Genomic DNA, 116,790 nt, shown 5'->3' with positions numbered 1-116,790 from the left:
AACAGACAAATTGTGCTCATGTTGTTGTCGGTTCCTTTTATTTATGTGCAGGTGTACGGATATTGTCCTCACCAGTGGGGGCCCTCTTCCAGTTAGCTGGCTAGCTGCACGCATAGAATAGATAATGCTGAACATATAGGGCCTTTACCAAAATAGTGAAACTTGTGACCCCAGGGTTATACATGTAGGTTCAGGAGCAAGGGTGGAAAGAAATGGGCCATATTGTTAAAATTCATAAAATTTTGAAGAAGAAAAAAATCTTTTTCTGTACCTTTGAACATGCAGAAGATAAACTGCAGGTATATTTATCATAAGAATGGAGATCTCTTCCAAATTGATGAAATCCATCAGGAAGGTTTGGAGTTGGGAAGGGGGGGGGGGGGTAATCTATGGTTCATTTATTGAAAATGAATGGTATCCATGATAATCTTCTTTACTCCTCCACATCAGGCAGGTGAATTAGGTGTTTTTGAATTCAGTTGTTGCATAGTGTATGTGGTATAAAGTGATTACCATGTCCATTTGTCTGTTGGTAAGAAATTTTATGGTAACCTGCTTCAAAATATTCTGGTCAAGATCAAGCTTGGTCACCAGAAAAAGAGAAATAATTGTAAGTCTGGGTCATTTCTTTATGGAGAGACATTTGACACTTGTACTTTGTAAAAAGGCAACTTATGAGGCAATCCAATTAAAAGTAGATGTTACATGTATATTTGATCCCATACAAAAGTCTGCTGAAGTATAATATTATTAATTAAAATCACAAGCACTTATATCGCTTAGGCCCCCCGCGGTATAAGTGCCTGTGATTAAAATTAGATGTTAGATCCCTACTCCCATAAACAAGTCTGCTAAAGTATAATAAATACTTATGATCAGACGTGTCAAAACAGATTGTAAAACTCATTTTTGTGAAATTTTTCTCTCACCCCAAGTCATCTTATTCCTTTTTAATGACAGATATATGAATGATATTTTTCAACTTTGAAATGACTGCATGTTTGTCAAAAGTTACACCTGGAGCCAACTTGAATAGCAGATTGAATTTTTGTCCAGGAAAAATGATTTGAAGATTATAATCATTTTAAATTTGGAAATAAATGTAGATAAATGCCTAGCATTGTTATTATAACCCCCCGCAAACGAAGTTTGGGGGGGGGGGGTATACTGGAATCACTTTGTCCGTCTGTCCGTCCGTCTGTCCGTAGACGCAATTTGTCCGAAGTTTATTTCTAATACCGCTGGACATATTTCATTCAAACTTTATACACATCTTCTATATATTATGTAGTTGTGCATCTATTTTCATTGAAATATTTTAACAGTTATAGAAGTTACGCACATTTTCTTTTCATTTTGGGGGTTGTGCACTTTGTCCAGAGTTTAATTCTTATACCGTTGAACAGATTTGATTCAAACTTTATTCTCATCTTATATATATAATGTAGTTGTGCATCTTCTATCTTCATTGAAATATTTTAACACTTATGGAAGTTACGGACATTTTTAATATTTCATGTACTGCTGTACTGTAGAATATACACTTCTGCATCCACATTGATTGCCCTGTAGATAATGTGAAAATATCCAATCTGCTTGCATTAAATATTTCCCATCATCTTATATGCCCCGCGGGGGGTATTAGTCCCATTAGGACAGTTCTAGTTTTAAACGGAAAATGACTTGTATGAGTCATTTGGACTCATTCTAATTCTTTCAAAAAATTTGAACAAAATGACCTTTGCTATCCCTTCAACGCAGACCAAGGTCAATTTGTTATAGTCAAAATCAGGGGTTTAAAAAATCAGATTTTTTGTACCAGGCCATAACTTTGAAACAGATCAGAGACATGCAGCGTGAAGATTTCTCTATCAGTGACCAGACGGTGATTAAAATCTCTGATTTAAGAATCAAGGTCACTAATAAAATGTTATTACTATTTGTGTATGATAAGTCATACATTTGTATTGAACACATTAAAAGTCATGGTCTTCACAGTTTATTAATTGATTGATTGTATATTGTTTAACGTCCCCTTCGAGAATTCTTCACTCATGTGGAAACGTTACCATTGCCGGTGAAGGGTTGCAAAATTTAGGCCTATGCTCGGCGCTTATGGCCATTGAGCAGGGAGGGATCTTTATCGTGCCGCAGCTGCTGTGACACGGGGCCTCCTTTTTTTGCGGTATCATCCGAAGGACCGCCCCATTTAGTCGCCTCTCACGAAAAGCAAGGGGTACTGAGGACCTATTCTAACCCGGATCCCCACGGGATGTTAGCCTATTTAGTTAGTCTATTAAGTAATATTGATCACAAAAAAGGGGGCCATCTGGTCTCAAAGTTTGATAAATTCAAGTGTTGGTTGGTTGCACCATGATTATGAAATTCATGAATCGCCTTTAATTAGATTTTGCATTAAGTGATGCTTTGGTTAGTACATGCACAAGTTCAACAATTCAAAATTTAAGTTCGCCACCCTTAATCATAATCTAGCCATGCGCTTTAATTGTTGAATGAGCCTTTTCATTGATTTTTTTTGTGTGTTTACTCTTCAGAGACGGAGACTGAAGACATTGGACATATTTTATTTTTTTCTATTTATAACCAAGTGTCGGTTATAAGTTTGCTTTTCCTTTCCACTGCCTTGTGTCGCTATTCTGTATGTTAATTCATGGCTTTTAAGTTCAGATATCTTACGGACATGTTCTCACTATCAAGTAGAAGCTGCCGTAGTTCGCATCTAAATGAGAAATCCGGTGCTGGTCCTAAAAAAGACCTTCTAACCACTTAAAAATTAATTGGGAGTAAAAAATCTAAATATTGATGGAACGAATTTCACATTGATGGTCACAGAGAGAATTAATAAATGAGCGCTGTGTTGATCATCAATGTTTACATGGACTTATGTAAAGTGCACGTGCCACACTTTACAAACATTTGTGATGTCACGTGACTTTGACTGTTGACAATTAGGGGGAAAAAGTATGAAAATGCAATTACAATGATAAGGAAAATAGCAGCTGCATCATTCATCATATGTTCCTCTAATTGATAAATTGCTTTGGTACCCCCACCCCCACCCCACCCCTGCCCCAAGTATATCCCTGGATACATTGTACAGTAAAACATAAAATAATTTCATTTTTTTTTCAAAATACATGAGGGTATGAACTGTGACGCTCCACGCCGTCGTGGCTCTTCATGAAAAGTATGCACCGGCGTTCAGTGTTGCAGTTTATATCTTCATGTACTTTCAAAAGTGACGTTAATTTCCAGTCGGAATTCCCAGTGATTAAAATAGATGTACTATATTTGTCTGTATTCATACTCGTATTGGACGCTTAGAGGCGAAAACATTGAAAGTGTAGATATTATCAATTCAACAATGAATGTCAGTTTCAGTGTTATAATGATTATTTAGTCATTGCTTACGTATGTAATAATTTTGAAAATCAAGACTTATGTGAATGATAATTTAAAAAAAAAATCAAATATTCTGTACGCCATATAGAGTTTCCATAATGATTGAGTCACCAATCCACTAATTAATGCATCAATCATTATTACAATAGAATCCCTTTATTTCCACTTGCACTTTGGAATTACATGTAATACACTCATCCATTCTTATAACGAGAGGAAGAATTCAATTAAAGACATCATTAAGTATCTACGACACTTTTGTTTAAGGAATTAATGTGTGCCTCAATTCTTTTAAAGATATCAATAATTCAATTGTGGATACGTTGAATTGAAGATATCTCTAATTATATAGTAGCTGCAGAACTGTAGCTCTTCGAAAAAAAAATATGTTGACAGACCGGTCTGTCATCATAATTTTTTTCCGGAGAGCTACAGTTCTGCAGCTAATTATATAGTTGCTCTTTCTAAATGAATTATTTGCGCTTCAATTGAATCAATGGTGTCAAAAATTCATTTGAAGAGGGCAATAATTCAAATTATAGAGCGCATCAGTCCAGCAGATTAATTTATGCTATCAGCAATTCAATTAATTCACGCAATAATTCAAAATTGAATATACATATATCATTAAACACGCATCAAGTTGGATATAAATTATATAAAACCATAGAATCATGGCAGATTCTTTATGGTATCATCCCCTCCTTTTTTCATTTTATAAAGAAGTTTTATTTATCTTTTTTACTGTCCGGCCTTCAAATTTAAAGCCGCATTGATAGCACTTTGTAGCTAAGTCGGCACTACATGTATATTACGCTTAGAAAAAGTGCCTAGTACAATACGCAAAGAAATCAAATTTAGATTCAACAGTTATCTGGTGGCGCCCAGATTTTGTTGGTGGAAGAGAAAACCCAGATACAATGTACCTGGGAAGAGACCATCGACCTTCCAAAAGTAAACTGGGAAACTTTCTCACCTACCGGCGCGAGCGGAAATCGAACCCGCGCCGACCAGCAAAGGTGAGAGGCCGTGTGATTTTGAACGCGATGCTCTAACCACTCGGCCACGGAGGCCCCTAATCAAAATTATAAGATTTTTATCAATTGTTACTGACTGTATAGCCCTCCCTTTTGTGACTTTGACAATACTTCTCTCTCAGTGGAAGTTATATCACAGGTACGAGTATAAAGCTCAATCTAATTAAAATCTGGAGAACGGTGTAACGGTTAGAGAAGATTTAATTTTAATTAGATTGCTATAAAGCCCCAACTCCTAGAACATGTTGCGGTAGCTTAGTGGTAGAGCATTTGCTTCGTGAACGGGAGATCGTGAGTTCGAGCCCTACTCATGCCATGGCCGCGTCAATTGAAGATATCATCTATTCATTTGATGCGCGCAACAATTTAATTAAAGATCTCTTCGAATAATTAATGATGTCTTCACTTCTGAATTATTGCGCGCATTAATTGAATTGATGATAGCATTAATTCTTCAGCTGAATTGATGCGCGCTTTAATTGAATTAATGATCTCTTCAAATGAATTAATGATATCAACAATTGAATTGATGCGCGATACAATTCAATTGAAATGAGGAATAATTGATATAATGCGCGCATTAAATCAATTGATGAGAGCAATAATTGAATTGATGCGCGCATTAATTCATTTGATGAGAGCAATAATTTATTTAATGCGTGCATTAATTCAATTATTGCTCTCTTCAATTGAATTAATGATATCTTTAATTCAATTGAAGAGAGCAATAATTCTTTTAAAGAGAGCAACTATATAATTAAAAATATCTTCAATTCAACATATCCACAATTGAATTAATGATCTCTTTAATTGAATTGTTGCTCTCTTTGAAAGAATTGATGCGCGCATCAATTCCTTATACAAAAGCATTGTAAATTATTTAAAGATATCTTCAATTGAATTAAAGAGATCATCAAATTATTTATACCGAACTCTAAATTAATTATTGCGAACAGTATTTCTACGGAATTGATGCTCTCATCAATTGAATTAAAGAGAACAATAATTGAATTAATGCGCGCATCAAATCTATTATTGCTCTCGTTAATTCAATTGATGCGAGCATTAATTCAATCGATGAGAGCAATAATTGAATTGAAACGCGCATTAATTCATTTGATGAGAGCAATAATTGATTTAATGCGCTCATTAATTCATTTAAAGGGAGCAATAATTGAATTGATGATATCTTCAAATAATTGAAGATATCTTCAATTATTTGAGTTTATGTTATTTGGCGCTCCATAAAGCAGAGCTGGTACATAATTGCTCTTTCGCCAAACGTTTGTTCGGCAGTTAGAAGTAAAAATCGTGGTTCGGATATGACTTTAAAAACGGAGGTTCCGTGTTTCGACAGGCGTTGGCATGTTAAAGAACCCTCTCTGCTGATAGGTCCATCACCTACACTAGGCTACAGCTGGTGAAAAATTCGCCAAAGGATATAAAACAATCCTTTTAGAAGTTATTGTTTGTTGGCATTTTGTTAAAGTTTTATGTCTTCTTCAAAATATGATTGATTAATTGTATATTGTTTGACGTCCCTCTCGAAATTTTTTCACTCATATGAAGACGTCACCATTGCCAGTGAAGGGCTGCAAAATTTAGGCTTATGCTCGGCGCGTATGGCCAATGATTGATTAATTGTATATTGTTTAACGTCCCTCTCGAAATTTTTTCAGTCGTATGGAGACGTCACCGCTACAAAATTTAGGCCAATGTTCGGCGCATACGGCCTTTGAGCAGGGAAGGATTTTTATCATTTCACCCTGCTGTGACACGGGGCTTCTGTTCTTTCGGTATGATCCGAAAGACCGCCCCATTTAGTTACCTCTTACGACAAGCAAGGCCGGGATACCAAGAACCTATTCCAACCCGGATCCCCATGGGAATATTTAAACTAAAAGTATGACTGAAATCAAAAGGAAAGTACCGCACCATGGCATTGTGGTGTATTATCAAGATTTGTGTTTATATAATAAATAAAAAAAATAAAAAAACACGAGTTTCTAACTGCTAAACCTAAAAAAACAAGAACTCATTTGACAAAAATGAAAGAAATTTTCATGCTTTATACAAATTAGACAATTCATTGGAAAACCTTTTGAAAATAGAATATAATTTATCACGATTAACATTATACAGTGTATTGTGAAGTTGAGTGGTATTCTTTCTCGGTTAAAGAGCGGAGATTTGGTTTTTTTCCAATAACAGTTACGGATTTCCCCCCGAGAAAATAACAAGAGTGATTGGATGATACACACCCGAGCTTTAATAAATTGTTTCGGTGATAAACGTCAGACAAACACGATACATGTAACACAAAACGTGTCTAACAGGGCAACTATGATATATGCTATCTAGAGCTTTAATTATTGATTTAAACAATAAAATGCTTTCTTTGTTGTTTTAACGGGTGATGAAGGAAGCTGGCGTTGCAGACACACACAAAATCATAACCCGCATAATCGTCTGCCATGATTGCTACTTTCATCACCCAATAAAACAACAAAGAAAGACATTTTATTGTTTAAATTTGTATGTATTTTATTAGTTATGTGATTGATCACTGTTCGTTATCTTCACCTTTCATAAACTAGATTTAAGTACTAAAATATCATCATCGTTGACCCATTCGTTGCTTTTTACAGAACAGCCGATATACCCGTTGATCTTGACAATGCTCCATACAAGTATTTGGTAATGATTACATGGACAACGTGGTACGTAAACCGGATCAAGCTAATTTGCAACAAACATGTATAGATAGTTGGGTAAAAATGAACCCCTGGACACATCAATGCAAGGCGAAAATAACAAACAATTTCATAACTCCTATAAGCAATACAAAATTAGAGAGTTGGGCAAACACGGACCCCTGGATAAACCAGAGGTGTGATCAGGTGCCTAGGAGGAGTAATCATCCCCTCTTGACCGGTCACACCCGCCGTGAGCCCTATATCTTGATCAGGTAAACGGAGGTATCCGTAGTCAAAATCAATGTGCCAAGAACGGCCTAACAATCGGTATGAAACACGTCAGACAGCATTTGACCCAATGCGAGGTTGTATCGACGAACTAGATCGTTATAACGATCATATAATTTGCGAAATCCTTACTTCAATCGAGACTGTTGAAACCCCTGTACCATCAACTTGTTTTTCAGTAGCTTGCCTCGATTTAAAAACTGACCATACACAAAACAAGCTCTTGCATATCGAATCAGTTGAGATATATAAACACCATATGCAGGTGATAAATATTGCTAAATAAATATGGGAAGTTGACGATGGGGAAGCTGAAATCATCCCGTTTGTCATACAGTTGAGTTGTCAGTTTGCCGTTTATGTCTACTTTCAATAAAATATCTAAGTATGAAGCAGAAGTGGACGACTCTGTGGTGTCTTTTATTTCGAGCTCACAGGGATATATTGAATCGACATATGAATGAAAGTTATTATTGTTAATAGACAAAACGTCGTCGATATATCTAAATATCGAATTGAAGGCCACATCAAGAGATTTTTTCTTCTCGCGTAGAAGATTTTGAATGTAAATATTTAGAGATAAATATCAGACAGACATTATAACGATTAACAGTAGCCAATTACGAAGAAATTACTTAACCATTAGGATATTGCTATATATTACAGATTCCTTATAATTCGCAAGGAATCAAAATTCGAACCATTTTGCGAAAAGCCACGCGTTAGCGTCAATCAGCATTAATGGTCGCAAATAACAAATGAGAAATTAGTGACTCCCATTCTAATGCACTTCTTCGCCGGACGTGCGCATGTGGATGAAGTTAAATGGCTAGAACCGAATCGAAACATCCGAAAATTTCCGATTGCATTTATTATAATAGTCTCAAACATCAGTGCATTAGCCAATCAAAATGCAAATTACAAAACAGTTGCATTAGAATGACTCATTACTCCACTGTAATATTGCCTTTAAAGAACTGCATTACATAGGGCTCACAGCGAGTGTGGCCGATCAACAGGGATGCTTACTCCTCCTAGGCACCTAATACCACATCTGGTATATCCAGGGTTCCGTGTTTGCCCAACTCTCTATTTTGTATTGCTCATAAGAGTTATGAGATTGATTACTGTTCGTTATCTTCGCCTTTCATTAAAGAGGTTAACGTTCGCAACTGCGATTTATGGTAATGTCAATTTTTGTGAAGTGTATTTTTGATTTCCACAATGAACGAGAATCAGGAAATCAAAAAGAAAAACTGAGGTTACAATGCTTGTTATTGAGCTACCGCAACAGTGTTCTAAACATGACGCATGCGGAAGGCCGGGTTCGAATCCTGGCCGCGACAGACCTTAGTCGTTAAAACAGGTAGTGACAGTTCCATCGCCAAAAGCTCGGCATCAGGTGTGAATGTCATAGGTCCTCGGAGATGATGTTAAAAAAGGATGTCCCGTGTCACAGTAGGTGTGGCACGCTAAAGAACCCTCACTGTTCAACGGCTGTAAGCGCCGATCATAGGCCTAAATTTGAAGCCCTCACCAATCTTGGTGACGGCTCCATATGAGTGAAAAATTCTCGAGAGAGACATTAAGCAAGATACAATCAATCAATCAATCAATTTGTTCCTATTTATCTTACATTCATAATTATTTCTTAAGTTTATATGTATTCTACTTCTTTTAATCTGTGTTTATTTTACTAATATCTGTCTGTATGTATGTTATATGCAGGACCATATTGAAAACTAGCGTTATTGCTAAATATATGTAATCCTGGATAAATAAAGGCTTTATCATCATCATTATTATTATAATCTAAACATGACGTTTTTACACTTAAAATTGACGCAAGATTTATTCATTTAAAGTTGATTTGTCTGTTGGTGACAACACAACAAACATGTAAGAAACACAAATCAATCATCAAAATACATGTACATACATAATCATATCTTTTAACAATACAGATTAAAAAAAGTTTAATACTCGTATAATGGAAATAAATAATGACCTTTTTGTGCTCGATATACAAAAAAAAAAAACACCCAAAAAACAGTTTCATGATATTAAGTTTAAAAGGACATATTAGGAGTAATGTCAATTTCTAAAATTTCACATAATTTTCAAGGCCTAATTGTCGTAAAATTTGAATTTTAAAATGAAACTTTAAAATAGTAGGGATTAGATACCAAATTGCTAAATTATTGGCGAAATTACTGCATTTTTATACAAAATTTCGAGTAAATTGATTTTAACTTTTTTAAAGAATTAGTGTCCTGTTTGGAAAAATATATCAACCAAATTAATAAATTACAACATTTGAACTTCAAAAGTCTCAACTACTTGTATCATAAATTATAAAACTGAAATACACGTATAGCAGTATAAAAATAAAAGATATATTGTATTAAAAAAACCCTGTAATATCATGCAGATTTATATCTTTTTGATTAATGAATTTTTCCGCCACAAAATATAGTCCCTTCCAAACCCTTTAGAAATTTGAATTGACACAAAAATTTTCAACTGGATAGGGTTCAGCAATAGATGTGTAATATGTTTGCACCAATGGGATCAGTATTGAACCAGTAAATACTTAGTTGTAACATCCTGCGCAGTAGTGCTCAAAAGCCCAGGAGCTAACTTCCTTAAGCAAAAGAGGGTTTTTCTCTAGTATGTATTATATTTCTTTTGCGCTTCTTGTCACAAGTTTGTAAAATTCGCAAAATATCCATTCCAATGATGACCACAGCAAAAGCACACATAATAAAGATGCCGAGTACTCCTACGTATTTCGCAGTTGGTCTGGGATCATCTGCTGAAATTCTCTTATATCTAGCTGATGACAAGGTCTTTTTCTCCAGTTTTAATCCAGACTTGATCCTTTCTATACGCTCCTCAAGAGTGTCATTTATATCTCTGCAAACACATACCCAACAAGATAAATGATGCACGATTACAGATTCATTATTTTGTGTTTCGATATCAGTGACAGTGGTGGTTTTAAATTCTGAATAAATGTCAGAATTGGATGTGGTGTGGTGTATCGTTGTGTTTAGAAAGTCTGATATGGTTAAGTTTGTGACACATTCATTCGTTGTTGTTTCGTTTGTGTTGTAGATATTTGTTTCTGTCGTTGGTGACACCATGCCTTCCGTAATGGGTTCCTTTGTTGTTGTTGCTTCCTCATTGACAATGGTGTTGTCATGTTTCGATGTTTTTTTCTTTGTAGTTCCTCCAAAGTCTGACGTCACTGTTTCTTCTGTCATAACGTCACTATTTACATAAGAAGTATTCGAAATGGTCTCTCCATCTACGTCTTTTGTTGTAGTATGAAAACTATTAGCAATGGTCTCTCCATCGAACTCTTCTGTTGTGGTGTAAAAACTATTCTGAATGGTCTCTCCATCGAACTCTTCTATTGTGGTGTAAAAACTATTCTGAATGGTCTCTCCATCGAACTCTTCTATTGTGGTATAAAAACTATTCTGAATGGTCTCTCCATCGAACTCTTCTGTTGTGGTGTAAAAACTATTCTGAATGGTCTCTCCATCGAACTCTTCTGTTGTGGTATAAAAACTATTCTGAATGGTATCTCCATCGAACTCTTCTGTTGTGGTGTAAAAACTATTCTGAATGGTCTCTACATCGAATTCCTCTGTTGTGGTATAAAAACTATTCTGAATGGTCTCTCCATCGAACTCTTCTGTTGTGGTGTAAAAACTATTCTGAATGGTCTCTACATCGAATTCCTCTGTTGTGGCACTAGTATCAACATGATATATTGTCGCAGTACCTACCACAGTGTCTGTAGCTGGAGATTCCTCCGCGGTCTGCATTGACTCTGATAAATTGTCCCCTGTAGTGACGAATGTAGGCGTCGGAGCAATGTCTTCAACCTAAACCAAATACTAATATATAAGAACGCAAAAATCAAGGGGAAAATCTTCTATCAGTATAAATATCTAATCATCGAATGATTTATTCAAGAAAGAATTCCATGACAAAAGAACGTTATGGGCAAGATTGTGTGCCCATATTTAAGGAAGCTACTGATAGTGACATCTGGACAAACCTACTATACAAACATTATATTTGAGATTATGTAGTTACTTTAGAATTTAACAAATCTCTATTAGCTCACCTGAGCCAAAGACTCAAGTGAGGTCTTATATTATTTTTTCCCAGCGTCAGTTGTCGGCGTCGTCGTTGACTCTCACATTTTCATTTTCTTCTCCAGAACCACTGGGGTAATTTCAATTAAACTTCGCACAAATCATCCTTGGGTTAAGGACATTTAAGGGTGTTTTTTCAAAGGGGACGATAATCAAGAAAATGTAATAGGGCGAGGTCATTTAAAAATCTTTTAAAGAACCACCGGGTTAGAAAAATGGAAAATTACAGATTCAAGTTTATTTAAATCATGGACCCCGGAGGTAGGATGGAGCCACATTAGGAGATCAAAGTTTTACATAAGGATATATAAGATAAATCTTTAAAAATCTTCTCAAGGCCATGGTCACTCATATCAATAAGCAAGCATTCCTAGGTAGTGCAAATTCATGTCTGTTTAAACTGTGGTACCAAAGAAACTGTGGGGTCCCATGATAATATATAGGAAACATCTTTAAAAATCTTCTTTCTAGGAACAACAGGGCCATCATTAATCATTTTGTTATGCAAGCATGCCAATGTAGTGTCGATTCACGTTTGTTCCGATTGTGGTCCTCGGTGGTTCTTCTATATGAGGATTATATAAATTTAAAATCAGCTTTTAAAAACAGGAGGGCCATGAATACTCATATTATATTGAGTATGAATATAAGAGTGACCGGTCGACTGGGGATGCTTGCTCCTCCTAGACACCTGATCCCACCTCTGGTATGTCCAGGGGTCCGTGTTTGCCCAACTATTGATTTTGTGTAGCTTATAGGAGTTATGAGATTGATCACTGTTCGCTGTCTTCAACTTTCATGCAAACATTCCAAGGCAATGCAAATTCAAATTTGTGCAATTAGGAAATACAGAGATGTGGTGGGGCTATAATAGGAGACCTCGGTTTGATATGGAAAAATGCAAGAAACCAACTGAAACAAATTCTTTTCAAGAATGAAAGGTGAAGATAACGAGCAGTGATTAATCTCATAACTCATATAAGCAATACAAAATAAAGAGTTGGGCAAACACGGACCCCTGGATATACCAGAGGTGGGATCAGGTGTCTAGGAGGAGTAAGCATCCCTTGTCGATCGGTCCCACCCGCCGTGAGGTCTATATCTTGATCAGGTAAATGGAGTTATAGTGTGCCAAGAACGGACTAACAATTGGTATGAAACAAGTCAGACAGCATTTGACCCAATGATAGGTTGTATTGGCAAATGATTGTTATAACGGCCAAAGAATTTGCGAAATGCTGACTTTAAACGAGACTGTTGAAACCCCTGCACCATCAACTTGTTTGTCAAGAATAAATCATATCAAAGTACAAACGTTCCTAAAGTGACCGAGGTGTGGGTGGGGACACATTTTTGTCCTACCTGTCTGTCTGTCTGAAACTTGAACCTTGCTCATAGATTTTGAATGGTGAGTGATTGAATTCTCATATTTCTTTTGTGCATTTCTTGTGACAAGACCTTTCTTGTGGCAACGACCGTTTCACCGTTTTATCCTTCACCTTTCAGTCTGGCCCACTGTAGGGAAAACTTAACTTACACAATGAAAGGTGAAGATAACGAACAGTACTCAATCTCATAACTCCTATAAGCATGTAATAAAAATAGAGAGTTGGGCAAACACGGACCCCTGGACACTCCAGAGGTGGAATCAAGTGCCTAGGAGGAGTAAGCATCTCCTGAACTATTTAAGGTAAGGCTTTTATATTTTCTTTTATAAATTTCTTCATGTAAGAAATTTCATTTCATGCCATTCTAAAACATTAACCTTGCTCATAACACTGAATCGTGATACATCTTTCATTTTGATCTATGCATTCCTTGTGACAAGACCTTTCTCTTGGTACCAACGTTTTTGAACTTGTGTAATCGTGACCTTGGATTTTGACCTCTTTTCAACAAAACTTAACCTTGGCAATATCTCCTGAACTCTGTAAGGTAGGGCTTTCAGATGCATATATTCCTTTTGGCAAGACTTTACATTTCATTTCATGATTTTTTACCTCGTGACTTTATATAATAGTGATATCGTGAACCTTTAAGGCTAGGTTGGGGCCACATTATGGGGTCAAAATTCGAATAAAGATTGCAAAAATCTATATCTTTTATAAATCACAATAGCTGGAAAAAAACAGGACCAAGGTGACTTGGGTGAGCAATGTTGTCCATGGGCCACTTGTGTAGTGAATAAGTGCAATTCATAAATTATCCTGTCAGTAAGCAAATACAAAGATCTTCAATAAAATCTTAATAGGGTAAGTAACATACATTCAGTATCTGTGTTTGGAGAATATGATGACAGGGCTTAGATTTAAGTTACTGGAATTCAAAATTATGAGTCAAACTGTAATTATATATCTTGCGCTCACCGATGGTTCCTCGGACACCGTTGTGGTTACAATGGAAGAGGGTGGCGTCCACACGGTAATTGTACACAACTCGTCCTCATTCAGTCCCGTTATAAAGCTGGAATAGCTTCCTTGATACAACAACCCTGTGATGATAATGCCTTATTTTAGGATTTCTGCTTTCATGGAAAGCCTCTTTTGAACTTATCTATTTATATGATTGTATAGTATTTCTTTTGGAAAAATTCTAGAATTTTGAAAATTGTCTTTCAAATTACATTCATTTAAGAAGCAAAGAAGTAAGTGCGGTGTGGGCCCAATTATGCCTGGTTTTAGGGGGGAATTATTTCTGTGTTGCAGAAATTTTCTTAGCTTCCAAAGGAGTAACACATATTTACTCTCAAAATTGTCTTTCAAATACTCCTATTTACTCTCAAAAGCACATGGGAATCAGCATGCGTAGCACACATTCAAATAACGTAGGGGCTGTATGTGGAGTTTCATGTTTTTGTACACACTAATCAGTGAAATGTAACGCCTCTTTCCTCATTACAAATTTATGAGAAAATTGACAATTGTTCTTTGTTTTATTCCAGGCGACGATTGAGGAAGGGTTGAAATATCAGTTGAAATATTCTTACAAAATTACTATCGTGACGTAATTTGCGATTATCATTTCACATATCTTGTCAATTGAAAAAGGGGAATGTTTTTTTTTTTAGTAAATAGTTAATTGATTTCAAATAAAACATGTTAGTTTGCTTATTCATCTAATGATTTGATTTTTGATTGATATAATGATGAGAATAGAAATCCGGATAAATCCAATCTTACGGACTGGATGCCATATTTGTCGTTATGGCTAAGATAGATAGATAGATATATAGATAGATAATAGATAGATAGATATATAGATAATAGATAGATAATGGATAGATGGGTGGATAGATAGATAGATAATAGATAGATAGATAATAGATAGATAGATAAATAATAGATAGATAATAGATAGATAAATAATAGATAGATAGATAGATAGATAATAGATAGATAAATAATAGATAGATAGATAGATAATAGATAGATAATAGATAGATAGATAGATAGATAGGACAGACAAACGCTTCGAACATGAGAATTCATGTTATATTCCATGTAAACCACATTCACGTTAGCGTTTCTTGGAATGAATGCCGGCGTGAAGCGTTGCAATTCATATGATAAAATGACATTTCATTCCTAATGATATCGTGTATATACGAAGTATTTTATGTATATATATATTTTTATATCATGTCATCTATTTTTCTATTCTCTCATTTATCTGTGTGTGAATATGTTTTATACAGGACTACAATGTAAACTAGTCATTGGGCATTAATTGTGCTATTCTGTCTAAATCACACCCCACGCAACAAAGTTGCGGAGGGTATAGTGTTTTTGACCCGTCCGTCAGTCTGTCAGTCCCTTCTTGTCAGCGCAACTCCTTTGAGACCGCTCAACAGAATTTCGTGAAACTTTGTAGTTAATAAGGGCACACTGTATAGATGTGCATATTCCCAGGAAATTCTGGTTCAATAATTTTTCTGGGAGTTATGCCCCCTTTTGAACTTAGAATTTTGAGCCCGTCTGTCCTGTTCTTGCAGTAATGCATAGCATTACCATTCATTATGTGAGGCATTGTCAAGCGATGTTGGAGCTTGAGGTATGCGAGATTGCTCGCTTTTTTCTTTTTACAAAAAGAAAATAATTTGGTTTGTTTTATTATGGTATTCATCTGATTGCCCATCAGTAATGCATAACATTACCATTCATTATGTGAGGCATTGTCAAGCAATGTTGGAGCGTGGGGTATGTGAGCTTGCTCACGTTTTCTTTCATTATTATACCAACTGCTCTATTTAATATTGAGAGCAATTTACAATCTTATAAATGCGAAAAAAGTAAATCAAAATGTATAATACTGCATATTATATCTTAGCTTGAACATCTTGATAACTACCACGCCAATTCTTTTCTAATTTGGTATGAAGCATCTTTGGGACAAGAAGGAATTATTTAAATTTCATGACTCCCACACACTGGAGTCCCAGGGGTGGTGCAAAAACTGCCAAATATGATAAAGGGAAGGGGTTTTGACCCAAGGACCGGGTCAAACTTGACTTGCAGTGTTTATGTGTAAAACATTAAATGACATCTTCTTTAGTGCTAACCAACCAAATTGCAACTAAATGAATATCTAGAAGGAGTGGGTGGCTCTTTACTAACATTGAAAATTTCATGATCCTAGGGGCAGGGGTTTTGGTTCTAGGGTAGGACCAAAATTATTATAATTACACGTAATGTCTTTATCGTGTGAAAGACTTCTTTAATTTTGCTGATACTGCATAAAAACTAAATTCATATTTAGGAATATCAGAAAGAAATGTACCAAAACTGCTTATGTTTTGGCTCTAGAATCGCATACATGTAGCTATAAAAGAATCTCTCTTGATTAGTAAATATCGTAAAATTGATTTAAAACCTACTTTCGTTTTCGAGAAACTACCTTGAAATAGCTAAAATAATGAAAATAAAGTGGCCGATCTAAGCCTTTTTTTTTTTGAAGTGACAACTTAAGTAGTGCGATATGAAGTTAATCCGTTGTTTATCGATGCTTGATTTTGATCTTACAGAAGAAATAAGTTTTGATAATTGTTGAATAAATAAGATATTACTGTTCGTTTCTTCAGTCTTGAATCAGACTGAACGAAGCAAGGCGACATCACAACCAATCGCACATTCTCCGGCCTTTCCGGTAAGCAGAGAAGTTGCGATTGGTTTACATGATCAGCATAAAATTGTGTAGGTGTTCAGTGTTAGTTATACTTATAATAATTTTCACTTGGCCAGATTTCTCATTTTATGAATATTTATAATTATATTGCTTATATACATCTTATTCAACGAAGGTCACCCACCCCTTCCCGAGAGCAATGATCTGACACATAGATAAATCTTTAAATACAATATTCATCTGATATTTTCGATTTTCTTAATTTTTCCCATGGCTATAGAAGTCACTGTTACGCCTTTTTGTAATGATTTATTAATAGTTACTGATATGTACAAACACATAGATAAACACAAACAAGTTTTTATTTTGGTTGAACATGTTTTGTGATGACACATATCTTGAAAGTAATAAGTTGAAAACTGTCCAATATGTCAGATATCGAATGGTCCGGGACTATTCTGGGAAGTTTGCGCCTTATAACTAATAAAATATTTTACCGAAATTAGGTTGTACACTACCTGACAATGTCCAAAAATTCAGGTCACTGTTTACAATATAGCAGTTTTTCTGTTTGTCATTCCAGTGGCGGATCCAGAGGGGGTTCCAGGGGTTGAACTCCCTCCCCCTTTCGTCAGACAATTTTGCTGAAAAGGGGTAAAATCACGCATTTTGGGGGTGGACCCTCCCCACTGATACATATGTAACCAAAATTAATGGTAGAACCCCCCCCCCCTTTCAAAAATTTCTGGATCCGCCTCTGCATTCATATAGTGCATTATGTTTTCGATTATTGCGTTTGACGAGAAGAAACGAAGTGTATTTATAACTTTGCTCTTAAATTGTAGCACTGGACAAAAACTACCAATATAAACACATTCGCAATACTGGGTTTTAGATTTTGAAATAATGAACGACCGTTCATTTTGTCTTTGGTCAACTATCGACATGACGGATTACAATAATTATTGCATTCGTAAAATCATTATCTAATTTTCAATACGGAGAGAGATCATTTATGTTGCATAGGGAACATTTAACTTGGAGGTCCAAGTAACTTCCTAAAAATCAAGTTTTATTTACTGTATATGATATCAATAAATATAATATAACTAATGCACGTAATTGTTCAGAAATTGTTCTTTGAAAATTAATTTGAATTAAAGATATCGTTCATTCAATTCATGTGTGCAGCAATACAAACACGCATTAAAAAGTCCTTCCTCTTTGCAATATCATTTTATTTTGATTTTCCGCGCTTGCGCGAGATTTCATCTACCGGTAGTAATATACAAATGTATATTATGTAGTCTTTCATCAATATGGGCACGTTCTGGAACATTTATGCTTCAAGAACGCAACATGTTTAATACTGCTGCTGAATAGGAGATGCAGAACAGGAAAATTATTAAAGACTGAGGCTAGTAATATTTTTAACTAATACTCTGGCGACCGATAAGGCCTGGGGATTGTATGTTTTTGAGAAAATATACCTTTCCTATCAAATGCACTCCTAGTCTGAATTATGAATTAAAGTGCTTATTTTAATAGCCAAATATCAATATTTTTGATGTTAATATTAAATACAAGTACTCGAGATACTTCCCGAGGGACTTCCGTTGTGTTCCGTTTCGTGGGATATTACAATGGTGATAACCACCTCATATAAAATTCAGTGATACGAAGTAGAGCTACCTTTGATGTCGCCATTTTAAAAAAAAAAATCCACGACACACAGACAAATATACATTACCATGAATCTTCTTTTTTTAAAAATCCTGTCACAATAAAGAGAATTGAAGAGAGTCAGACATTGCTCTTTAAATATTTCATGTCATTTATTTCCTCAATTTGATTGACAAGGCAGACTAAGGCCAAAATAGCACATTGTTCTTTCAGTTTTGAAAATACATGATCGTGAGGACAGGAACTGCGTCACATCCTGCCGGTACACTTTACGCGTTGGGGCTTCATGAAAATATACCAATGTGGCGCGTTGTCGTTCAAACCCTCATGTATTTTCGAAAATTTTATGTCGTATATTTACATTCTACTTTCCTTGGTAGAAGGGGACAGTTTCGCACTATAGGCCCGGTCACCTTTTTATAAAAAAAAAAAAAAGGAAATACCCCATATTTGAAGTGATATTACATGTGTAAAATGTATACAATTATTTTAGGATGCATGTCAAATGTAACTGAGTGCTTAGTAAAAATGTTGATATACAACATGTAGGTGTCACCATGATTCCTAGCCACAGGCACTTGTTTCTGTAAATGACTTATGACTTCTGTATACTAATAACAACACAAGGTACCTAGCTTCAAATGACACAGAATGGCACCCCCTTAGAATGTCGGTCTTTTGAGCCTCCAGGGAATATGCTATGTAAATGTATTTACTACCGTTGTATTGTACAACCATTCAACTTAAAAACCATGTATGACATGACTGCATTCATTGCCTCTTATCGCCGAAAACTGCAACAAAACATGGATTTTCCGTTTTATACCACGAAGTACTATGTACTGATACCGCGCAGAATATGTGGGCGATTTTGACTGGCTAGCACGCTCTTCTAAAATTACGTTTGGAATTCTTTAGAGTTATTTATAGAAAGATAGAGCATCAGAGATGAATTAAAAATAACAGGCAAAAGGATGATTTTAATGGTGATCATTAACCACAATTGATCTTATTTTATATAATTTAGTTACTAACATTAGGGGGCGAATGCTACAAAAAAATAAAGGGGACTCCATATCCCCCCATATTTTTTTTCCACAGACACCTGATAACTATAATCCCCCCTTTCTGATTTTTTTGCGGTGACAATTCCTCCAAAATGTGTGGATTCCTTGTCTCTCTCAACCCAATTTCGATTGGTGTAGTCGTTTCACACTTTTCACAAGCTTTAGAGATTGGCCTTCTACTGGACTGGTGTAATAAAATATACTTATTATAAACAGTATAAGGCAAGTATAAGGCTTACAAAAAAGCATATTTACGATTACATAAATCGAAATTAGGATGGAATAGACGGGGAATCCACACATTTCGGAGAAATAATCGCCGCCCCAAAAAATCAGAAGGGGGGGGGGTGTTCATACTTCACATGCCTGTGATTTTCCCCACTGATATCGGCACGGCACAGATCCGTAATATTAGGGATGCCGGGGAGGGGGTTCGCCGGAGAAGTTGGAAGTTACACGTGGCTTGTTTAAATTTCCTGACAGACAATGATAAAAATATAATAGTCATGATAAAGATCTTCAGAACCTTAATTAGTGTATGCATGGGTGGGGGTGGGGGTTATAGTGTTCGTCATTGCTGTCTCAATTTTTTCCCCTCAGGCTGGGAATGGGGGGTGTCATTCTTTGCTCCAGGGCTTCAATTTATAACTTTTAAGCTTACATGCATTAATATCTTCTCATTCACTACTACATAGCACTATCAAAAAAGAAGATATATCTCGCAATATATCTTCATTTGCATGCATGAAAATAACAGTTAATGTTCATTGTCACCGAAAAACATTGATATGTGCCTGCATCGTTCTTTTGTACTTATGGTGGGTTTCATAAAACTTCAATGTACAGGTACTTGTCACATCAATGCATATCACAAAGTCAATAACACATCACTAAAAAACTTTCCTTGCTCTATTTTGCATACTTCCAAATAATCTTTTATCTGTATTTTCTCTGACTTTCCATAGATCTGCATGAAACATGCAATTGGCAGAAATATTTCTCATACTAGTTAACGAAGTTGTATTTATAGTAAGTCATAATTCCATTATTATCTTCCGACACAAAAATATTTTTAAATCTCCACTTGGGAAGTCTTAGCTTCTATCTTCTGATGACATGTAAAATCCCGAAACGTACGAACAGCTTTGGTTTTTTTGAGTAACTAAAAATAGCGTACAGCGTCTTCAATTCAAAATTTTTATTTTGTTAACAAAGCAATATTTTCAAGATTTTTTGGTAATAAACATCGTATCTATTTATTGTGATAATAAAACAATGAGACTTTATTTTTCAACACAACGAATATACAATTTTCATTCTGTGAGGTATCAGTACATAGCACTTCATGGTATAAAACGGAAAATCCATGTTTTGTTACAGTTTTCGGCGATAAGAGGCAACGAATGCAGTCATGTCATACATGGTTTTTAAGTTGAATGAATGTACAATGCAACGGTAGTAAATACATTTGCATAGCATATTCCCTGGAAGCTCAAAAGGCCGAGATTCTCAGGGGGTGCCATTCTGTGTCATTTGAAGCTAGGTACCTTGTGTTGTTATTAGTATACAGAAGTCATAAGTCATTTACAGAAACAAGTGCCTGTGTTCCTAGCATATAGATGGGTGCAAATACGAAACTAAGACACGTGGTCAGTTGCTGAAGAAATTCCGGTGAAAACATGCAGGGTCTAGCAAAAAGTCTGTAGCTGTGAGGGAAGGTGGATGGCCCCACATGAAAGGTAGATTTTTAAGAAGGGCAGATAGGGTTCTTGATTGTGCACAGTGTCTAAATCCCGATGTTTGGTACTGTGATGGTGTGGGGGTGGTGCGGATTAGCCCAAATGAGAGAAAATCAAGCAAAAAAGAGGAACCTGCTCAGAGCATGTTTTGTGCACCAGCACCAGTGTTTATAGATTACATGTAATTTAGGGTCATCGTTTATTAACTACAGTAATATGAAATACAAGTATTGACATAACAGGGAAATATGATTTTTCATTAGTCTGTCATCATCTGACTTTGATGTATACCCCTGATCCACATGTTTCAGAACCAAAGAAATTGTCCCCTGCCACCTTTTCTGTCGGAATTCCAAGCATTCATAAGGAAAAAGCCTACCATTACAAGTTGTACAAATATCAAAGGGAAACACATTGGAAAATGTAAAATATGACGAAATAATGTGTTAGGATGCAAACATTCAAAATAAAGAATAAGTAACAAAAATATCGCGTTCTCGTGAATTTCATATTGCAAGATTTTGATATTACTAAAGGAACAAAAACTGTATAGTAATGAGAAGGCGTTAATTCAACCAATATCATACTTTTGTGATGAAAATGTGACGTCACAAAATCGCTTTCTTGTAAGCTGTTGTGTAAGTCTGTATTGTACGTCAGCAACGTACACGAGGTTCCGGACGACACGTGGACACCAGCACATGTCCGGTCACTTAAGCAGGATGAGGCACAATCACGAGAGTTGGCAGTGACTTCACTGCTGAATCCAAGAGGTAGGAATGTCGTTGAATGTGTTGTAAAACAGGAATTTACACCTGTCAAAATGATTCATAGAAATTTGTCATAGAATCAGTTTAGTTGATAGTTTTGATTGAAAGCCTAACTTTTAATTTACGGACCCTTTGTGAAGGTCGGTAGCTTCTGAATATTCTTGTTGAAATTCAAATACTAAGTATTAAAATATCCACCATGATATAAGGAAGATTAAATCTCTACGAAACATATAGATTACTAAATACACCTTCTGTACCTTCGCAGATAAAGCCCAGACACTTCGACATAGAAGAAAGACAAGTGGTCATCAAGACGGAACTTTGGGTTAAAAATCCACAACCAGTGGCCGAACTGTAATCTGTTAAATCGGAAAACACATTAGTTGCCATTCCATCTACCGAACAACCTCCCCAATGAAATTCTGAAATTCCACCTTGGCTAGACTCCATGTGCAATCCAATCCAATATGATCTGTAAGACGAAAAACATCTCAAATACTCTAACGATTACAATTTGTTTTGTACTTATCTCTCTTATTGGCATAAAACACTCTAGACATGAGGGGTGGCTCCCTTCAATTTCTACCACACTAGGAAGGCCTCGGGTACTAGACAATTCAATCTGCTTCTTTCCCTCGAATTTGAACATTAAAAGTGAATAAAAATTTAATTATCGGCCACCAATGACCGTTATGTCTTGGGTTTGTTTCAATATACTAGTAATTGACCCCATATTTGATAAAATTAGTAAAATTTAAAATACAGTAAGTCCTGGTCCATTATTGGAACTATTGTGATATACATGTTCATTATGTATACGTGTATTAAATTTTCTGATCACAATTCCCTGAAAGGTATATGGGGTTAAATGATTTGTACAGTCATCAAATTCTATAAACTGTCTTAGTACATGTGCTATGGAAATCCAGCATTCAGTAGCACATTAAAATTTTTCCACGGTCAACGATTTTTTCTCTCTCGAACAGTACATACACAATATCTCTACGGCTATAATAATTCTCCACTTAAAAGGAAGGAAAAAGTTTGCACGTAGAGGAAACAAATCAGAGTGTGCCCCCCACCCCCCAAATAATCATTGTCTAAAAACTTACCTGTCCTTCAACGAGAAGTCGTACTGGGAATAGATAGAATCACCTGTCTCGATTAGGTCATACACTGATTTGGCTTCAACCGTATTAGACAAACTAACTAGGGTCATGCCCCTATGTTTACAGGCTTGCAGAGCTTCCTCCCAGGACAAACTGCTTGTGTGTATCTCATAGCGACAAGAATCTGTTGCAACTAGAAAAAATTCAAATAGAATATCAAACCCTTTTTAATTTCTGTTACTTATGGTAATGAATGCGAATTCGTGGAGATATCGTCATAGTTGCGAATGATGTAGGCTGCATGAATGCTTTTGCTTTATTCCAGAAGATCCAGGACCTGATATCGACATATTTGAGAGTTGTTGCATTTGTTCTTTTAACCATGATAAAATTATTTGACCAACATCCAGTTAAGTTCAAGTTACACCTATAAACGTAAATCAGGTGGGATTTTGACGGAAATATTCAGCTTGGTCAATATCATTTATCTAGGATTGATAAATCCTTTTATTATACTTTCATGTAAAATACTCGAATCTGATTGGTCGAGAAGCATTCGAAAAAAAACCCCACATTGTTATCCTCTGAGAACAGAAAGCACGCGCTCCTGGGTGATAGTATCTAGCAACGGGTAACAGTACTTGACAACGGGTGATACTATAAAAAATTATCACATGCGTCAAATTTATGCGCGTACGGTTCGCCGTAGATTGTTACACGACATCGTTTGAGCGTTTGTAATAATTAGATAAACACGAATATACCCGCAACGATATATGAAATATCACATGACAGTGATTGATCTTTCTGCCTTGTTGTTTATATAACATTCAGTATAATAAAACAAATATTGCATGTAGTTGAGAGTAACGCCGAGGTTGACAATGGTTTCTCGAGGGGTGAAAATTTTCAATTTTACCCCCAACTACATGCAATATTTATTATACATTAACCGACGCAAAAATCACTTATTGTTTTATTACAGGTATATACGAAGATATGTTCATTCTAAAATAATTTCTCAAGAAAAAATAACAATATTCGTGACAGTTCCAGATGCTTGACGTCACTACGTTGGAACATTTACAGATTTTTATTTTTTTTTTTTTTTTTTTACGGTAACGATATTCCAAAAAGGGTGATATGGTTTCAATTTGAAATAGACAGCAATTCACCATCCGACACGCTTAAAAGTATGATGTAACATGAATGATAAGGACGACCAAAACAAAGTTGTAGCTTTCTGTCAATGGGACGCCTATTTTTTCTTTTCTTTTCTTTTCCATTTTTGAAAGATGATCAGATGATACGAAAGTCCATGAGCTCATTGTCGTAATTCAAAATCGATTTTTCGCCATATATTTGCGAATAAATGCGAAACTTTTGCGTAACGCATAACGTTCGCATAAATGTGAAACTTTCGTGTTGTAAGGCGACCCTTTTCAGGAATAAATGCGTATAACTTCCGCGTTATATTATCATAACACTTAAATTTCGTGATCTGAAATGAAACGTTTGTGAATATATGCCTAAATTTACGCCTTCTTACGCAACATTTGCTTTATAACGTGTTTTTGTTTTTAACGCGAAACGTTGGCATGAATCCCAATTTATCAATTAAATAGAAGTAGCAGTGAAGAATTTGTTCATTACGATAAAAAAGAATCATAATGAAAAAAGTGTCCAGTTCTGAGCTGTACTTTGAACACACAAAAATTATTGTGTTTTTTAGCTACGAAAATGAGCTCTAAGGGTGTTCAGATGAAAACAAACAGATATAAAATTTGAAGCCAGCATAAATGTTTTCACAGATCTTTGCAGGTTTTTGATCACATGAGTAAACCCATGAAACCTGTTGCAAATGATCAGCATCCGTCGTCGTGCGTTAACAATTGAACATTTTATCTTCTTGATAACTTTCATTCTATCCCCCCCCCCAAAAAAAATTGGTGTAAAGTATCTTTGGGACGGGGGGGGGGGGGGTCATGAATTGTAAATTCCAGGATTCTTGCACCCCCGGGACATTAGGGGCGGTGAAAAAAAAACAAGAACAAAATTCAAAAATCTTCTTTTAAACTGCACATCTGTAAAAAAAAAAAAAAAAAAAAAAAAAAAAAATAAGAATAATAATAATGCATAGTGATGTAGAGCAGGAAGGTCTCTACCAAAATTGTAAATTTCATGATCCCCGGGGTAAAAATTGTGACTCCAGGGCATGGCAAGACTTGGTATACATACATATAGTTTATATGTTTAAAACATTTAAATGATATCTTCTTCATTGCTATTGATACTAAATTACATCTACACAAATATTAAGAAGAAACTTAATTCCAACTTTACCGAAATTGTAAATTTGATGATCCCAGGGGTAAGGCTATTGGTATCAGGGTGGGACCAAACTTATAGTGATTATTGTCTTTATCAAGATTAACACTGTACATAACGTTTGCTGATACGGTATAAAAACTAAATACATATTTAGGAAAAGCAGAAAGGGCTGTACCAAACTTGTGAATTTTTTTACTCTAGGACGGGTCCAAATTAGTCATTATCGTGTTGATGCTACATGTATTATATTAATATGTAAAGTCTTTCGAACATTAATATATTAGGCACTTTAGGTGTATTTAAGTTTTAAGAACACATATTGTTTTATACTGTTGCTGAGTACTAGAATATAGCCTAGATATTCAGAACAGGACATTTTTTTGATAAATAGGAAGGTCACGTGACGAGCAAGAGAAGAACGGCTGTGTTCTTTTTGCTCCGTCGTTTTTGACAGTTTTCGCACAATTCTATGGGATTTGCAAAAAAACATCGGTACCGTTTGTGTGCAGCGTATATACTCTGACTCAGGATAGTCTTTTTGGAGTGTTTTTCTGAATTTTTGTATGTTTTATACTGTGTTTACTTTGTGAATACTGAGTATCTACTCACGATCAGCTCACGCTCTTAATCTAAGTGTGTTCTACCAGACGTGTACAACTCCAAGTATGGCCATGGAATGTACACAAAAACCAGTATACTTAAGAAACAGGGATATTCAGACTGAAAAGAACAAATATATATCGGACTATGATATTGCAGTAGCAGCAAGTGCTAAAGTGAACGATGTTTACTGTGTGCAACGCGACAGAGACCTTTGGCGAATCTATGTTAAGTCGCCTGAGAGCAGGATGCAACTTGTGAATACTGGTTTTGAACTGGGAAGTAGATCTATCCAGGTTTTTGATACTAACCCATATTCAGCAGGAACGGAAAATCCGAATGAGAAAGTGATAAGAGTGCTTATCAAAGGCCTACCAATATCTGTCGATGACAATTGTGTATCAAAAATGTTAGAAAAACATGGTGCAAAGCTCACAAGTGACATCAAGCTAGAGAAGATCAGACACCCCATTTCACACAGGATGACTGATTCCATAATGGTAACAGGTTCGTCTACATGTCGCCCATGGACGGGAAATTTCTACCAAGAACTACTACCTGTGCGGGCCTAAGATGTACCATCGTTCATAAGGGTCAACCCAGCAGGGAGACAAAAAAGCAGTGTACTAACTGCTGGGCGGACGATCACTATAAAAACAATTGTGAGTATGAGGCATGTTGTAGGATCTGCAAGGAGCCAGGACATTCACCGGGATCCAAGCAATGCACACTATATGTGACAGAGCAGGAGGACGTGGTGGCTTTTGCGGGACAGGATAACCCGTTATCCAACTTTTTCCCCACGGAGCTGAAAATTTTTGGGGCAACATACTCGTCTGCCGAACAAGCTTTTCAACACGTGAAAGCAATGCGTTCTGGCGATCTCAACAAAGCGGAATCCATAAGTAATGCAGAGACTGCTCTCGACGCAAAACGGATTGGAAATCAAATCCTTGTCTCCGATGCATGGTTGGATTCTCGGGATGAAGTTATGAGGGAGATTTTGGAGTCCAAAATCAAGCAGTGTGAAGAATTCCGCGAGGCGCTTGGTAAAATCAAGAAAACCAACATCTTGGCCGAGGCAACGTGGGACACATACTGGGGAACGGGGCTAAACAATGTAGGAACCATTCATACTGTTATGCAACGATGGCCCGGCCAAAACAAGCTCGGACGCATGCTAGACAATCTGGCGAGACAGATGCAGGTAAACAGATCAAATTCGAAGCAACGGAGCGGAACCCGAGCCAGCAACAAGTCTACGTCAGGAAAGTAAACAGCCAATAAATGAATAGATTGAGATTTATTTCTGTTAATTGTAGAGGGCTAAATACCACTGAAAAGCGTACTAAATTAAACACATGGATTTCAGATAGTCATTTTGACATTATTCTTTTACAGGAAACGCATTATATTGAAAAAAATACTATTGCTTATAATGCTAGATGGTTTGGAAAAGCAATACATTGTTATTCAGACTCGCCCTACAGTAGAGGGGTCTCCATTCTTTTTCGAAAGAATTTGGCGTATGAAATATTGAATATCCATAAATCTAACGATGGAAGAAAGTTACTACTAAATATTAAATTTGACGACAAGATTATAACAATAATAAACATATATGCACCAAATGATATAAATGCAAAGTATGGCTTTTTTAAACGTATGAATATTTGGATAAAAAAACATGCGGAGTGTCAAGAGAACATGCTCATAGGGGGTGATTTCAATTGTTCTTTAGATGAAAATAAACAAGACAAAAGTGTGAATATCTTAAATAGTATCCTAAATAAGTTGGAGCTCATAGACCTGTGGAAAAAAGTTAAACCAAATAATAAAGGATATACCTGGTGCAATGGTGAAAATATAGCTACGAGTAGAATCGATTACATTTTTATCTCAAAGTCTTTTTGTTATCAATGTGAATCTTTTTGTTTACAAAAAATCCCAGGGTCTCATTCAAATGGTGTTAGATTGTCAGATCATTTAAGTCTACAGTTCTGTCTGATTATAAATGAAAAATTAAGAGGACCGGGCTATTGGAAATTTAATGTCTCGCTGATAAAAAACCAGGACTTCGTCGAAGAAATGAAAAAATATCTATCAAATTACACTTTCAATGAAGTAGAACCGCATGAATCATGGGAAACTCTAAAAAGAAACATAAAAATATTCTGTATAGACTTTTCAAAGAAAATAAATAAATCATATAAAAGTAAGTTAGCCTATTTACAATCGGAAATCAAAAAAATTGAGGAATTACCTGCGGATAATATTGACATGAATCAAAAACGAAATTTAGAAAATGAATTATCAAAGCTTGTAGATAAAAAAGCAAAAGGTGCACAGGTTAGGTCTAGGGCCAATTGGATAGAACAAGGAGAAAAGAATACCTCGTACTTCTTAAATTTAGAAAAGAGAAGACAAATAAATAATGTAGTTAAAGCTTTAAGAGAAGAAACTGGTGATATCATACTCGATGATGATGACATACTAAACAATATGTGCAATTTTTATGAAAATTTATATAGAACAAATAATATACAAACCACGGATATCAACGAATATATAAATGCTATAGACTTAGAATTTACATTGAAAGATAAGGAGAAAAATGAATTAGAAATATTTCCCTCACTTCAGGAATGCTCAGAGGCACTCTTAAATATGAAAAGCAATAAATCTCCTGGTCTGGATGGAATACCATGTGAATTTTATCAAACATTTTGGGAAGAAATAAAACAATATTTCTATTGTGTTTTACAAAGTATTTTTGATTTAAATACAATGTCTTTTACGCAGAGATTATCATTGATTACTTTGATTTATAAGAAAGGAGACGAACAAAACCTAGGAAATTATAGACCAATTAGCCTTACCAACACAGACTATAAAATAATAGCTTTTGTATTCGCCAGGCGTTTACAAAAACTGCTAGATGATTTGATATCAATAAATCAAACAGCTTATATAAAAGGAAGAAATATCGCACTAAATGCAAGATTAATTTTGGACATTTTTGATTATTGTGAAGAAAATAATCAAGAACTTATACTTTTATTTTTAGACTTTCAGAAAGCCTTTGATTCAATTGAGTGGAATTTTATGTTTGAAGTACTGAAAAGATTTAACTTTGGTGAAAATTTTATTAAATGGGTTCACATCTTATATGCAAATCCAATCTTCAGAATAAAAAATAATGGATGGATATCTAAAACTTGCATGATGCATAGGGGAATAAGGCAGGGATGTCCGGTATCAGCAGTCTTGTTTCTCTTTGTGGCTGAAATATTAGGAATTTCAATAAGAAACAATCCCAGCATACATGGGTTTCAAAAAGAAGGAATGGAAAAAGACATTAAGATAATACAGCATGCCGATGATTCTACCCTTCCAATGGAAAATGAAAAGTCTTTAAAGAAGGCCCTCGAGGCGATAAGTAATTTTAGTAATGTTTCGGGTATGAGATTAAATATGTCAAAAACAGAATGCATATTAACTGGACCTTTAAAAAACAGATTTAAGAAAATTCATAATGTTTATGTAAATGTTTCATGTGTAAAAGCATTAGGTGTATATATTGGCCATGATAAAGAAATGTGCCTGAGAAATAATTGGACAAAAATCACCAGCGATGTAGAGAAACTTTTTGAATCTTGGAAAACAAGAAACTTAACCATTTTTGGCAAAGTTTGCATAATTAATAGTCTTGCAATATCTAAAATTATATATATAGCTTCGATATTAAACCTACCAGATTCAAACATTATCAAAGAAATTCAAAGACTTATTTACAATTTCATTTGGAATAAGAGAGATAGAATAAAAAGAAATACATTAATCGGAAATATCATTAGTGGAGGCATTGGAGTTGTAGATATCTTATCAAAAATTAAATCTTTAAGAATATCATGGATTAAGAAAATATTAGATAAAAGAAATCCATTATACCATTTTGTGAATAGCATATGTTTGGAAAACAATTATGATCTTGACTATTTAAGTAAAACTAATATCACTAATATCAAACAGTATGAGATAATGGATGGATTTCCTATGTTTTACAAGGAAATGTTCACATCTTTTAATGAATGCAAGGGTAGAAACAGGCTAGATTGTTTGAACAATATACTGAGGGAGCCATTATGGAGTAATAATATTGTGGTATATAAAAATAAACCTATATTTCTAAAATCATGGCTAAAGAGTGGTCTGAAATACGTGATTGACGTGGTGGATGAGAATGGTATTAAGCCGATGGAATGGTTTATAGATAAATTGATTTGCAAGAAAAACTGGATATGTGAATATAATATTGTAAAAAATGCCATAGGAAAATTACTACAACCTTTCGATGTTCAAAATATAATATATGAAAATGTACATATAAAAGATAATTCATACTTTCTACTGCTAAATCAGGGAATTGTACATGTGAAAGATTTCTCAAGTAAAATGTTCTATGATATTTATCGGGATAAGAAATTTGTACCTCCTCTACACCAAAATTTTTATTCTAAAAGCTTCAATGTTTCAAAACAGTCTTGGAGTGCAATATATAAACAAAAAATATGTAATATTTTTGATACCCACATTGCTGATTTCAATTACAAGTTGTTGAACAATCTAACCAGCAACCGAGTTATGTTAAAGAAATGGAAAGTTACTGATACGGATTTATGTTCACTATGTAAGGAAAAAGAAGATAATGAGCATCTGGTACTGAAATGTAAAAATGTTTGTGAAATTTGGAAAATCGTTGAGAAAACATTGAATTTTCAAGTTTCATGGAAAAACATTGTTCTTGGTTTTTTTTGGGAAATCAATGAGAAAACAGTATTTTTAAATAATCTTTTATCACTAATTGCATGTAAAATTTACAAATATAAAATGTATTGTAGAATATTAAAAAAAAGAGAGCAATCTTATGACATTCGAAAGAATGTAAAGGGAATCCTTGAATTCAATGTATCTGTATACAAAAAATTAAACAAGGTATCTTTTTCGCATATTCTTGATAGTATTGTAAAAAAATTATAGTCTTATATATTTATATTACAAATTGTGTTGCATGCTATTCATATCATGTACAAATAAAGTAAAGGGAAATGATCTGCCTTCCCTTTTACATGACTACCCAGGGTCAAAATAGACTTTTTGGAGTGTGAGAAGGGCCCTTTGGGTAGTTGTCACGAAATACTTTAATATCCTCTAGAAATGATGTACATGTATTTATATTTGTATAACTTTGTTCTCATATGATTATATAATCTTGTATTTCTCTCAGGTTTTTTTTCCTTCTTCTACATCCTGCGAGATGTAATAGGGAATATATATTGTTATTTAGGTGGAGCTTAGTTAGGGCCCCATCCCTGGCAGCTTTCCACACTTTTTTTTTTCTTCTATCGTTTAGTCTATTTGTTATATGTTATAGTGATAGGTCTGGGAAATAAAAATGTCATAAGCCAAAAAAAAAAAAAAAAAAAAAGAAGAACAGGACATTTTATTGTAGATTTCATAGTGCTTGGAACTAGTGATAGGTGACCAATAAGTACAGTGGGCTTCTTATTCAGATATGGATATGTTTGGTTAGCATCTACAAAGGTGCTTAAAACCCCTTGTTTCCTTTGTAGTCTGATGCAAACTTTTCAAACCGATTCCACATCTACGGGACACCATCTATCATATTCAAGAAGATTGATAGGTTACTGCTTCAAATAAAAGAGGAGTTTGAGGCAGAAGAAAATGTAGATATCTAGGACATTTCGTTGTCTATTCAAAAATATGATGTCTTTATAATTGTTTATTGATTGCATATTGTTTAACGTCCCCTTCCAGAATCATTCACTCAAATGGAGACGTCACAATTGCCGGTGAGGGGATGCAAAATTAAGACCTATGATCGACGCCTACGGTATTGTAGCAGGGAGGGTTTATTTTATTGTACCACATCTGCTGTGACACAGGCCTCGTTTTTTTTTTTTTTTTTTTTTTTTTTTTTTTTGTGGTCTCATCCGAAGAACCGCCCCATTTAGTTTTCTCTTACGACAAGCAAGATGTACTGAGGACCTATTCTAAACCGGATACCCACGGGACACCCCAATTATTAGTGTATTCAAAAAATCATAATCGTACTAATAAAATTTACCAGAATTATAATGAAATGTTTCTTAATTAACGTAGAATGAAAGGTGAAGATAAAGAACAGTGATTAATCTCACAGCTCATTTAAGGAATACAAAATAATGAGTTGGGCAAACACGGACCCCTGGACATACTAAAGATGGGATCAGGTGCCTAGGAGGAGTGAGCATACCCTGTCGACTGGTCACATCCACTGTGAGCCCTATATCTTGATCAAGTAAACGGAGTAATCCGTAGTCAGAATCAGTGTGCCAGGAACGACCTAATAATTGGTTTGAAACACGTCAGATAGCATTTTACCCAATGACAAGTAGGTCGTTATAACGACCAAATTTTCGCAATTGTTACTTTAAACGAGACTGTTGAAACCCTTGTAACATCAACTTGTTTGTCAGTAGCCTGGCTCGATTGAAAACTGATCATACGCAGAACAAGCTCGTGTGTATCGAATCAGTGAGCAACTGCACGTGAATAAAAGTATTTCATATTGTTCTAGCTGCAAAAATTCAGTCCCGTCCAATTCTATTGCCTCGCCGGTATGACTGTCTGGAGAGCTATTGTCGTGACCCCGGTGTTGGCGTTTAACCTGGGTTATATGTTTTAAACCAAGGGGGATATGGTTTTGTTATTTCAAATATAGATGTCTCATGAAGAGATCTTTGTTTTGGTACCAAGACGTTTAACCTATTGACCTTTACTGTGGACTTTGACCTACTTTTTAAAAACTTTAACCTGGGCTATATCTTTTGAACCAAGGGAATAGAGTTTTGATATGCCTCATGAAGAGACCATTGTTTTGGTACCAAGACTATTGACCCGTTAACCTTGACCTTGGACCTACTTTTCATAAAACTTTAACCTGTGCTATGTCATTTGAACCAAGGGGGATAGGGTTTTGATATTTCACATATAGATGCCTCATGAAGAAAACTTTGACATGGTACCAAGACTGTTGACCGAGTTACCTTTATTGTGGACTTTGACCTTTTTAAAAACTTTAACCTGGGCTTTATCTTTTGAACCAAAAGGGACGGGGCTTTGATGTTTCAAATATAGATGTCTCGTTAGGAGACGTTTCGTTTGTTACCAGAACTATTGACCCCGGACTGTGATCTTTTTAAAACATCATCTATGTCTGTTGAACCAAGAGTCTAGGTATTTGATATTTCATATTTAGATGCCTAATGACCAGGCCTTTGATATGGTATCAAAACGTTTGACTTACTAACCTTGGACTTTGACCTATTTTTCAAAAACGCTAACCTTTTGAACTAAATGGATAATGTTAAGTAGAGCTTCCCCGCGAGCTATGTTATTTTCTGACAACTCTTGCACTGATATTTTTGTGAGAGGCTTATGTATACAATTAAAATGCAAATCTATAATATCATTTAATTTCTCATGTGTTGTGTAGATATTCATTCTTAAACATATCGAAACTTTAAAAATACTACATGATATGTAACTTTAATGCCATTCCTTAGCTTGTAGGTGCTCTTTTAAGAATCTTGACAGACAACACTCTTTGTGGTACAATTTTCTGTTTTATTGGTAATATACCATAGGATAAATATCCCCACCCTGTGTTTTATTTGGGATATTTATTCTCATTCATTTTCAAATAGGATGTATACCCCTGTAAGTAAAAATCCTATCACATTTATTTCTCCCAAGGGATTTTTTTAATTTCAGGTGAAATATCTTAAAACTACACTAGTTACAAATGTAAATGTTGGTGCATGTCTTGTGAACATAAAATCCCATCAGTTTTTGTAAAGGGTTTATTTATTTATTCCTGAATTTTAATCAGTTCACAAGCAGTCATACTGTAGGGTTAGATGTAGGATACCGGAATATGCCGACGTTTGCCGAATGCGGATCTGTTCAGCTGTTTTGACAGCTGTCATTACACGTCCGGATAACTACGGAATTTCATATAACATGTAAGTGTGCCTGCTATAAATATACATAATGTAACTACAAATAAAAGTATACAATGGCTGCGCGCGCTCCAACGGCAGCACCGTAAACATACATGTATTACACTTTATCCTGATACCTGGCGCAGGGTATTAATAGCTACATTTTTATTGTATTTATTGCACTTCCTTTACACATATTGGTTACTGGACTTGCATAAGAAACTGACGTTTCAAAACACTTGAGAGTTCTATCAACATTGCTTTCTCATAAAACCGAAACAGTGTTCCCGTAACGCTTTGGTAAATGTTTGACAGAAGTACCCGTAGAATTCAATCTACTTCAGAGCTGATCCACATAAAGAATGAACAGTTTCATCTTCAAATTCAATTACTGATTATATTGATTTATTGTCCCATTAAGATGAGTTCTCATCATGCGCTTAAAAGAGAAGTCTTAAGAGAATATCCAGATACTATTTTAACACGTGTTTTAATCTGATTTCTTTTGAAGTTTTATTGAGTTCAATGCTGATATGCTTATACTACAGGGATTAAATATAATACATGCATTGTTGGATCAAGGAGATTATCCTTCCTTGATACATTAATGGTGTGTAACTTTTTATGAGGAGGGTATACGAAGTATTTCATTTGAAGCGGCCGCGGTAATATCGGTTGAGAGTCGGCTCAGCTGAATATTTGGACTGAAGCCTTCACCAAATATCGGAGCAGTCCTTCGGAACTCATGTCTGGAAATTTACTATCAGCTTCGGCCAGTTCTAGCAATTAAAATGCATCATTACCTAACCTACTATATAATTTGATATTACATATTTGATATTACATCCCCCCCCTGTTTTCTAACTTTAATCCGCAGACAAAGGTATATGTACACAAAACGAGTAGGGGTGAAACAGTTCATCACGTGACTTTATCACTACTACCCGATCACGTGACTAAGTGTTTTCCCCGTCACGAGATAAACAATTGTCAGATTAGCAGATTAAGTAATGAAACAATTATTTCATGCCTACTAGGAAAACAGTCAAATCTATTGCCCCTCGGTAGTGGCGAAGACCCGGGAAACTGTTGTTCTTGGCCTACGGCCTCTGCCAAGTTTTTCGGGTTATCGCTACTTCCTTTGGACAGTTTTGACTGTTTCTTGAGTAGACGCAAAATAATTGTATACTTAGGTGACACTGCTGTTCGCTTCAAATGAGTTAAACTATTAGTTGACTATCAAACCAAATCTGTATCACTGTCAATGCTGCGTTACTTACTGTCTAAGCATGTAAATTCAATTAAGTAAACTATCACTAAATTTTCCGTTCAAATGATGACTTCCATAGCGTAATATTTCATCTCCCGAAATTGAAGAGTTCCATAGCTTTTTTTTTTAATCAGCGATGTTTAAGCAGGTATGGGGTATGTGGAGATACTATGTATCAACAATTTGATAAAACAGACTATAGGAACAGTAGTCTCGAATTCAATTTTACAGTTAAATCCCTGATGATGAAATATTTTTACACAAGTAATAAAAATGTGTTAAAACAATTTACAGGAAGCTATCTGATCTTTATTTTGCGGGGTAATTATGCAGTACACGGGTTCGACATACTGATATTGTAACATGGATTCCCGCCCCTGCCACTTATTGATCACTCGTTTTGTCGTCCACAAAACGAGTGATTAATGAATGGCGTGGGGCAGGGATCAGACTAAGTTACAAATAGCCTAAAATTTATTTATTTATTTTACATGATGAAATCATTGATAACGCTCAATATACACTTGTAATGTTTTATTAAGAACTGGATCGGACACTAAGAACCGGGTCAAAGATTTAAAACGCCGTTTTGGGATATACATGTATATACATGTACCTTGAGTGCGTTCGAGATCGCCGTTCTTCATACGAGTACACAGTCCTGTCGATCCCGAATGCCGAGTACGCAACCCGAGAACAGGTTCGAGGTGTAAGAACTCACCCCACCTCTGTAGGTAGTGTGGTCGAAGAACACGTTCGTGCGCACATGTTCTCGCCTTTCGAGACTCTAAGAAAGGATCACCGGAACAACGGGAACGGCGATTTCGAACGCACTCCAATATCGTTTCACTCAGGTACTTGGCTTTGCTGCTCATATTCAAGACCTGCTGAATACATGTATCTGTAGTTTCCCTGGATGATTTTCCTTTTCCGTGAATGCGAATGACCTACATAGTAGGTAATAGATATGGCGCTAGCACCCTAATCTTTTTAAAAAGATAAGCTTGTTTCCAAACATGTTTTTCATAAAACTTTCATCACATTTATTGCAAACTTCACTCATTATACATCGTGCTGGTTTTTAAAACCATTTACTTCTCGCTCCCGTCACAGGGGCTAAGCCCGTTTTGGGCCCTAACTCCGTGATACCATAAATATAGATATTTTATGGTATCACAGAGTTCGGGCCCAAAACGGGCTTAGCCCCTGTGGCTCCCGTATTCATTATTCACACAATATAAACAGCATTGCACGAAATTCGGGGGCCATTCAAACTGAGTCGAGTTTTGTAATAAAACAATTCTGCTGGTGACTGCTGATGCAAACAAAATAGATCTAAAGACAAAATAAATAAATAAATAAATAAATCTGGCAGCGTTTAAACTTTGAAAAGCGAAATTAAAGACCTCGTTATGCTGCACAAAGATGTTAGTGTGCTGAAGGTAACGGGGCGTTTTAATGTTCATCTCTGTATACAATAAGCGGTTGCTGCAAATGTATCATTAGACAGGGCCTATAAATGATTGCCCAGGACCTGCTCGACCGTTTGGAACAACGCCACGTCAAAAAATGTACGTATGGCTATATCACTTCCGGGATAGATTTTCTTTATTACAGTAGGGGGGGGGGGGAGTCCTTTTGTTTGACTTCACCCTGCAGATGGGGACGTCTCAGTATGAGTTAAAATTCTCGACGGGTCGCAAAAACAAGCAACCAACCAAAGGATAGGATATTATTGGACGAATGGTAGAATAATATCCTCAAAGGATCATTCGAGGTGTCAGTCAGTACGTGCCGATATTTACGCTAATTTTCAACCAGTATGACCAAAACCACATTTTGACGCGTCTGTCTTGACTCCCATTCATATAACCTCCGAGGGGAAAAAATGACATTTAAAATTAATTGGCATTAGACTTTTACCATGAACGATTACGTACTACAGATATTTATAAAATTATTGAATTTAAAGTCCGTCAATATACAATGATAGAGAAAGGCTTGTAACGCTTTTAATATGATACCTAATTTCGCCAATTAAAAAAAATAATTAGATACAAATATATATACATGTGTCCAGTCATTCAAATGAAGAAAAACAAACCCTTTTATTATAGATCTGCTTCACAAAGGATTGTCATTTTTAAACATATAGGAAACAAGAATATCGGGGGGGGGGGGGGGGGGGGGGGGGGGGGGGGGGGGGTCAGCAAAGAGCAAAGTTTTGGTAATCTTGCATACGTGTGTAAATCCAATAATTCAATTGTTGAAGTCCATAATGGAAATGTAATTCCAAATACATGCACTCCCCTGTATTAATAATTCAACAGAAATTAAGCGTGTCACGAATGAGCTATACAGAGAAAATGATGAAACACAAGCGTTAATATTCTGAACCCCTGATTCGGTATCCATATACACTGTGGAAGCATCATTGTTCGTGGGGGATTGATGTTCGTGGATTTCGTGGGTCACTCTTACCCACGAATTTACGTGTCCTCGAACATATTTAATAATAAGTAGTGTTATCTCTCCTAGCGACATCGTATCGCGTACCCACGAAATTAAGTCCCCACGAACCAGGAAGATTTTGCTTTACCACGAACATTGGTCCCCCACGAATTAAATTGATTCCACTGTAGTTCTTTAATTACCCACTTGAATCAACACTTAACCAGGTGAAACCAATTATTTGTCCCAGTAACAGATGGATAGACATATATGGTAAAATCAAATTTTATTGATACCCTCCAAAACGTTGTTTGCAAGGGAGGATATCGGAAGAATTCTAAAAAACCTATAATTGATCATGGCTTTCTCCAAACTTAACTAGTACGTGCAAAAGATATTTGCATGTTAGTATAGAACATTTCCACAGAAAAGTCTTTTTCATAGAATTGTGGCGTCATCGACATATAACACTTTTGCAAATCTTATGATGAATTTATAACAATACTCATTTACCCTTAGCTTTAAGTTGTCCACGATCGTTATCCATATAAATTTCAAGATAAGATGTTATCTATTTATTTGTAATATGATTAATCAGGTATATTACTTTGATAAATGGGATCTAGAAAGGTTAATGCATAAGCTATTAAAAATTGTATTCCGAAAATGTTTCCCGTCTGGTAGTTTTTCAAAACACGCAAGAAAATCCACCAAATTGAATATATTCATGATGTCATAATTATTGCCATAGAGATGCAGTTAGAAGATAATACACAATTTCTAACTTCTCGGGCTCTGTACAGTAAAATGGTGGCACATCTTTTTTTCTTTGAATGTTTTGAAAATACAGTGAAAACGAGGCTAAAGAAAAGTGAATGTGAACTATCTTCATATAAAAAACAAATGTCAACGTATTCAAAATTTCAAAGATTCTACTCAAGTCAATTAAGTTATTCCAAATAGAAATCCATGTTAAATCAAGGTATCAATTTTCAAAAGTATCAAAGTTTTTACTTGTAAAATCAAGGTATTAGAATTTTCCTTTAGTATAATATTAAAGTTTATCACTTGTAAAATCAAAGTATTAGAATTTTCCTTTAGTATAATGTTAAAGTTTATCACTTGTAAAATCAAAGTATTAGAATTTTCCTTTAGTATAATGTTAAAGTTTATCACTTGTAAAATCAAAGTATTAGAATTGTTTCTATAGTAAGTATCAAAAGTTATCACTTTTAAAATCAAAGTATTAGAATTTTCCTTTAGTATAATTTTAAAGTTTATCACTTGTAAAATCAAAGTATTAGAATTGTTTCTATAGTAAGTATCAAAAGTTATCACTTTTAAAATCAAAGTATTAGAATATTTTAGATATTAAATCAAACATCATAGTATCCACTGCACTATACAGAGAGAGGTAAGAGAGAGAATATATTAAATTTTACAAGTGTACTTACTTTCTAGAATTTCACGGTCGTCTGCATCCGCCTGATAAATAATATGAAAACTCCGCATGTAATGACATAATAAGAAATATGATAGAAATGTATCATACATCTCTTATACAGGTATAGTTCTCCTACAGCGAAGCGATGGCAACCTGTGGCAGACGTCAATTAAAATATTTCAAGAAACAGATCTGCTATTGACCTCCTGATAACAGGCAAATATCATTAGAATCAGACATCTAATTATGGAAAATTGATCTCCAATAACTTTAGAGATAGCTGTATGTGATTGATTTGGGGAGCAACTAAGCCAGTCGATTTTATTCTTGATTCCAAGGCCGCGTCAAACCTATTTAAACGTTACAACGTTTCACTTGCGTATAGCAGTGGCGGATCCAGAGGGGGCTTTCGGGGGTTAGACCCTTCGTCAGAAAAATTCGCTAAAGTAGGTAAAAATATCGCATTTTAAGGATGGAATTCCACCTCCACTCTTTGAAAATCAAATCAATTGTAGAACTTCTCTCGAAAATTTCTGGAACCCTCCCCTCCCTGTATAGATTGCTGATACAATTCCTTCGCCAAACTCCCAATATCAGAAGTGAAAGGCGCGGATCTCTCGATGTGACCATCAAAACTGATGTTTCGTGTCGCAGTGGGTGTACTGTCGAAATTAATATATCAATATTGTTTATCGATGCAGTTGACCTAGTTTAGCTATCATTCATAACACGTTCTACTTTTAGAGCAACGTTTGGGAAAGTTCGACATTCTAACACACATGACATAGTAGAACGTGTTTACACGTAATGCACACTCTGTAGAAATAGAATTCTTTAGAAGTTTGTTGTGGTATAGATAGACTGTAAGTCTGTGGTAATGAACACTCTGCAGAATTATTTGGATATTACATTACTGGGGACTGGACGTGACGGACGATTTTGACAGCGTTGTAAACAGGCGTATTCAGCTCAACGATAAACAAAGGACACTGCTTAGTGAACTTTGATTACTGATAGGTAGCATTTGTTCATAGATATATTTTATTGTAAATGATTGTAAATAAATTGTAAAATCTTTCAAATCCTGTTTTTGATTTTTGCTGAACTTGGGCATTTTCTTATCCATAACAGAATCGGGAGCTGGTCCAGAATTATTCAGACACGTAGCATCGTTTTTCAAAGTGGGAGTGGGTATAGGAAAAGACGGTAAGGTGTCTAAAACTCTTGACTAACCCCCCACCCCCTCCCTCTCGATTCTACGTGCCTGTTATTGCAAAGTTTATTTAAGTTATTGATTTTCATAACCAGCAGAAATCGACCATTAAAAGTTTTGATGGACATGGATTTAGTTTGACACATAACAGTTATAGAGAGAACACAAGTTATTTCAATATCAAGTTGTCAAGCAATCTTATGTAAAAAAAAAAAAAAAAAAAAAAAAAAAGAATAAGCTAACTCACAGATTTTGGCACATAACAAATTAATGTAACTTGATAAATGAAATAGAAAGTAAAAGTTTTCCATAATGTAATGGCTATGCTAATATAGTAGAACATCGATTTTTTTTGCGTCAATTCACAATGTGGTGGAACAGCTTCGATATGTCGATATTAACTACATGCACTTTATTTTGTGAAACCGTCACATTTGGTTTGATGAGCAAGTTAGATTAAATGAATGTTTTATCCAAACATCATATTCACATGTCAGAGAATTCAACAGTAAGAAATTGAAACATTGGAATGCAGGGGTTTTCCCCAAAAGTTTCTTTTAAATCGTTGTACGTGAAAAAAGCAATATATTGCTCAAAACATGTTAGAATAATTTTGCAATACATGACAATCTCTATTGGGCAGATGTAAACCATGCATGGATATTCCTTTTATCACATGTTAACCCCCCCCCCCCCCCCCCCCCCCCCGGCTATTCATTTACGTTACTCTATCATTGGGAGCGCTTCCTGACATTTTGTAAACAATCTACGTAAAATTGACGTTTGTTTGTGACGTCACAAACGGCGTAGGAAAATAAAATTTATTTAATAGGTAATATCCACTGGATAAAGGAGTAAAGACATGATAAAACACATGCGTACACGTTTTTAGCACAGGCACTTATATCGCTTGGGGGCCTAATTACTATATACATGTATAAGAGTACTCTTATATATAGTAATTAGGCCCCCAAGCGATGCAAGTGCCTGTGATTTTTAGGACAATGATCTAAGACCGTATGCTATATTCTTGGCAGTAAATTACACATAATGACATAGGATAAGAAAAAGAAAATGATTTTCTCAATTTTTCCTTAGGAAAAGATTAGGAGTAGGGCGTTTAAAATGGCCCCTATAGAGAGGCAGCAAGTTAAAGATATAATAGTTTTGAAATTTCTTTTTCTTTTACTGGAGACAAAAGTCAGTTCTTTCAATTATTTTTCAAATGAGGGAATAGAGTGATATTTTACTTCGTCGTTGATTCACCAAAAATGTAGTCTCCATAATGTGCTTTTGGTGTATTAGTCCGAGCATTTCCCTCACCCTTCCACGGAGAAAGCAGTGGTAAATTTGTATTTTTCCGTAAACGTTTTGTTAAATTTCGATACATTTGTTGTTGTTGACTGACGTTGACTTCTGATGTTGTTGACTGACGTTGCTTCTAATATTGTTGACTGATGTTGACTTCTGATGTTGTTGATATTGTTGACTGACGTTTACTTCTGTTAATGTTGACTGACGTTGACTTTTAATGTTGTTGACTGACGTTGACTTCTGATGATGTTGACTTCTGATGATGTTGACTGACGTTAACTTCTGATGTTGCTGACTGACGTTAACTTCTGATATTGTTGACTGACGTTAACTTCTGATATTGTTGACTGACGTTAACTTCTGATAATGTTGATTGACGTTGACTTCTGATGATGTTGACTGCCGTTGACTTCTGATATTGTTGACTGACGTTAACTTCTGATGTTGTTGACTTCAGATGTTGACTGACGTTGACTTTTGATGTACAGTGTATATATCATCCCTAGCTAAGGAATGTTTACCTAAAACTTGATCAGATTAATTATTTGACTTACATTGTAATATGTTGATATTCAGACCTTTCGTACTGACTGTAATTCAAAACATAATAATTGCAGTATTACTATTCATGTATTTCTTAAGGAGGTACTCTACATCGTCATAATGGCTGACTTCCTTTTAAAACATGGATAAATATATAAATATCAGCAATATTTGTCTATTCATTTCGACAAATGTCGCCTAGCTGAGTAGCTTAGTAGGTGCTGAACTGTAGATTGCGGGTACGTCCAGTAGGGGTTTTAATTTTTTTCCAGATTGCTTTAAGGAATGAATTTATTATTTTTTCGTTGGATGGAGGTATACCACGAAAAAAAGACGGAAAACTGCATAATGTAAAAGTTTTCCGTCTTTTTTTCCCAATGGTATACCTCCATCCAACGAAAAAATAATAAATTCATTCCTTATCATTTAATATTTTAAAACATTATTTGATTTGAGTTGAATTAACGAGTTATTATTGGACTACATTCTATGTCATTTCGAGATGGGCGTAGTAATTTGTGAATACACAACTTTAAGAAAAAACTAAAACTGTTGTTTACTATTGAGCAAACGGGTTTCTTGTGGACTGAAGATTGCAGTTTTAAAAGGATGAGTTAGAGATAAGTCCCACTGAGAGAAAATTGGAGTAATTTTGTTGAGTGGAACTGGAATTAAGTGCAAAGTTCGATGTCGGTCCTTACAGAAAGCGTGGGACATGTGCATAATCAAGATGTAGGATGCCAGGTAGGGTTCTCTTGAGGGTTGTCACGGCGTCCAGGGGGACAAGTGAGTGTTACAGAGGGTTTTTCGAGTTTTATCAGTGAATTCTTAAGGCTATAACAGCTGTTGTAATGTCGCACGGAAGCCTCGTTTCGGTGCCCACATATAAACATATTATGCCGGAGTTCGAAACCATAGTCGTTAAGGGATATGCTATTGCAGTATCTCTGAGGCAGTGTGCGGTGTATCTGATATTTTGGTTTGTGACATGAAGGAAGTTGTCGCAAGGTGCCAACTGGACTATTATCATCCCCGGTTGAATACATTTAACTCTCAGCCCGGAATTGCAGAAGCAGACGTATGTTGTTTGGGGGGGGGGGGGGGGGTGGGGTGTCCTCAAATAACCATGTTTATTTCATTTTGCATAATTAATTATTATTTATATTTGATATTTGTTTTTGTTTAATAAATTTATATAGATCGATATAATTATAGAACTGTTAAGTTTTTTTCTTTTCAGGATTCCCTAATCTATATATAAATACGAAGCATCCAGAGGAATCCCCAACATTCCAATAGAAAGTAGTTCCGGCCATTTATTTATTTTTTCGTTGGATACAATATTTCAATAATTTTTAACCAATGATAAAGATATCTTCCACGTTTCATCCATATCAAATTTCTCTGGTGTAGCATACATCCTTAATTTTAAAACTCGTAAAACATATACATGTATACACATAATGCAATATTATTTGAATACTTCTAAGAAAAATTGATGGGTGGATGATTAGTTTGAGGAAATTCCCAGGAGGAATAGATTGACAAGAATTACAAGATGTGAGTGATTACAGTTTGTAGCTCTACTAAACAACCAAAGCTCATCCATTTTTCCGCTGGATGGACTATAGATTTTAAAAACGCGCTAATTGGAATAATTCCGGACGGGCTAAATTATCTTCATCAACTGTGATTGAACCTTGTAATCATCAACAGTATCAAATAATCGTTTGATATTCAGACCTTTCGTTCAGACTGTAATTCAAAACAACATAATTGCATGTAATTATTTGTTTACTACGACGTCACAAACACGTGATGAGGCCACACACGTTGACATCTCAGTACATACTCGAGCGGATCCAGAAAATTATCAGAAGGGTGGGTGCGGATCAAAACTTTTTAAAAAGTGTCAATCTAATTGAAATCCTTTGATCCCTTACGATCGCTCCTATGTGTAACGATCGTAGGCGGCCGCCACTTAATTTATATGGCGGCCGCCACATGAATTAACTAGCGACCGCCAGATAAATTAACTGGCGGCCGCCACTTAATTTATATGGCAGTCGCCAGTTAATAAGTGGCGGCCGCCAGTATCCCAAGTTTTACTCAAGAAAATATATCGAACCGAAAGGGGGAGGGGCACTCTGCAGAGTCCAATGGTATGTGGAATAATACTATGAACGGTCCTTATTTAACATGAGACCATAAAAAAAAAAAAAATAGTGACAGTAGTACTATTTGTTGTGGAAATCATAATAATGGTCGTTATTAATGATATCGTTTTGATAAATCAATATGATCGTGGGAAAAACCAGTTAAACTATGTAAACTATCCAACGTATCGTGCAAATATTTCACCAAATGTCATATTGGTAGAATGCCACCTTACATAACTACATCTGTACAAAATTCCAAACTCCGGAAAAGTCGTCCATGATTGATTGTAATTTACGGTCCTAACCCTTTATTTTGCAATCATTGAGACTGACGCCGGGAATTCCGTACATGTGTAATACCACATAATACATTAGTATATACGAAGATAAAAGGTCAATGGGATAATAAGACTTGAACCTTTGATATTTAACAGCAAGATTATATTTTGAGGAACTTCTACGTACTATTCAATGTGAAGACATTTAGTCATGGATTCAACATGGTTACATGTATTTCTCCTTATGAGTGGAAGTAAGTTCGAAACTTCTCTCTCTCTCTCTCTCTCTCTCTCTCTCTCTCTCTCTCTCACTTAAAATTAAATTGTCGGGAGATGAAATTTTATATGCATCCACTGTACAGATGACTGAGAAAAAAGTAACTGCTTTCTCAGACCCGCGACAGGAACGATTCCCCCATCAAATAGCTGTCTTTACTATACTGATGTATACAGTTTTACTGTATAATGAGGGAAGAGAAATAGATATCATTTTCACCATACTTTGCTAGTGACAAATGACATTGCTTTAGAACTCTTCACAAACAACATGCTATATTATAATTGAGGAATTTTGTTAACGACGTACGTTATTGGGTGACATATGGTGTCCGGATAGGGCCATGTGCAAAAGCGTAATATTTAGCGCGTTTCTTAAATCGGATCACGCGCTCGTCCTTTTTCGTAACCGGTAAGAAGACACGCACGAGGACCGGCGCAAGAAATGCATCAATTCGATGCATTTCTTCGCCGGAAGCGCGCCTGTGGATGAGGTTAAAAGACCAGAACCGAATCCCTGTATAATTAGTCTCGTTCAATCAGACGCTCTGATAACTCCGTAAATCTCCGACTGCTTGTCAGAGATTTACGGAGTTAGCAGAGCGTCTGGTTGCACGAGAGTACTGTATAATGCGTTATTTAGATTTTCATCACAAATTCAGTTTTAGTATCATTAACGTCTTATTCATTCTAATACACGTGCATAATCATATAAGAGGGACTTTATAGTTGTAGAATACCTCAGGTATGATATCTTAGATGCATTTGAAAGCTCGCGTTTCATATTGTAACGTACGACTATGACGTTATAGTTGCATTTGTGTACACGTGGCAACAGACTCTGATGGCGTCGATCCACATACGAGGGTCATTTGCGGTTACGGAAATAACCGAGTAGTTACGATTGGCTAACACACAAGCTTTCGCGCTATATCACACAACACGCCGTAGCGCTAATACACAACACGCCGTCGCGCTGTTACGTTAACACGCTAACAGACAACACGCATAGCGCAACGGCGTGTTAGCGTGACAACTGTGTCTGGGAGGATTTTAAAATGGTGTGAAACCTTATTCAATAGGTGGTGTACAGTGTACATTTTGTACATTGTAATATCAGGACATCTATTTCGCACAATGAGAATACGATGATTTTATCGATGCGCAATTGTCATTGCGTTATCTCCCTTGGTAATTGACGCAATCACAGTTTATCTAACTCAGGTATATAAGGAGGCGCTGTTGTAGCAACCCCTCTCTTTGTTTGTAACAATCCAACTGGGAGGTTGGTTGTTGATTTTTTTTTTTTTTTTTGAAATATAAATGTTTTATCATTAGCGATTAAATATATAATCTAGAATGCTTATACGAGATAAACGGGTCTATTTCAGTTTATAGCGGATACGTCGGTGGATATCAGAAACTGGATTTAAACGATAAAATAAATCAAGTATTCAACGAGAGAAAGAGGGAAATCGCAACCAATAATCCCCCACATCGCATGGCCGATCTGTTAATGGATGATAACAACGGGCTGCACCTTTTCGACTACGGAAAAACGATAGAAAACACAAAAATTATCCGATTCCAAGAAACGTTCAAGGGCATTCCTATTCACAATGCTTACGTCACAGAAGAAGTCGATTCCGACACGGGCGAGTGGACAGGGCAGGTTTCCGGTATTTGGTATGAAAGACTAGAAGAAGATATACCATCAATTGCTCCTCAGCTGAATGAAAATCAGGCCTTGTATATTGCATTGTTCAATGAAGGATTGAAGAATATGTCTGAAGTACAGGGTTGTAAAATTATTTTAACCATTGTCCCAATCAACGAGACTGCAGCACTCTGTTATGATGTGACCTTGACAATCGTTTCGCCAGGAAGTATGAAAACACCGGGCTTTTTTATTGATGCAAATTCAGGTCAAATACTGAGAAAAATGCAACGATTACAAAATTCCGTAATAAATGCTGTTGGTGGAAATACTAAAACAAAGAAAATTAACTACGGGGTCGATTTTCCACCATTAGAAGTCAGAACCAACAGAAAGGGAAAGCGTTGTCGATTGAAATCAAAATATGTACGTGTGTACGACTTACAATCTGCAACAGAGCTCCCAGCAGGATCTAAACCATTTACATTCCAATGCGAAGACGGTGTAAAAGATGAAGTCAATGGTGGCTTTTCTCCTCTGTCTGATGCATTTTATATGTCACAGCGAGTGTTCGAAATGTTTGAAGATTGGGCTCACATACCAGTCGTACCCAACCCTCCGATTGACATATGGATACATTACGGAGATCTGAAATTTGCGGCGATGTACAATGGAAGGAATCTGGTTTTTGGTGATGGTAATAAGAACTTCTTCCCTCTCGTCACGTATGACGTAGTCGGTCACGAGTTTGCTCATGTGTTCACTGAAAGTCACTCAAATCTCGAGTACGAGAACCAGTCAGGTGGAATTAACGAGGCATATTCCGACCTTGCTGGCGAAGCTTTTGAATTATATGCGACGGGGACTTACGATCTTCATATAGGTGCTAAAGCCGATAAAAATGACGAGGAAGGCATTCGTGATTTATGTAATCAAAACAAAGATGGAAACTCCATAGTACATGTCAAAAATTATTTTGACAAGATGGAAGTTCATTTGTCGAGTGGAATCCTTAATAGGGTTTCTTGTACATTGATCAAAGACCCGACTATTGGGCTTAAAGTTGCTTTTCAGATTTATACCCACGCTAACAGATTTTATTGGAGCCCTAACAGTAATTTTTCCGATGCTGCTTGCGGAATACTCAAGGCCACTTATGATCTCGGGCACGACACAGATGTTATCCGAGGCGCACTAAACGGAGTCGGAATTACCGGTTGTAAACTGGAATCATACATTCGTAAGATTTACGGAAAAACACACATTAAAAGTTTATCAGCAAACGAAAATGAAAACATTGTCTTTGGTTTCAACGGACATTTGTCTGTAGCTCGGATTATTCGAGTTTTTACGGAAGGTGGGTCCGGCGATGTGGACTTGTTCGTGAATAATGGACTAAAACTGGACAAAGCTTCCACGAAATACAAATCTACTTTCAAAGGGAACTTCGAGGTTGTACAGATTCCATATACGGAATGTGCGACGAATATTTGTTTCATTCATCTTGTTCCCCGACTTCGAAACTTCAAGGGAGTTTCCTTTGAAATTGATATTATTTAGAGTACCTCAGATTTAATAGGCTAACAATCTGGTGTAAACCTGTACTGAAACTCTGTAGAATGAATACTAGGTGTTCAGTATTTTTAATGCTTGAATCAATAAAAACTACGTTCTGACGCATGCTGTTGAATTACTGACAGGGAACCTTAATTTGAATATGGAACACGCGTGTCATCCACCTGTTTTGATCTGCTTCACTCCAATGATATAGCCGGCTATTGGTACTTTGCGGAACGGAACCGATTGTGGGGTACCCTAAGGGGGAATCCACTGTAAAAAAAAAATTTGGTTGTAAAAATAAAATACTGGACTTTAATCTTCTAGTTATATACATAATTGTGTCCATTGATGCTGGCCTAAGAGAAGTAGAGAGTTGTAAAACACAATACCAGGATTTAAAGTTGTATTTTTTAAATATACAATTGTGTTCAATCATCTGACCTTTACTTCTGCGTTGATATCTGTAGTTAATGTATAAACTATGCTTAATTTTCGATTTGCATTTATTACTGATATAAAATGGATATTTTCTGCGCTGGTTCCGTTCCGTTTCGCTAAATACCAATATCCGTGTGGATATTAGTATTTAACGGAACGGAAAGAAACATCGAAATTCAAGAGTTATTCTACATCTACAATTAGACACTTGCTATTCAATTATGCTCATTCTTTTTAATCGTACAGAATCTTAAGACAACGAATTATCTTTTTTTCCGATGGGGGTGGGGGTGGAAATAACTGCTTTCGTACACATTCGTGTGTTTTTGAACATGTCTGAAATTTTTTATTGCAATTTGTTTCGGTTTTGAAGGCGAATTTTCACACATGTTCAATCGCATCTTAAGACACCGAATTCCCTCTTTTCTTTTTCTTGTTGTGGTTTTTTTTTTTTGGGGGGGGGGATGGGATTGTAAATTAATGCCACGTTATTTTCTCCTGTTTTTGTTGAAGCTTTCATTTTCATCGGTTTATTTGATCACTCTGAACGTCAGAGGAGTTGTTAATTTCAAAAATCAATATACATATAGATATATATAGGATTCCGTTCCGTTCCGCTAAATACCAATAGCCGTGTGGATATTAGTACTTAACGGAACGGAACGAAACATCGAAATGGAAGTGTTATCCTACACCTACAATTAGTCTTTTGTTATTCAAATATGCTCATTCTTTTTAATCGTACAGAATCTGAAGACACCGAATTATCTTTTTTCCTATGGGGGTGGGGGTGGAAATAACTGCTTTCACACACATGCATGTGTTTTTGAACATGTCTGAAATTTTTTATTGCAATTTACTTTGGTTTTGAAGATGCATTTAACACGTGTTCAATCGCATCTTAAGACACCGAATTCCCTCTTTTCTTTTTCTTGTGTTGTTTTTTTGGTTTTTTTTGGGGGGGGGGGGGGGTGATTTTTTTTGGGTAAATTAATGCCAGGTTATTTTCTCCTGTTTTTGTAGAAGCTTTCATTTTCATCAGTTTATTATTTGATCACTCTGAAAGTCAGAGGAATTGTTAATTTGAAAAATCAATATACATATAGATATATATAGGATTCCGTTCCGCTAAATACCAATAGCCGTGTGGATATTAGTACTTAACGGAACGGAACGAAACATCGAATTTCAAGTGTTACTCTACAAGTCCAAGTAGTCTGTTATTAAGTGTTCTCATTCTTTATAATCGCATCTTAAGACACCGAATTCTCTCTTTTCTTTTTATTTTGTGGGTTTTTTCAGGAGGTGTTTTTTTTTTTTTTTTTTTTTTTTTTGTAAATTAATGCCAGGTTATTTTTTATTGTTTTTGCTGAAGATTTCTTTTTCATCGGTTTATTTAATCACTCTGAAAGTCAGAGGAATTGTTAATTTGAAAAATCAATATACATATAGATATATATAGGATTCCGTTCCGTTCCGCTAAATACCAATAGCCGTGTGGATATTAGTACTTAACGGAACGGAACGAAACATCGAAATGGAAGTGTTATTCTACACCTACAATTAGTCTCTTGCTATTCAAATATGCTCATTCTTTTTAATCGTACATAATCTTAAGACACCGCATTATCTTTTTTCCTATGGGGGTGGGGGTGGAAATAACTGCTTTCACACACATGCATGTGTTTTTGAACATGTCTGAAATTTTTGATTGTAATTTACTTTGGTTTTGAAGATGCATTTAACACGTGTTCAATCGCATCTTAAGACACCGAATTCCCTCTTTTACTTTTTCTTGTGTTGTTTTTTTTTTTGGGGGGGGGGGTGATTTTATTTTTGGTAAATTAATGCCAGGTTATTTTCTCCTGTTTTTGTAGAAGCTTTAATTTTCATCAGTTTATTATTTGATCACTCTGAAAGTCAGAGGAATTATTAATTTGAAAAATCAATATACATATAGATATATATAGGATTCCGTTCCGTTCCGCTAAATACCAATAGCCGTGTGGATATTAGTACTTAACGGAACGGAACGAAACATCGAAATGGAAGTGTTATTCTACACCTACAATTAGTCTCTTGTTATTCAAATATGCTCATTCTTTTTAATCGTACAGAATCTTGAGACACCGCATTATCTTTTATTCCCTATGGGAGTGGGGGTGGGGAGGAAATAACTGCTTTCACACAGATACATGTGTTTTTGAACATGCCTGAAATTTTTGATTGCAATTTGTTTCGGTTTTGAAGGCGCATTTTCACACGTGTTCAATCGCAGCTTCAGACACAGAATTCTGTTTTCTTTTTCTTTTCTTTTTTTTTCTTTTTTTTTTTTTTTTTTTTGGTTGTTTTTTTTTTTTTTTTGCAAATTAATAGCACATTATTTTCTCCTGTTTTTGTTGAAGCTTTCATTTTCATCGGATTATTATTTGATCACTCTGAAAGTCAGAGGAATTGTTAATTTGAAAAATCAATATACATATAGATATATATAGGATTCCGTTCTGTTCCGCTAAATACCAATAGCCGTGTGGATATTAGTACTTAACGGAACGGAACGAAACATCGAAATGGAAGTGTTATTCTACATATACAATTAGACTCTTGCTATTCAATTATGCTCAGTCTTTTTAATCGTACAGAATCTTAAGACAACGAATTATCTTTTTTTCCTAAGGGGATGGGGGTGGAAATAACTGCTTTCACACACATGCGAACATGCCTGAAATTTTTTATTGCAATTTGTTTCGGTTTTGAAGACGCATTTTCACACGTGTTCAATCTCATCTTAAGACACCGAATTCTCTCTTTTCTTTTGTGTTTTTTTTTCTGGGGGTGGGTGGGTTTTTTTTTTTTGTGTTTTCTTTTCTAAATTAATACCACGTTATTTTCTCCTGTTTTTGTTGAAGATTTGTTTTTCATCGGTTTATTATTTGATCACTCTGAAAGTCAGAGGAATTGTTAATTTCAAAAATTAATATACATATAGATATATATAGGATTCCGTTCCGTTTCGCTAAATACCAATATCCGTGTGGATATTAGTACTTAACGGAACGGAACGAAACGGAATCGAAATGGAAGTGTTATTCTACACCTACAATTAGTCTCTTGTTATTCAATTATGCTCATTCTTTTTAATCACAGAATCTGAAGACACCGAATTATCTCTTTTATCCTAATGGGGTGGGGGTTGAAATAACTGCTTTCACACAAATGGATGTGTTTTTGAACATGCCTGAAATTTTTGATTGCAATTTGTTTCGGTTTTGAAGGGGCATTTTCACACGTGTTCAAGTGTTTAAGACACCGAATTCCTTCTTTTCTTTTCTTTTTTTTTGGGGGGGGGGTCGGGTGTTTTTGTAAATGAAGGCCACATTTTCTTCTGACATAACTGATGAATCATCTGTTGTGTACAAAAAGTGATGAATTTTCCACCATTTTTGAAAAGTACAATCATCGAAGAATGTATTAAGTAACAAGTCTTACAATTGACATTACTGTATAGAGAGAAAAATTCCCACGAAGGATTTGCCCTGGACCCACTGGGGGCCGCTAGGCGGTCCCAGCCTCCTGTCTCATAAAGTTGCCCCCCCCCCCCTCCTCCAACCGTAATTCCTGGATCCGTCCCTGGTACTAATATATAAAATTCAGTAACAAAATAAAGGAGAGGTGAACATGATGATTAAGAAGCATTGCTACCACTTAAAACACTCTTTAAAAACGGAATTAAATAAAAATGACAAACGAATTTAAAACGATTACTGCTAAGGGTTTAATGCCTGACCAAAAAAAATCACATAGTTTTCATCAACAACAACAACACCCCCCCCCCCCACCCCCCCACCCACCCCCCCAAAAAACCCTCTATTTGATGAATGTTTAAAATAATGATAATCAGTGTATGAAAATTAATGTCGGATGATATGAACTTACAAGGGTTTTTAAAAACCTTCTCACCCTAATTATTTGAATTTAGATTTTTATCTGACATTGATCATCTTTACATCTACCCTAAAAGAGTTCAACCTCTCTCTCTCTCTCTCTCTCTCTCTCTCTCTCTCTCTTACATCAAAAGCAAGGGGAGAGTTGCAACCCCCTTCTACACCCATCGTTAAGAGCAACGAAAACGTCTTCCATCCGATTTTGAAATGATTTGTAAAGTTCCCTACGTTATTCCAAATAAATCACTAGTTATGTAACCAATCGTTAGATGGTGATAACATACTTTTGATCCCTCCTTGCCCCTTATTTAAAGGGGCATGGATTCGATTTGAGCTGAAAATTTCGAAATTATATTTTTTCAATTTTATTTTTTACAACGTCTAACTGAAGTATTTCTAAAGGTCATCCAAAATTTTAATATCAGTTGTTGAGTTACAAGTGAGATACAGCACTAACAATTCTTCGTTATGTAAGGCCTGTGCCATTTTAAAAAAAAAATATGTATTAATAGAAAATAGCATGTTTAAAACAAAAGATATGTGCCAAACACTGGAAACTATTTAATTGTATTCATAATTATCTTGCAAATTGAAAAATAATGCTTTAAACAAACTTTTACTGGTATATATAGCTTATATGTAAACAGGGCACGAACCTTTTTATACATAACAAAGAATGGTGAGCTCTGTATCTCACATGCACCTCGACAACTAAAAAATACCTTAGTTAGACATTCTAAACATTAAAAATGGATAATAAGATTTGAAAATTTTCAGCATATATATATATATATATATATATAGAGAGAGAGAGAGAGAGAGAGAGAGAGAGAGAGAGAGAGAGGTAAGTAAGTAGGTAAATCTTTTATTATAGTGACATGTGTAATACAAATTCTATATTTCAGTAAGATACATGATAAAATAATTTTACACCCGGCCCAACGGACCTATATGTCACTTTAATCAATTTAACATATTCAATGATGTCTGCGCATGTATAGTCATTTGTATGTATATTAAGTAGTAGATGGTTTAATTATGTGGCTTTCCTTAAGTATTTTTGTCTGATGTTATAAGAATTATAGATAAATTTTGCAGTTTGTCTTGGGGAATATTATAAACAATATTAGTAAACGCAGAGTCATCCATTTGATTTAAATTTACATTAAGTCCAATTTCATTATATAGAGTTTTTCTTTGTTCTTTAGAAAAGGGACACACTGGTAGAAAGTGTTTTTCAGACTCAATTTGATTTAGGTCACATATTCTATCCTCGACTGGTTCTCCTTTATATCGACCCGTTTCGATCCGCAAGGGCAGTATTTCACATCTGGACATGGCCGTAGTAGATCTTAATGGTTTTGGAATATCCAATGTTACGTATTTTTCTACGCTGTAGCATGATTTCAAAATGGTGTAAGTTCTGAGTTTTGGAACATGCTGTAAGTCATTCAACCAATCGGTTTCCATGTTTAAACGTATTTTCTCCTCTGCATGCTGTAAATTACAAGGTGTAGAGTTTTGGTAGATATGTTCAAAGTGTAGAGAGTCCATATTTTTTATTTGAAAATTCCAGTTAAATTGGTTGTTTTGCATCCGATCGATTCCAGAGAAACACGCGTTTTGTAAGACGTTCATTTTCCATGTATACTAGGCGATTCGAAAGGCGTAACATATTTATTTTGTGACGACAGAATGACATAATCCCTCCACATTCCCCCTTGGACTGCTAACAACGGGGTAGTATCTTATACGAGGAAGTATCTTATAGTGCTCGGTTTTGAACCATCTCAAAGCAGTGATGTATCTTGTATCCCCAAACTTCGCTGCTATAATCTAAGATAGGAACGACACAATTGGTGAATAATTTTTCGAACGTTAAGAATCTAATAGATTTAATTGTATGAATTTTCGAGATGACTGATCGAGAGCCCGGCCTCCAGATTTAGCTAACTTTTCTGCATTCTTTTTAAATTCACGTTTTTCGTCGAAGATTACCCCTAGATATTTGTATGACGTCTCATATTCAAGAAAACTTTCCCCTATATGAAAATTAAAGTTGCTACGTTTTAATCTGTTTTTCCTCCAGTGTACTACTATTTTGGATTTTTGCGTGTTGATTCGTAGTCGCCATTTCCTACACCAGTCGTTGACGACGTTTATCATGTGTTGCATATCATTTTCAGAGTGGGAGATTAAGGCAATGTCGTCAGCATGTAGAAGTAGACTAAAGTTATAATCGTTGATCTGAACTCCTTTGTTTAAAGATTTAAGTTTTACTGCTAGATCGTTAATAAAAAGGGCAAACAATGCAGGAGATTAATTATCACCTTGTCGAACTGCAGTGTTGCATCGAAACCAATCTGTGTACCCGCCATTCAACCGAACACATGACTCTGTATCTGTGTAAATTGTTGAAGTTGCCATCAATTCCATTGTTCAGTAGACAGTAATGGAGTAATTCTCTATCAACGGTATCAAACGCTTTCTGTAGGGCCATGAACGTGACAAAGGCCGAGTTGTAATTCTGGATAACGCAATTTAAAATAAATATATGATCCAAGCATGATTTATTCTGCCGAAAACCATCTACTAAAAGTTCATTTTCTTCTAAATGTCATGAGCTTGTTTAAAATCGAGTTATAAATCTTTGATTCTACACATTGCAAACTAATACCTCTGTAGTTCAATGGGATTCTAGGGTAAGAGTTTTTGTCTTTCAAAATTATTATATATATATATAATTCACGAAAATTTCGCGTTATAACGCTGAAATATTTTTTTTTCAACCACGTAAAAGAGAATTTGGTGTCTTAAGATATAGGATTTCGGATATTTCAAAGCAAACTAGGAATTGCGAAACGGCATTTTAACGTTTTCATTTTGCAACAAACATGTTTATTAAATACTGCAGACTCAAATTCCATTGCTTTGGGGGGTATTTATGTAACCACAAGTACAGAAACGAAATTAATTACGATTTTTGTAACACTACCGTATTCAACCAATATATTACGCATACAATTAAAGAACAATTGTACCAAAATATTTGGGTAAAAGTGAATGGTAGAGATATCAACAACGATTGATTAACACAGCCGTTAATATTACACCTATACAATAAAGATCTGTATTCAAAATTCGTTATTTAAATGCATGACTGTATTAATATTTGTTTATGGTATAATAACAAACTATCAAATGTATTTGATTTTGAGTGTGCATTGAATTTAAGACTTTCAAGTTGTTTTTTTTAAAGTCGAATTTCCAATAAAAAGTAAGTTTTATGTGGGGTATTTGAGGAATATTATTTTTTTTCTCTCTCTTTTTTTTAATAGTTTAAAAATTAATAAATCCTCCTGGAGTTTCATTTACAAAAACGAAATCGTATTTATGTATGAAAAAAGGTAGCAGATTGTAATTTTAAACTTCTCAATAATCTTCTATGTAACAAATGTTTTCTCATGAAAATACACAAAAACGGAATCAATCAAAGAAAATATTGAAGACAATGAACACTTGATTTATTTTTGTGAAAATGTAAAGCATATTTGGGAAATAACTTCAAAGGTTGTCATATTTGACATCAAATGGAAACACATTCTTATTGGATTTTACTTTGATAACAACCACAGAATTGTCATTTTGAATAACGTACATGTAATTTCTACTATAGCAACCGTTATTTACAAATACAAGATATACGGTAGAATCAAAGAAATTGAAGAAAGTACCGAAAATATATACATGCATGTTAAAGCTTCTTTAAAGATGTACTCTCATCGATACAAAAGGCTACGTATAGATTTCAATGATATATTTGAAAAAATTAGTAAAATATTGTGGTGTTACGGATATTATCCGTACCGGTTTAGATTTTATAGTACTTTAAACTCTGTTTTGTGTACATCAGGGAAGAAATTATAATCTTATTTTCCAGTTGTTAGACAGTCCAAAGAGTAAGTTTTATATGCAAAATGTGTCATACTATGTACTTATCAAATACGTGAAGCCACACTTATTTTCTTGCAACCGTTTTTGCATATATTGATGAAACATGAATTTGGAGATCGCACATGGTCACGGCATTATGTAAAACCTGGATTAGATATCATCTTCTTTACAATTATTACATTTTCATGAATGTCATATGAAGTTGCATGTATTTATTAGTCAATTTAATATATTCTACTAGAAATATTAATATGTGTACGCCAAATTATTGTCATAGATCCCTATTTTCATGAAGGTTGGAATTTTGGCATTGTGTAAATCATGGACTGGCCATGTGGTGCAACTTTGGGAATTATTGTCTAAACTTTTATTATTTGTAAGATTGATGTTTTGTGATTGTATGTTTTTTGCCTCTTATTACCACTTTGTAAGATGACCTTTTACTATTGTAGTCTCTTACCCTCTGAAGTACATCTATGAATGAGGAGGCCAATAAACATCTTTGAAAATCTTTTAAGCTTGTTTGTGCACATATTGTGATGCAATTATATATATATCAATGTTTTCTTGTTATCAAGACATGCGCCCGAATGTCTTGAACATTGTAAGGGCACTTTGAAATATGAATAAACTATTTTAAAAAAGTTTCTCTTCAGACACGGCCGCTAATCTCCTTTGCCTCATTATTATAATACGGGTTTTCATTTTCAATAAAAAAAAAAAGAATGAAAATAATTGAATAACAACTTATTGCATCTGTAGCAAAACACTTCAATTTCGATGCATTTTATTCCGTTCTGTTAAATACTAATATCCACACGGATATTGGTATTTAGCGGAATGAAACGGAACCAGATATTGCTACTTAGTTAAGATGTTTTTAACACAAATAAATCTGCAGTTATACCCCCTCGCAACTCTTTCTATAAAATGGTGTTCAAGTTACTACTTCCGATAACGCACAAAAAGTTGAATTATTGAATGATTATCCTCCTTCAGTTTCAAATGTTGATGATAGTCGCAGAAGTCAACCTAAATTTTTCTCTTTATACAGTGATGTTCCGCAATTTATACACATTACAGAACAAGATATTTTATATAATTTCCTTTTTAGCGGTTAACAAAGAAAAGGTCCTGACTATCAAAAAATGTTAAAGAGTACTACATATTCAATCAATTGTAAGACTTGTTATCTAATAAATTCTTGGATAATTGTATTTTTCCAAACTGTTGGAAAATTTATCACTTTTTGTACAAAAAAGATGACCCGTCAGTTATGTCCGGAGAAAATAATGTGGCCTTAATTTACAAAAAGCCCCGACACCAAACCACCCCCAGAGCCCCCGAAAAAAAGAAGAAGAGGGAATTCGGTGTCTTGAAAACGTGTGAAAATACGTCTTCAAAACCGAAACAAATTGCAATCAAAAAGTTCATGCATGTGTGTGAAAGCAGTTATCCCCCCCCCCCCCCCCCTAGGAAAAAAGAGATAATTCGGTGTCTTCAGATTCTGTACGATTAAAAAGAATGAGCATAATTGAATAACAAGAGACTAATTGTAGGTGTAGAATAACACTTCCATTTCGATTCCGTTTCATTCCGTTCCGTTAAGTACTAATATCCACACGGCTATTGGTATTTAGCGGAACGGAACGGAATCCTATATATATCTATATGTATATTGATTTTTCAAATTAACAATTCCTCTGACTTTCAGAGTGATCAAATAATAAACCGATGAAAAACAAATCTTCAACAAAAACAGGAGAAAATAACGTGGTATTAATTTAGAAAAAAAAAACACAAAAGAAAAGAGAGAATTCGGTGTCTTAAGATGAGATTGAACACGTGTGAAAATGCGTCTTCAAAACCGAAGTAAATTGCAATCAAAAATTTCAGGCATGTTCAAAAACACATGTATGTGTGTGAAAGCAGTTATTTCCACCCCACCCCCATAGGGAAAAAAAGATAATACGGGGTCTCAAGATTCTGTACGATTAAAAAGAATGAGCATATTTGAATAACAAGAGACTAATTGTAGGTGTAGAATAACACTTCCATTTCGATGTTTCGTTCCGTTCCGTTAAGTACTAATATCCACACGGCTATTGGTATTTAGCGGAACGGAACGGAATCCTATATAAATCTATATGTATATTGATTTTTCAAATTAACAATTCCTCTGACTTTCAGAGTGATCAAATAATAAACTGATGAAAATGAAAGCTTCAACAAAAACAGGAGAAAATAACGTGGCATTAATTTGCAAAAACAAAAAAACAAAAACAAACAAAAAACACCCCCCAAAAAGAAAAAGAAAACAGAATTCTATGTCTTAAGATGCGATTGAACACGTGTGAAAATGCGTCTTCAAAACCGAAACAAATTGCAATCAAAAATTTCAGGCATGTTCAAAAAACACATGAATGTGTGTGAATGCAGTTATTTCCACCCCCACCCCCTTAGGAAAAAAAGATAATTCGTTGTCTTAAGATTCTGTACGATTAAAAAGACTGAGCATAATTGAATAGCAAGAGTCTAATTGTAGATGTAGAATAACACTTCCATTTCGATGTTTCGTTCCGTTCCGTTAAGTACTAATATCCACACGGCTATTGGTATTTAGCGGAACGGAACGGAATCCTATATATATCTATATGTATATTGATTTTTCAAATTAACAATTCCTCTGACTTTCAGAGTGATCAAATAATAAACCGATGAAAAAGAAAGCTTCAACTAAAACAGGAGAAAATAACGTGGCATTAATTTACACCCCCCTCCCCGAAAAAAAATAAACCAAAATACAAAAGAAAAAGAAATGAGAGAATTCGGTGTCTTAAGATGCGACTAAAAAGAATGAGAACACTTGAATAATAACAGACTACTTGCACTTGTAGAAAAAACACTTGAATTTCGATGTTTCGTTCCGTTTCGTTAAATACTAATATCCACACGGATATTGGTATTTTGCGGAACGGAAAGGAACCAGAGCAGAAAATATCCATATTATATCAGTAATAAATGCAAATCGAAAATTAAACATAGTTGATACATTAACTACAGATATCAACGCAGAAGTAAAGCTCAGATAATTGAACACAATTGTATATTTAAAAAATAAAACTTTAAAGCCCGGTATTCTCCTTTACAACTCTCTACTTTTCATAGGCCAGCATCAGTGGACACAATTATGTATATAACTAGAAGTTTAAAGTCCAGTATTTTATTTTTACAACCAACTTCTTTTTACAGTGGATTCCCCCTTAGGGTACCCCACAATCGGTTCCGTTCCGTTTCGTTCCGTTCCGCAAAGTACCAATAGCCATATAGCCATCTTCGCTGTTTTAAGGTAGCTCCCTACACCAAAATTTTGTTTAATGGTTTATTAACACACATCTTATGAAGTATGATTTCATCACCAAAAGAGTGATACAAGCTTTCAATTATTTTATAAATATGATTCTGGAATAATAAACAAGAGGCCCATGGGCCACATCACTCACCTGAGTTATCTTGGCCCTGCCGTTGTTCAGCAGTTGTGATTTTTAAAAGATTTCTTTTTATCAATCTTTATTCCCATTAAGATTTTGACCCTATATTGTTACCCCAAAGGATCACAACATAACTTTAATGAATTCACATAACATGGATATGCCTCAACACCAATATGACTAACATGACCTTGCTGTTTTGGGTAAGACAAAGGTCACAAGGTCATACATCGTTGTATGAAATGAAGGACATTGTCATAAGAAATCCATATACAAAATATGAAAGCTCAATCTTAATTAATTCAATAATCAAAAAGGTTTAATTTGTCAGTCCAAGAGATATTGAATAGATAAGATTTTCAAAGAGTAGATCCAACTATATGGTCAAGGTCATAAGTTCAAATTTCACAGAATAACAAGGTCTTGAGGTTAAGAATCTATATACAAAATATGAAAGTCCTACCTTAAATAGTTGAGGAAATATTGAATAGATCAGGGGTGTAAAAAAGTAGGTCAAACTTCAAAGTCAAAAGATCATATACCACTGTGTACAAGTTGGTGTCATAAAGAATCTAGATACAAAATGTGAAATTCCTACTTAACATAGTTCATTTAATAGCTAAAGTATATTTTCTTAAATGTATTTCAAACTTTTGAGTTGAAGGTCAGAAATTCAAAACCATGATATGAAATGAAAGATCTTGCCATATGAAGTATATATACTAAATATGAAAGAACTACCTTAAATAGTTCAGGAAATACTAAATAGGTCAATTTTTTTTTTATCAAAAGTAGGTCACTTCCACGTCAAGGTCATACACCATCGCATCACATAAAAGCTCTTGGTGTAAGAATGTATATACAAAATATGAAAGTCCTAGCTTATATAGTTCAAGAAATATATTTCAAGATTTTCCTATATACCAGCAGAAACCGGTCGCGGTAGCTCAGTGGTAGAGCGTTCGTGTCATAACCGGGAGTCCTCAGTAGCCCTTGCTTGTCGTAAGAGGCGACTAAATGGGGGCGGTCCTTTGGATGAGACCGCAAAAACCGAGGACCCGTGTCACAGCAGTTGTGGCACGATAAAGATCCCTTCCTGCTAAAAGGCCGTAAGCGCCGAGCATAGGCCTAAATTTTGCAGCCCTTCGCCGGTAATGGCGACTTCTCCATATGAGTGAAATATTCTCGAGGGACGTTAAACAATATATGATCAATCAATCAATCGTAACCGGCAAATCGTGAGTTCGAACCCAGCTGCTTGTGCCCTGGCCGCGTCAAACCTAAGACGCTCGCCAAACACTTGGCATTTAGAAGTAAGAATCACGGGCTTTTCGGATATGACCTTAAAAACGGAGGTACCATGTCGCGCTAGGCGTTGACACGATAAAGAACCCTCGTCTCAATATGAGTGAACGATTCTCGATGGGATGTGGAAAACCCCCAATCAATCAATGTACTAACATATGTAAAACTTTTACCCTCTCTTGTGGCCCCACCCAACCTCCGGGGGTCATGATTAAACTTAAATCAGCTGCATTATGTCAGGAAACTTTCATGTAAATTTCAACTTTTCTGGCCTAGTGGTTCTTCAGAAGATATTTTAAAGGTTTGCTCCAAGTATCAGCATAAATAAAACTTTGTTCCCCTGTCGTGGCTCCATCCTACCCTCGGGTGCCATGATCTAAACAAACTTGAATCTACTATATGTCAGGAAGTTTCCATGTAAATCTTCACTTTATTGCGGAGAAGAATTTTTTTTAAAGATTTGCATGCAAAATTTTGATCCCCTATAGTGACGTCATCCTATACCTCTTGGGACACGGCTTTAGTAAATTTAAATTTGTTCTATGTTAGGACCATCGTCGGAAACCCACAGTTGATTACGCTTCGTTCCTCTCTCCATCACCCGTGGGTCCATTCATTCCTACTCGCTCGTTCTCATGAATAATTCATGAGGCAATTTGATTGGCCGCTCATGGAAAACCCTAAGCGAATTTGTCCAATCAAAAAGACGCTTTCAGCTCAATTTCGGTATACAATTGCTGTGATAGCAAAGTTAAGTTAGTGCTACCTTTAGAAACAGAAGAGTTCCATTACTATAACGATTACTTTGATTGGACGATATTTTAAAATATTTATTCATGAGAACGAGCGAGTAGGAATGAATGGACCCACGGGTGATGGAGAGAGGAACGAAGCGTAATCAACTGTGGGTTTCCGACGATGTGTTAGGACACTTTCATGTGAATTTCAACTTTTCTGGCGCAGTGATTCTTGAGAAGACTTTTAAATCACTCCACCCTATTTTTGTCTTTTTATGCCCCACCCCCTCCCCCCTTCAAAGAAGAGGGGCATAATGGTTTGCACCTGTCGGTCGGTCGGTAGACCACATGTTATCCGCTCAATATCTTGAGAACGATTCACTTGATGATAATAATATTTCATATGTGGGTTGGTTATGAGTAGAAGAGGACCCCTATTGTTTTTCAGGTCAAAGGTCAATCTACTCTGGACATAGGAATATAATGTCCGCTCAATATCTTGAGAACCCTTAGTTTGAAAGACATCAAACTTGGCACACTGGTACTTCCTAAAGAGTAGATGACACCTATTGATTTTGAGGTCATATGATCAAAGGTCAAGGGTCAAACTGGGCATAGGAATATACTAACCATTCAATGTCTAGAGAACTCTTTCCTTGACAGACATCAAACTTGGTACACCGGTACATCTTCAGAAGAAGATGACCCCTATTGATTTTGAGGTCACATGGTCAAAGGTCAAACTGGACATAGGAATATACTGTCCGTTCAATATCTTGAAAACCCTTTGCTTGACAGACATCAAACTTGGTACACCAGTACAGCTTCAGAAGAAGATGACCCCTATTGATTTTGAGGTCACATGATCAAAGGTCAAACTGGACATAGGAATATATTGTCCGTTCAATATCTTGAGAACCCTTTGCTTGACAGACATCAAACTTGGTACACTGGTACCTCTTCAGGAGTAGATGACACCTATTGATTTTGAGGTCACATGGTCAAAGGTCAAGGGTCAAACTGGACATTGGAATATACTGTTTGCTCAATATCTTGAGAACCCTTTGCTTGACAGACATCAAACTTGATACACTGGTACATCTTCAAGAGAAGATGACCCCTATTGATTTTGAGGTCACATGTTTAAAGGTCAAGGGTCAAACTGGACATTGGAATATACTGTCTGCTCAATATTTTGAGAACCCTTTGCGTGACAGACATCAAACTTGGTACACTGGTACTTCTTCAGGAGAAGATGATCCCTATTGATTTTGAGGTCACATTGTCAAAGGTCAAACTGGACATAGGAATATACTGTCCGTTCAATATATTGAGAACCCTTTGCTTGACAGACATCAAACTTGGTACACTGGTGCATCCTCAGGAGAAGATGATTCCTATTGATTTTGAGGTCACATGTTTAAAGGGCAGGGGTTAACCTGGGCATTAGAATATACTGTCCACTCAATATCTTGAGAACCCTTTGCTTGACAGACATCAAAATTAGTGCACTGGTGTATATTCAGAAGAAGATGACTCCTATTGATTTTGAGGTCACATGGTCAAAGGTCAACTGGACATATAATATACTGTCCACTCAATATCTTGATAACCCTTTTGCTTGACAGACATCAAACTTAGTACACTGGTGCATCTTCAGGAGAAGATGACCCATATTGATTTTGAGGTCAAAAGTCAATAGTTGAACTGGACATAGTAATATATTGTCTCCTATATTTTAAGAATTATTTGCTTTGATTGACACCAAACTTGGTACACTGGTACAGCATAAGGAGTAGATGACCCCTATTGATTTTTAGGTCACATGGTCAATTTACTCTTGACATAGGAAGATATTGTCTGCTCAATATTTTGAATTGATGTTACTACTATCAATTAAATGATGTGTGTGTATAACCCTTTTCAATTTTGCACCATGGGGGGCATATGTGTTTTACAAACATCTCTTGTGATTATTTCCCCTCTCAATAAGGATTGAGCCTTCATTTGAACACTATTGAATTCCCTTCACCCATGGATGTTGTGTCCCAAGTTTGATTGAAATTGGCTTAGTGGTTTTGGAAAATATTTTCCTGTATATCGTCATATACACTTTAATCCCTTATCATGGCCCCATCCTACCCCCGGGGCCATAGTCTAAACAAACGTGAATCTGTATTTCTGGAAACTTTCATGTAAATCTCTACTTTTCTGTCCTAGTGGTTCTTGAGATTTTCCCTGTATATTCGCATGTAAAACTTTGATCCCCTATTGTGGCACTGCCCCACCCTACATCCGGGAACCATGATTTTGAAAAATACTTGAATCTACACTATGTCTGGAAGCTTTCACGTAAATGTTTACTTTTCTGGCTCAGTGGTTGTTGAGAAGATTTTTAAAAGACCCCATCCTATTTTCGCATTTTCGTGATTATCTCCCTTTGAAGGAGGTATCTGGTCCTTCATTTGAAAAAACGTGAATCCCGTTCACCCACAGATGCTTTTTGTTAAGTTTGTATTGGTCATGGCAAAAGCATGGTATCACTGAGAGAGCACAGACATGTGAAAGATGTATCAGAAGAAAAACGCCTGTTACACATAAAGCAAAACTTCATCCAATCATTACAACAAAACCTTTAGAAATTATTTGAATTCATTTTTTTTATCTTTAGAAAAATACAAAGGGGACTTGAAAATATATTTTATAATCACTGACCATTTTACTTTGTATGCGCAAGCAATCCCAGACAGGGACAAGTTAACGATTACAACAACCAAGGCATTGTATGCTTGAAAATACGGATGTATATTTAATTGCTGTTATAAAATTTAGAAATTCATTTCAAAATTAAGGATTATCTCCCTCATGCATAGCTCTTATCCTTGGACGAATTTGGTTCCACTTTTTTGGCACGCTGTATTTAGCTCTAAAACTTCATAGTTATTTCGGATTTCAAACATTTCGGTTGAGCATCACTGAAGAGACATTATTTGTCGAAATGCGCATCAAAATTGGTACCATATAAGTTTTACATGGTAAATTTATTGTGTATTAAAGCTTCTTAGAACGACTACACAGTGATCAAGGTAGAAAATTTGAAAACAAGATAATTAGGGAATTATGCAAATTAGCAAAAATTCAGCCAGTTCAGAACAACGCCTTATCATCCTGTAGGTCAGTAGAGAGATTTAACAAACTCTTAACCACAGCTAGGTACTTGAGGACAGCTAAAGACACATGATTGTATGCCAACATGTTTGGTGAAGCAATATATGAATTGAATTGGACACAGTGCCTACCCCCCACGGGGGGGGGGGGGGGGGGGGGGGGGGGGGCTCTTGTGACTTTTTAAAGGCAATCATCCATCTGGCATATTTTTGGTCCATCCTCAATCGATAAAGATGTCAGTCCAAATATTCAGTCGAGTCGAATCTCAGCCGCGATTAGTCCATCCTCCCGTGTATCACCGACACCGAATATTGCTACCAGTCAAAGCGAGGATGTTTCAAGTAATAACACACCAAGCTGTGAATTCCTTTTCTTTAAACCACTTTTTATACTTTTGCTGATACTACCCGCTTGTTGGAATGTTTCGACGATGTAGAGACTTACTGTCAATGACTTATTCAAATTCAAATGCTTTATTGACGATTACCAAACATGAGGTGTACATTTACTTACATATACAGTCCCTATTTAACATAATACACATTTTCAGATTAACCACAATTGTCCCGATTTCTCAATGCAGTGTGCCTTTGATTCTTGGATTAAAGCACTCATTCAAATATTGTCAAAAATGTTCTGTGAATGTATAATTTTCAGGATTCACGAGGCTTTTTATGGAATTTGCATTCAAATCACCCAAATGTTCTGAATATTTATTCCTTAAGTGATCGTATTTTGTACAAAATAATAGGAAGTGTTTCTCATCCTCAATTTCATTCAAGCAGAATTTGCAAAATCTATTAGATCTGTTGGAGGTGTACAGTATCTTCCAGCCTCAATATTGAGGGGACTTAAGACGTACACAAAATGATGTGGATTTCGTTTTATACAGTGTATACATATCTGATTCTAGAGTTATAAAAGTTCTTATAATCAAGGTCAAAGTCACTGTCGAGTCACTTTTAAACCTTAATACAAATTTTGTAGATTTTGAGGAAACTGACCGACGATAACACCATATAAAGCACTGGACAGATATTGCTTAAATAAACCAAAATCCATTGAAATATTAATATGTCTTCGTAGACCTTTCATCTTTAAAATTCGCTTCAACTGTCGAACGGATATATAGTAATGCTATGTTTAGAAAACAGGAGAAGAACAAATTCAAAATACTTTTAAAATCCATCTAGGGCCTATATATAAAATAAAGTTTGATTAGGTCATTTCTGCTAACGCTTCCGCGGGTTGGGGCATTTGACGGTATAATACACATTTTCAAAACGCACACAAATAATATATAAAAGAACATGTATATTCTACAAACCATGGTTGAAGAAACTGGTTTGTCTGTCACTGGAAATAATAAGAAACTGGTTTGTCTGTCACTGGAAATAATAATCCAATAATGGAGGAAGGAGGAACACTTTGCCACATGTTACAAGACGTAACATATAAAGTGGCCCTCCAGGGGCTCCGTAGAAATCCATAAGTCCAGTATGGTGACATTGATTTTTAGTGTTAACATACGAAAACGTTTAGAAAGATTTTAAGTTTGAAATTAAACTAGATATCTAGATCTAATCTACATGTTTTTGTTGTTGTTTTTTGGGGTTTTTTTTTTTACATACCACAACGTATGTACACATTAATCAGTAAGTAATATATTGGTCATTTGACTTGTCATTTTAAACATTGCAGGACAAAACTTGTTTTCTTTTTCAAAATATTACTGTTTGTGAGTGACACAGTTCGCCTCAAATTCACCTGTAGAATATAAAATAGGCCCACTTGCGGATATATTGCGTTCATGTCACTACCCTCATTCCGGCTTTTACACCCACCCGTGTACCAAACTCCGTACCGCGTTCCGGGACTACTTTCCCCTGGAATAATGATATTGGAGTTGTAGCGGAATTCACTCTTCCACGCCCCGCCCACCGATGACAACGAACGTCACATGTTTTCAGACTTCGTCAACTTAAGTAAACAACATGGCGAGCGATTTCGATCTTCTACAGGATACCCAAACTCCCCGTCGAGGCCTCATTACGTCACAGTGCCTACGAATAGACCTCTCCTATGTGACGCACCACAATATACAGATTTGTATATTGTGAGTCCGCGATTATCACGCAGACAAATTACACTAAAGAAGTAGTTCGCAGTTAAAAGTCTGAAGATATTAATATTAAAAGCATTAATATAAAAGTATGGATTTTATTTTAAACATAAAATGATCAAAAGATCATTAAAAAGTAGGGAGACTCTGATCAAATTATTGTGTAAAGTAATGAATTTGTTGTTTACGTTCTTGTTTTGAAAGTTGTTTACGTTTGACGTTATGTTTTTTCGTCATTCTACAGTGACGTCACAGTATACGCGGCCTAAGAAATCGCTATCCCATAATGCCTAAGTGGAAGAGTTTGGTTTGTGAGCAAACGAACTCTGGTGGAAGTTTGCAGGATACCTTTTCAATCGCCTCGTTTACTCGTGAATTTTCACAGAACAGTCCGTCAAAGGGTTTGACATACTTCAGAGAAGGTTATGTTCACATAATTTCAGTGGGTAAAAACGCGGAAGAAACAGTAATTATAACTTATTTGTTAAACTAGCGCTAGATGCTTTCGCTGCATTTGAAGTAATGAAACACTACATCGTCTAACCGTCGAATTGCAGGATCGGCTGCCATCGATGCTTACTGTTCATGCACAGCTGGGTTAATATTACGAAACGTTTTCCGAGTTTTGAATAATTGTTTTGTTACGGAATTGACGATGTTTGTTGTTCGGTTGAAACTGAATAACTCTATCACATAATGCTGCGTTGACCGGTTCAATAAAATGTTTCATCTGCTTGCTTGCTTTTGCATCTTCTTTTATTTTACTATTATTTATGATTTACTTATGAAAAACAGTTAAAGAGACACTACAGCTCATTTTCCACATTTTAATAAAGTGTTTTTTAAACCATGTATTGATAAAATGATAAATTTCATATCGATACTGACAATTTTGAACAATTGGGATGCATCAATTTACTCTCAACTGCGCTTTGAGATCGTTCGGAATTCAAAGGTTTCTTCATGCTGACTCGGACTTTTGAATGCTTATTTACATCACGTGGTTTTGAATGACAGCAAAGGTGTTCTGTAGGAAATTATTTAGATTCCCCTTCAAGGGGGTCCACACTCACCTTTCAAGTATAAGATTATTCCCTGCTCCTTATAATAAGTAATTACAAATCATTATTTCAACAGAAACCTTCCATGTTCCCATTGACCGTTGTTTTTACAACTAACACGGGTCGTGTTCAGATAAAAATAGCACTTACTTTTAAACGTGGTGTCTTCGCAGCTAGTCTCAATGGCGGATTTAGGGGGCCAGGATCCCCCTCCCTTTTTACCCCACAGATTGTGAATGAAAATCCAAATTTTGCACCAGAATGGCCGATTACTTTGGCTAATCTTTGACTTTCACACCCCTCTTCGGAAATCCTAGATCCGCCACTGAGTTACATGTGTTTCTCCGAGCTCTTTGTTTTCCAACGGTCATACTGATCCCAAGGTAAATTTTACTTCATGTATGAGTTTTATCTCATGCTATTTTTACCTCTTTTCTCACAGAATCTTTCAAAATTCTAGATCTATCAACTACACTTTCTCTCTCTGGACGACATGCTGCACTGTTTACTGTCTATGCGCATGCGTCTGAAGACTGAAAGGAGGAGACTCGATAGTTTGTGTATAGGCCATCAAAAAGTATTAATTTTTACGTTAAAACGATAATTTTTAACTTTAGATAAGTGTTATTTTCGCAAAGTTCATACTTTCAACAATGCAACAAAAATTGAGAAAGCGCTGGGAAAATTGTCATTTCATGATTTTTGCGCAAAATGAGCTGTAGTGTCTCTTTAAATATTATCAAGAATTTACATTGCAGCTCAAATACCATCTGTGATCTCCATTAAATGTTCAACTTCAGTTATACTTGAATGGATATTGTAGATCTAGATATCTACATTGAGATATTTACATGCATAATTTTTTTTAATGGTAATGGGTTAATTAGATCATTCCAAGTTTTTATTCCACGTCCACCCAAATATCTATTTCTATTAAAAAAAAAACCAACTTGCAAATTAAAAGAAAGAATGTGTACAATGTTTGATAGACATCACCATTTTGACAGTACAGTCAAGAATATGTTAAATGACACACAATAGAAAACTTGGATTATAAACAAGAATATTATTAAGACTCGGACCAAAAAACAATTTCCTGTTCGTAAAACATCTGTTTAATTAGTTACCCAGCCTCTTGTACTATAGTACATATTGTAATTACATAGGATCAGCAACACAATATAATACTTAGTTAAAGGAGTAGTTTATCATAAATAGGACAATAAATTAAGTACCACATGGTTTTTTTATTTCCAACAAATAATTCAAAACTATGGAATAATCATTGTTCTTTAAGAATAAATGGTTTACAATATCTGTCTATTTTAATTGTCAATGAATCAGCACAAATTCTTACATTTTCTTAGTTGTGAGCATTCACACATTTCGAAGGAAAATTTAAGTAATCTACTAGTTTACATTCATCATAATGTAAAGTTTCCCAAAGTTAGACATAAATTTACTCTCTTATAAAATGTTTATCATTTTAAATAAATTCCTCACATTGTATACAAGTAGTACACAATGAATTCACATGCTCTACAATTTTCTCTTCAACCCTGGGTTTTGCCCAAGGGTTAGTAGGGTGCAAACTATCCAACTTTATTGATGTCTCCATATATATACATATACTAACTGGTGGGAATACACTGACAGAGATACAGACATATTTCCCCAGGTTCTTTGGATATCGTGAAACCTTTGTCTGCCATAATGAATTCCCCTTCCAGAATAATTCAACCCACCATCAGTTAACAAAGGAGTTTGTAAAATCCGCTATTCTCTGTAACAGCAACATCTGACATAGATCCAGTAAATAATTCACTAACAAATATGATAATAATAATAGCCTTTATTTATCCAAGATAACACAAATTGGCATACAGCTAGTTTCCATTGTGTCCCCTAAAGGATCACAATCCACAAGTCCCCTTTAGGTTGTAGCTGATTTGTAGTCAGAATGCATAATTTGTAACTGTAGTTTTAAAGAAGATTGTATCTGTGATTTCCTTTCTGCACAATCAATGATAGCGATGGTTGTTGGGAATTGAGCTTTTATTCAGTTGTCATGTTGTTAATATCATTCCTATAGGACTATATTGAAACACAACCTAACACAACATAAGGTCAATTCAGGCACAGAATATATCACTGATACACTGTGTTGAAATACAAAATCTTGATGCCAAGTCCTTGATTTCAAAATTATGTCTCAGCCTCATCAGTGTTAATAACAACTGCGATTGTTTTGTCATATTTGTTATGTCCCTCCTTTTTTTTTACACACTGGGAAATTTGCTCAGATGTATAAAAAAAAACTCTAACAAAGTACAAAATGTGGCATGTCTCAAATTGATATAATAGAAAAACAACCCTGGCTTGTTTTTTTTCTCTTGCTGTAGAGTACTGTTAATGTCAAAAGGGGTGGCCTGTTGGTGGGGTTAATCTTGGGCTTCCATTGCTAACTGGAGTTGCAGATGATGATTAAGTATGCTCTGTTGATGAAAGGCATTTTCTGCTGTTGTTAACAGGTCTTGTAAATTCTCTAACTTGTGCTGCTGTTACAAGTATATCCAATGAATCTATAAAGAAACAACAACAATTTTTTTTAGCATTTGGAAGTAAAACATAGATGCTGAGAGGGGCCATGGAATTTTAAAAGGTGACCTGACCTATTACATGAAAGATCCTATGCATATATTACACCCAACAATTTACTAGCTACTTATAAAATTTCAGTTTGCTCGAATTATTATGAAATCTAAATTCGAATTTAAACCATTTATTACAAAATATATATGGACATAAATTCTATTGATATTTAAAAACTTTGACCACGGAATTAGTCTGATTACTGAAACTTTAGAACTTTATCCCCTGGTATGATCTATTGTAGGAATCATGGAACGAAAACTTTGAATATGGCGCTCTTACAGTCATGTTATGATATGTATGGCTGAGCAGGGAAAATTTAAGACACCAGACCAGAAACTGCATATATATTGGTGTAAACATTAAATGAATTGACCCTAGATATGAAACTAGTTTAGATATGGGATTCTTTTTAATAGATAATATTATAGTTAAAAAAAAAATAGTATTGTGTAGCTCTTAGCACAGGTGCTTGGGTTCATGACACCCCCCCCCCCCCCCCCCCCCCCCCACTCCCTTGAATAACCTAGCTACACGAATTGTTATATTCAATGGTGGAAATTCTTAAAAAGAGCTATTTTGGGGTATGCATGACATTGTTGACATGCATTAGTAGGATTTTCAACAAGAAATAATTTAAATCAAGTCGTGCAGGTTATTCGGCCAATTCGGGGGGGGGGGGGGGGGGTCCTGAACCCAAGCACCTGTAGCTCTTAGTACATGTATACACATGACATGGGCATGTATTATTATCAGTCCCTGATTTAACTATTACTATTAACTAATACATAATTGTCTGCTAAGACTAACTTACTTTGTGTGCCGGTCCATTCTGCTCTTACTGTGGGGCCTATCGCACGCCTTTATCCAACGTAAACATTAATCTTTATGTGATTTTGGGTTTGGAAATGGGATAAACATTACTTCTAGTATCCTTTCTGGGTAACGTGAATCACTGTTGCATTTCCCCGATGCACACAATTCCACCAATTTTATGAGAACTCGAAGTAATCAGGCTAAAACATCTGTACCTCAAAACCTCCGTCATCATAAGTTTTGACGGAGGTAATGGCGGACAATTCTTCCGCGATTCTGATTGGCTGTGCGGAGATGATAACCGCACCTCCCCTGACGACAGTGGAATTTCCTGAGCTGACCGGAGCTTGCCCGTGTCCGGGGTTACCGTACTACACCACTTGAGATTTAGTAGATGTATGAAAGGGTCCGAGGTGTATCGAACATCGATGAAAATCGCGCGATTTCTTAATTTCTTTTTCGAACCTGTTCTACATAACAGTCGCCTGAATCGGTATAAAATGAATAGCACTAGGCCTATATCTGATTTGGGCAAATCATGGACGTGTTTTACTATTGTGTTGCCACAACAAACCTTTTCCTTAGCAAATGCCCTCAAAACGAAGTACCGATCGCCACACAGTCAGGACAACTTGGAAAACTGCAACTTGAGCAAGCATGGATTTTTGTTTGGTTTTAATTGTAAACAATCGGCTCAGAGTGAAATAGGAACAGTGGGAAATTACATAAGATCTGCTATTGCAGCCTATAATGTATCGAGGGATGTAAATGTGGCAAATATCGAAGGATTATACATAGCAACAGCGTTACTCGAAAGTGAAAGTAGATTTCCACTTACTCGTGGTGTAGCTGTTTATTCGACGGAGGCACATGCGTGGAGTTTGCAAAACGATAACAAATCAGTAATAGGGAAAGTATTTCGAAAATATGGAATTGATACAGTTTTTAGAATTAATTTGCTTTCCAAGGAAGAGAAAACAAACTGCACGTCTGAAGATTACTTGAAGGCGTTTCAATTTGAAGATGTGTCCCAAAATCAACTGTGTGTAGAGGAAGTACTCTTTCAAAGATGCGGTTCAAGTTCGTCTCTAACATCTCCTGTATTTGCCAGTGACCAGTATAGCCCAGTCTTTCATAGTCTATCAAGATCACGGTCTGTCCTGGAGAAGGTAACTACTTTGAATAGCTCTAGGTATATTCTCTTTAGAGAAGTCAAAAGGCATAGCCTTCATCGACTTCTCTTCGCAAGCATTCATATTTTGATTTTGGAAAATGTGTAAATGCCGGAGTCGGTGACGGTTTATGCTTCGACCGACGTTTCGACTCGGATGTGCCTGGATTTACGCATATAGACAACTTGTTTTCAAACATTAAACAGTAATGCACAAAACCAGTGTGTGAAATTAACCATGGACCGATAGACAATGTCCAGTTTATATGTAGTATGCTGATGTTTCTGTTCACCCCTTAGCTGTAATAAAATGTTCCACAATGTAATTACAAATCATTCGAATCAGATTATTCCATTTTCAACGGAAGGGGGGGGGGGGTCAATTTGATATTTACTTCAATGTATGCCATTTTTGTGCAAATTCAGAATGTCCTTTTTGAACAGTTTTAAAAATATGTGGAAGGGGGTGCACGCACTTGAATCAAACAGAAAGCAGTCAGTACAAGTTCCAGCAAGGCTCTAAAGTTGCAGAAAATCATGAGAAAATGAAACGTAGAATGTGACTTTGATGAAGAATCAGGCAGTGAAACTGAGCTGGAACAAAATTTAAAAGAGAACGAAATTCTAATTGAAAAGCTTGACGTGCATGAAATTGAAAAAGAATATAATTAAACTATGAACAAATTACCAAACCGAATTTGTGTCTGTTATTTATTTTTAGATAACAATGAATATTGCATGATAAATTTCGGTCTACAGGAATTTGTTGTGGTCTATAGGAAATAAAATGGCTATGGACCGAAAGTCTATAGGACTTTAAAGTTAGTTTTGCATACTGCAAAACTGTCACAAGGAAATCAAAACTGACTTGCTTTTAATCCATTTTCAACATGTCCCCTGTCACGGGTTTAAATCACAACTCTGATTACGTAAGCCTTCTTTTCTCTTAACTGGTCCCCTATTGTGACAGCTCCCAAGACCAGTTAACGTAAACCCGGGACAGGGTTAACTTTGTCGGTCGAAGCATAAACCATCACCGACTCTGGCATTTACACGAATCAAAACATGAATGCTTGCGAAGAGAAGTCGATGAAGGCTATGCCTCTCGACTTCTCTAAAGAGAATACTCTAGGTATTGCACAACAATATTTACAGTATATGTTGGAGTTGTTTGTTACAATTTGAATCCTAATCCGAGATTCCTCTGACTTTTATATTGTGACATGTGCGGGGGAGAGTCATCTGAGCGGACTCCATATTGAAAAGTGGAAATTCAGCAACACCAGCTGGTGTTGCTGCTGTACCTACCTCTTACAACTTTATTTCGCAGATCTATCTTCCAAGACACGAGGATTCAGTTTATATCGAAAGAACATATAGATCATGATTATTATCACGCCCCTGACAAAATTGTTTAAATCTAATTGGTCAGATCTTGGTCACATGACGCCATGAAAAAAATGTATCATGTGAGAAAAATCCATATTGAGCGAGTAATTTATTGTCAGGTTCGACTTGCAGCCATGACAAAATTATTCTTAAACAAAAGGAAAGACATTTGACTAAGTTGTATGATATAGACCCCCACATATATACAGTTAGAGGTCTTCGACTGGATAAATTCGTTACACAGTTAGTTAGTGACCTGATACGGAAAAATAACTGTGTAACGAATAATACGATGCTATTGCCGTTTAAATGGCCTTAACACCGACAATTGAAGCATCACTTGAATTAGGTCGCTGCCTCGCCATTTGATTTCTTTGCGCATGACGTCAGCACATAAACACACAAAATTCTATTGTTTAAACGGCGATAGCATCGCATTAATCATGATCTATTTGTAAAATAATCCTCCGATAACTTAATCCTTGCGTTTTGGAGGATAGATCCGCGAAATAAAGTTGTAAGAGGTAGGTAAAGCAGCAACACCAGCTGGTGTCGCTGAATTCTCACTTTTCAATATGGAGTCCGCTCTGACTCTCCCCCGCACATGTCACAATATAAAAGCGGGGGTAAGAGCCAGAGGAATCTCGGATTATTTGAATCCCTGGTCCAATGATTACCTCAGTGATATAATTGCTGACCTGTTAAAAATGGAGGATAGGCTGTGGGTGGTACCTGATGCTAATATTTAGCAAGAATAAAGTTCAAATTCAAAATTTTAATCATGAATTTGGGATATGAATGGCTTACCTCTGGAAGTGTTGTCTCGTTTAACAGATCAAGGAGGGAAAACTTGAAATTGATTTGGAACATCCGCTTCGACTTCTCATCTACTGAACAGCTAGCTGTGTTTATAAGCATTTACAGACAACTGTTTATAAGACTGATTGTAGTCATTTTGTTTCAGCATATAACTTGTAGTTATTTTTAAGAAAAATGTATGAAATTAATTATCTAAGTAAGAATTTGTACATGAACTTCAAGCCTGTATTTTTATCTCTAGTGTTCATTATGGATGAAAGAAGCTAAAGAGCTCATACAGATTTGCGATGCTGCATTTCCACAAGACTTTAACCTCATAGAGCTGAGGAAGAAGATGAAATTTCCATTTGTTGTGGTGGAAGGACTAGATGCAACAGGTACACTGCACAAGGCATATAGATTGCTTCTCCATCATTGTAAAGTGTGGTGGGTGGGAGGGACCAGGCCTGGAGGTTATAAAACATTGACTGTACTCAAAATCAGCCATGTTTGTTTTGGGTACAACTCTGAGCAAGTTTCAAAACATACTCAAAAAATCTTGAGCATGTGCTCCATTTGAGTGTGAGAATGCATTTATAGTTTTATAATCTAGACTTTTGAGTTTGAGTGCAATTTAGAGCACCGAGTTTGAGTATGAAAACGTGCTCAAAAGGTTTTATAACCTCCAGGCCTGTAATATACGTATATTTTGGTCTTGCGGTAAGTGGGAATGGACAGCGTGACCTGACATTTTTGTCTCATTGTCACACTCTCCTTTCTGATACACTTGGTGGTTCATCTAAATCTATAGAGTTAGAGAGCTAGAAGGACCCCAGAGTTAGGTTCACATGGAGCTAGAAGGACCCCAGAGTTAGGTTCATGTGGAGCTAGAAGGACTCCAGAGTTAGGTTCACATGGGTTGACTGAATCTTGAAGGGGGGAGTGGGAATGTTAGATGCTGAAATCTGTTAGGTCTGACAAACTCTTTTGGCCTGGATCTTTTGGTTTTGTTGTAATGTTCATAATACGAGATTGGCCATCCATCGTCTATTTTCATTCTCGATGCTGGCATGTTGTGCCATACTCTCTTTCCTGTTACAGACATAAACTTATTTTGAATTCTCATTAGGATGTATTCTGAGACTTGATTAAATACCTTTTCATTATTTATTATTTTAAGCCTGTGGTTATATTAAAATATTTTCATTGCAAAGATAATTTTATGATCTTATCCTTTTGTGAACATAACGACAGCAGTGAAAATCAAATGGAATGACTGAACGAAACAGGAGGGGGTGGGGCACAATTTTGAAAAAAAAGTAAAAATTTCTTGAGAAACTGAATTTATATATATATATATATATATATATATATATATATATATTCTGCAAATAAAAGAAAAAAATATACAATATATTTATTACAAACTACTGAAGGAATATCATGCACTCCAGTCTTCGACGTTAACCGGTGGCCCGAGGCCAGTAAAATCGGGATCCGGCTTCTAATTTAAATAATTAACCCAGGAGTCTGGCGGGCCTGTAAATGTTTTATTGTATGTTTTGTATATATATTACAAATAAAGCGTGAGATTGACTCAGGCTTTGTCAGGACGTGAAATTTCGCATCGATAAACAATCAACCATGCTGCCTTTTCTGAAGTATTATACGGAGGCAAGGGCACTGGAAGTTAATGTAAATATATAGTATGTGCATGTATAAAAAATACATGCACATACTACATATTTACATATGTGCATGTATAAAAAATACATGCACATACTACATATTTACATTAACTTCCAGTGTCCGTGTAGGGAGGGGGCTCATCCGTGAAATTCCAAACCTCACAAGTGTATTTCGTAATCACAACCATCAGATCCAAATAAAAAAAACCGGTCGTACAAGGAGAAAAGAGAACGAAAATTCATGCCCCATTGGACCAAGAGTGGGCCTTTGCTAAGATTTAATTCTGGAGAAAACAAAATGTTTTGTACGTGGTGTATGCAAAACAAAGTAGAACATGAGCTGCTGATGTATCTGCGAGATTAATATGTTGAAAAACAAAATAAGATAATCCTTTTAACGTCAGTTGTTCTCTAATTATGATCATCTTGACCTGTATTTTCCTACAGTAGAATATACATGTATCTATAGTGTAGAATCAGCCTGCAGCACCTTGCAAATGACAAGTGGTCAAATTAGAAAAAACATTGGGCCTGTAAAATATTGTTCGGGCTTGCAGAATTATTATACTGGGAGGACCGAAGGGCCTGTGCTTCACAAAGTTTTTCGTGAAGACTGAATATGATTGTGTACATATTTTGTTTTTTGGAGAGAGAGGATGACATCGAGAGAGTTGCCTGAAGTCAATATATCATATATATATATATATATTACCTATATTTTAAACTCTGAAAATTTGACCTACATTATGTCTTGCAACGACTAATAAATTTTATAATTATTTTGTGTAGGTAAGACCACTTTGACAGAAATGCTAGAGAAAAAAATGGATGCTTGCAGATACTTCACCCCTCCCCCCGAGATACAGCATTTGAGGAAACACTTCGACGACCTCCCAGAAATCGTTAGAAGGGCCTACTACTCTGTTGGTAACTACATCGTTGCCATGGAGATAATGAAAACATGCCAGAGGCAGCCAGTCATCATGGACAGGTAAGTGATATTACTTGGACGTACACCAGGGGTTAATATACTTTGCGCGTGTTGAAAGGCTCTAATTGTAATTGAAAATTGACTGCTTTCCCCTAGAATTTTTAAAAGCAGTCATGGGCAGAATGCATCCACATTAGGCCACAGCATTTTTATTTCTTGGTTTACATATTTGCTGATCCTAATTTCTGGGGAAATGAAAAAAAATTTTTTTTTAAAATTCCGCCGATTCTATCCACCATATGCCAAACCAAAAAAAAAAAAATGCATTTTGTGAATTCATAGAAAATCCTAAATCGCAAACCTATTGATTTGTATTTGGTAATCACTAATCATTTTGTGAAATGTTGTTAATATTCTATATTTTTAGTCCCTTGGGGATCGGAGTTAGAATAGGTCCTCAGTACCCCTTTGCTTGTCTTAAAAGGTGACTAAATGGAGCGGTTCTTCGGATGAGACCGCAAAAACCGAGGTCCCGTGTCACAGCAGGTGTGACACGATAAAGATCCCTCCCTGCTCAAAGGCCATAAGCACCGAGCATAGGCCTAAATTTTGCATCCCTTCGTTGGCAGTGGTGACGTCTCCATATGAGTAAAATATTCTCAAGAGGGACGTTAAAACAATATTCAATTAAATAATCCTTATTTTTAAACAACTATTTAAAGAGATACATGTATGGCCACTGATGACAGTAACAATGGCCACTGATGACAGTAACAGAGCCTATATCATTCTTGTCAACGAAGTTAAAATGAATAGAAATTAACGTATTTGGGTGATATCCACCGGAGAAAGAAGTAAACATGTGATAAAATAACTTAAATGTGCATTGTTTTTCAAATAATGTGTTTGCATTATGCCCCTTACTTTTAAGTAAAAAATTTTTAATTACATGTATTGAAAATTTTTGTGCATATTCCTCAAGAAATCATTCGGTTTACTTACATAAATTTCAATTTTGAAAATACATGTGGGTATGAACTGCAACGCTTCACAGTGACATTGGCATACTTTATGTAGTGCAGAAAAAATTACCTGGTCTTTTCAATTTTTTCCCCAGAGTTGCAGCTCTGCAGCTTTAAGTCTTGATAGACTGAAAAAATTTAGGTGAAGAAGAATTGCCCCAAGGACACGACACAATATCAAGTGATTTCGTGTATTTGGGGTTGCAGTCTAGCATGTCTGCTGAGGGAGCCATGTACTTATGATGTTCTTGTGACATTGACTGGAAATTTCTAGCATAACATCCAGTTAAAGAGTTGTAAAGATTTACGAACTAAACATAGTTTTCTATGTTGATGCATTTCTAACATAAAATGCAGTTAAAGAGTTGTAAAGATTTATGAACTAAACACTGTTTTTTTTAATGTTCCTTTTAGGTATTGGCATAGCACTACTGCATATGGTATAGCCAATGAAACCAGTGTTGAGGACATGCCTGGGAAGGGCCACTGGGTTTATGAATGGCCAGATGACCTTCTGACTCCTGACCTTGTCCTTTTTCTGACAGTTAGTGAGGAAGTCAGAAAGCAAAGAATGGTGGGAAGAGGAGGGGAGAAAACTCTGGAGGAGAAGCACCTTGATAAAGATAAACTGTTTAGGGAGAGGTAAAGCTATAATATAGAGAGGTAGAGAGATTTTACAGCAGTGATAGAAAGGTTTGTTGGACTACATGCAGCAATGTTGTTCTTGACTGTAAAAAAGATTTTCTGACTGAATGATTATGAAAGTGTTATATATGTACTACACGTTATACTGTTTTTGCTCATTCAGAAAATGGTAAAGAAATAACAGTTACTACAGTGTTTTCAAGTTTTTTAATTAGTCATAATTTTTTTTGGGGGGGGGGGGGGACGAAAACAACCATTGGTTTTGATTCGCAAAATATGTCAGTTGATTATGTTTATTAATTCATGATCAGTTGCTTGGGAAATTGTTCCTCATATTAAAGAAACTTTCCAGATACGATGTATCACAAAAATAAATGAAATACACGTACAAGAATATGAAAATAGAAGATATATTGTATGAAGCAGAAACTGTAATATCATGCACAGGGGCTAAGCCCGTTTTGACCCGAAACTCATTGTAACCATAAATATAGACAATGAGTTTCGGGTCAAAACGGGCTTAGCCCCTGTGATATCATGCAGACAAGTCGTTCACCATTGAAAAAATACATCCATCACAATTCCCGCAAGATCATAATTGTACAATTTTAGCCAGGTGAAGTTATCTCCCCTGAAATATTTATCATGTTGATGAAATGTTGATTGTTACGATTGTAGATTATACTTGGCGTACAAACGGATGGTGAATCCTGGCTGTATAGAAATCGACGCCAGTGGCCCTGTGGATTCTGTAATCAGTGCAGCGGAAGCAGAGCTGTCTAAACATGGAATTCAGCTCAATATAGCTGCAAACATTTAAGACATTTTGAGAATCAAACTTTGTTTTAGCATATATAATGTATTAGAATGCAAAAATACATGTTGTGTACTGTTTGCTAAAAACATTTCACCTCATATAATTATTTTTGTCCACTGGTCATTTGGGCTATCAACTTTTAATGGTCAGTTGAGAACTTTTTACTGTCCCTTTGGACCAGTGGATAGAAAAATGACAAATTTATTAATAATGAAACATTTTCATGATTATTTATAATTGTATATTGCTTAATCAAACTAGCATTAAGAGCAGGTCTCAAAACATTGTAATCTTACTATTCTTATCTATACTTTTCATTTAAACTGTAGACATTGAATGGTGTCATCTTCTCTTTCTAGCTCACCTGAACTGAAAGCTCGAGAGGGCTTTTCTGATCACCTGTTGTCTGTCTGTCAAGTTTTTCATATTTTCGACTTCTTCTCCAGAACCAATGAACCATTTTCGACCAAACTTGGCTGAAAGCATCCTTTCGTAAAGGGGATTCAAGTTTGTTCAAATGAAGGGCAATACCCTTCTCCAAGGGGAGATTTCACAAAAATAATTTAAAAATCTCGAACCACTGGGCCAGAAAGATTGAAATCTACATGAAAGCTTCCTGACATAATGCAGATTCAAATTTGTTCAAATCGTGGCCCATGGGGTTAGAGTGGGGCCACCATAGGTGATCAAAATTTTACATAGAATGTATATGGAAAATTTCGACGAGAACCACTGGACCAGAAAGGTTAAAATATAAGTGAAAGCACCTGGCATAGTGCAGATTCAGGTTTGTTAAAATTTTGAATACATCTGGGAATATTTTAGGTGGGGCTTTCATATTTTGTGTATAGATTCTTTATTGCAAGACCTTGTACACAATGATGTTTGATCTTTTGACCTTAAAGTTTTACCTATGTCTACAAAGAAAAGCCCTAACCTATTCAATTTCTCCTGAATTGAAGGTAGGGCTTTCATACAATGTATATAGATTCTTAATGGAAAGAGCTTGTTATTTTTTGTTTCCCCATCTTCACAGCTGGTCCAGGATATCACCAGTATATCTCCAGTCTTGTTATTTAAGAAGTAGACGAAAGAGATCTTCGAACTGCAAACGAGCAAATTGTGATCACTCGTGTAGCTCTCCACCCAACCAAACAAATACTGGCAATATCCTGGATCAGTTGCTGGTTGTAGAGATGGTTTATATAGACCTGGGCCTCACTTCCTAAAACTTTGACCTTGATCATAAAATTGACCTGGTCTGTTCCTTGGCTTGTTACAACTTCGTTATCAGTACGATAATGGATTTCATTCATCTAAATTTTATTTTGCGGAAATTTTAACGCATCCAGTCTGGCATCTGTACCAGGAACTTTGATGTGTCTTGGGTGGCCGGGCACAATGTTATTTCATACACTGTTGTTAACATCTATGTGGTGTCTTTTTCTTTCGAGTTCACCAGGATATATCAAATCAGCATATGAATGAAAATGATTAACAGTTAAAACATCGTCAATATATCTAAATGTCGAGTTGATGGGCACAGCAGAATTTTTTAAAATAAATTCTGTCTTGGTGAGAATATAAAAACAGGTCAGGTACATGTAGTAAAGGAGCACAAGTCGTGCCAATGAAAATTCTAACATGCTAGGAAGACCTGATCACCAAACTACGTAAATATTGTGAACGAGGAACTCCAGCATCTTTTTAATATCAAATTCAGAGTACTTGTGTCTAGAATCAGAGTGGTACTTAACAAAGTTTTTATTTTGATGAATGATTAAAAAAACCAAACAAACATATAAGGGGCCGAGTGGTTAGAGCATCGCGTTCAAAATCACACGGCCTCTCGCCTCTGTCGGCGCGGATTCGAATCCTGCTCACGCTGGTAGGTGAGAAAGTTTCCCAGTTTACTTTTGGAAGGTCAGTGGTCTCTTCCCAGGTACATTGCATCTGGGTTCTCTCTTCCACCAATAAAAACTGGGCGCCACCAGATAACTGAAAAATTGTTGAGTGTGGCGGAAAACATCAATCAAAATATATAAATAATACATGATTCCAGAACCAAGATGGGGGGATTAGATGTTACAAATAAGCTTCTCGATAAGCAAGTATTGTCATGAGATGCATATTTAATTCGGCGAAATCCATGAACATCCAGGATCTCAAATCTGATAGAGAGGAACCAGAAACAACTGTTTACAATGTAGATTCAATACAGTAATTAGATATACTCAGGTAGTGTAGATTCAATACAATATTTAAGTATCCCTGAGTAGTGTAGATTTAATACTATATTTAAGTATCCTTGAGTAGTGCAGATTTAATACAATATTTAAGTATACTCGAGTAGTGTAGATTTAATACAATATTTAAGTATACTTGGGTAGTGTAGATTTAATACAATATTTAAGTATCCTCAAGTAGTGTAGATTTAATACAATATTTAAGTATCCTTGAGTAGTGTAGATTTAATACAATATTTAAGTATCCTTAAGTAGTGTAGATTTAATACAATATTTAAGTATACTCGGGTAGTGTAGATTTAATACAATATTTAAGTATCCTTAAGTAGTGTAGATTTAATACAATATTTAAGTATCCTTAAGTAGTGTAGATTTAATACAATATTTAAGTATCCTAAAGTAGTGTAGATTTAATACAATATTTAAGTATACTCGGGTAGTGTAGATTTAATACAATATTTAAGTATACTCGAGTAGTGTAGATTCAATGCAATATTTAAGTATACTTGAGTAGTGTAGATTCAATACAATATTTAAGTATCCTTGAGTAGTGCAGATTTAATACAATACTTAAGTATACTCGAGTAGTGTAGATTCAATGCAATATTTAAGTATACTCGGGTAGTGTAGATTTAATACAATATTTAAGTATCCTTGAGTAGTGTAGATTTAATACAATATTTAAGTATCCTCAAGTAGTCTTAATTCAATACAATATTTAAGTATACTCGGGTAGTGTAGATTCAATGCAATATTTAAGTATCCTTGAGTAGTGTAGATTTAATACTATATTTAAGTATCCTTGAGTAGTGTAGATTTAATACAATATTTAAGTATCCTTAAGTAGTGTAGATTTAATACAATATTTAAGTATACTCGAGTAGTGTAGATTTAATACAATATTTAAGTATACTCGGGTAGTGTAGATTCAATACAATATTTAAGTATCCTTGAGTAGTGTAGATTCAATACAATATTTAAGTATCCTTGAGTAGTGCAGATTTAATACAATACTTAAGTATACTCGAGTAGTGTAGATTCAATGCAATATTTAAGTATACTCGGGTAGTGTAGATTTAATACAATATTTAAGTATCCTTGAGTAGTGTAGATTTAATACAATATTCAAGTATCCTCAAGTAGTCTTAATTCAATACAATATTTAAGTATACTCGGGTAGTGTAGATTCAATGCAATATTTAAGTATCCTTGAGTAGTGTAGATTTAATACTATATTTAAGTATCCTTGAGTAGTGTAGATTTAATACAATATTTAAGTATCCTTAAGTAGTGTAGATTTAATACAATATTTAAGTATACTTGAGTAGTGTAGATTTAATACAATATTTAAGTATACTCGGGTAGTGTAGATTCAATACAATATTTAAGTATCCTTGAGTAGTGTAGATTCAATACAATATTTAAGTATCCTCAAGTAGTCTTAATTCAATACAATATTTAAGTATACTCGGGTAGTGTAGATTCAATACAATAATGAAGTATCCTCAAGTAGTCTTCCTCTTCATTCAAATTCGTTCAAACAATGACCATTAGTGCAAAGACAAGGCTGCAATAGGAGATTTAAGTTTTACAATCAAATCTGTCTAGGAAAGTTCCCTCCACATGATCTATATGATTATCTCATAATTCACAATGGCTAGCTCCTTATAATCAACATGGCTACAATCTGTCAAATTAACATGCAACCATCTTCATATAGTGTGGTCACTGTGGATTCTAAATCAAACCATGATAGGCCACAATAGGAGTGTGAAAAAAAAACATGACAATTTGTCTAAACAATATGCAAGCAACCTGAAACATGCACCTTGTTGATCTTGGTTTATTGTTGTGATGTGAAGTTGCGGTTTCACTTTAATATCACATCTTAACACGAGAGTCCACCCAACACACCATGACACACATTTATTCACTACAGCATTACACATAATTATAGACATGTAAAGGTATATTTGATAAAAGATTATCTAAACTGTAATGTAATCTGCAGTTTTCAGTAAAATGAACAGTATTCACTTTCACAACAATCTATTGCAAGAAGATTGTTTCATCCTTGCGTTTTTTCTGTACCACTGTGCCAGGTTTATTTTGAGCATCAGGGTGATTAGCCAGCTCTGGCGGACAGACAGATACAGGACTTAACAGGATTGTCTGCTTCAGGTCATACAGCACGGAGGCATCATGATCTGGGCTCACGAATGTTATGGCGACACCAGTCTTCCCAGCTCGTCCAGTACGACCAATACGATGGGTGTAATCTGACAAGTCACAAAACAAATAGCTACATGTACCAAAGAGTCACTTAAGTATAAGATTCTCACAATTTGACATTAAAAATGACTGAGAAATCTTGCCAAAATGTGCTCATAACATGAAATATAGGTAATGTACAGTGTGAAAAATTACCAAGAAGACAAAAGATATTCTTACCCTCGATGGATTTAGCCATGTCGTAATTTATAACCACGGAAACGTCCTTGATGTCAATACCACGACCGGCGACATCTGTAGCCACTAGGATGTCTTTGGTTCCACCCTTCAGACTGGCCAGAGCAAACTCTCTCTGCTCCTGCCCTTTACCTCCATGTAATGTGCAAGCATTGTACTGAAAAAGGACATTGATTTTTAACTAACCGGACAATTTGTATATGAGAATTCTGAGATATAAACAAGAGGTACTGTGAGCAATGCTCACTAAGAATACCCCCCGCTTACCCCAATCTCCCAAAGGGTGTTGGTAATAGGTATAAACTACCTCTTTTCTGAGTGTAAAAAACAAATGGCATGACAAACCGAACCATATTGCTACTTCGATGTCCAGTGCGCGTGACCTTTGACCTTTTGACCCCAAAATCGATAGGGAACATCTTCATCCCATGAGTAGTCCATATGTATGATATGGTGACTGTAGGTGGAAAGGAAAACACTTTAGAGCCAGGAAACCCTATTGCTACTTCGATGTTCAGTGCGCTTGACCTTTGACCTTTTGACCCCAAAATCAATAGGGAACATCTTCATCCCATGGGTAGTCCATATGTGTGATATGGTGACGGTAGGTGGAAAGGAAAACACTTTATAGCCCGGAAACCATATTGCTACTTCGATGTCCAGTGCGCTTGACCTTTGACCTTTTGACCCCAAAATCGATAGGGAACACCTTCATCCCATGGGTAGTCCATATGTATGATATGGTGATTGTAGGTGAAAAGGATAACACTTTAGAGCCCGGAAACCATATTGCTACTTCGATGTCCAGTGCGCTTGACCTTTGACCTTTTGACCCCAAAATCGATAGGGAACATCTTCATCCCATGGGTAGTCCATATGTATGATATGGTGATTGTAGGTGAAAAGGATAATGCTTTAGAGCCTGGAAACCATTGCGTCTACAGACGGACGGACGGACAACCCGATACTTGTTGCGGGGGGTATAATAACAGAGATAAAGGATAGAAAAGTTTAATGAGATTTCCAGCAGCTGTCTTTCAGTGGCAGATCTGAAAAAAAAATTTCAAATGGGAGGGGGGGGGTGTCATTGCAAGCCTATATGGTACCATTACCACTCTATAAAAGAAGGAAGCGTGTGGTTGCAAACTTCATAAATGGCAGAAAATGACCATTCCCCCCCCCTCCCCCCAAAAGTTTCAAGAGGGGGATGCAATCCCTGGGGTTCCTTCTCTGGATCTGCCACTGTTTAGTGTGTATTTCTTAGTGAAAACTATTAACACCTAAAAACTTAAGGACAAGCATTCACAACCCACAACCTACCCCCATTTTTTCCAAAGACTTTGCCAGCACATCTGCTCCTTTCTTCTGGTTCACAAAGATAATAATAGGAGGATCGATTCCTTGTTCCAGGATATGTACCAACTTCTTCCTGAATATCATCAATTCAAATTCAGTTTTCATCCAACATTTCCACATATGCATTTTTTTTTATCACCCAGCAATATATGCATTTCAACAATATTTTGAAAGATTATTCTCATAAGAATTCTCTTGAAATAAGTGTTAATTTTTTTGAATTGGGAATTTCTTAAGAGTAAAATGAATAATATTTGACTATGGACCTAAGAGATGACTCTTGTTGACTATAAATGAGTACACATTTTACCAAAATCATATGGCATACCTCTTTTCTGCTGAGGACACCATGTAGACGATCTGTTCTGTCCTCTCCGTGGGTTTGCCTACAGATCCTATGTACACCATAGCAGGCCTACGCAGATAGGACCTGGCCAGTCTCTCCACAGCGGGGGGCATTGTAGCCGTGAACATGACAGTCTGAAAAACATTGCATCTCCATATAAGAGCACAACCATTATCATGTCTGCAACAACATTATGTACATTTCTATTTGTATAGTTCCGTGGGGATCCGGGTTAGAACAGATCCTCAGCACCCCTTGCTTGTCGTAAGAGGCAACTAAATGGGGTGGTCCTTCAGATGAGACCGCAAAAACGGGTCCCGTGTCACAGAAGGTGTGGCACGATAAAGATCCCTCCCTGCTCAAAGACCATAAGCGCCGAGCATAAAGTTTGCTGCCTTTCACTGGCATTGGTAACGTCTCCATATGAGTGAAATATTCTCAAGAGGAACGTTAAACAATATTCAATCAATCAATCTATATGTATGAATGAATGTAACTTTTCCTTTTATTGTTCAATAAAAATGAAATATTCTTATATTATATTGTATTTTGACTCGAGATTAAAAGAATGTAAATGTATATATTGTCCTTCAGGCACTACTTTCCTCCTTCCCTGTACAGACTCTAACTGGTTATATACTGTATGAACAACACATTGTTCTATTAAATAACCTTTGATCAAGCCTTCAGCTGAAACAAATAGCAGGACGGGTAATCTTAGTGGTTCAGTAGAGCTCATATCATCATTAGTTCTTTAAAACTGGGTAAATTTAAAATTATCCACTGTACTAAAGCAACTAAAGCATGCTTTGGACAAATTTTGAATAGAAGGAATCATTTGGACAAAAATTACAATGAACAAATATTTCCCTGTATGCTGTATTCATTAAGACAAGATAAGTTAAGAAAAATGCACGAAAATTCAAATTAGATGCAAGATAATTTGGATTAAATGCAATGTAATTTTGAATAGATTCAAGACGATTTAAAAACGTACACTGAGAAGGACGGTCAATTTCAGACCAAAAAAATCACGATGTCAGTATTTTTATTTGCAAGTTGAAATAGGTCGGTTAAAAATAGTAATGAAATGATTTACGTTAAGTTCACTCTTATTTTTTAATTTTCACATTCCATTTTTCACTTTTTTAATGTTTAGCCTGTGATGTCATTGTATGATAACCTCAAGAACGCGCTGCAGATGTACACATTACATGTACAGATAAATATGATTACAACTATACCATGCTCTTTCCCAAACAACATAGGTTCATGTAGGACCTCCCCATCCATGAAGTCTTGAGCATTCAAACCTGCCGAAAAACCCTGATAAGCATGGCATATCAAATTTCTCTCATACCTGACGATACTTTTTCTTTGAACTGAAATTCAGTAACATTTTCGAATCATCTTCAGCGTCATCTGTGTCCGGTTTCTGGTTTGAGACTGGTAAATATTCTAGAATTTTCTGCACATCTGGTTCAAAACCCATGTCAATCATTCTGTCGGCTTCATCCATTACTACATAGGTACACTGGGCCAGAACCAGGTACCGGTTCTCCAGAACATCAATCAAACGACCGGGTGTAGCTATCACAATCTAAAAGGTGTCGGAACATTAAAAAAGTATGATATGCATGTATCTAAATATACTTGTCTTATCAAACAAAATCCTCTTACTACATGTGATATTGGGTCTTTCAAATCTACATTTCGTGGAACCTTGCGTATAGCAAGCTTTAAAAACATGTTTCCTTCTAATGCATTTTAAAACGAGTGAAATTTCACGATGAATAACAAAATATTTCTGAAGAGGAAAAACTCTGTATTGTTAGAATGGTTTCTTTTGTATTTGATGTCAATGTTAATTCTTTATGACTGATCGCGTCTTAGCTACCTCGCATCCTTGTCGTAACTTAAATCCCTGCTCCTCCCTCGAGATACCTCCTATAATGGCCACAGTTCGGATGTTTAGGTGCTCACCAAATTTGATGGTCTCCTCCTCAATCTGCTGGGCCAACTCACGAGTTGGGGCCAAGATTATAGCATATGGGCCTTGGTCATTGTCATCAAATCTGGAGGATAATAAAAAAATTGATTAATAATATTCAGATCTTCATTTTACTTGTATTTCATTTCTGGTTTGCAGACAGTGAATGCGTATGAAATTCAGTATTGAAAAATGATGGAGCATATCATAGTCCCGTGCGTTTTCCTAGTTACCAGTTGTTCCGTAAATCATAACATACTGAAAAGGTGGAGCCTCTTAATGTACAATAACTTCTAACATCAAGAAGTAATTGTACAGGTAAAGACAAACAGCTCACCTCTCTTATGAATTCAGGATTACCAAGATAAACAACTCACCTCTCTAATCAATTCCGAATTCTACTGAGATAAACATCTCACCTCCACAATCAACTCAGAATTCTACCGAGATAAACATCTCACCTCTCTAATAAATTTAGAATTCTACTGAGATAAACATCTCACCTCTACAATCAATTCAGAATTCTACCGAGATAAACATCTCACCTCCACAACCAATTCAGAATTCTACTGAGATAAACATCTCACCTCTACAATCAATTCAGAATTCTACTGAGATAAACAACTCGCCTCTCTAATCAATTCAGAATTCTACCGAGATAAACATCTCACCTCTCTAATCATTTCCGAATTCTACTGAGATAATCATCTCACCTCTTTAATCAATTCAGAATTCTAACAAGATAAACATCTCACCTCTCTGATCTATTTAGAATTCTACTGAGATAAACATCTCACCTCCACAATCAATTCAGAATTCTACTGAGATAAACAACTCGCCTCTCTAATCAATTCAGAATTCTACTGAGATAAACATCTCACCTCTCTAATCATTTCCGAATTCTGCTGAGATAATCATCTCACCTCTCTAATCAATTCAGAATTCTACCAAGATAAACATCTCACCTCTCTGATCTATTTAGAATTCTACTGAGATAAACATCTCACCTCCACAATCAATTCAGAATTCTACCGAGATAAACATCTCACCTCTCTAATCATTTCCGAATTCTACTGAGATAAACATCTCACCTCCACAATCAATTCAGAATTCTACTGAGATAAACATCTCACTTCACTAATCAATTTAGAATTATACTGAGATAAACACATCACCTCTACAATCAATTCAGAATTCTACAGAGATAAACAACTCACCTCTCTAATCAATTTAGAATTCTACTGAGATAAACATCTCACCTCTACAATCAATTCAGAATTCTACTGAGATAATCATCTCACCTCTCTCATCATTTCCGAATTCTACTGAGATAAACATCTCACCTCTCTAATCAATACAGAATTACCAAGATAATCATCTCACCTCTCTAATTTTGGGAGTGAGGTAATCCACTTCAGTAGAGGCAGTAAGAAGGCTGCCGTTTTCCCGCTGCCAGTCTCGGCTACTCCGATTATGTCCCGATTCTGTAGACCAATAGGTATGGCTTGTCGCTGAATTGGTGTCGGTTCCTGTCAAATTAGATCTTTGTTATTAATAGGAATTTTCAGCAGATAATTGTTCAATTTCATATTCATTTCAATACTGCCTCCCTACACTCTCAAAAGGTTTCTCTTCTCATGTTTTCTCGCGCTTACTAAGTTATTTTGAGTTTCCTTTTTGTATTTTTTTCTCTCGTTTCACTGTGATTTTGAAGGTCAAGGCCATAGCCACACTTACTAAAATGCTTTAAAACATCAGCGTTTAGCAGCAAAGTAACAAGATCCATAATGAAAAGGTTAACGAAGGAAGAGTTGACTCAAACATAGTTTGTTTTGAAACAATTTCTATTAAGAACAGTTTATTATCGTAATTCTGTAGAAACCCATTGGATTACTTTTATGACAATTTTCACTAACCCAGACAAATTTTAACTAGCCTTGGACGTCAGGCTAGTGAGTTTTTGTGACGGCTGCTTTTGAGATTTAATTCATTTTCACTACACGATTCAATATCATTTATGTAGTCCCACCTATGGGCTTGATTTGGACCAGGAATTTTCAAGTGTTGGCAGAGACGTCTTATTTATTATAATCAGACACTGCCATGCAGTCTCTCTGCTTGATATTCAGGAGGATGACATTTTTAAAATTTACTGCCTTTTTCAATGTATCGTACTTGAAGTCATTCCAAGGGGCTTCAACCCCTGACCACAAGTCATTCCAAGGGGCTTCCACCCCTGACCACAAGTCATTCCAAGGGGCTTCCACCCCTGACCACAAGTCATTCCAAGGGGCTTCAACCCCTGACCACAAGTCATTCCAAGGGGCTTCCACCCCTGACCACAAGTCATTCCAAGGGGCTTCAACCCCTGACCACATGTCATTCCATGGGGTTTCAACCCCTGACCACAAGTTTCACAATTTCAACAAAAACCCTTTTCTCTTTACTATACAGTCAGTTTAGTTGAATAATATGAACCAAATACCCCCCGGCCCCAAGCACTGGAATCCCTGACCCAGGGGCCATGCATTTCACAGTTTTGGTACAGACTTTTCTGTTCATTATCATTATGGGGTATGCACTCAGTTTTGTTTTTCCATTAACAGGCTATGTAAGACATAAAGCCTGCCCATTTCACTAAAACCCCTGACTCAGAGATCATGAATTTCACAATTTTGGTCGATGCCTCTTTGCACATCAAGGACTATACACACAGTCTGCTTGATGTCTCCGAGTAGAGAGAGATTTTTGAAGGTTGTATAATTTTTTAGGTTTCTGCCTTGTCCCTTGATTTTGAGGGGGAGGAAATGTATTAGAAGCCATGAAATTCACAATGTTTGTTTCCTTTCACCGATTAATGATATAGGCCAATTTTATGAGAAAATTGAGTCAGTTAAAAAATTCTCTAAGTCATGACAGACAAAACAGATTGTAATGGGTAGCCCGAGAAACTCAGGTGAGCTAAACCTCCTGCAGTCAGACACCTTACATATATATTAAAAAAAAAGACAACCACAAACCTTGTAGCCAACTTTTTCAATAACATCCAGAATCTCTTTAGGAAGGAGGTCCGATTCTTTCCAGGATCGGAAGGGGTTAGGTATCCTCCCTCCCTTACACGAGATGTTGTAATCCTCCTTAAAGATTCTCCAGTCTCTCTCGGTCATATCTTCCAAACCTTTGTCGGACCAGTGACGATCATCCCACTTCTGCTTAGCCTCTTTCTTAGCAAGATTTTTCTGATGCTTCCTGCAAGTGATCACAGCACATACAGAATACATGTAGAAATCACATACCACATACATGTACATGTAGTAATCACACAGCACATACATGTAGTAATCACACAACACATACATGTAGTAATCACACAGCACATACATGTAGTAATCACACAACACATACATGTAGTAATCACACAACACATACATGTAGTAATCACACAACACATACATGTAGTAATCACACAACACATACATGTAGTAATCACACAACACATACATGTAGTAATCACACAACACATACATGTAGTAATCACATAGCACATACATGTACATGTAGTAATCACACAACACATACATGTAGTAATCACACAACACATACATGTAGTAATCACACAACACATACATGTAGTAATCACACAGCACATACATGTAGTAATCACACAACACATACATGTAGTAATCACACAGCATGTACATGTAGTAATCACACAACACATACATGTAGTAATCACACAGCACATACATGTAGTAATCACACAGCATGTACATGTAGTAATCACACAACACATACATGTAGTAATCACACAACACATACATGTAGTAATCACACAGCATGTACATGTAGTAATCACACAACACATACATGTAGTAATCACACAACACATACATGTAGTAATCACATAGCACATACATGTACATGTAGTAATCACACAGCACATACATGTAGTAATCACACAACACATACATGTAGTAATCACACAGCACATACATGTAGTAATCACACAACACATACATGTAGTAATCACACAGCATGTACATGTAGTAATCACACAACACATACATGTAGTAATCACACAGCACATACATGTAGTAATCACACAGCATGTACATGTAGTAATCACACAACACATACATGTAGTAATCACACAGCATGTACATGTAGTAATCACACAACACATACATGTAGTAATCACACAACACATACATGTAGTAATCACACAGCATGTACATGTAGTAATCACACAACACATACATGTAGTAATCACACAACACGTACATGTAGTAATCACACAGCATGTACATGTAGTAATCACACAACACATACATGTAGTAATCACACAACACATACATGTAGTAATCACACAACACATACATGTAGTAATCACACAACACATACATGTAGTAATCACATAACACATACATGTAGTAATCACATAACACATACATGTAGTAATCACATAGCACATACATGTAGTAATCACACAACACATACATGTAGTAATCACACAACACATACATGTAGTAATCACACAACACATACATGTAGTAATCACACAACACATACATGTAGTAATCACACAACACATACATGTAGTAATCACACAGCACATACATGTAGTAATCACACAACACATACATGTAGTTATCACACAACACATACATGTAGTAATCACACAACACATACATGTAGTAATCACACAACACATACATGTAGTAATCACACAACACATACATGTAGTAATCACACAACACATACATGTAGTAATCACACAACACACACATGTAGTAATCACACAACACACACATGTAGTAATCACACAACACACACATGTAGTAATCACACAACACATACATGTAGTAATCACACAACACATACATGTAGTAATCACACAACACATACATGTAGTAATCACACAACACATACATGTAGTAATCACATAGCACATACATGTAGTATTCACAAAACACATACATGTAGTAATCACATAGCACATACATGTAGTAATCACACAACACATACATGTAGTAATCACACAACACATACATGTAGTAATCACACAACACATACATGTAGTAATCACATAGCACATACATGTAGTAATCACACAACACATACATGTAGTAATCACACAACACATACATGTAGTAATCACACAGCACATACATGTAGTAATCACACAACACATACATGTAGTAATCACATAACACATACATGTAGTAATCACACAGCACATACATGTAGTAATCACACAACACATACATGTAGTAATCACACAACACATACATGTAGTAATCACACAACACATACATGTAGTAATCACACAACACATACATGTAGTAATCACACAACACATACATGTAGTAATCACACAACACACACATGTAGTAATCACACAGCACATACATGTAGTAATCACACAGCACGTACATGTAGTAATCACACAACACATACATGTAGTAATCACACAACACATACATGTAGTAATCACACAACACATACATGTAGTTATCACACAACACACACATGTAGTAATCACACAACACATACATGTAGTTATCACATAACACATACATGTAGTAATCACACAGCACATACATGTAGTAATCACACAGCACATACATGTAGTTATCACAAAACACATACATGTAGTAATCACACAACACATACATGTAGTAATCACACAACACATACATATAGTAATCACACAACACATACATGTAGTAATCACACAACACATACATGTAATAATCACACAACACATACATGTAGTTATCACACAACACACACATGTAGTAATCACACAACACATACATGTAGTAATCACACAGCACATACATGTAGTAATCACACAACACATACATGTAGTAATCACACAACATATACATGTAGTAATCACATAACACATACATGTAGTAATCACATAGCACATACATGTAGTAATCACACAACACATACATGTAGTAATCACACAACACATACATGTAGTAATCACACAACACATACATGTAGTAATCACACAGCACGTACATGTAGTAATCACACAACACATACATGTAGTAATCACATAGCACATACATGTAGTAATCACACAGCACGTACATGTAGTAATCACACAACACATACATGTAGTAATCACACAACACATACATGTAGTAATCACACAACACATACATGTAGTAATCACACAGCACATACATGTAGTAATCACACAACACATACATGTAGTAATCACACAACACACACATGTAGTAATCACATAACACATACATGTAGTAATCACATAGCACATACATGTAGTAATCACACAGCATGTACATGTAGTTATCACACAACACATACATGTAGTAATCACATAACACATACATGTAGTAATCACACAGCACATACATGTAGTTTTTATTGGTGGAAGAGGGAACACAAATATAATGTACTTGGGAAGAGACCACCGACCCTCCGAAAGTAAACTGGGAAACTTTCTCACTTACTGGCGCAAGCAGGATTCGAACCTGCGCCAACCAGAGGTGAGAGACCGTGTGATTTTGAGTGCGATGCTCTAACTACTCGGCCACGGAGCCCCCCCCCCCCCCCCCCCCCACAGACATTCTATAAACATTCTACACAGTAACATTCTTACTTTTCTTGTTCCTTTTCTTCAGCTGTACGTCTCTTCTCCAGAAGGTCTCCATAAAACATTGACTGATCTTTTTTCTGTGCCTAATGAATAGGATTGTATAAAATAAACATTTGGGTGATAAAATTTTCATATCGTTGTTCAATATTTTTTTCATCAATTAATGATGGGACCTTAAAAGATTTAATCAAACATCAATTAATGGGTAATTTCTGGTTCTGATTATTGATGAAAATATTCCTTAATTAAAGTTGCTATTCAATTTTAAAATAAAAAGAATAAACTAGGGCTGTCCTAAGATAATTGAAATGTAATATCCATTTACCACTGTAGCTTCTGAATAATGTACAGTCTGTATGTTTGACCCAATAGTTACTGTGATATCTATTCCTGTGGTATGTCTGACTCAATAGTTACTGTGATATCTATTCCTGTAGTGTGTCTGACCCAATAGTTACTGTGATATCTATTCCTGTAGTGTGTCTGACTCAATAGTTACTGTGATATCTATTCCTGTAGTGTGTCTGACTCAATAGTTACTATGATATCTATTCCTGTAGTGTGTCTGACTCAATAGTTACTGTGATATCTATTCCTGTAGTGTGTCTGACTCAATCGTTAGTGTGATATCTATTCCTGTAGTGTGTCTGACCCAATAGTTACTGTGATATCTATTCCTGTAGTGTGTCTGACTCAATAATTACTGTGATATCTATTCCTGTAGTGTGTCTGACTCAATAATTACTGTGATATCTATTCCTGTAGTGTGTCTGACTCAATAGTTACTGTGATATCTATTCCTGTAGTGTGTCTGACTCAATAATTACTGTGATATCTATTCCTGTAGTGTGTCTGACTCAATAGTTACTGTGATATCTATTCCTGGTGTGTCTGACTCTATAGTTACTGTGATATCTATTCCTGTAGTGTGTCTGACTCAATAGTTACTGTGATATCTATTCCTGTAGTGTGTCTGACTCAATAGTTACTGTGATATCTATTCCTGTAGTGTGTCTGACCCAATAGTTACTGTGATATCTATTCCTGTAGTGTGTCTGACTGAATAGTTACTGTGATATCTATTGCTGTAGTGTCTGACTCAATAGTTACTGTGATATCTATTCCTGTAGTGTGTCTGACTCAATAGTTACTGTGATATCTATTCCTGTAGTGTGTCTGACTCAATAGTTACTGTGATATCTATTCCTGTAGTGTGTCTGACTCAATAGTTACTGTGATATCTATTCCTGTAGTGTGTCTGACTCAATAGTTACTGTGATATCTATTCCTGTAGTGTGTCTGACTCAATAGTTACTGTGATATCTATTGCTGTAGTGTGTCTGACTCAATAGTTACTGTGATATCTATTCCTGTAGTGTGTCTGACTCAATAGTTACTGTGATATCTATTCCTGTAGTGTGTCTGACTCTATAGTTACTGTGATATCTATTCCTGTAGTGTCTGACTCAATAGTTACTGTGATATCTATTCCTGTAGTGTCTGACTCAATAGTTACTGTGATATCTATTCCTATAGTGTGTCTGACTCAATAGTTACCTTGATATCTATTCCCGCTATATGTCCTCTACCAAAGAACTGGACGGCATGCTTATCTTTGTACAATACATTGTAATCTTGCGATGTGTCATCGCCAGCATCCCAGTCAAAAACAAACTTCCTGTCGTTTAAACGGCGAATTCGACGCTTCTTCTTCATTATTCCGAGATATCTCTCCTGTAACATAAATCCAAGCCATTCTGTATAAGCACTGAAAGGTGGGTTGTTGAATGAAAATGATTTTTTTTTCCAGTATGTGCAATAAAACCAAAAGAAGTCAACCATTTCAAAATAACATCAATGCTCCATACTCATCTACAGTATTCACAGATTAGCATTTTAACTCACTCATCCTTTACTAGATTTGACTGACCTTCTGACTCAAGATGAAATGTAAATCTATTAATACTTAATTCTTACTCATAAAATTATCAAAAATAAAAGTTTTGATAATTGATTTAGATTTTTCCTAACGGAATATTCAGAAATGTTTGGACACTGACAAATCAAAGCTATAATCAGCCATTATTTTGAATTTTACTATTGTAGCTTGGTTTATAATTGGTGAAGTACTTGTCTCTTTTTTTTAATAAACCAAACATGATTTTTACCACCACATTGGACAGGCTACGTTTTACATTTATCCATGATAAGAGTAGACATATTTTGTTCTATCACATTAAAACAATCTCATTTATGGAAATTTTCACAGGCATTAAAATTTCGTAGTTTTGGCAAAATATTATTTATCAGTACATGGATTTTTAAATTCCTGTGAGGATCTGGATTAGAATAGGCCCTCAATACCACTTGCTTGCTGTAAGAGGTGGCTAAATGGGATGGTCCTTTGGATGAAACCACAAAAACTGAGGCCCCGTGTCACAAAAGGTGTGGCACGATATAGATCCCTCCCCGCTCAATGGCCGTAAGAGCTGAGCATAGGCCTAAATTTTGCACCCTTCACTGGCAATGGTGACGTCTCCATACAAGTAAAAAATTCTCGAGTGGGATGTTAAACAATATACAACCAGGCTTGGAGGTTATAAAACTTTTTTGAGCACGTTTTCATACTCAAACTCTGTGCTCTAAATTGTAATCATAATCAAAAGTGAAGGTTATAAAACTTTAATAAAATCATTCTCGCACTCAAATGGAGTACATTCTCAAGGTTTTTCGAGTATGTTTCAAAGCTTGCTCAGAGTTATACTCAAAACAAAAATGACTAAGTTTGAGTCTGAGTATGGTAAAAGTTTAATAATCTTTGTAGAATCACTGATAAGAAATTGAACTTTATCTCTGTTACCTTGATCGCAGCCTGTTCCTTCTCCTTATCTTTGGATTCTATGACACTGTTTTTCTCTCCCTCCTCTCTTTCTCTCTCTCTTTCTCTCCTATCTCTATCACGACGATCTCTGTCTCGTCTGTCTCTGCTATATCTATCATCTGTATAACAAAACAAATATCAACTGGATAAAAAGGCAATAAAACAAATATCAACTGTACAAGAAGTCAATGAAACAAATATCAACAGGACAAGAGGTCGATAAAACAAATATTAACTGGTCAAGAGGTAAAATTAAACAAATATCAACAGGACAAGAGGTCAATAAAACAAATATTAACTGCACAAGAGGTCAATAAAACAAATATCAACTGGTCAAGAGGTAAAATTAAACAAATATCAACAGGACAAGAGGTCAATAAAACAAATATTAACTGCACAAGAGGTCAATAAAACAAATATTAACTGGTCAAGAGGTAAAATTAAACAAATATCAACAGGACAAGAGGTAAAAAAAACAAATATTAACAGGACAAGAGGTCAATAAAACCAAAATCGACTAGTATACAAAAAGTCAATAAAAAGATCATGAGAAATGAAAACTTTGTGTACTTCAATAGATATGGTGTGGATATTTGTAAAATAGTCTGTACAGGCTACATTACCATGCTTACTGCTAAAATGTACATCTGTCAAAAAATGTCCCACTACATCCATATCAATACATTCTGATCCAAAAGTATATCTTCATAACGTCAAAAAAAATTCCCTCTAGATTTTTATAAAATTCATATATTTCATGTATTTATGTTTTTCATACCTAGACACTTAAATCTATATATTTTTGAGGACCGATTTGCTGAAGTTAAGTCACAACATCTGACAAATAATATCAAGGACAACCACAGTTGTATTAACAATCAATAAAAGACAAAGATGCTGTATAAAAATCATCAACAGACATTGTTTGAGCTGTCACAGTGTCCGAAGCACTGCGGTGGTCTAGAGGTTAGAACGTTCGCCCCGCATGTGGAAGGCCAGGGTTCAAATCCTGGCCACGACAGACCTAAGTCGTTAAAACAGCTAGTGACAGTTCCATCGTCAAACGCTCGGCATCAGGTGTAAATGTCACGGGTCCTTGGAGATAACCTTAAAAACGGATGCCCTGTGTCACAGTAAGTGTGGTACGCTTAAGAACCCTCACTGCTCAATGGCCATAAGCGCCGAGCATAGGCCTAAATTTGAAGCCCTTCATCGGTCTTGGTGATGTCTCCATATGAGTGAATGATTCTCGAGAGAGAGATGTTAAACAAGATACAATCAATCAATCAATCAGTGTCTGAAACATGTCCCACTGTCAGACAGATAGTCAAAAGTTTAAGTCTTGTATCAGAAATTTCTCGATCCAAAATAACCTCAGTAAAACCACATATTTTCATCAGGTCAAATTGTGTTTTGTGAAAAAGTAAATTTACTTTCCTGATTGAGTTTCTGAGATTACAACTTCTTTCTTCGAGTTATCTTTCTTTTGTAATTCACTTTCAAATATATGTAAATTCAATCTCACATATACCACTAAATTGAACGATATTAAAAATTTCCTGAACACCACTAATTCTACTAATATTGGTGTGTTTATATCACAAAATTAATCAAATAGGACTCCGGAAAATCAATTCTTCACTACACATCTTTGTCCTTCTCTATGCCTCACCCTCTCTGCCCTGATGGAGGAACTCGAGTTGTTTCTTTTTCTCCTCCTCTTGTTTTTTCCTCTGTTCCTCTACTGCTTCCTGTCGTCTCTTCAATGCCTCAGCTGCTCTCTCTTCCTTGGTCAAAAACTTGGGCTGTAGAGCAAAACAGAAATAATGTCACCAAATGCAACTTTCCAACCCGTTATCTTGTTTCCTATGTTTAAATTCACAGGTTTAATTCATTATTATTTCTGCAAAGTTAATTTGAAATTCAAAATGATTTTCTTCCAACACTGTATTATACACAAATTTCATTTACCGTATTTTGCCGAATATAATACGCAGTGGTGTTTAATACGCACCCCCCACTTTGAGCCTAAAAGTTGGTGAAAAAACGCACTTCGGGTGTATAATACGCAGCAAAAATTTTGACCAAGCGGTAATCTTTATTTTATACTAGGTGTTAATTTTCACTTAATATTTTTGCAGAAATAATGAATTCTAAACAACGCACAATAATTTGCAAACTTTTTGAGATGAGGTCTACATCGCGGTAATCTTCAATGAGAATCTTCAGGGAAATATCAACCCGGACAAGCCTGTTCATTTCAGCAAAGCACGAGATTTTGTAGCATTAAAGTCTTAACTGACTCGATATTTCCTTTGTTGAAACTTAAAATCAATCAAATAGCCAATGTTATAAAAATAAAATTAAACAATTAAACTATCGCTTATTTTACTGTAATCAACACACCATGGTAGGTACAAAGATGCAAATTATCAACTCCTCGTTAACTACGATGACTATTAAAATGTGTAAAAAAAAATTTTGTTAGGTATTTCTTTACCCGGAGGGGGTATCTAACAAAAGCAGTGTACACAACAATGGCTTCGTAAAACACACGCTTTTACGCAAGAATAGTTATTTAAAAGATTCAAATAAGTATTTCATTAAAAATTAGGCCTATTCATAAAACTTACAGTAAACAAACTTTTAGCAAGTGACAAAATTATTTTCCAACAATTTTAGCACGTGTCAAGGCATTATTATGTACACATGCTTTCAATAATGGCGGCATGCGATGTAATGAATAGTCAGATCCAATGCAATTTGATTGGCTGTTTGTTTCATGATAATTGAATTATTTAGATATTGTAAGTATATATATCACATTTTCTGCAATTTTACGTTTCTGTAGTAATTTTCTTGAGGTCGAATTTTCTAGTTAATAAATAGGTGAACGTGAAAAGGCGTACAGTATCCGAAGCCTTGGTCTTTGAGTGAAATATTACACTACTTAATCGCCGAGTTTCATCTGGAAAAAAAGGTCAAAAACCTATTGTGGTATATAATACGCACCCCTTTCTGGCACAAAAATATTCTCTAAAAAAAGTGCGTATTATATTCGGCAAAATACGGTATTTACCATACTACAGCGACGTGTCTGTTTTGTTTTCTTCATGTATTTTTTAAAAATTTTGTGTAATCATGAATTTGGTAATCATGGTATATCTTGATGTACATGTACAGGAGACGGTTGTATCTATTCTTGAAAATCAATTCATGCAAGCTTTAAAAAGTTTATAAAGTGAAGAATGATCCATTTCCATTAGGTTATACTTGTTTAACAAATATCTACATGACATAATCTACCTTTGCTATTGAGAATGTACTATCTAACACAATCTAATTAAAATCAGACTTCTTAAATCTGCCCCATAAACTTATGTAGAGCATGCAGCACAAATCTAAGATGTCTGATTTTAATTAGATTGCCCTTTAACTTCACAACTATTGCTATATCTAGTAATACCACCACTGTATGATCCACCACTCCTTACACTGACTCTATTGTAAGTAATACCACCACTGTGTGATCCACCACTCCTTACACTGACTCTATTGTAAGTAATACCACCACTGTACGATCCACCACTCCTTACACTGACTCTATTGTAAGTAATACCACCACTGTACGATCCACCACTCCTTACACTGACTCTATTGTAAGTAATAACACCACTGTATGATCCACCACTCCTTACATTGACTCTAATGTAAGTAATACCACCACTGTGTGATCCACCACTCCTTACACTGACTCTAATGTAAGTAATACCACCACTCCTTACACTGACTCTATTGTAAGTAATACCACCACTGTATGATCCACCACTCCTTACCTTACTGTAACTAATATATTCAGCTCTCTTTACCTTACTCAGGGCCTCCTCCTCTGCCTTTTTCTTTGCCAGTAGTTCCTCAAGTGACAGAGGAACTTTCTTCACAGTGTCCTTTTTCTCATTATCATTTTCTTTCTTTAGAAGTCCCCTGTAAGTACAAATATAGGTATCATACAATAAACAATATATGTAATTATATTGACTGTACAAAAGGATAATAAATATAGGTAAAAAGGTATAGGTAAACAGAATCTTACTTATATAAATAAATACTTCATTTTTAATGCAGGGATTTATCTAGGTTGTTTTTACTACCAGTAAAAGGTACCTTTCCCCTTTGGCAACAAATGGATAAAAAAAATCCCCTTCATTTGTAGAAACTTCACAAAATTGTATAATTTTCAACAAAAATCATTTTTTTAATATTCTAAGTCATTTTCTACAATTGTGAGACTTACAAAATAAATAAAATGAGTAATCAATCACTTTATATGGCTGTTATAATCAGTGGATATTATATTCCATGGATGTCCCCTATCCCTGGAAGTTCATGACTACATTCTCAAAAATTCCCCTTAAATATAAAATGGGTACAGGTAGTAACATCTAAATGCTGGATAAAACCCTGTAATGGGGATCAAAAACAGCCCAGAGGATAGTAGGATACACAAAACTAAATTCTTCAACATACAGAGAACTGAGTCCCTTTGACTCAAGTAGAAGACGAGATCAGCCGTGGGTATCCGATGATGATGGAAGTGTAAAGAAAATGACAACTCTACCTACATTCCTCCCTTACTTAGAACTAAACAGTCTGATTAATAGCAATGTCTGCCCCCTACACACTCACCCTTTGTCCTCCCCCTACACACTCACCCTTTGTCCTGCGTCCTCCACACTCACCCTTTGTCCTGCCTCCTCCACACTCACCCTTTGTCCTGTCCTCTACACACTCACCCTTTGTCCTGTCCCCTACACACTCACCTTTTGTCCTGCCCCCTCCACACTCACCCTTTGTCCTGCCAACTACATACTCACCCTTTGTCCTGCCTCCTCCACACTCCTACACACTCACCCTTTGTCCTGCCTACTACATACTCACTCTTTGTCCTCCCCCTACACACTCACCCTTTGTCCTGCCTCCTCCACACTCCTACACACTCACCCTTTGTCCTGCCCCCTCCACACTCACCCTTTGTCCTCCCCCTTTGTCCTGCCCCCTAAACACTCACCCTTTGTCCTCCCCCTCCACACTCACCCTTTGTCCTGCCCCCTACACACTCACCCTTTGTCCTGCCTCCTCCACACTCACCTTTTGTCCTGCCCCTCTACACTCACCCTTTGTCCTGCCTCCTCCACACTCACCCTTTGTCCTGCCCCCTACCCACTCACCCTTTGTCCTGCCCCCTACACACTCACCCTTTGTCCTGCCCCCTACACACTCACCCTTTGTCCGATTTACTTGGAGACTTGTCCTTGTGTCTTCTCTTGTGACGGTCCCTGCTTCGGCTTCGTTGCCGCTCCCGACTTCGACTTCTGTGTCTGTTCCGGTCACGACTTCTAGAACGATGCCTATGAAAAAAACGTTTTGAAAATGCTTTAAATTGAGAAAAAATAGTGTCCAAAAAAAGCAGTGTCAAGCTGTGAATTATAATACATGATCAAATTATACATAAGTTCCTACTATCGAAGTCTTTCAGCTGAATGTGTATTGTGTAGCAAGGTTCTTTAACTTTGAACTCCTTTAACATTGTTTAATTTCCTGGTTCAGTCAACAGAGTTAATGGGAATGACAGAATCTTTTTATAATTGCATTGAGATCACATTTAATAACAAGCTATGTAATGTATTACAGAAAATGTACATATGCTTCTTGATGTGTGATCTTCATGACTGTGTATATATACAATGTAAATGAATTCAATGATACATCACAAAATCTGAATAGTCATAGGGGAAATTGCATGCAAGATAGGCATATTGATAGGCTGTTGATTTCGTTCAAAATTTATATGCATTTGTCAGTGTCTTTCTGCTTGTTCTAAACATCCACTGTGAAAGAGAATTCAGACAGCTTTTCTAACTTTAAGCTACCTGTCTCTACTGCGAGATCTGTGTCGCTTCCGCTTCCTGTCTCGTGACCTTGACCTAGATCTCACCCTCTTTCTGTCTGCATCGTGATTTTTGCTGTCCTCTGCCTCCATTGTTTACTCTCTGAAATAGACAGGATGATTACGTACATCATCATTTTGCAGAGAAATAAAATCTTAAGAGAACTGACACATGCACAAATTTCTAACCAAAGGAATAAAAAAGACATTGCTATGGCACCCACAAGCTGATTGTGGCACTTGCATGGGGTTCCCTTGGTTTCTGCTACAGTCCCCGAAACATTCAACTTTACATACACGTGTCCAGCATTAGTTTGACTGCAAATACATTTAAGGTAACCAACATGGCTTCATCTAAACACATTAAAAATGGTACCACTTTTGTCATCACAGTTCAAGCACTAGGGGCCTGTCACTTCAATATTTGTTTGTAGCTTTTTCATATCCACCTAAAAAATTCTAAACACTGGATGAAGTTAGATATAATAAAGATTTTTTTGTCAACATCTGTGTTTTTGTTTATTAAAGTATTTACAGAATACTTTAGAAAGTTTAACAGAAATCTCCCACAGACATATATCCGAAAATTAGCATGTCTGTAGAACACTTACTAAGAACAGAAAATACCTTCCCACAATTGGAGGTTTTCAGTGAAAAAGATGGTAAACTGTTCAAAATACAGGCCCAGAGATTATAAAACTTTTTGAGCATGTTTTCATACTCAAACTCTGTGCTCTATATCACACTCATACTTAAAAGTGAAGGCTATAAAACTTTTATAAAATCATTCTCATACTTAAACGGAGTACATGCTTAAGATTTTTCGAGTATATTTCGAAGTTTGCTCATAATTGTACTCGAAACAAACATAGCTAAGTTTGAGTATGAGTACAGTAAAAGTTTTATATAAACCTCCAGGCCAGGTCTCTATCCAGATTGATTCTAAATTGTACTTTGCAATATTAACTTAGGGTAAAATTTCTTGTGACAAACACCACAGGAGTTTGAAATTTGCTAACGCATAGCTCGTGAGGTAATAAATAAATTGAGTGAATTTTATTGACTCTGTTAATAAAATTTCGAACTTCTGTACATACATCAAACCACAGGGCTTTTCTCCCATTTTTTAAGGAGGAATGCTACAACAGAGAAATTTGATGTTGGTGAAAAGAGTAGGATGTGTACAACAATATTTTGAAATTGAAAATTTTCAAATTTACTTTATTTTGTCAAAAAATGCAGTTTTAGTAGAAAGTAATTTTTTGAAAAAAATTAAAAACCCCTGCTGGTTTTGAACCTGCTACCTACAGTTCAGCAGTTGGTATGCTAACCTACTGAGCTACTTGACTAGCTATTAAATCCAAAAGGAATAGACCAATATTGCTGATATTAATTCTATCATCCATGTAATTAAAAGGAAGTCAGCCATTATATGATTGTGTAGAGTACCTCCTTAACATATAGCATTCCTTGTGATATTGTTTTTTAATACCGAGCGAAGCTAGGACGGACCGAAGGCCCGTCCGCGAAGCAAGGCTCTAAAGGTAACACGTATGTAAAAGAAAAAAGTCAAAATCAGCAAAAGAAAAAGAGACAATCTCTATGTACGTTCACTGAAATTTTCGTGATCCATATGGGCGCCGCCATTTATTTTTTCATCACCTGCTTCAACAGTTATTCGTGTTTTATTTTGAATGCCAATAATAGACGACTCTGACGTGCAATTCGTAATTTAAACACTCTGTTCTAAGTGAATAGTATAATTATCACTGTAACAGGTTTTAGCAAATAATTACATATAAAACCGGAATACGACTAAATAGATGAACGAGTTCATGAGTTTCTTTAAATAAGAATATACGATAAAATTACGGTTACATTTTTACCATTTTGAATTTATTGGTTAATTTTGTTTAGTTTTATAATGGCCTTTTTCATTGCATACGGAATGTATTATTGTTGTTTATAATTGTTTGCTTTGTAAAAGGTTGAGGCTAAATGTGACATCACAATACACAGTTTACGTTGCCTTGTGTTTTATTTCCCGTGTTCAATGAATAGGAGGATCCTGTAAAACTGTTGTCCCCATATAAACCCCTTTAATATTGAGATGTTACTGGGTTTTTAGCGCAAGGAAAATTTCATTAAAAATATATATTTTTAAATGAATCATAACCTACCATACTTAACGGAATTATGATTACCACTTGGGACACTCCAATGACCATTACATGCTTCGCTCGGTCCAACGGTCACACCGTATACATATTAGGAGCAAGCTCCTGTGACCAAACATTACACTTTAAGCAGGTCCAGTACAAGGTACAATGGCATAGTTAAAAAGTTGCAAAATTATTTTTGAACATGTTTATCGTTTGAAATAATCACAACATTGTTCTAATTAGAGTTCATAACTTTTAAGAATTTTCATGAAAAGAATTTCCTTTGTGTTATTAACTGTCCACTACCCTGAGTGCAATGAGGAATAAATAAATATGTTGATTTTAAATTGTAGATTGATCCATCTGATTGCCTATCTATTATTCTGTTGATGCTCGATGACTTATTCTATGCTAAAATCTGTTCCTAAACAACCTAAAAATCCTAATTATTTGACAAATTTATGTAATCAAAATTCTTCCTATTAAAGAGACATAGTTTTAAAAGTATTTTGTGTTTACGTGTTGTATAGAGCACATAGATTTATATGCCTTTAGAAACACAAGGTTTTGACACAATCTGAACAAACTGGTATATATAGGCCTATACCAGTTTGCTCAGATTGTCAAAACCCTCAGACAGTGTGTTTAGAAATTAATTTGATAAAACGTTTAAAACTTTACAAAGACATCTTCTCTACCTAACTATAATGATTGTACCTGGTTAGAATGATCTCGGGATCGTAGGAAATTATCACTTTAACGATAGAACATTGATTCTATCTAAGATTGTACCATAGCCTGTACGTACTTATTTACGAAACTTCACAGTCGAGTCGCTAAAGAAAGCAACTCACTAAATATTGTAGTTTCCTTTACTTAGATATTTACCTCTTCTAGCTTCTTTGTTACTGTTTATTTCGATTTTACATATATCACTCGCACAGTTGGCCTATTTTATATGATAAATTCATACAAAATAATATCATTTGATCGAATCACCATCGTTTGTAGGGCGCCGCCATCTTGATTTTATTAAGTAATTCGTACTTGGAAAACCGGTGTGGCCACATTCGGCGTAGTGTAGCATATTCAATATGGACGTACAACAGCTGAGGAGATCCTCATTGGAGAATTAACGATTTTAATGCAAATAAATTACAAAATATACGAAAGCCTATTGAACTCATTTTCGTAGCTGAAAAAGAAGAAAATTTCAAAATACATTTAATATGTTGACGGTGCTAGTACCGTTTGAGCGAGCGCAGCTTCATGTATGTACATATATTTTGTAATGTTCATGCTTTGATCAGGTTCAGTTTAAACAATATCTATCTACCTAATTATCATAACATTAAGATGAATGAAATTATGTAGCTGAAACAGCTAGGTCGTTTAATTTTCTCCCATGGTTTTATATTAAAAATCATTAAAACATGTATGCATTAATGTAATTGAAATATTTTTATGCTATATATACATTTTATTTCTGCTGCCTTCACTGTGATTTGCTTAACCTTTGATGCACGACTTGTTCTGAACTGTATGGTCTTAGCAGTCCACTGCCTGTACTTTCCTTTTTTCTACTTTCCACCTTCTCAAGTTACTAATTTATGATAAAAATGCCCAAACCTTAAACCTTTCAAGATTGTAAAACCGCATTTCAAAATAATGATAAATATAGATAAATTGATAAATTCAGCTACTGGGCATGTATATGCGCGGGACCCCCCCCCCCCCCCCCCCCCCCCCCCCCCCCCCCAACGACCTCCTGAACGCCTCGGGGGTGAATGTGTCCACTCAGACGATACGGAATCGGCTTCACAATGCAGGTCTCAACTCGAGAAGGGCATGTGTTCGAGTCCCTCTGACTGTTCGACACCGGCGGGAGCGATTGGACTGGGCTGAAGATCATGTCACTTGGACACAGAACAATTGGGTTCAAGTTCTGTTCACCGATGAGCAGGGCCGTAAATTACATGGAGGCGGAGGAGGCAGCTGCCTCCTCCAACTTTTGAGCCAAAAAAAATGAAAATTTAAAGTTCATTAGAATTTATGTTGTTTCCAATAACTAAGAACATGATACCTCCCTTAAAAAGCATTCCAAATCTTTCTTTTAGAATGAGTTAGTCAAGTAACATCTTAGAAGGCCCTAGAATCAAGGATTTTGCACGAAACGTGTTCAGTGTGCACAAAATGTGCTCAGCGTCTGGGGGCCTGGGCGGCCCCCCAGATCCCCGCCTAATTTCCTGCCTCCTCCAAATTGAAGGTTAATTTACGGCCCTGCCGATGAGTCCAGTTATTGTTTGGACTTTACAGACAGGAGGCACCGAGTGTGGCGACGACAACGTGAACGTTTCCATGATGACAACATCAGTGAACATGACCGTTATGGTGGTTGTTCCATCATGGTCTGGGGTGGAATCAGCACGCAGCAGGGTTAAGGTGTCCCGAGTAAAGTTAAAATAATCATCATAAAATGTACATCGGTGCACTTCATACTATATGACGTCACAATATAAAAGTACGTCACGACGTACAGGTCTATAGTTGTATCGCGGGGAAAATGTCATAATATTTTCTCGCTATTTATTGCCGTTATCTAGTGTTCAAGCTGTATGTGTTTTAATCTGTTTGTTAGATGACCCGCCCCCCCCCCCCCCCCTAAATTTCTTCAATAATATATAAGTCTCATATATTTATATATAATATGTGAACGAAAGACTGTAAAGTAATCTTTACATCACTTTGTGACCTTGATATCGCCCCCGATGTGTATAGTCATTTAGAATAAAGAAAACCAACGCATGTACATATCGACTCGTTACAGGTGAAAGATGACGATATTTTATTTCGACCTAGCCATATTCAGAAAGGTAACTAGTTGCAGATTTAGGATTTTGATACGGAAGGTACAATATTTTGCCTCGTTTAGATACGATTTGGATGTGAATGTGGAAAATGCCCAACATTTGAGTTGAGATTATGGAAATTGCTATATTTGAGAGGATATTGTACCGATCCGTATCACTCTTTAAATTTACCATATTAATGTCGACATATCAAGCCCAAGCTGCAAATGATTTGAGTGCATCTTTCACCTGGAACGAGGTGATAAACAACTAAAAGTCTAGCGGATAAAAATAGCTCTACGTCACTTGTATGACGACGTAATAGGTACAGCAAAGGATTTCCCTACGTGATACGATGTTTGTTAATGTATTGACAAACGATTTTTACTAAAAATATGCGACGCTTGAAAGAATTTTACTTTTATATGAATATGCTGTTATTGCTTGTTATTTTACTCGGGACACCTTAACCCCGCTGTGCAGGGATGGAAGAACAGATCTTCATGTCATGGAGATAGGAACAATGACGGGGATGGGGTACCGGGATGAGATCCTCGATGTTTACGTCAGACCCTACGCTGGTGCTGTTGGCCCTGAGTTCATCCTGATGGATGATAACGCCCGTCCTCATCGCGCCAGGGTGGTGGAGCAGTACCTTCAGCAGGAGACAATTGTCCGTATGGACTGGCCAGCGCGCTCGCCGGACTTGAACCCGATTGAGCATGTATGGAACATGCTGCAGGTTGCCCTTTCACGCCGTAGAGCACAACCCACGACTTTGGCAGAGCTCGGAAACGCCCTCGTGGAAGTGTGGAACAACCTTCCCATTGGAAACATCCGGGTGATTATTCGGACAGCATGGCTCGACGTTGTCAAGCCGTCATTGATGCAAGGGAGGCCATACCTGGTATTGACACTTCATCGACTAAGTGTAATAATGGACTATCCCCCAAAACTGTGTAATTCTTTCTTTGGTTTGCTGTTAACTTTTTGTAATGAAATGCCTTTTGGTGTTGTTATCAGATTTCAAGCATTCCCTTTTGACAAAAGTTCATCCCGTTCATGAATTTTCATTCATAACCTGAGTAAACACGTTTCTGAGTCAAATTTATGTCTTTTGTTATGTTAGTGGTAAATTACACACATATAACCTAGTGATCCTTATCAAATCTTGAGTAGCATATATATACATGTAATTATTGAATAAAATTGCAACATGTTTAAGCTCCTCTCCACTGTTGTGAGGATACATTAATTAAGATTAATTCACAAAACTAGAATTAATTAATGATTTTTCAGTCGTTAATAGCAAGTGGCATGTTGGTTATCATGAGGGGGGTTGGGGTTGAATTACCGGGCATGTTAAAAGGAAATGGATTCAAACACTTATTATTTTTAGTCGCTAAAAAAACCAAATAATTAAAAAAAAAAATGTTTTGTTTTAGTCGCTAAAAAATAAACCAAAGAATTTTAAAAAATGTTTTCAATTCGACCGAATTCCATCGATTTTTTTGTTTGTAATTTTTTAAATAGCACTAATTCAGTACATGTGCTCCCTCACTTAATTATTCTAACAATTTGAGTTAGTCTCCCTTTTTTTCTCGTTAGAATAATAAATTCCTATTGAGAATTTAGCATTTTAATCAGATTTGTGGTTTGCAATCGATTATACACAATTTGTTTTCGATGCCATATTACGTATGCCTATTGTTTACATATATTCAATATTGTCCCGGTAGTATGACTTTTGCAAATGGAAATAACAGGTACGTAATTTAGATCCGCCACTGTCAGTCTTATTAGAGGGCGAAGCCCTCTCACGGCCAGAGCGGAGCTCTCCCCATAGCTAACACGTATATACATGTTTAAAAGGAAAATATGGAAAACTAATGAAAAATTAAACCATACCTATGGAACTTGAAAATTTTGGTCCCAATAGGGCGAGAAAGCGGAAGTGCGTAATTTGACGAGATTGAACGAGATTTTAGCTACTGGAGATAAACAAATCCACGTGGTAACGGTAAATAGATAACAGGATGGCATTTTCCATCCTATATTGGTTGAATTACGTGTCTGGAACCAAAAAACTTCATCAAAAGTCCGAGTTAGCGGTAAAAGCAGACCATGTACTAAAGTTTATGTTCGATCCCGAACTTAATTACGCCCAGGGAAGAGTTCACGCCAGTATGAGAGACAGAAGTTACCACGTCAGTGTAAGTGCACGTTCTGTGTCAATTTTCACCTCAATATTACTAATTATTTTTTTTAACTTGTCAGAAAGTATTCATTCTGTTCCTTCATTTAGGTCACATTAGGGGATAATCACACAGTTTCTGACAGCATATGTGATTGTGTGAACGGGCAGGATAAATGTCACCACAAGGCATCTCTCCTTTTATATGGGTATGAAATGTTGAAAGTATGCATGCCTTAGATTTTTTTAATATATGAATAGTTATAAAACTTTATAATATTCTATTTAGCTATAAGAATGTTAGCAAGACGGATGTGAGGGCTTCTTGGATCCAGCATCCTAAGAAAGCACCACCAAAGAAAACAACCACTATGGATGAGCTTTTTCCACCTTCACAAAAAGTGGCCAATTACAGGTATTCTTAAGAATATGAAGAAAGTAAACAAATTATCTTAAAGTATCATATTTTATGAAATAGTGTGTCAATTAAATGGGTAGTTGATAGGGCTGTGCGGTGCAATTAGTTATCTCCTATAGCAAATTGAAAAAAAATTCATTGACTCATATGAATTTTATATTGCTAGACTTCCAGGTTCATGATGGCAGACAGATGTACAAGCTAAAGGAAGATCACATCTATTACAATCAAGTACAGGGACAGCTACATATTCAGAACAAATCCGCCTGTGACTTTGTTGTGTGGACCACCAAGGACATTGCCATAGTTAGGGTTCTTCAAGACAGTGCATGGGACCAGAACATTGCAAAACTTATTGACTTTTACTTCACTCAAATAATCCCCATTGTTCAGAAGTAAAATGTCAGTTTATTTAGTTTTTTCTTCTCTTATATTGATAAACTCATGTTGCTGAAACATAACCAAATGCTGGTGAAAGGTTTCAAAATAGACCTATGCTCGAAAGTTATGGCAATTAAACCATGATGGCTCTCTTTTAGTAACAACACACACTGCAAAATAGATTACTATCTTAACTTGTTGAAATTAGACATTGAAATAGAAAACAACTAGATTGGTTGAACATTTATGCACATTTAATAAAATGAGGTGCATTCCTTTACATTTCAGTACATGTACTTCATTCATGAATATCAACACAATGTACACCACATTTTACCTGCCAGTTAACCACATAGTATTCTTCTCTATAGATTGAAAGAGATAAACAACCATATCAATTTACTGATTGGAAGTGTAATTATCTGCAATTTCAGCGATCATTGGATCTTGAAAGTTTACAAGCATAGAACAAACTTGAAAAATCTTTGTGCTAATGTGGCGAAATTGCTGGGGAATATGTGAAAGAATCTCAAAATTTTTTATCCTCTCATTCACTCTCTCAACATGGATTCTTGAACGAGCTATCTTTCTGCAAACCTGAACTTCAGCTGGTGTGTATTGTCCCTTATCTTTAAGGAATGGGGGAATATTCAAGTGAACACCTTGAGGAAGAAGTGAATAGATCGTAAAACCTTTATCTGCCAAGATCATGTCCCCAGGCGATAACTTAGCTAACATGTTGCTGTGTTCCACTATAGCCACATCTGAGGTACTGCCAGGATAAAGTTTGCTAACGTACACAACTGCTCCATTAGGAGCAACACCTGTTACTGCCTTTACAGTGTGTCGATTTTTGTATGAGCTATATGTCTGGGATTGAGCTGCCATGTCCTGACCAGGGACATCCTGCGTCACCTCTGTGGCATCAATTACCAGACGACAGCAACTGAAATCTCCAAAGCTTGATGGCATTGATGACTTGCATTTCAGAAGAGATGGCATATTGTTTTCCATCATGCCTACAAAAAACACTTCATGCAAAGCAAAAACATGGGTAATGAAGATATTATGTACTGTGGCTTTGCTGGTACAGAATCGTTCGGCAAGGTCAAGGAGGGGACAGTTCAGCTTCAGTTTCATCAATGTCATGAAAAGTTGGTCCGACCTCGAAAAAGCACTTGGAGTCCACCCATCCACATATACCAGAGGGAACCGCTGTAATGTTGTGTCTATGATGCTAAATATCTCTGGTTTTAAAGAGGTGTACATCATCATCTAAAATAAATAGGTAAACTATAGCTATAAAATGTTCATATAGTGTTTAAGGTAGTAATCTACATCATCATAATGGCTGACTTCCTTTAAAAACATGGATGAAAAATTCGATATCAGCAATATTTGAGTTTTCCTTTTCCATTTAAAAACCTAGCCGAGTAGCTCAGTAGGTTAGAATACCGACTGCTGAACTGTAGGTCACAGGTTCGAGTCCAGCAGGGGTTTTAAATTTTTTTCAGATTACCTTCTACTAAAACTGTATTTTTTTACAAAATAAAGTAAATTTGAAAAATTTCAACTTCAAAATATTGTTGTACATTTCCTCCACTTTACATCTACATCAAATTTCTCTGGTGTAGTATACCTCCTTAAATCTTAAAATTGAATAAAAACACTTTGGGAACTAAGTAATTTGTAAGGAGAACTATATCAATCATTTTGGAATTCATTTCTCATACCTTCTTTTCATTTTCCATTATTTTGGCAACTGTTACAGGATGTTTTTTGGACTGGAGGTAACTAATTTCTGTCAGCAACTCTGCAATTTGCTTTTCAAGTCCCTTCAATATAAACCATCATTGCTGATTATTTTAAACATACATTTAAGGTGAATTATGATATACATACATCTAAATCTACCAAAAAGATTTAAGTTTTTAAAAATTAATCACCTTGATCTCTTGTACAAGAGATGTATAGGACCGCATATAAGTGTGCTCCAGATCAACAGTCTCATTTGTAGTCAAAGGTTCTCTGTCATTACATGTAACAGCTGTCTCAGTCTCTTCTTCTGTACAAGGGTCAGCTTGTCTGGATTGATGTCTAAAATGAGAAGAAACTGATGTAAATGGTGGAAGACAAATCACTTTATAAAATAGATCAGGTATCAACTGTTTTACTTACCGTGAAATTGTATTCGGATCCTGGAAGTCAAAGTAAGTACCCTGGTTCCAAGGAAACAAGGTTGGGCCGTTCTCCTTCCTTCCATCTTTGAAATGACAGCTACATATTCTGTCCGATGAGGTCACTGTCCTATCTTTTCTCCTGTGGATTAATAAGGTGTATAACAGTTATACTTTTATGTCAACTTTAAATAGAACACATCTGCATATATGGATACAGCAAGGTGAAAAAGAAATGATATATGATGAGAAGTAGGACCCTTTTAAAAAAGTATATGTTCCATTCATTACATATATATTAAACGTATGAGTATTTAAAATCAACAAGTCTAATATACAATGTAAATTATTATGAAACACTAAATTAACACTTAACTCACATAACTGAAGACATCTTTAATTATTTGAAGATATCATCAATTCAAGTATTGCTTGCAATAATTGTAATTGAATTGATGTGCAAATCAAATTAATTATTTTTTACTCTCATCACTTTAATTGATGCATGAATCAATTCAATTACACATATTGAGCACAATAACTTGATGAAGGAGGTACTCTACATCGTCATAATGACATACTTCCTTTTAAAACATGGATGAAAATATGTTAACACCGACTGCTGAACTGTAGATTGCATGTTCGAGTCTAGGGTGTTTTAACAAAAAATTCTCAGATTGCTTTCTACTAATGCTGACTAAAACTGCATTTTTTTTTTTTTACTAAATAACGTAAATTTGAAAGATTTTAATTTTAAGATATTGTTGTACATATCAAATTTCTCTGGTGTAGCATTCCTCATTTATGTGCACTTCAATTCAATTATATATCCAATAATAAAAGTCAAGAAACACATAACTATATTGTAAATGTATGATGTTTTTTTGTATTGAAATTTACAATTAAATATTGGCATAATAAAACAGCAAACTCAGGATCTTCATTTTGACATAATCCATGTAAACAGATCAGTATTGTTAAGCAGTACTAGGTTTGGAAAGGTTTTAAATATCTTATCCAAAAGTTCTCCTCTAGGATTATTATATAGTGGACATTCAAGAAGAAAATACAATTCATCCTCTGTTCACACATAAAGCACTAGGCTTAGAGACTGGTAGAGTATGCTTTTAATCTTCAAAGCATATTGCACTTGTATTTTTTATTTTATTTATTTATTCACCAATCTAGGGCCCTCAGGGGGCATGTACAAATTAACAATTAAACATTATAACTACATGATACAATTTACACATGTGTACCATGCACATGTTAAGGGTTTCAACATTGACATGTATTGAATTCTCATCACAATATTGATTGCAAATGTACTGTACAATAAGTGTGCTATATGGGAGGTAAAGTAAAACAATATTATACAATGTTGTCACAAACACAGAGGGTACCAAGGGACGGTGCCTGAGCCAAGTCGATCAGACTGGCAGTCTTGTACCCTAGGTGTTGGAGACAAGTTTGTAAGCACATGTAAGAGGTGGGAACCCCCACCTTTTTAACAAGGGTATATTAATGATAAAATACGATTACCGGCCCAGTGCCCCACTTCGTTTGAATTAAAAGTAGTAAAAGAAACGTAAAATGGTAGTGAAAGTTGATACATGTACAATATAATACCCCCCCCCCCCCCTCTTCCAGGCCACGTAGGATACAACACGCCTGCAATATGATTACGTTACCCACCTGCACAATTTCTCCCACTGCTTCAAACTTTTTCTAGGAAATCTGTAGAAACTACAAGTTTCTCTCAAACTCTGGTGATTACAGCCAGTAACGAAACACAGCATTCCTAAAAACCTCGTGGCGTCTTTGTTTATCTCCAGTGCCTAAACCGGAAGTTACGTAAATTCGAGACTTTCTCGCCCTATGATTCGAATACTATCGCGTGCACATGTATTTTTCCATTTTGAATTCGAATCTCGTGTACCCAAGTTCACGTTATTCTGAGATGTTACATAGAATCCATAAAAGCATGTAAATCTTATTTTCTTAGTCATGTATAATCACTCCTCGATTTAAAACGCGATTTGTACAACGTTTCCTATGTGTGTTTATTTGCTAAACACCGACGCTGAATATGACGTCACAATGCACTGTTTACATCAGTTGCATAGCGTTTCCCGCGTTCAATGAATATGCGGATCAAAAATGTCTAAATTTAGAATACTTTGATTGAGCTCTGTCCTCACACGTAAGGTGCTAATATTTCGGAATATTTTTTGTCCTGTTATGGATCTAGATACTTAATGCCAATAATATGTTTTACGGCGTGACCGTGTTTGAGGCCGAAGCAAAAAAGTTTTGGC

The 116,790-nt window shown here is 35.8% G+C and overlaps 6 protein-coding genes and 1 long non-coding RNA gene across 8 annotated transcripts; 3 read left to right on the top strand and 4 right to left on the bottom strand.

Moving 5' to 3' along the window:
* Positions 1-9,843: 9,843 nt before the first annotated feature.
* Positions 9,844-23,218, bottom strand: LOC130051110 (uncharacterized). Its single transcript, XM_056152467.1, has 4 exons — positions 23,112-23,218; positions 22,257-22,471; positions 21,895-22,041; positions 9,844-11,333 (listed from the first exon to the last, which is right to left on the bottom strand). Exons 1-4 carry the CDS (start codon positions 23,216-23,218, stop codon positions 10,090-10,092), a joined length of 1,713 nt encoding a protein of 570 aa, XP_056008442.1. The 3' UTR covers positions 9,844-10,089.
* Positions 23,219-44,828: 21,610 nt separating this feature from the next.
* On the top strand, positions 44,829-49,799 carry LOC125666835 (virulence metalloprotease-like). The gene is made up of 2 exons (XM_048900163.2): positions 44,829-45,031; positions 46,445-49,799. Exons 1-2 carry the CDS (start codon positions 44,989-44,991, stop codon positions 48,268-48,270), a joined length of 1,869 nt encoding a protein of 622 aa, XP_048756120.2. The 5' UTR covers positions 44,829-44,988; the 3' UTR covers positions 48,271-49,799.
* Positions 49,800-70,324: 20,525 nt separating this feature from the next.
* On the bottom strand, positions 70,325-72,260 carry LOC130050965 (uncharacterized). Its single transcript, XR_008799349.1, has 2 exons — positions 71,957-72,260; positions 70,325-71,072 (listed from the first exon to the last, which is right to left on the bottom strand). It is a non-coding gene; the product is annotated as an uncharacterized LOC130050965 (long non-coding RNA).
* Positions 72,233-80,756, top strand: LOC125666834 (uncharacterized). The gene is made up of 5 exons (XM_048900162.2): positions 72,233-73,127; positions 75,579-75,714; positions 77,794-77,995; positions 79,372-79,599; positions 80,281-80,756. Exons 1-5 carry the CDS (start codon positions 72,357-72,359, stop codon positions 80,420-80,422), a joined length of 1,479 nt encoding a protein of 492 aa, XP_048756119.2. The 5' UTR covers positions 72,233-72,356; the 3' UTR covers positions 80,423-80,756.
* A 3,820-nt stretch (positions 80,757-84,576) lies between these two features.
* On the bottom strand, positions 84,577-107,514 carry LOC125666833 (probable ATP-dependent RNA helicase DDX23). 2 transcript variants are annotated; one of them, XM_048900160.2, is made up of 16 exons: positions 107,342-107,514; positions 104,275-104,394; positions 103,627-103,752; positions 102,214-102,328; positions 100,017-100,149; positions 98,324-98,463; positions 97,021-97,197; positions 95,467-95,546; positions 91,847-92,075; positions 90,210-90,355; positions 88,734-88,911; positions 88,197-88,436; positions 86,819-86,970; positions 86,455-86,563; positions 85,117-85,291; positions 84,577-84,944 (listed from the first exon to the last, which is right to left on the bottom strand). In XM_048900160.2, exons 2-16 carry the CDS (start codon positions 104,382-104,384, stop codon positions 84,715-84,717), a joined length of 2,340 nt encoding a protein of 779 aa, XP_048756117.2. In that variant the 5' UTR covers positions 104,385-104,394; positions 107,342-107,514; the 3' UTR covers positions 84,577-84,714. The 2 variants fall into 2 exon arrangements, with proteins under 2 accessions (XP_048756117.2, XP_056007989.1); XM_056152014.1 differs by lacking the exon at positions 107,342-107,514 and adding an exon at positions 105,389-105,425.
* A 3,731-nt stretch (positions 107,515-111,245) lies between these two features.
* On the top strand, positions 111,246-111,967 carry LOC130050964 (uncharacterized). The gene is made up of 3 exons (XM_056152013.1): positions 111,246-111,515; positions 111,608-111,705; positions 111,786-111,967. The coding sequence occupies exons 1-3, from the start codon at positions 111,339-111,341 to the stop codon at positions 111,919-111,921; spliced, it is 411 nt and encodes a 136-aa protein (XP_056007988.1). The 5' UTR covers positions 111,246-111,338; the 3' UTR covers positions 111,922-111,967.
* A 564-nt stretch (positions 111,968-112,531) lies between these two features.
* On the bottom strand, positions 112,532-116,349 carry LOC130050963 (uncharacterized). Its single transcript, XM_056152012.1, has 5 exons — positions 116,168-116,349; positions 114,474-114,614; positions 114,242-114,392; positions 114,029-114,130; positions 112,532-113,570 (listed from the first exon to the last, which is right to left on the bottom strand). Exons 1-5 carry the CDS (start codon positions 116,269-116,271, stop codon positions 112,695-112,697), a joined length of 1,374 nt encoding a protein of 457 aa, XP_056007987.1. The 5' UTR covers positions 116,272-116,349; the 3' UTR covers positions 112,532-112,694.
* Between the last annotated feature and the right edge of the window lie 441 nt (positions 116,350-116,790).

The sequence above is a fragment of the Ostrea edulis genome, chromosome 10 (genome assembly GCF_947568905.1).
Source record: "Ostrea edulis chromosome 10, xbOstEdul1.1, whole genome shotgun sequence".
Taxonomy (NCBI): domain Eukaryota; kingdom Metazoa; phylum Mollusca; class Bivalvia; order Ostreida; family Ostreidae; genus Ostrea; species Ostrea edulis.
This window is presented reverse-complemented; position numbering and strand designations above follow the sequence as displayed.

Coding starts and splice junctions, on each gene's coding strand:
- LOC130051110 (XM_056152467.1), bottom strand. CDS start 23,218: ATGACCCTAGTTAGTTTGTCTAATACGGTTGAAGCCAAATCAGTGTAT. Junction 22,472..23,111: donor GACTTCTCGTTGAAGGACAG/GTAAGTTTTTAG, acceptor TTCGTCTTACAG/ATCATATTGGATTGGATTGC. Junction 11,334..21,894: donor CGTGTCGTCCGGAACCTCGT/GTACGTTGCTGA, acceptor TTTAGGTTGAAG/ACATTGCTCCGACGCCTACA.
- LOC125666835 (XM_048900163.2), top strand. CDS start 44,989: ATGGATTCAACATGGTTACATGTATTTCTCCTTATGAGTGGAA. Junction 45,032..46,444: donor ATTTCTCCTTATGAGTGGAA/GTAAGTTCGAAA, acceptor GGTCTATTTCAG/TTTATAGCGGATACGTCGGT.
- LOC125666834 (XM_048900162.2), top strand. CDS start 72,357: ATGAAAGGGTCCGAGGTGTATCGAACATCGATGAAAATCGCGCGATTT. Junction 73,128..75,578: donor CACGGTCTGTCCTGGAGAAG/GTAACTACTTTG, acceptor TTTTATCTCTAG/TGTTCATTATGGATGAAAGA. Junction 75,715..77,793: donor GGAAGGACTAGATGCAACAG/GTACACTGCACA, acceptor TATTTTGTGTAG/GTAAGACCACTTTGACAGAA.
- LOC125666833 (XM_048900160.2), bottom strand. CDS start 104,384: ATGGAGGCAGAGGACAGCAAAAATCACGATGCAGACAGAAAGAGGGTG. Junction 85,292..86,454: donor AGTCTTTGGAAAAAATGGGG/GTAGGTTGTGGG, acceptor GTCCTTTTTCAG/TACAATGCTTGCACATTACA. Junction 84,945..85,116: donor CATGGCTAAATCCATCGAGG/GTAAGAATATCT, acceptor GTGACTTGTCAG/ATTACACCCATCGTATTGGT.
- LOC130050964 (XM_056152013.1), top strand. CDS start 111,339: ATGGCATTTTCCATCCTATATTGGTTGAATTACGTGTCTGGAACCAAA. Junction 111,516..111,607: donor ACAGAAGTTACCACGTCAGT/GTAAGTGCACGT, acceptor TCCTTCATTTAG/GTCACATTAGGGGATAATCA. Junction 111,706..111,785: donor GCATCTCTCCTTTTATATGG/GTATGAAATGTT, acceptor TATTCTATTTAG/CTATAAGAATGTTAGCAAGA.
- LOC130050963 (XM_056152012.1), bottom strand. CDS start 116,271: ATGCTGTGTTTCGTTACTGGCTGTAATCACCAGAGTTTGAGAGAAACT. Junction 114,393..114,473: donor GATCCGAATACAATTTCACG/GTAAGTAAAACA, acceptor TTCTCATTTTAG/ACATCAATCCAGACAAGCTG. Junction 113,571..114,028: donor TAATGGAAAATGAAAAGAAG/GTATGAGAAATG, acceptor TATTTATTTTAG/ATGATGATGTACACCTCTTT.